The 144,179-nt window shown below is 47.3% G+C and overlaps 1 protein-coding gene across 1 annotated transcript; it reads left to right on the forward strand.

Moving 5' to 3' along the window:
- Window positions 1-34,246: 34,246 nt before the first annotated feature.
- LOC142312226 (uncharacterized) lies at window positions 34,247-118,578 on the forward strand. The gene is made up of 9 exons (XM_075351135.1): window positions 34,247-34,381; window positions 34,464-34,587; window positions 34,671-34,768; window positions 53,314-53,463; window positions 53,971-54,150; window positions 54,233-54,356; window positions 54,440-54,537; window positions 54,736-54,826; window positions 116,281-118,578. The coding sequence occupies exons 1-9, from the start codon at window positions 34,322-34,324 to the stop codon at window positions 118,401-118,403; spliced, it is 3,048 nt and encodes a 1,015-aa protein (XP_075207250.1). The 5' UTR covers window positions 34,247-34,321; the 3' UTR covers window positions 118,404-118,578.
- The last annotated feature ends 25,601 nt before the right edge of the window (window positions 118,579-144,179 follow it).

Below are 144,179 nucleotides of genomic sequence, written 5' to 3' on the forward strand. Positions count from 1 at the left end.
TCGGGAGGTATAAAGGAGGGGTGACCCCCCACTTGTTACCCCCCGATTGTGACGTACTGGTAGCCAGCGCGGGGGATTTCTGAGTGACCCCCCCGGTGGTTCGTGACATATTGGTGGCAAGCGGTGGGATCGAGATAATAGTGTGTGTGAGTGTGAGACCCATACTCCCAGACACTAAAGACTGCCTGCAGCAGCTGTGGCTGCTGGGGTCTTCAGACCAGACCAACACTAGAGTGTCAGAGTGCAGATACTGTAAGGTGTGTGGAGGCATCAGGTGTCAGTTCTGTGTCAGTGACCAAAGTCTGCAACAATGGCTGAGAGCACCAGGAGCAAAGCCAAAGGAATGGCCGATGCTCAGGCCAGAGACGATGAGGAGGTTGTCCACGAGCCCTCCAGGAGCTCGACGCCAGAAAACCGTTCTGCAGAGGACAGCGCACAACCTGGCAATTATGGACAAGATGAGGAGCAGCTCACCCAAGGGTCCTCAACGAGCCAGATGCCAGCCCTCCGCTCTGCAATGGACAGTGAAGCACCAGGCTCCGCAGCGGGCCGCAGATCACCACGTGCCATTCCACCGAGCCTGGGAGGCTCGGATAGCCTTCTTCAAATGGCTATGGCCCTTCTCCAGGCTGGAGACCGGGATACCTACGAGATACTCATGGCCGAGCGTGAGCGGCAAGCAGTGCGTGAGGCTGCGGAGCGGCAAGCAGCACGTGAAGAGCGCCAGGCAGAGCGTGACTACCAGCTGCAGCTAGCTCAGCTCCGGCCCTCATCAGCCACACGTGACCTTCAAGACACCAAACTTCCAAAGGTCCGTGTTGAGGACTTCCCAGTGCTGGAGAAGGATGGAGACTTGGACTCTTTCTTGACTGCTTTTGAACGGACTTGCCTGCAGCACCATCTGGACAAGGACCAGTGGGCCAAATACCTGACCCCCCGTTTAAGGGGTAAGGCCCTGGATATCCTTGGGGACTTGCCTGCTGAGGCAGATCAGGGCTACGACACCATCAAGCGGGCCCTGATCCAACAGTACAACCTCACTCCAGAGTCCTACCGCAAGAAGTTCCGGAGCCTACAGAAGGGACCAAAGGACTCCTGGGCTGACCACCGGCGGGCACTTGCCCGAGCTGCCGACCACTGGACCCAAGGCCTGCAGCTTTCCACCGGACCGGAGATCCTGGACTTGTTCATCACGGAGCAACTCTTGTGGAACTGCCCTGAGGATCTCCGCCAGTTCATCCGAGACCAGAAGCCAAAGGGGTCCACGGCTACAGCTGCCCTGGCCGATGACTACACCAACAATCGGGCTCCTGAGGCCAGGAGAGCAGCCACCAGCAGCACCTGGAGAGGGGGTAAGATGAACTCTGCGACTGCCCCACCTGCCCCTAGACTGCAGGGGGTGTCCCCCTCAACTCCCCTCTCCAGGCCCGTGGCAGAACCAAGACGGTGCCACCAGTGCAACCTACCTGGACACTTCAAGGCCATGTGCCCTCAGCGTCCCAAGGCCCCGGCTCCGTCCCCGTCCCAAGGGCCGCCCAAGGTGTATTGTGTGGGTGGGGGTGGTGGTAGGTCCCTGGACAGCTTCCAACCTGTCACCGTCGGCCGGTCTGTGACCATAGGACTGCGAGACAGTTCCTCGGAGGTGACTCTGGTGCGGCCTGAGATGGTGTCCCCGCAAGACTTGATCCCTGGAAAAACCCTTGCTGTCTCCGGGATTGGAGGCATTGACCCGGCGCTGCCTGTTGCTGACATTTATGTGGACTGGGGCGCAGGGCGAGGGGTGAGGGAGGTGGGGGTAACTGATCGGATCCCCGCAAACGTGCTACTTGGGACAGATTTGGGGCAGATAACCTCCCAGTTTGGGCCCCAACCAAGGGCTGAACCTTCAGCCAGTACTGACATGCCTCCGGACAATGTTAATGTGTTATCTATGAATGATGTAAGGGAGGAGGGAGTGAACTCTGATATTTCTGCTTGCATAGACACCATAGACACACACACAGCTGCAGCTGTGACAGGGGAGGGGGTCAGAGAAAGGTGTGACAATGCCTCTACAAGTAATCAGCCTGTGAGCTGGGATCTGTTGCCCTCTGCAGGGATAAGCAGAGAGCAGGGTGCTGCAGGGGGAGGACCAGTGTGTGGGGTGGGGGCTACCACAGCAAATGTGGGGTCCCCAGAGATTTCACAGCGGGGTTCTGTTGCTGCAGGAGGGGAACAGGCAGGTGAGATTGGGGCCGGTCCAGGAGCGGAAGTGCTCCCAGGTAAGATCTCGGTGCATGGTTCCCCCACAACCGGGGTGTCAGGAAGCCAGGTAGGTCTGCCTGAACCGGCGACTTGGTCAGGAACGGAGGAGGAGCAGGCACGACCCACGGTCGCAGCGGCTGTGGCCGCTGTCACCCGCAGTGGGAGTGCTGGAAGCCAAGGGGCCTCCCAGAGGTCCGATAGCTCTTCCCCTTCTGACCAAGTGGCAGCCGAGTCAGGTGGAGGCCAGGACACAGGTCCCGGGGTACTGACTGAAGATGTGACAGTCTCGTCGATTCTGGCCACATCTAGTCAGGGGTTTCAGGCAGCGTTAGAAGCTGACGACAGCCTGAAAGCTCTTAAGGAGCAGGCGGCACAGCCTCCCTCGGACTCGGACCCGGAGCGAGTGGTCTGGGACCAAGGACGGCTGTACCGGGCCACGGTCCAGCAGGGTTCACCGGAGGCGTGGCCCAGGGACCGACAGTTGGTGGTACCCTATCCGTTCCGGACGGAGTTGTTGCGGATCGCACATGAGATTCCGATGGCCGGACACCTAGGGATCGCTAAGACCAAGGCCAGGTTAAACCAGCATTTCTACTGGCCAAAAATGGGGGCCGATGTGGCTGCCTACTGCCGTTCGTGTGAAACCTGTCAGAGAGTGGGGAAGGCGGGGCCACACCCCAAAGCCCCACTGGTATCTCTGCCAATCATCGATGAGCCTTTCAGGAGGGTGGCTGTGGATCTGGTCGGCCCGCTGGCCATCCCCAGCAGCTCCGGGAAACGCTTCATACTGACGGTAGTGGACTATGCCACCCGGTACCCGGAAGCAGTGGCCTTGTCGTCCATTCGGGCTGACAAGGTGGCCACCGCATTGCTGGAGATTTTCTCCCGAGTGGGTTTTCCCCAGGAAATGCTCACTGACCGGGGGACCCAATTCATGTCCCAGCTGATGGAGGCCCTCTGTAAGCAAGTCCAGGTGCGACATCTGGTGGCCAGCCCGTACCATCCACAGACTAATGGCCTGTGCGAGCGGTTTAATGGCACCTTAAAGCAGATGCTTAAGATGTTGGTCGACTCCCATGGGCGTGACTGGGAGCGGTATCTCCCACACCTGTTATTTGCTTACCGGGAGGTTCCACAGGCCTCAACAGGATTCTCACCGTTTGAGCTCCTGTACGGGCGACGTGTGCGGGGCCCCCTGGCTCTGGTGAAAGAGGCTTGGGAAGGGGATTTGGCCACCCCTGGAGTGTCGGTTATCGAGTATGTCGTGCGCTTCCGGGACAAAATGCAGGCCTTGACGCAACTGGTACACGACAATATGGCTCAAGCCCAGGCCGATCAGAAGCGTTGGTACGACCAGAACGCTTGTGAGAGGACCTACCAAGTGGGTCAAAAGGTGTGGGTACTGGTCCCCGTACCACAGGACAAGCTTCAGGCAGCCTGGGAAGGCCCATACCTCGTGTACCAGCAGCTCAACCCTGTAACGTACCTGGTCACCCTGGACCCTGCCCGTGGAAGGCGGAAGCCCTTCCATGTGAACATGATGAAGGCACATCATGAGCGGGAGGCGTGTGCGCTCCCCGTGTGCAACCTGCCCGAGGAGGGAGAAGCGGAAACCCTCTTGGATATGCTAGCCCAGGTTAGGGCAGGCGGATCCATTGAGGATGTGGAGGTTGGCCACCAGCTCTTGGAAGACCAACGGTCCCAGCTGTGGGCCACCCTACACCCCTTCCGGGGGTTGTTTACCAACCAGCCCGGAAGGACTAACTTGGCTGTCCATCACGTGGACACTGGGGATCATCCCCCGATCCGGCGTTCAGCATATCGGGTCTCCCTGGAGGTGCAGCAACACATGCGCCAGGAGATTGACGAGATGCTGAAGCTGGGGGTGATCCAGGCATCCAACAGCGCTTGGGCCTCGCCTGTAGTCCTCGTCCCTAAGAAGGACCGAACCACTCGGTTCTGCGTGGACTACAGGGGGCTCAATGCTGTCACGGTCGCCGATGCGTACCCAATGCCACGCATCGATGACCTGCTCGATCAGTTGGCCGGGGCTCAGTACCTGACCATCATGGATCTGAGCCGGGGATATTGGCAGATCCCCCTGACTCGCAAGGCCAGGGAATGCTCTGCCTTTATTACCCCATTTGGACTGTACGAGTCCACGGTGATGCCATTCGGGATGAGGACTGCCCCTGCCACTTTCCAGCGGATGGTCAACACCCTGCTCAAGGGACTTGAAGGGTACGCGGCCGCGTACCTGGATGACATTGCCGTCTTCAGTCCCACCTGGGAAGATCACCTAGAGCATCTAGCACAGGTGCTCAGGCGGGTCCACCATGCAGGTTTGACCATCAAGCCGGGAAAGTGTCAGCTGGCCATGAGCGAGGTCCAGTACCTCGGTCACCGGGTAGGCGGGAGAACACTGAAGCCCGAGCCTGAGAAAGTGGAAGCCATCGCATCCTGGCCCACCCCCAGGACCAAGAAGCAGGTGATGTCCTTCTTGGGGACCGCTGGGTACTATAGGAGGTTTGTTCCATGCTATAGTAGCCTGGCAAAGCCCTTGACGGACCTCACCAAGAAGAAGCTGCCCTCTGCAGTCGATTGGACAATGGACTGCGAGACAGCCTTCCGGGCCCTAAAGGACGCCCTGTCCAGCCCGCCCGTGCTACAGGCAGCCGACTTCACGCGGCCGTTTGTAGTACAGACCGACGCCAGTGACTTCGGCCTCGGTGCGGTGCTCAGCCAGGTGGACTCTGCGAGCCAAGAGCACCCAGTCTTGTACCTGAGCAGGAAGCTGTTACCAAGGGAAGTTGCCTATTCCACGATGGAAAAGGAGTGCCTGGCCATAGTGTGGGCCCTGCAGCGTCTGCAACCCTATCTATACGGGCGCCACTTCATCGTGGAGACAGACCACAATCCCCTCAGCTGGTTACACACTGTCTCCGGGACGAATGGCAGGTTGTTGCGATGGAGCCTGGCGCTCCAGCAATACAACTTCACCATTCGACACAAAAGGGGCCGTGACCACGGTAACGCAGACGGGCTGTCCCGACAAGGAGAGGTCGCGGACGGGCGCACGGGGGAACACCGGAGTGTGCTGCCCCCTAGCGCCCTCAAAAGGGGGGAGGTGTGAGGCAAACCCTGGGATATGAAGATGAATTATGACTTCCAGTCATAATCGCTCTCATCACTCCATGGCAGTGCCCCCTCCCTTCTTGTTCTCAGAGGTCCAGCATCTGTGAAGGTGTCACATCCCAGCCATCTCCTGTGATATGGAGATTAGGTGACGTGGGAACAATGGACACAGGATGACTCCCTGCCGTGACCCTGTAGTAGGGGCTGCTATCTAATTAGCAAGGCTATGGAAGTATCCAGACAGAACGACTCCAGTAAAAAATGGTTCATATCTCGCAAGCCATATTTCCGATAAATATGGCAACCATAAAAATGGTGTCTCCGCATGCGGACGATGCTGGCACACCCTTTTTATGGGAGCAGGACCTGGGGAAATACCCCAGGCGTGATATCAGCCAATGTGGAACTAGTAGACAAGTCACGAGTCCTCTCGTTCTGTAGCTAAATTCATAGCTGTCACAATGAGAGCGTTGGCGTCCGCCTACGACGCTCCCAGGCAAAGTTATGGCCCATATTCCATGTTGTGGATTGTCCATAACTCCAGCCAGGGGTGGAGCAGTGTTCCCTGTGAGGTCACGAAGGTAGGAGGGGACCTGGATTTGCCCAGGTTGATAACCCTACTTCGGCCATTTTCCAGCGTTCTTTCGCTGGGGGTCACGTGTAGGAAACATCTGTGGGAAGGATCCTAGAAACCTGGCCTACAGCGCCCCCCTGTGGCCAGACGCACAAGGTAACTGCTGGAACTGTGTATGCCTGTTTGTAACCCATGCTTTGATTGTAACTGTACTCTGACATATGTATATTCTGTAGATTCCCTATTGTATATATTGTAGTTTCTAGTGTGGCTTTAGGCCGATTAAATTATATAGTTAATCTTGGGCTGTTCTGTTATCTCGATCTTGAATCCCACGTCCGTGTGTTCGGCTAATAGTTACCGTGAAGCGGTTGGTGGCAGCGAGTTGTGCCAAGGATTATTGTGGGGAGGCCAGTGAGATTCGGGGAGGTTTTATATATTCCGCCCGCGGAGGTCGGGGGAATATATACCCTACTCTCACCGGGGACCCTTCAATAATCGGCATAAGTAGTATAGCGGCCTCCTTGCTTATTGTCGGGCAATTCCATAATTGGCCTGACTATAAGAGGGGCGCTAGAGAGCGCGTCACGTGCTCTGTCTGTCGGTCGGGAGGTATAAAGGAGGGGTGACCCCCCACTTGTTACCCCCCGATTGTGACGTACTGGTAGCCAGCGCGGGGGATTTCTGAGTGACCCCCCCGGTGGTTCGTGACAAGCTCTCTTTCTCAAAAAAGAAAAAAGTTACACCTCTCAGAATACAAACTGTGATAGAATCAGAACATAAAAAGCTATATAAATCTGTTATCTCTGTAATTGCACCGATCCGCAGGGTAAACCCGTCTTATCACCTATACCGCATGGTGAAACGCACAAAAATAAAAATAAGAATTATTCCTACTGCTGTCTATTTCTTCATTCTGCCTCACAAAAATCAGAATAAGGCTCGGCTGATATTTATCCTGCACTCTCCATTGAGCACTTACGCCAAGGTTTCCGTGTATATCTCAAAAACTGCAATTCAGACAAATCCCCCATTGGAACCATTCTCTCTAATAAGACAGATGGACTTTAGTGTCTGTTCCAGCCCAGAAATGTTCCTTCATTTTAAGCGTCTTTTTAGCGCACTAATGGAGACGATCACAGCTCTGTGCACACCTAAAAAGATTGATACCAGCAAAACAGATGTGAAATGGAGTCCAAAATGTCTCCATTTGCCTCATTGGAGTTAGTGGTTCTGCAGGGGTTTTGTCTGAATCACATTTTTGGGGGATTTACATGGAAACCCCGATGTAAGTGCTCAGAGCAGAACACAAGAATATGATCCCAGCCTTATACTAAAAGCGATCAAAAAATATTCTGTACCCCAAGATGTTACCAATAAAACCCCTAACTTATCTTGCACAAACCCAGCCCCCACTGACATCCGTCATCTGTCACTGGAAATATTGGGGTGGTCCTACGTCACTGGTAGAACAAATACTCTGCAAAAGAGATATGGCTCCCAACTCTTAAATAAAATCCAGGGATGTCTGCACTCCCAAATCGAAATGCCCCCCCTCTTTCTAAACCCCATGTGCCTAAACTGCACTAAGCAGCCACATGTGTGGCATTATTATATGGGGTGCATGTCTCCAGAAGCACAAGCTGTGCACAATGTATGGGTGCTCTACAATATATGAGGGCATAATGTATGGGCACTAAACTGGCATATTTGTAATTCATCAGAAAAACAGCGAGTGGTTGTGTAGCACCCCTGAGGCTCAGTCGCCACAGGGTATTGCATCTGTCTTAAGGTGCAATACTCATCCTGGGTAAGGAAGAGGTTAACCATTGGTTTTCACTTACACAATTCTCACAGCCAGGAAATGATTCAGCAGTTACACAACACACAGCAGCCAGACACTGGAACTGGGCTAGAGCTGGTCACCATAACAATGGGTTTTTCCCAGCACTAGTGAGTCATCGGGAAGGTGGAAGCAGTTGGATAGGAAGTTACAGAGCACACAGTTTCACATCAGAAAAGTCTGAGACTCAGAACAACATGGTCTATTTAGAAAGTGCTTAAGAGCTTCTATAGTTAAGACTAGGCAGACTGGAAGGAGCAGGAGACGACAGTGGAGGAGCTGGCTGACCGGTAGCTCCTGTGGGACGAAGGAGAAACACAGTTGCCGAGGGGAGAGCTTCATTGCTCCCTTGGAATCGGCGCTAGTGAGGGTGCAGAGCCGTAGGGTGGAACAGACTTCACGTTGGACCACCAGAATCTGCAGGACAGTGGTATTGCATGTCCCTCTGGCCACCACAGTTCCTGGAGCACAGTGCTGCATAGGGTCCGGAGTCGTGATTGCAGTCAGGCCCCACCACAGACCTGTAGCACCTGCAGATGGGACAGAAACTTTAACACTACACCTGGTCCCCAACCACTTCAGGTCACGGGGTTCCACACTAAAAAGACCTGGAACCGCAATTGCCGTATCACTCCTTTATTGCCGTCGCCCCGCGTTTTGGTGCCAACGGCCACCGTTTCCCCCATCACCTCCCCAGGGCTCGCTACACCTGTGGGGAGCAGAAACATCTCGGCTGCTATTATCATCCACCCCGGAGGACAGCGACAGCAGCGTCGGGTAATTCCCTAGCTGCGTACCGCAGGTGGCGTCACAAAATCAAACCTCCATCACCACCACCCCATTCCCTCCTTTATTGTACACCTCGGAGGCACGAAACCGGGCATAAGGGCCACCCGTGACATCCCCAGACCCGATATCACCAGGCCCGGTGACGAGTATATTGAACCCCTGGCCTGTGGGTGCTACAGTTGCTATAAAATAGTCACTACAGCCATAGATAAATTTGACAGGTGCAATTTCTATAATGGGATCACTTTTGCGGGGTTTGTGCTCTTCTGGCACCTTAGGGACTCTGCAAATGTCACCCGCAAACTATTCTAGCAAAATCTGTACTCCAAAAATCACATTGTGCTCCTACCGACTAAGCCCTGCCATTGGGCCAAGCAGTACTTTCTGATGACATCTAGGGCATCACCGCATTCGGGAGAAATTGCGCAATAGGTTATGGGGTCCACTTTCACCTTTTAACCCTTGAGTAACTGACAAATTTGCAGCTGATAAAAACATTACATTTTCTCACTAAAATGTTATATTTCCACAACCCACTGTTAGAAAATTCTGTGAGGCACCTGTGGGTTCAAAATACTCACTACAGGCCAAGATGAATTCTTTACGTAGTGACGTTTACAGTATGGAGTAATTTGTGAGTTGTCTGCTGATCTAGCATCTCAGGGTCTTGGCTAATGGAAAGAATATGTTATCACAGCTCACCTAGATCTATAATCCCAAATGGTGGATGGTGCCAGGCACATCAGGCCGGATCCTGGTGATGAAGCGAGTGTGATGCTGTTCCCCTGTCATGCACTCCAACGCGCGTTTCACTAACGCTTCCTCAGGGACCCTTGCACAAATGACAACGTTAGAACTACAGAAGAAAAAGTGCTATAGTAACATACACATTAGCATAAACAACATCTTTGACAATACCTATGTCGTGGAAACCCCTTTCCTGGGAGAGCTAATTTGGGTGTGAGATTCAAGGGGTCTCCAGATCTGCCAGTGTTGGTCCAATTAATAGCAATGCATCGGAGACAAGAACACACAGTCAATGTCCATGTACCAGGCTTTGTCTGAATCCTAGATATCCAAACACCAGTTTATTAAAACCACAAAAGAAAAGGGGACGGCTTAGTACATGACCAAAAATGTAATGAAAGTTGTGAATAACAAAATCGTAAATTATGAATCCTGCTGAATTCCTTAAAACTAGATCTGTCCAGTTTTCTCGACCTTCAGTATCAAAGAATCTTTAGACAAAGACATCTATAACAGAGACAACACCCAGTGTTATTGCTTTTATGAAAAACACTTATAATGCTAATACAAAAATATCTAAATTATTTACTGTATATATTTAGATATATAAATTCCTTAAATAATAAAACAACGCAAGGTATAACATTTTTACCATAACAATTCCTCCCTTTTTATTATATACACACAATTTATCCATCAGCTATATCCCCATGCTATGACAGCCTGGAGGGAACCAATCCAAGGTATTTTGCAGATGTGGCGGCCTGTGGTGCTTGAACTTACATGTCTCTTTTCATTGTGTCGTCACATCAAGTATACTAATTCTAGTGTGACGCCCTGGCAAAACCAGGGGTCCTGAGGTGTTCTGGGAGGGAACAAGACAGTTGAAGTGGAGAGTTGAGTACTGACAGTTGAGGAGTGTGGAGTGGCAGCTGAGTCAGGGGTTGGGGCCCCTGGACTACCGGACTATTGACTAGGTGGTAGACGGCAAGCAGGACCACAGGCGACGGAGATCCGGTCGCGGGAGCCCTTAAGTGGACCGGGGCAGGGTTGTATCCCGCCGGTGCTGACAGCGGGAATCCGGTCCGGAGGCCGTGCACAGTCGGGGTGCCTGGACCCTAGGGCAAGGAAGGTTTCAAGCCCCTTGTCAATTGACCAGCCGGGGACAAGATTCCAGGCTTTGTTCCACAGTAAGCCCAGAGAGCGAAACGGAAGCCCAACGCAGGGGATAGGGTGTCCGCCAGAACCCATAGAGATCCCAAGGGTCAGATTTCGCGGGCCACAGCTCCCAACATACAAAGTACCGGGAGTGGACTTCCCCGTTTCAAGCGAAGTTGTCCCATTGAAGACACAAACACTGAGTGCAAGAGGAAGGGACCCCTGTTTGCTACATCAGGGGTGTGGGACCCGAATACACCCGCCGGAGGCAACCGGTCATTGGCAATTTGGTTTACCACTGGACTTTGTGTGCAATTCTTTGGAATTGTGAGTAAACCACCCATCCCGGTCCAACCCTGCATGACACTCTCCGCAGCCATATCTCCCGTTCACCTGGGCCCTGGGACTACACCCCCCCTACCCGTGGAGGGGATTCCATCTTGCTGCCCCGCTCCATCAGCCCCGGGCGTCCCATCACCAGGCAGCGTCGGTGCTACCAACTCTCACTGCAACCCACGGGTGGCGTCAATGACAGACTTTTCCCCTGTAAATATCCCCTTTTATTAGTGTTGTGGGCAGCGGGCCACTGCATGAGCCCTGGATCCGGTCGCCACTCAAGCCACAGCCACGATCTCGGATCCGAGCGCCTCGAGAAACCCCGCCCATGACACTAGCAGCTACATACACTAGTAGTACCAACATTCTCATCTGTAGAATGCCTATCAGCCACCCACTTATACCTGAGAACCATATTGTTGGAAACATTTGTCTGAGGCTTGTTTATGTAGGAAATGTTTGGTGAAAGCATTTATATCTAGAACACCATGAGGAAATATGAAGGTAGTGGCATAAGGCGTGCAGAGGTACAAATCCCCCCTGTGCCTTACGGAAGCCATTTATAGGCCTGGTGACCACATACTAGATATAAATCCTTAGGAAGTATACAGTGTATAATGTCAGTGGGCCTCCCAAAACAACGTATATAAGTCAAAGGTCCTTGCATCAGAGGCTTGGCACACCAAGTTCAGCCGTTTTGGAAACAGACCTTATGTCTTCGGAATGTCTAAAGCGGGGTTTACACGCTGCGACATCACTAGCATCGGCTAGCGATGTTGAGCGCAATAGCACCCGCCCCCGTCGTACGTGAGATATTCTGTGATCGCTGCCATAGCGAACATCACTACGGCAGCGTCACACGCACATACCTGGTCAGCAACGTCGCTCTGGCCGCCGATCCGCCTCCTTTCTAAGGGGGCGGGTCGTGCGGCGTCACAGCGACATCACACGGCAGCCTTCCAATAGCAGAGGAGGGGCAAAGATGAGCGGCCGTAAAATGCCGCCCACCTCCTTCCTTCCGCATTGCCGGTGGACGCAGGTAAGGAGATGTTCGTCGCTCCTGCGGTGTCACACATACTGTAGCGATGTGTGCTGCCGCAGGAACACACACCGGCCATCGCTCCAGAGGGGATACTACATAAATGTTCTACTAATGGCTACCATTTACTCATCCATTTACTGGATTTCCCCAGGGAGCTGACATTCCTCTACTTTAAACAAACAGCAGAATCTGTAAGGCAACTTTTCTTAAGGCCTCCGACACACTCACGTGAAAATCACGCACGTGCCAAGAGACACGTATTTCTCCTGCATGTTGCGGGCAGGTAAGTACGTGTCTCTGGTACGTGTGGGCCACGTGTGTTCTCCCCATGCTATCCTTGATAACATACGGAGAACAGGTTATTTACATCCTCACGTGGTCCTTCCTGCTGTCCGTGGTGCTGATCTTCGGTCTCCAGCCCCCCGACTCCCCGCTGCTGCAGCTTCCGGCCGCAGTGAAGTGAATATTAAATGAAAATAATGAGCGGCGGTCGGCAGAAAGCGACAGCAGCGGCAGAGACAGAAGGGCTGGAGAAGGTGAGTTAAGCTTTTGTTTTTTTTTCTCTGACACGTGTGTTTTCTCCGGCGCGTGTCACACGGGACCACATCCACACTACACCCGTGTGGTACGGGTGCGGGCCGTGTGACACCCGTGCTGCCGGAGAAAACACTGACATGTCAGCGTGTAGAAAAACGCACACACGTACAAACGCACACGGACACACGTTCCGTGTGGTTTTACGTGTGTGTTCCTGCTACAATAGGGTAGCATTGCTGAACGTGTCTCTGTGCCGCCGGTACGTGCTAAAAATGGCAAACACGTACCGGCGGCACGGATGTGTGTCGGAGGCCTAAGACAGAGGTTTCTCCAAAAGAGATTAACCCTTTACTGCAGGGTTCCCCAACTCCAGTCCTCAAGGCCCACCAACAGTGCATGTTTTCAGGATTTCCTTAGCATTGCACTGCTGTTGGAACCAGCACCTGGGCAGGTAATTACATTAACACCTGTGCAATACTAAGGAAATCCCAAAAATCTGCACTGTTGGTGGGCCTTGAGGACTGGAGTTGGGAACCCCTGCTTTACTGGCCACAGTGACACCATAGAAACATTCTGATCACTTCCAACAAGAATCTGTGATTTAAAAAACAATTAGGTACTACCTACAATTAGGAGAACTGATACAGCAGATCCCATGATATTGCAGATCAGTGTTACCACTGGATTTTGACATTCATTCAGGGATAAACTTTATACGTACTGCATTTTTATCATCTCCACCAGTTACTAGGAATGGAGATCGAACAGGGCAAGTACCTACAATCAATTCTACGCTAACTATGTCTCTCCCAATTGGTGATTCTATTACAGTGATCACCACTGGTACCAATCATTGCTGCCTCACACATGAGAGCTACAAACTAAAAGCTTTCAACTCTCTATTAAACATACAGATAAGCTGGCGATATGTGACCAAGGTCCAGAAAAGGACTGAAACGTTTTTCAATTGTCGCTATTTATGTCCTGTCATTTGAATTTTTTGTCTTAAACAAGCAATGAAAAAATTAGCATCCACTTAATAAACTAGTCTGTTTGGTTCCTAACTAAGAGAGTGCAGTATATTATTATAGATATTTTGAGATAAACATTCACATATACAGTACATATCCATAGTCCAATGTGTTATGCATTTCTACATTAACATGTGTTTATAGATTTCCCTCTTGTGTATTTTAAATTTGATTATTAAAGGTTATTTTTTATAGTTGGAGTATTGTTTTGATTGATACAGAATGTGTAAACCATCACTCACTATTGTTCAAAATATCCATGGTCAGTTTTCTGGAAGCAACTATCATAATGAATAATGGAAGTGCTCTCACAGTTGTTCCAGTCCTCGGAGTGTGGACATCGCAGGCTTAACTTAAAATCCTTTTACTGGAATCTCACCTTCTGGAAACTTCTTAGTTCTGTGTGATTTATGAATTTACCTTGTATTAGGTCTAGCTCATACAAATGTTTTAAACTTTCCGTAAGATTTATCTCTAACTATGGACTCTCCACCCACCCCACAATCTGGACCTGAACTACATGGCTGCTGGTGAGGTTTCCTCTGTCATAACGGATGGAATCAAAGTCTCTTTGTGGAAACAACTATAGTTAAAATCCTCATATGGGGTCAGGAGTACTGCGAGATATGGCATAGAATTAGAAGATATTGGGCTCGGAGCGCATATCCAACAGTTTTTAGTGCTTGGAGTCCATATTTCGGAGCAGGACTTGGTGATGCTTTTTCAGTTTGTTGTCCCTGTTATCTTTTATTGCCTCATTGAAAGTTAGGGCAAGGGATACAGTTGCCATCAGCATAATCCAAAAGACAGAGTTGTCATCTTTGTATCTTCGCCTTGGAGCTTGGCAGAAATGTCAGTGGTTAGCAGCACTTAGAATGGTTCCCTGTATCTGGACTCCAGTGATCTCCTCATTTGTCTCTTGACCACGACCCAGTCTCCTGCTGCCAGTCTGTATGTGCCACATATACAGTTTGGCATCTGGGATGGAGGAAAGAACACAATTATGAGTAACAATCAGATTTTTTTGCAACTCAAGGACATATTTAGTGAGAGAATCATACGAGGCCTGCAACTACTGTGGGAAATACAATCCTGTTTTAGGAATACTACCAAACAGTATTTCATACAGGAACAGCTTCTCTCTACCCCTTGGGGCAGTTCTCACTGAAAACAATGTGATGGGAAAACAATATACCCAGGACAAGTGTGTTTCCTCAATGGACTTTTGGATTTTGAATTTAAGAGTACCGTTAAGGCGTCCCACCTTTCTACTACTTTGTGGGTGCTAGGGAACATGGAAAACCTGTCCTATCCCTAAAGTAGCCATGATTTGTTTCATTGGTTCCCAAGTGAAGTGAGTATCTCTGTCATTTTGTATGGTTTCAGGAACACCATATCTGCAAACCACCTCACTTATCAACTTCTTGGCAGTAGTTTTTGCATTCACATTTGATACAGAGCAAGCTTCTGGCCACCCAAAGAAAAGATCAATGCATACCAGGGTGTATTCATAAGTACCCACCTTAGGTAGCTGTATGTACTCCACCTGAAGTCTCTGAAATGGGTAATCTGGTTTTGGTGTGCAATTCTGTGGAACTCGAATAGGCCTACTGGGGTACCTCCCTGAACATACTTTGCAGCCGTATTTGGGAACCCTGGGGCACACCAGTTGTGTAGCACTACTGCACACATCACACCCTTTGAATTATGCACCGGGTTATGTGCCACGGCAGCCATCATGGGGAACAGGCAGTGTGGAAGGTAAATCCTTTTGTTTACCTGCCATATCCCTGACTCTGATCGTACAGCCCCAACTTTAGTCTATACATTCTGTTTGTTTAAGGGGACCTGAAAGACCTGCAATAGTTCACGATCAATGGCCACCGGGGCTGGTATGGTGCCAGCCACCTCTGTTGAAAAGGGCGTTATGTCTTGTATTCCTCTCAGAGGTAGTCTTGCTGCTTCTTTTGCAACTTTGTCGGCCAGTGCATTCCCTACTGTGAGGGCAATTTGTTCCCGTGCTTGTGCCAATACTCTGACTATGGCTGCCCTTTGAGGAAGGGTGAATGCTATGAGTAGCTGCTCTATCGCTTGCGCATTCTTTATGGGTTTGCCAGCAAAGGTCAGGAAATTATGGCTCTGCCAAATAGCGCCAAAGTCATGTGCTACCTGTTATGATTTCAGGGACGGAGGTGGATCAAAAAATGCGGAATCCCAAAAGGGTGACAGAGTGGCTGTAAACTTAACGAACTGCAAACCTAATCCTGACACACAACTAGAAGTAGCCGTGGGTCGTGCCTACGATGACCTGGACGCCTCGACAAAGCTGGAGAACTAAATAATCTCACAGATAAAGATATAAGAAAGCTAATCTGCCTCGGAGCAGTCCCCAAAGATAGATAGAGCCCCACATGTAAAGGCTACGGTGATATAGAAAAACACAATACAAAGCCAGAAAAGACAGATATTAGGAAAGGTGAGGCCCAAACTATCTTTATAAGAAAGGATAGGAAAGAGCAACTGTCTGCAGCCGTAAAAACCCTAAAATACTGGAAAAATTGCCTATGAATTTATGCTAGAAATTAGCAAAACCCCAAAACTTCTGAAGGCTTTTCAAAGAAGTAGGCTGAACCCAATCATGAATGGCCTGGACCTTGACCGGATCCATCTCAATAGAAGATGGGGACAAAATAAACCCCACAAAAGAGACCTTTTGTACGCCAAACAGACATTTTGATCCCTTGACATATAACGCATTGTCCCTGAGAACCTGAAATACTGTCTGAACCTGTTCAACATGAGAATCCCAGTCATAAGAAAAAATCAAAATGTCATTCAAATAGACAATCAAAAACTTGTCCAAAAAGTCCCGGAAAATATCATTCATGAAAGATTGAAAAACGGAAGGGGCATTAGTGAGCCCAAAGGGCATCACTAGGTGCTCAAAATGCCCCTCAGGGATATTAAACGCTGTCTTCCATTCATCACCCTGCTTAATGCCCAAAAGGGTAAGATTATGGTCTAATGTAACCCTTGTCCAAAGACTCCTTAATGTAAGTCCGAATAGCAACATGTTCAGGCACAGATAGATTGAAAAGCCATCCCTTAGGAAATTTACAACCAGGCACCAACTCAATAGTGCAATCACAGTCCCAATGCGGAGGCAAAGATGCAGCCTCGGTCTCATTAAACACATCCATAAAATCCGCCAAATAGTCAGGGACCTCCCGTGTCTGAGATGAAATAGACAAAACAGGAGTATCACTATGCACACATTGGCAGCCTAAACTAGTCACAGATAAAGCAGTCCAATCAAGAACTGGATTATGGGCTTGCAACCAAGGAAATCCTAATACCAAAATGTCATGCAAATTATGCAAGACCAAAAACTTAGAAACCTCCTGATGGTCAGGTGCGACCCGCATCGTCACCTGGGTCCAAAACTGGGGTTTAATTTCTACTAAAGGAGTAGCATCAATACCCGTTAAAGGGATAGGAGCATGCAAAGGCACCATAGGATAACCAGAACGCTCAGCAAAACCCAAAATCCATCAAGTTCACGGCAGCTCCTGAATCAATAAAAGCCATAGCCGAAAATGATGACAGGGAACAGATCAAAGAAACCGACAAAAGAAACTTAGACTGTAAACCGCCCAAAGTAAATGAACGGGCAAATCGTTTCTCGTGCTTAGGGCAGACAGAAATAGTATGAGAGGCGTCTCCACAGAAGAAACCTAGCTTATTATGCCGTCTAAAATCCGGCCGTTCCACCCTAGAAAGGACCCTATCACACTGCATAGGCTCCGGAGACCACTCTGAGAGCGACACCTCTGCACACATTGTTTTACGTTCACGTAAACGTCTATCAATCTGAATGTCCAATGACATAGAGGTATCAAGACCAGAGGGGACAGGAAAGCCCACCATAACATCCTTTTACAGGCTCTGCCAACCCTTTCCAAAAGAGAGCCGCATGAGCCGCATCATTCCACTCAGTAAGGACAGCCCACTTACGAAATGTCTGACAGTATATCTCTGCAGGTTCCTGACCCTGTATCAAAGCCAATAAAGTTTTCTCAGCTTGATCAATAGCATTAGGTTTATTATATAACAACCATAGAGCCTGAAAAAAAAATCCACATCAGCAAGAGCAGGATCTTCAGGCGCCAGTGAAATGGCCCAATCCTGGGGGTCACCACGCAGCAGAGAGATAACAATGTGAACTCGCTGCCTGGAAGACCCTGAGGACTTGGGTTTCAAGGCAAAAAATAACCTATGATTGTTCTTGAAATTCATAAATTTAGACTGATCCCCAGAGAACAAATCCGGTAAAGGTATCTTAGGTTCTAACGCAAGTGTCTGGGCAAGATAATCGGATATATCCTTAACCTGAGAAGTAAGCTGATCGACTCGCCCAGCTAATTGTGTGACATCCATAACAGCACAAGATCCTCCACAGCACCCAGAGATAAAGAGGAAAAACCACAGAAAAAAAAAAAATTCTGACTTTTTTTCCCCTTCTTTTGAGTACCCTGGAATCTAGGTAAAGCCGGTGGTACTGTTATGATTCAGGGACCGAGGAGGATCAAAAAATGCGAAATCCCAAAAAGGTAACAGAGTGACTGTAAACTTAACGGACTGCAGACCTAATCCTGACACAACTAGAAGTAGCCATGGGGCGTGTCTACGATGACCTGGATGCCTCAACAAAGCTAATCTGCCTCGGAGCAGTCCCCAAAGATAGATAGACCCCCATATGTAAAGGCTACGGTGATATAGAAAAACACAATACCAAGCCAGAAAAGACAGATATTAGCAAAGGTGAGGCCCAAACTATCTTTATAGGAAAGGATAGGAAATAGCAACTGTCTGCAGCCGTAAAAACCCTAATATATACCAGCACTTCTGATATGGAAAAATCCTGAGGTCACACAACCTCTCCCCCACTGTATCAGCACTCTGATGTTACTGGGATCCAAAAACACTAATACAGATGAGGTGACTGAATTAATACCAAGCATGACAAACCCAATACCTTTCAGAATCATGGAGCTAAGTATACAGACACTCCCAACAGGGAATGATCCCATTCCAGCTGGTTACAGAATGTCCTTAACACACAGGAGGCATTGACCACCGGCAAGTAACAAGAGAAAACTACTCATTTAAATAGCCCAATCTGACCCTGATTGCCAGTCCTCCACAGGTGTGTGACTTTCATTCCACACATCAAGTGCACCGCCAGCACTGACCACAAGAGGGAGCCCCAAACTGGAAAACGTATTCACAACAGCTACCCCAAAAGCATATTGAGTCAGAAAATACATTAATCTCCTTACCTCTTCCCAGATTACACACTACAGCGAGTGTCTTCAACTCAGCCTCTTGTGCAGAACAGCTTCAGGGGAGTGGTTCTTTTATTACTGCCTTACCGTTGTGGACTACTGCATACCTGGTGATGAACCATCCTCGATCATTTTCCAAGCTCTGGAACCATCTACAAAATACTCAGCAGAGGGGTTAATGAGTGGTACATCAGTGATATTTGCCAAGCCCTTTATTTCTGCTTCCATCAATGTCTGGCAGTCATGTACATGTGTCTTGTCTACCTGAGCTTCTTCATCAGCTAATTTGAAAAATAGAGGCAGGTCTTGGCTAATAGTTTCTCCCTCTTCCCCATCCTGGTCTTCTCCCTTTTCTAAATCCACTGGTAATAGTGTGGCTGGAGTTAGAACAGCGTTTAATAACAATATTGGGGGGTATGAGAAGGGATACTTCATAATCGGTCAGTCTGGATGCTGAAAGATGGCGGGTCTGAGCCTGTTGGAGTATTTCAGATACAGCATGAGGAACTTGAAGTGTGAGGGGGTAGCCTAACACTATGCCCACTGTCTTTTAACGAGTTCAGAAACACCTGCCCCAGCTCTCACAAAAGCAGGGGTCCCCGTGATAACTGGATCTAGGGTCCCAGAGTAATACTCTGGAGGGTGCTGTCTGCTACCGTGTTCTTGGGTGAGAATGCTCGATATATGTCCAGCCTGAATGTCCAGGGCTTTGCGAATTGTCAGTCAGGGTTAGGAGACTACACAGGTTGCCTTCTTTTAAGTGGGTGATCATCTTTGGCCTATTTGGGGTGAATTCTATGCAGATCCCAATATTCTGCAACATGTTTGTCCTTAAATTAAGTGAATATGAGAAAACTAAAGCGGGCTTTACATGCTACGACATCGCTCAAGTGATCTCGTTGGGGTCATGGAATTTGTGACGCACATCCGATCACTTTAGTGATGCCGTTGCGTGTGACACCTATGAGCGATTTTGCATCATTGCAAAAAACGTGCAAAATCGCTCATCGGTGACATGGGGTTCCATTCTCAAATATCGTTACTGCAGCAGTAACGAAGTTGTTCCTCGTTCCTGCGGCAGCACACATCGCTCCATGTGACACCGCAGGAATGAGGAAGCTCTCCTTATCTGCCTCCCGGCCACAATGCGGAAGGAAGGAATTGGGCGGGATGTTCGTTCCGCTCATCTCCGCCCCTCCGCTTCTATTGGGTGGCGGTTCAGTGACGCTGCTGTGACGTCGCTGGGACGCTGAATGAACCGCCCCCCTTAGAAAGGAGGCGGTTCGCCGGTCACAGCAATGTCGCAGGTAAGGTAACTAGTGTGACGGGTTCTGGCGATATTGTGCGACATGGGCAGAGATTTGCCCGTGTCGCACATCCGATGGGGGCGGTACCGATATCGCAGTGTGTAAAACGGCCTTAAAACCTGGGTCGCAAAATGGGAATAGTGAATGTGGTCCCTGGGGGGTGACAATGGGGTTGTGGGAGACATCTGAATTGTCAGCTTCCTATGGGGGGGGTGTCAGGATAGTAGCTGTTGCTTTTGTGGGACATTTGTCCAAAAAAAACCTTTTTGTCTACAATCCCAACCTTTTACATTGCTGTAGTCTAAGCCTTTAAAACTCCGGGACTGTGACAACCCCACACCCTGAAGGAAGGTGACGCTGATCATAATTACATAGTAACTTAGGTTGAAAAAAAGACCTAGGTCCATCTAGTTCAACCTTCCTCCACCAATTATACATTTTGTCCCTAAAGCCCGCTTTACACGCTTCAATATATCTCACAATCCGTCGTTGGGGTCAAGTTGTAAGTGACGCACATCCGGCATCGTTTGTGAGGTATCTGCGTGTGACATCTACGTGCGATCAGGATTGAACGCAAAACCGTTGATCGCAAACACATCGTATCTTTGTCTAGAATTGAGCGTTTTGTTGCACGAACTTAGTCAATTGTAACGTGTGACATCCCTCATACGATTTTGGTGTCTGATGCTATGTGCGCAGGTGTGCGCTCTGCACCGCAGCTTAAAAAAGGTCCGCTTCAGAGCGCAGCTGAAAAGCTGCGTTCTGAAGCGCCTCACAATGTCTGTCATTCACTAATCTCTGTCAGTCGGTCACTATCTCTGTCCCTCACTCTCTGTCCATGTCAGTCTATCCCCCTCTCTCATATACTCACCGATCCCCGATCCCCGGCGCTGCACGGCATTCACACTGCTCCGGCGGCTTTTACTGTTTTGAAAAAGCCGGCCGCCCATTAAACAATCTCGTATTCCCTGCTATCCCCGCCCACCGGCGCCTATGATTGGTTACAGTGAGACACGCCCCCACGCTGAGTGACAGGTGTTACACTGCACCCAATCACAGCAGCCGGTGGGCGTGTCTATACTGTGTAGTGAAATAAATAATTAAAAAAAACGGCGTGCGGTCCCCCCCAAATTTAAAACCAGCCAGATAAAGCCATACGGCTGAAGGCTGGTATTCTCAGGATGGGGAGCTCCACGTTATGGGGAGCCCCCCAGCCTAACAATATCAGCCAGCAGCCGCCCAGAATTGCCGCATACATTAGATGCGACAGTTCTGGGACTGTACCCGGCTCTTCCCGATTTGCCCTGGTGCGTTGGCAAATCGGGGTAATAAGGAGTTATTGGCAGCCCATAGCTGCCAATAAGTCCTAGATTAATCATGTCAGGCGTCTATGAGACACCTTCCATGATTAATCTGTAAATTACAGTAAGTAAACACACACACACCCGAAAAAATCCTTTATTAGAAATAAAAAACACAAACATATACCCTGGTTAACCACTTTAATCAGCCCAAAAAAGCCCTCCATGTCCGGCGTAATCCAGGATGCTCCAGCGCAGCTGCATGGAGGTGACCGGAGCAGCAGAAGACACATCCGCTCCTGTCACCTCCACGCAGCTAATGAAGACAGCCGCGCGATCGGCTGAGCTGTCACTGAGGTTACCCGCTGTCACTGGATCCAGCGGTGGATGCAGCGGTGGCCGCGGGTAACCTCAGTGACAGCTCAGCTGATCGCGCTATTGCCTTCATTAGCTGCGTGGAGGTGGCAGGAGCGGCGGTGTATTCTGCAGCTCCGGTCACCTCCATGCAGCTGCGCTGGAAGCGACGCTGGAGCATCCTGGATTACGCCGGACATGGAGGGCTTTTTTGGGCTCATTAAAGTGGTTAACCAGGGTATATGTTTGTGTTTTTAATTTCTAATAAAGGATTTTTTCGGGTGTGTGTGTTTATTTACTGTAATTTACAGATTAATCATGGAAGGTGTCTCATAGACGCCTGACATGATTAATCTAGGACTTATTGGCAGTTATGGGCTGCCAATAACTCCTTATTACCCCGATTTGCCAACGCACCAGGGCAAATCGGGAAGAGCCGGGTACAGTCCCAGAACTGTCGCATCTAATGTATGCGGCAATTCTGGGCGGCTGTTGGCTGATATTGTTAGGCTGGGGGGCTCCCCATAACGTGGAGCTCCCCATCCTGAGAATACCAGCCTTCAGCCGTATGGCTTCAGCTGGCTGGTTTTATAATTGGGGGGGACCGCACGCCGTTTTTTTAAATTATTTAATTATTTATTTCACTACACAGTATAGACACGCCCACCGGCTGCTGTGATTGGGTGCAGTGTGACACCTGTCACTCAGCGTGGGGGCGTGTCTCACTGTAACCAATCATAGGCGCCGGTGGGCGGGGAAAGCAGGGAATACGAGATTGTTTAATGGGCGGCCGGCTTTTTCAAAACAGTAAAAGCCGCCGGAGCAGTGTGAATGCCGTGCAGCGCCGGGGATCGGTGAGTATATGAGAGAGGGCTGCTAAACTCAGGAGTTTAGCGGTCACCGGTGAGTCTTCACTGGTGACCGCTAATCAGGACGCGACACAGACAGAGCCGCAGCATGACAATGAAGTCGGGTGAGGTTCACCCGAGTTCATTCTGACAGTGCGGCTCTTTCTGTGTCTGCTGTCATCTGCCATTCAGCTCTGCTACATGGCTGTCTGTGTCTGCTGTCATCTGCCATTCAGCTCTGCTACATGGCTGTCTGTGTCTGCTGTTAGCGGCCATGTAGCAGAGCTGAATGGCAGATGACATAGTAAAAACGCATCCCTACACATTACACACGCTTGGCAAGTCAATAAATAAAAAAAATTAAAAAAAAAGGTGCCCAATGCATACGTCACAGAACACATGATCTAAAGGAGCGCACATAAAATTGATCAATTTAACATAACTACTAACGCTCGTGTGACAGCAAATGAACGACCTATGTGCAATCTCATAAGATCCCGTATGCAACCTGGGCGTGTCACATCGCAAATGCGATTGTACAACTAATTGCAACGTGTAAAGCAGGCTTAAGTCATTTATAACAATGTTGTGTGTACTGAGGAAATCATCCAGCCCTTTTTTAAAAGCTGTTATAGTATCTGCCATCACTACCTCTTGTTGTAGGGCATTCCACAGTCTGACTGCTCTAACTGTAAAGAACCCTTTCCTATTTAGGTGTCGGAATCGCTTTTCTTCCACTCGCAGTGAGTGCCCCCTGGTCCTTAGTATTGTCTTTGGAAGGAATAAGTCATGTGCCAGTCCTTTATATTGACCACACATGTATTTATACATATAAATGAGATCTCCTCTGAGACATCTTTTTTTCTAAGCTAAACATCTCTAACTTTTTCAACCTCTCATCATATGGGAGGCCTTCCATTCCTTGTAGTAGTCTAGATACCCTCCTTTGAACTGACTCTAAGTTCTAAATGTCCTTTTTAAAATGTGGAGCCCAAAACTGGATCCCATATTCTAGATGTAGCCTTACAAGTGATTTATAGAGGGGTAAAGCGGGCTTTACACGCTACGATATATCTAACGAGATGTCGGCGGGGTCACTTCGTAAGTGACGCACATCCGGCATCGTTAGTGATATCGTAGCGTGTGACAGCTATGAACGAGCAGAAATACTCACCTGCTCGTTCATCGCTAACACGTTGCTCATTTTCTAAATATCGAACGTCAGGTTGTTTAATGTTCCCGAGGAAGCACACATCGCTCCGTGTGACACCCCGGGAACGATGAACTGCAGCTTACCTGCGGCCGCTGGCAATGCTGAAGAAAGCAGGTGGGCGGGATCTTTACATCCTGCTCATCTCTGCCCCTCCGCTTCGATTGGCCAACCGCTGTGTGATGTTGCGGTGACGCCGAACGTCCCTCCCCCTTCAGGAAGTGGATGTTCACCGCCCACAACGAGGTCGTTTGGAAGATAAGTACGTGTGACGGGAGTTAACAACATTGTGCGACACGGGCATCAAATTGCCTGTGCCACACAAACGATGGGGGCGGGTGCGATCGCACAATAAATTGATATGTGTAAAGCAGGCTTAACAATACGTTGGGATCATGGGATCTAATATCTCTTTTTATACACCTTAAAATGTTGTTTGCTTTTGCAGCTGCATTGAGTACTGCTGCTCAGCTTATTTGTAATGAGAATACCCAAGTCCTTCTCCTGTTCTGTAGTCCCGAGTTTACTTCCATTTAATGTATACGCAGCTATAGGATTACTCCGTCCTAGGTGCATTACTTTACATTTATCAACATTAAATCTCATTTGCCAAGTATCTGCCCATTCTGACATCTTATCCAGATCTTTTTGTAATATTGTACTATCAAAGTCAGTTTTTAATATTCTACATAGTTTGGTGTCATCAGCAAAGACTGACACTGTACTATCAATCCCATCCACAAGGTAATTAATAAAGAGAGTTGGTTCTGGGCATCACACACCAACAAGACGTCCGTATACAGGTACCATCCTGTCACACATTGTGTTATCTTCCTATGCAGCATGGCTGACATACCTTTAAGGCCCAGTTACACGCTACAATTTATATGACGATATGTCGTCGGGGTCACGGTTTTCGTGACGCACTTCCGTTGTCATTAACGACGTCATTGCGTGTGACACCTACGAGCGACTCCGAACGATCTTAAAAATAGCGAAAATCGTTGATCGTTGACACGTCGATCAGTTTCAAAATATTGTTTGTCGTTTCGAACTCAGCAGACATATTGCTACGTTTGACACCCTGCCAACGACGAACAACATCGTTAGTGCGTCCGTCATCAGCGACGCTGGCGTGTCGTTACGAGCAATGCTCCACACCTCCTCCGCTCTGAATGGTTGTCCCAACTGCGTACTGATTTGGCAGCCATGGTTGATAAGGTGGACACAAAGTTTCATTGACGTCCTTTGTGGCTGCCCGCAGTCCTGTGTGCGTTTCATTACAGAGCTCTGCTGTGATGTGTGTGTTATTTCATTTTCGGCTACTGTCTTTTGTCCTGGTTGATTGCATCTTTTGGGTAGGTTCATATTTGTTTTAAAATTAATTTTAGACCTTGTTTTTGTGCATACTTCCGGAGCTAAAAAACACTGAGCCCTATCCTGCATTGTTCACATGTTCATACACCTGTAAGCACATGTTGGCCGTGTTTTTTTTTGTTTTGTTTTTTTTAAATTTAAAAAAAAACCAAACATACCTTGGAGAAGACAGAAAGGCATAAAGGATGCCACACACAAAACAGATCACGCGTGCGGCACCGGTGGTTGCGTCACATGGAGCAGCCGCAAATGCGGCCTTTTATTTCACAGACAACCAATCACGTAACAGAAGACCGGAGGAGATTGTGACAGTATGGAAGTTGAGGAGTGGAGAGGGCGAGGCAATCACACGTTAGGTTGTATGCTATGGACAGTTATACGCCTCTGTCGCTGCCGGAATCGTTGGGAGGAATGCTGTGTGACGGTGTCTACACGACCGCTTTGGTCAAACAATATATCGCTGAACGATGTAGCGTCGTTTGTGAGATGGGTACGTGTGACCGCTACAAAACGACCTATGAGCGATCTCGGCATATCGTAGCAACGATCTGGGCGTGTCACATTGCTAGCGATATCGGTGTGTGTAAAATGGCCTTTAGTCTTTTTGGCTGACACATTTACCATTGCTAATACATCTCCATTGCTAATGCTGCACATTTTCTCATTCTTTAGCACCTTACAATTACACCATTTACTGTTGTATGGTTCTTCATACACTGCTGCTGTAATATACTTCACCATCATTCCACTCTGTTCCATACACTCAGTGCCTTACATACACTCGCAGCATTTTACATTTTATAGCGCATGCTGCTTGTTTGTACTATTAGGTCAGTACGGGTGTACTCACATTGCTGCTTTAGCACATGCACTTTATAACACTTTGTATATTACTTTCTGTACATACCGTACTTTGCAGCTTCTCCCACATAACACTTGCTTTTGTTCACCTATTTAGGTTTTTTTTAATTTCATGTCATCTATAGGTTCCTGTGGCACATTACGTAACATATTATTGCTTAATATTTCTCTATTCCATTACATCCTGCTTGTGGTCATCATTATAAACATTACTCACTGTAAACCCCTCCTGACCCCACACCCAGCACCATGACACCCAGCACCATGACACCCAGCACCATGACACCCAACACCATGACACCCAGCACCATGACACCCAGCACCATGACACCCAGCACAGCAGAGTCCTGTATTAGTGATGTGTCGTTCGCGAACGAGCCGATTCTTTGAGCCGGCTCTTTGAAGTGAACGATATGAGCCGAATCATCAAAGTGAACGAGCCATAAAGAGCCGCTTTTTTTTTTTTTTTTTTTCTCTGCTTCAGGGGGAAGCAGGAGATAAGGAGAAGAGTAAAGTAAACACAAGCTCTGGGCAGGAGCTGACACTTAAAGCTATACACACATAGTGGTTCTTCCTTAGTTCAGTGGGCACAATTGAGTACCAGGGAATGATGTGCTAGGGTTAAGTTTTCTGACCTCGACTGGCACATATGGTAATGTGTAGGAGGAGAGGGCTCAGCTTGTTTGCTGATAACAATGATCATCTTCTCTAGGTATTAATTAGGGTTCAGGACCACTACAGTAAAGACCTGACCAGTTGCTGGGTAATAGCATTTTAGACCAAACATATGTAAAGAAGTGTATACAGCTTCAATCATTGTATAGAGTTAGTGTCCAGTGTGTGCACAGCACAGATGACCGCTGACATGTTCATTTAACCCTGTAAGGTTTTCTTTCTGGCATAAAAAAGAGAAAATCATTGATCATAAGCCATGTCTCCATTCCTTCAATGTTTAGTGGAAGCTGCTGTGTGTGTGTGAGTGTCTGTGTGTGTGTGTGTGAGTGTGTGTGTGCCTGTGCGTGTGTGTGTGTATTTTTTTTTGTGACCACAATTGATATTTTTTTACTAGTTTGGTGACTACATACAACATATTCATTAGCCTCTATATGCATGTGTCTGTGGCGTTGTGGTGTCACAATTCTCGCAGTTGAGACTTTTTTTCTATTTCTGTTAACAAATCCTGGCATTTTTAGATGTAAATAGATCTGACATCTGCACACATCTATAAAACACTTTTTTTTGTATCGCTTCCTAATTATCAGTGGTGTAACTAGAGTCTGGTGAGCCACAGTGTGAAATGTAGACCTGGGCACTCCCCCACCTGTCACACTCCGCGCGCACACATGTTGGTCAGATCATATGTATGGGCCCCGTGTATATATGTCCCTTATCCTGGTATATATGGTGTTCCCCTCCCACCACCATAGTCATCCAATTATTATAACGCATCCCCATATTCCTCCATATATCACAATGTACCCTCATAGTCATTTATATATTATAATGCATCCCATAGTCCCCATAGTCATCCAATTATAATAATGCATCCCCATTATCCTCCATATAGTATAATACTGCCTCACAGCCCTCCATATAGTATAATGCAGCCTCACAGCCTTCCACATAGCATAATGCAGCCTCACAACTCGCCATAGACTATAATGCACCCCCCTCCTCCCCCATAATCCTCTGGCGAGCGTGTACTCATTAAAAAATAAATCTGTACTTACCTCTCCTGGTTTCCCCACAGCCTAATGTGACTCACGATATCGCCACAGCGATGTCACTGTGGCGATATCGTGAGTGCATCGCCACGTGTGACCCGGCAAAATCGCCCCACAATTTATCGCTGGTCGCAGTCGCAAAGTTTTCGGTCCGGACCGAAAACCACGCAACTGCAATCTAGCGACATGGCTGCATGTGACACCTTCACACCAGCGACTTCAGGAACTGCACTATAGCTCCCGGAGACACTGGTGTGATGCTATGGCATCACACAGCGACATTGCAGGAGAAGTCGCAGGTGAGATCGTCACATATGACATCTCACCCGTGACGTTGATGCGGTGGGCGGGGTCACACGGTCATCAGCGACGTTGCCCACCACATTGACATGTGTGACAGGGCCCTTACTTTAATTCAGAGATGGGAAACTTCAGGTCTTGAGTGCCACACACAGTGTAGATGATTCAATTATCAACTGTGCAATACTAAAGACCCCGTCAGACAGGGAGGTATCACTGGCGATGTTGCTGCAACTTAGTAGGCATGGTCAAGTTACAATGACATCGCCAGTGTGTCGCCTCGTGTGACAGGGCAATTTCCCGCTGCCACCGCTCATCTCCTGAATTCGGAGGTTGCCTAGCACTGCTGGGAAACCTGGCGATGAGGAGCAGGCGATCTGAACACATTGCCGCGTGTGACGCAGCAATAGTGTTCTGACACATGACGGGAGCCATACAAAGTATAGCCCCCTGCCTCGCCTGGACTACAGGCATGTTCAGAGGCGATCCTCCACCAGTGTGACAGTACCATAAGGAAATCCTGAACACATGACCTGCACCCTCCAGACCTGGAGGTCCTCACCTCTGCTTTAGTTGATCAATGTGTGATTGCTGTAGGGCCGCACCCGACACCTCGGATGATCAGCTCTTCTTAATGCTGGCCAGATTTGCCGTTATGAAGGTGCTCCATCTTGTATGTAGTGACAGCGGCTAGATACCGCACATCCGCCCTCCAGCCATCACACATTGATTACATATTATAATAAGGCCAGGCCATCAATGTTAGTCAGGACAACCTCTATACATTTGTTTTATGTGCAATACTACCTCAATGACATTTATTGTCACTTAACTGTTAAAAAAGTTGGTATGTAACTAGTGTTGCATTGCCATATTGTGTTCCACTTGCTGGGATTTGTAGTGCTCTGCACCACCAGCAGAAGTTGGACCCATGCTATGTTAGCATTTAAACATTTCTGTTCCAGGTTGTGTTGAAAAGAACTGATTTTGCTATTCAGTATCCTATGCTTCCATATGTTGGTGTGCGTACAGTGTGTGTGTACAATGTGTGTATGTATGTACAGTATGTGTGTACAATGTGTGTATGTATGTGTGTCCTTTGTGTTCAGTATGTACAGTGTGTGTGTACAATGTGTGTATGTATGTATGTCCTTTGTGTTCAGTATGTACAGTGTGTGTGTACAATGTGTGTATGTATGTATGTCCTTTGTGTTCAGTATGTACAGTGTGTGTGTACAATGTGTGTATGTATGTGTCCTTTGTGTTCAGTATGTACAGTGTGTGTGTACAATGTGTGTATGTATGTGTGTCCTTTGTGTTCAGTATGTACAGTGTGTGTGTACAATGTGTGTATGTATGTGTCCTTTGTGTTCAGTGTGTACAGTGTGTGTGTACAATGTGTGTATGTATGTATGTCCTTTGTGTTCAGTATGTACAGTGTGTGTGTACAATGTGTGTATGTATGTATGTCCTTTGTGTTCAGTATGTACAGTGTGTGTGTACAATGTGTGTATGTATGTGTCCTTTGTGTTCAGTATGTACAGTGTGTGTGTACAATGTGTGTATGTATGTGTGTCCTTTGTGTTCAGTATGTACAGTGTGTGTGTACAATGTGTGTATGTATGTGTCCTTTGTGTTCAGTGTGTACAGTGTGTGTGTACAATGTGTGTATGTATGTATGTCCTTTGTGTTCAGTATGTACAGTGTGTGTGTACAATGTGTGTATGTATGTATGTCCTTTGTGTTCAGTATGTACAGTGTGTGTGTACAATGTGTGTATGTATGTGTGTCCTTTGTGTTCAGTATGTACAGTGTGTGTGTACAATGTGTGTATGTATGTATGTCCTTTGTGTTCAGTATGTACAGTGTGTGTGTACAATGTGTGTATGTATGTATGTCCTTTGTGTTCAGTATGTACAGTGTGTGTGTACAATGTGTGTATGTATGTATGTCCTTTGTGTTCAGTATGTACAGTGTGTGTGTACAATGTGTGTATGTATGTGTGTCCTTTGTGTTCAGTATGTACAGTGTGTGTGTACAATGTGTGTATGTATGTATGTCCTTTGTGTTCAGTATGTACAGTGTGTGTGTACAATGTGTGTATGTATGTGTCCTTTGTGTTCAGTGTGTACAGTGTGTGTGTACAATGTGTGTATGTATGTGTGTCCTTTTGTGTTCAGTATGTACAGTGTGTGTGTGTTGCACATATAGTGACAGGCAGTACAGTAATTGCAACTCGCCTTTATTTTCAGGAATTATAATCTTTTGTAGGAGCGACACATATCAGCGCACTGACTAATGTAGAAAGGACATGTACAAAAAACACCACATAAAAGAGGAGCGAGGGCCCTGTCCAGAAGAGCTGACAATCTGAGGAAACGGAAACAATAATGCTAAAAACTGTTTTTACTGCTTCACTAGATACATACAAGGGTGTAGAATGAGGTTCCCAATGTACAGGGGAGGTTCTGTATCATCACAAGGTGTAGCAGAGGGTTTTTTTTAAAAAAAGAGCCGTTTTTTGAGCCGAAAGAGCCGATTCTTTTTGGTGAGCCGAGCCAAATGAGCCGGCTCATCAAAAAGAGCCAGACTGCCCATCACTATCCTGTATACACTGAGGAGCTGATCATGTGACCCCTGACTCCTCCCCTCCATGTGACATCATCACAGGTCCTGGAAGCACAGAGCAGCCATATATCTAGTGTGCGGCTCTGCAGGAGGAGGTATGTGGAGATTCCCCATTACTGGGGCAGGGGGCATTAACCCCTTCAGCTCTGAGACTTTCTTGGGGTTTTTCTCTCGCTGATTTCTATGAATCGTGAGGTTTTTGTTCCTTTTCCTCTGATAGATACAGACGCCCCAACTATGAGAGGCCGGAAGTGAGGAAACCCGTCTGCCCTCAGTCCTCGGCCCCTTTCCTGCCCTCAGTCCTCGGCCCCTTTCCTGCCCTCAGTCCTCGGCCCCTTTCTGCCCTCAGCCCTCGGCCCCTTTCTTCCAATATGGTATAATGTTCCCACAGTACCGATATCCCCCCCCCCACACACAGTATAATGTTCCCACAGTACCACCATCGCCCAACACACAGTATAATGTTCCCACAGTACCCGCCATCCCCCCACACACAGTATAATGTTCCCACAGTACCGCCATCCCCCCACACACAGTATAATGTTCCCACAGTACCGCCATCCCCCCACACACAGTATAATGTTCCCACAGTACTGCCATCCCCCCACACACAGTATAATGTTCCCATAGTACTTACATCCCCCACACACAGTATAATATTCCCACAGTACGGCCATCCCCCCCCCCCACAGTATAATGTTCCCACAGTACAGCCATCCCCCCCACACAGTATAATGTTCCCACAGTAAGGCCGGCCCCCCACACACAGTATAATGTTCCCACAGTACGGCCATCCCCCCCACACACAGTATAATGTTCCCACAGAACGGGCATCCCCCCACACACAGTATAATGTTCCCATAGTACGGCCATCCCCCCACACACCGTATATTGTTCTCACAGTACCACCATCCCCCAACACACAGTATAATGTTCCCACAGTACCACCATCCCCCCACGCAGTATAATGTTCCCACAGTACTGCCATCCCCCCCCCCCCACAGAGTATAATATTCTCACAGTGTTGCCATCACCCACACACAATATAATGTTCCCACGCTATGGTACCCACCCCACCAGCTAATAAATAAATCTCACTTATCCCCATTCTTGATACAGATGAACCACCGGCCTCCTGGAAAAGTGCTATACATGTATGAGGAGCTCTTTCTTTCTCACTCTTTCTCTTTCGCCTACAAATAAAATAATGGAAGCACTCTTTTGGTTATATAAAATATATGCAAGATGCCTTCTCTCTTTTCTCTTCATGAAGAATGGAGAATATTCTCTTTCTCTCCTGCTAAAACTGTGATCTTAATTTTTTACTAAAAAACTTTTCATCAGGTTGAGCAAACTGATCATGTTCTACAATTCAGCATGCCAGATCCTTCTCTCATCTGACAGAATCTGTCTTGAGGTCCCCACACATGTTATAAAGTCCAGAAACCAAAAAACTGCATCTCCAAATGAAACATAGCAAGTGTGAACAGCTACCAGCTGCATAACTACACAAAACAGAAATGAAAGGACACATCCGCATTCTGTAGGTGCCAAGATATGCGCAAACATAGAACATATATAATTGAATTTGCAATAATGCTGCATAAAACATGGTGAGAAAAATGTAGGTTCTTAGGGCAACAATTGGCCAATTCTTGTATGCCCATCAACTGCGGCAAGGTGACCTTTATTTGATAAAACCCTATCCTATTCTCATGGCCTCTCCTAAACTAAGGAGTGGTGCTGTATCCTTTTGTTTGGTATTCATGTAGTTATAGCAGGTAGCACCTGTTTACACTTGCTATCTTTTATTTGGAGATACAGGTTTTTGTGGGCTTTTTTGCAGTAAGTATAAGAGATGGAGACAGCCTGCTATTCTGACTATGCCCTCTATCCATCAGACACAGGGTTGTTTTAATAAATGCCAGATCGTATCTGCCCATGTATTTATAGAATTTTAGTCCAGGAAAGGCATGACAGTAGGATAGGGTCCCATCAAACAAAGGTCACCTTGCCGCGGTTGATGGGCAGGAATTGACCAATTTTTGCTCTAAGAACCTTCATTTTTCGAAGTGTATTTTATATAGTATTAATACAGTTTACATTTCAAACATTCTATGTTTGCATATGTCTTGGCGACTACAGAATGCTGCTGTATCCTTTTGGAATATAGTCGGCTAATTCCTCATATGAGCGGTTTCAGCAACCTTTAGTCTGTATATGGGGGCCTTAAAGAGGTGGTTCACCCGTTTTCATTACTGGCCACATTTATATTATGTTGAGAAACAATGTTTCTCTCAAATACCTTGTGTTGCCAATTCTGCCTGTGAGCGGCGGTATTGCAGTCCGCTCACCCCCTTCATGTTACCCCCGGGCTCTGTGACCTCTCATAACCAGTGATGTCATGTCAACTGAGCCGGACTGCAGTCTTCCTGAGTGACAGGGCTGTGAGCGGAGTTTCACTATTCATCACAGCCCATCATCTCCCTGCTCCCTCCTCCTTCACTGCAGAGCGCACAAGCAGGAGGGATACTGTGCTGTGACTAGTGAGGGAACTCCGCTCACAACACAGTGACTGACACTCACGGAGACTGGGAGTAGCTGCAGTGAGGTCAGGTCAACAGGAAGTTGACGTGACCTCCCCGGACATCAGAGGTGACCTCTGATGTCCGGGGAGGTCACGTCAACTTCCTGTTGACCTGACCTCACTGCAGCTACTCCCAGTCTCCGTGAGTGTCAGTCACTGTGTTGTGAGCGGAGCCCAGGGTTCACACGATGGGGATGAGCAGTCTACAATAGCACCGCTCATAGGCACAATTGGCAACGCAAAGTATTTGAGAGAAACCTTGTTTCTCAACATAACATCGATGTGGTCAGTAATGAAAATGGGTGAACCACTTTTTTAAGAGGGAACTTATACAGAATGTTGTAAAACAATAAATATGTCAGCGCTGCTTGGGTCTCCCGCTAGTTTTTGTATTTCCTGGTTTGTCCCAATGAGCTTGTGATTCCTACAGCCAATCAGTAGTCTGAGTAGTGGCCAACATAGCCAGTGATTCGGAGTATGGAGGAGATGTCTTTGTCAGCAATTCAACTTATATTCCAGTCTGTATGAGACACGAGAGAATACATCAAGTACACTTTATATCTCCTGATATGTTTCCTTCATTATCTCCAGTAATTGTATTATTACACCGGATTCTTTATGATGTTACATTGGTTCATCCTCTTATTCAGGTCCCTACAACATTGGATCGTCTTAGTGGAGATCTTCTATATAAGAAAAGTTTCCTGATTGACCTGTCAAGGAGGGACAAGGACAAGATGGCGGAGAGGATATTACACCTCACCCTAGAGATCCTCTTCCGGCTTACTGGAGAGGTGAGAGATTCTGATGACGTCACATTACATCATTCTTATCTATGGGAATAACAGATGGACAGAACTGGAGAGGTGAGGACTCTGGAAATGTCTGGAGTGAGATTTCTTACTGTGTCTCTCCATAACCAGGATTACACAGTAGTGAAGAAGACTTCTAGTGAGCGCTGTCAGGCCCCTGTGTCTGAGGGATGGGGAAGACCCCTGAGCCCAATCACAGGGCCTCCACCTCACCCCCTGATACATGAGGACATGAATGACCAGAAGATCCTAGAACTCACCTACAAGATGATTGAGCTGCTGACTGGAGAGGTGACACTGCTGGGAATGCTGGGACATTATACAGTAACGCTATGAAGGGATTGGGGGGTGACGGTATCATTGTATGTGTCAGGTTCCTATAAGGTGTCAGGACGTCACCATCTATTTCTCCATGGAGGAGTGGGAGTATTTAGAAGGACACAAAGATCTGTACAAGGACGTCATGATGGAGGATCCCCAGCCCAACACATCACCAGGTAATAGACAGGACTAAATACACACGGCCTATAATTATCTGTATGTAAAGAATGAATTCAGTCCCTGTATGTGTCTCCTCCAGGTCTATCGAGTAAGAGGACAACCCCAGAGAGATGTCCCCGTCCTCTTCTCCCACAGGACTGTAAACAAGAAGAGCCCGATGTTCCTCAGGATCATCAGGTAGATGGAGAGAAGGTGACATGAAATCTCCCTATGATGTGTAGACGGCTGTGAAGGTCTTGTGTTCAGTCTTGTTTTATCCACCAGTATTATATGTTTTATACTTGTGTAATGAGAGCGGTGGAGATGGCAGGATTAGAGCTGATCATAGATGTGACTTCTCCATCTGTCTGTGACTTTTACAATATTTGCTTCCGGCGTGAAGATCTGACCCATAGTAATACTACAGAGACATATGTCAGACAATAGTGTTTATTTTGGGGACACATTCGCTCTTATGGTTGATGAGTGGTGGCAGTGTGTTCTGTAGCCGGGGTGAGTGGACGATGTCTGGGTGTTATTTACATTTGCTTTTTAGCTTTAACCCCTTCACGACCATGGACGGAAAGATACGTCCTTGTGCCCTGGGCCTTAACGACCAAGGACGGATCTTTCCTTCATGGCGTAATCGCGGCACCGGAGCCTCCGGTGACTGCGAAAAGTTAGGATAAACCGCAGATTCGGGGAGGAGGGGACCTGTACCTGACCTCAGGAGGGGTGGTGCCTCCTCCCCGGACCTACGGAGGCTGTGATTGGCTGACAAACGTCGCTCAACCAATCACAGCCACTGTAATGTTCCAGCCACTTAAAGTGACTGAAACATTGAAATCCAGCCCTGGCCAGTGCAGCTATAGCACTGGCCATTGGCTGGAGCTGGGTGACCTCACTGGATCACCCTCCCCCAGCTCCAGTAGCTGTGATTGGAGAGATCGGCCTTGTGACCTATTTCTCCAATCACAGAGGACCTGTTGCCGGTGACCGCCCCCGTCATCGTCCCTGCAGCACGCCAGCACAGTGAGTGTACACAGTGCAATGGCAGGGCGACAAGCTCCGGTCCCATGCTGTTATGAGACCGGAGCATGGGACCCGGAAGTTGCCGCGCTGCCATTGCACTGTATGAAACCGGCCTCCCGATCCGCCGCCGCGATCTGCCACCCGCACCCCCACCCCTCGTATCTGCTGCCCGCACCCTCACTCCCACACCTCCCGATCCGCTGCTGCCCTCCGCCGCGATCTGCCACCCGCACCCCCACCCCTCGTATCTGCTGCCCGCACACTCACCCCCACACCTCCCGATCCGCCGCCGCTGCTGCCCTCCGCCGCGATCTGCCACCCGCACCCCCACCCCTCGTATCTGCTGCCCGCACACTCGCCCCCATACCTCTCGATCCGCCACTGCCCTCCGCCGCGATCTGACACCCGCACCCCCCACCCCTCGTATCTGCTGCCCGCACACTCACCCCCACACCTCCCGATCCGCCGCTGCCCTCCGCCGCGATCTGCCACCCGCACCCCCACCCCTCGTATCTGCTGCTCGCACACTCACCCCCACACCTCCCGATCCACCATCGCTGCTGCCCTCCGCCGCGATCTGCCACCCGCACCCCCACCCCCACCCCTCGTATCTGCTGCCCGCACCCTCACCCCCACACCTCCCGATCCGCCGCCCTCCATCTGCTACAGTGCCACCGGTCCCCCCCCGATCTGCTGCCCGGCCCCTTTCCCTCGTGATCGGCTGCTCGTCCCCTCACCGCAGTGATGTGCGTTCCCTCCCCTGTCACCGCCGTGATGTGCGTTCCCTCCCCTGTCACCGCCGTGATGTGCGTTCCCTCCCCTGTCACCGCCGTGATGTGCGTTCCCTCCCCTGTCACCGGAGTGACGTGCGTTCCCTCCCCTGTCACCGGAGTGACGTGCGCTCCCTCCCCTGTCACCGCCGTGACGTGCGCTCCCTCCCCTGTCACCGCCGTGACGTGCGCTCCCTCCCCTGTCACCGCCGTGGCGTGCGCTCCCTCCCCTGTCACCGCCGTGGCGTGCGCTCCCTCCCCTGTCACCGCCGTGGCGTGCGCTCCCCTCCCCTGTCACCGCCGTGACGTGCGCTCCCTCCCCTGTCACCGCCGTGGCGTGCGCTCCCTCCCCTGTCACCGCCGTGGCGTGCGCTCCCTCCCCTGTCACCGCCGTGGCGTGCGCTCCCTCCCCTGTCACCGCCGTGGCGTGCGCTCCCTCCCCTGTCACCGCCGTGGCGTGCGCTCCCTCCCCTGTCACCGCCGTGGCGTGCGCTCCCTCCCCTGTCACCGCCGTGGCGTGCGCTCCCTCCCCTGTCACCGCCGTGGCGTGCGCTCCCTCCCCTGTCACCGCCGTGGCGTGCGCTCCCTCCCCTGTCACCGCCGTGGCGTGCGCTCCCTCCCCTGTCACCGCCGTGGCGTGCGCTCCCTCCCCTGTCACCGCCGTGGCGTGCGCTCCCTCCCCTGTCACCGCCGTGGCGTGCGCTCCCTCCCCTGTCACCGCCGTGGCGTGCGCTCCCTCCCCTGTCACCGCCGTGGCGTGCGCTCCCTCCCCTGTCACCGCCGTGGCGTGCGCTCCCTCCCCTGTCACCGCCGTGGCGTGCGCTCCCTCCCCCTGTCACCGCCGTGGCGTGCGCTCCCTCCCCTGTCACCGCCGTGGCGTGCGCTCCCTCCCCTGTCACCGCCGTGGCGTGCGCTCCCTCCCCTGTCACCGCCGTGGCGTGCGCTCCCTCCCCTGTCACCGCCGTGGCGTGCGCTCCCTCCCCTGTCACCGCCGTGGCGTGCGCTCCCTCCCCTGTCACCGCCGTGGCGTGCGCTCCCTCCCCTGTCACCGCCGTGGCGTGCGCTCCCTCCCCTGTCACCGCCGTGGCGTGCGCTCCCTCCCCTGTCACCGCCGTGGCGTGCGCTCCCTCCCCTGTCACCGCCGTGGCGTGCGCTCCCTCCCCTGTCACCGCCGTGGCGTGCGCTCCCTCCCCTGTCACCGCCGTGGCGTGCGCTCCCTCCCCTGTCACCGCCGTGGCGTGCGCTCCCTCCCCTGTCACCGCCGTGGCGTGCGCTCCCTCCCCTGTCACCGCCGTGGCGTGCGCTCCCTCCCCTGTCACCGCCGTGGCGTGCGCTCCCTCCCCTGTCACCGCCGTGGCGTGCGCTCCCTCCCCTGTCACCGCCGTGGCGTGCGCTCCCTCCCCTGTCACCGCCGTGGCGTGCGCTCCCTCCCCTGTCACCGCCGTGGCGTGCGCTCCCTCCCCTGTCACCGCCGTGGCGTGCGCTCCCTCCCCTGTCACCGCCGTGGCGTGCGCTCCCTCCCCTGTCACCGCCGTGGCGTGCGCTCCCTCCCCTGTCACCGCCGTGGCGTGCGCTCCCTCCCCTGTCACCGCCGTGGCGTGCGCTCCCTCCCCTGTCACCGCCGTGGCGTGCGCTCCCTCCCCTGTCACCGCCGTGGCGTGCGCTCCCTCCCCTGTCACCGCCGTGGCGTGCGCTCCCTCCCCTGTCACCGCCGTGGCGTGCGCTCCCTCCCCTGTCACCGCCGTGACGTGCGCTCCCTCCCCTGTCACCGCCGTGACGTGCGCTCCCTCCCCTGTCACCCCCGTCATCTGCGCTCCCTCACCTGTCACCCCCGTCATCTGCGCTCCCTCACCTGTCACCCCCGTCATCTGCGCTCCCTCACCTGTCACCCCCGTCATCTGCGCTCCCTCACCTGTCACCCCCGTGATCTGCGCTCCCTCACCTGTCACCCCCGTGATCTGCGCTCCCTCACCTGTCACCCCCGTGATCTGCGCTCCCTCACCTGTCACCCCCGTGATCTGCGCTCCCTCACCTGTCACCCCCGTGATCTGCGCTCCCTCACCTGTCACCCCCGTGATCTGCGCTCCCTCACCTGTCACCCCCGTGATCTGCGCTCCCTCACCTGTCACCCCCGTGATCTGCGCTCCCTCACCTGTCACCCCCGTGATCTGCGCTCCCTCACCTGTCACCCCCGTGATCTGCGCTCCCTCACCTGTCACCCCCGTGATCTGCGCTCCCTCACCTGTCACCCCCGTGATCTGCGCTCCCTCACCTGTCACCCCCGTGATCTGCGCTCCCTCACCTCTCACCCCCGTGATCTGCGCTCCCTCACCTCTCACCCCCGTGATCTGCGCTCCCTCACCTCTCACCCCCGTGATCTGCGCTCCCTCACCTCTCACCCCCGTGATCTGCGCTCTGCTCACCTGTCTCCTCCGTGATCTGCGCTGCGCTTCCTCCCCCACCTCTCACCCTCCCCGATCTGCTGCCTCCTTCACCTCTCACCCCCGTGATCTGTGCTCTGCTCACCTGTCTCCTCCGTGATCTGCGCTGCGCTTCCTCCCCCACCTCTCACCCTCCCCGATCTGCTGCCTCCTTCATCTCCTGTGATCCAGCTGCCTAGATCCATCCTGTAGGGTAACTATCCCCAATCTCACCTCCCACTCCCCTTACCACCCATCCCCCCCTCCCCCCATCCTCTGCCGCTCCTGCATCCACTGCGCCCTCTCCCATCCGCCCCCACCCTATCCCAGCCGCCGTCTCACAATCACAGATGCTCCCTTTATATGCCGCTGCCCCCCCATCTTCCCCCCCCCCTCTCATCTGCCGCTGTTTTTTTTTTTTTTCTATGCCATGGGGGTCTAGTTTCCAAAATGGGGTCACATGTGGGGGAGCGCCACTGTTTCGGCACCTCAGGGGGTCTCCAAACAGCATGGAATACGCTAATTATCCCAGACAATTTTGCGTTTGAAACGTCAAATGACGCTCCTTGCCTTCCGAGTCCTGCTGTGCGCCCAAACATTTGAGTTCCACCACATATGAGGTATCTGCGTACTCAGGAGAAATTGCACAATACATTTTATGGTGCAATTTTTCCTGATACCCTTGTGAAAAAAAAGCTACCTGGTTGAAGTAACAATTTTGTGGTAAAAAAATTTTTTTTTATTTTCACGGCTCAACTCTATTAACTTTTGTGAAGCCCCCAGAGGCTCAAAGTGCTCAATAAACATCTAGATAAATTCCATGAGGGGTCTAGTTTCCAAAATGGGGTCACATGTGGGGAAGCTCCACTGTTTCGGCACCTCAGGGGGTCTCCAAACGCAACATGGAATACGCTAATTATCCCAGACAATTTTGCGTTTGAAACGTCAAATGGCGCTCCTTCCCTTCCGAGTCCTGCCGTGCGCCCAAACAGTGGTTTTTCGCCACATATGAGGTATCTGCGTGTTCAGTAGAAATTGCCCAACAAATTTTGGGGGTTCATTTAATCCTGCTACCCTTGTGAATATGCAATATTTGAGGCTAAATTAACATTTTTGTTGCAAAAAGTAAAATGTTCATTTTTTTTCCTTCCACATTGCTTTAGTTACTGTGAAGCACCTGAAGGGTTAATAACCTTCTTGAATGTGGTTTTGAGTAGCCTGAGGGGTGCCGTTTTTGGAATGGTGTCACTTTTGGGTGTTCTGTGTCATGTAGACCTTTCAAAATCGCTTCAAATGTGATGTGGTCCCTAAAAAATGTGGCTTTGTAAATTTTGTTGTAAAAATGAGAAATTGCTCATAAACTTTGAACCCCTATAACTTCCTTAAATTTTTATTTTTTTTTTCCCCAAAATTGTTCTGATGTAAAGTAGACATGTGGGAAATGTTATTTATTAATTATTTTGTGTCATATGTCTCGTTGGTTTTAGAGCATAAAAATTCAAAGTTTGAAAATTACAAAATTTTCGTTTTTTTCACAAAGAAATGCAAAAAATATCGGCCTAAATTTACCACTAACATGAAGCCCAATATGTCACGAAAAAACAGTCTCAGAATCACCGGGATCCGCTGAAGCGTTCCAGAGTTATAACCTCATAAAGTGACACTGGTCAGAATTGCAAAAAATGGCCCGGTCTTTAGGGTCAAAATAGGCTTGGGGCTGAAGGGGTTAAACAGAGGTTGAGTGCAAGATTGAGTGTGAGGATTTATATTAGCCCGTGCAGGCGCACCCCACGACACGTGCTGAGGTGGTGATGACGCCCCCACACTGTAAAATGTCCCCACAATAACTAGTGCAGATAAAATGGAGGTGGCTCTGACTTTCTCATTGTACCTTAGATAAAATGGAAGAAGCCGCCTCTCAGTCTACCTGAACTAAAATGGAGGCGGCTGTTTCTGTCATAGATGGATGGAGATGAGTGCTTGAACCAAAAGATAGTGATGACAGTTTTGGGTAGTAGTTCAAAGTGTGAGATGAACATTGGGGGTTGTAATCTTTAGACAGATTACGTCATCTTGTAATGGTTACGCCTGATCACATCTATTTATCACACCAGTTCATGACAGTCTTCATGCACAGATGGCCGCGCTCTGTACACCTGGGCACACGCTCGAGCTCCCTGCGCCTCCTGTGCGCGCACGGTCGAGCTCCCTGCGCCTCCTGTGCGCGCACGGTCGAGCTCCCTGCGCCTCCTGTGCGCGCACGGTCGAGCTCCCTGCGCCTCCTGTGCGCGCATGGTCGAGCTCCCTGCACACAGTATAATATTTCTTTGTCGCTCCATTGGGAGACCCAGACAATTGGGTGTATAGCTATTGCCTCTGGAGGCCACACAAAGTATTACACTTAAAAGTGTAAGGCCCCTCCCCTTCTGGCTATACACCCCCAGTGGGATCACTGGCTCACCAGTTTTTGTGCTTTGTGCGAAGGAGGCAACACATCCACGCATAGCTCCACTTTTTAGTCAGCAGCAGCTGCTGACTATGTCGGATGGAAGAAAAGAGGACACATATAGTGTCCCCAGCATGCTCCCTTCTCACCCCACTGTATGTCGGAGGTGTTTGTAAGGTTGAGGTACCCATTGCGGGTACGGCGGCAGGAGCCCACATGCTGATTCCTTCCCCATCCCTTTTTACAGGGCTCTGGGTGAAGTGGGATTTACCGGTCTCCAGGCACTGAGACCGTGCTCCATCTACAGCCCCTGGAGAAGATGCTGGATGGATCGGAGTACATCAGGGACATGGCCCTGCTTCCTCAAGGTACTCTGTGTCCCCGTGCATTTGGCGCTCACACCGCAGCATGCTGGGTGTTGTAGTGCGCCGGGGGACATCAGCGCTGCGGCGCCTGTGCCATGGCCTCATTCAGCTTTGCTGAAGCAGGCTCACTTATGGGAATTGGTCGCGCCGGCCGCTGGGACTGCGGCGCGGCTGGCACTTGTAGTGCGCCGGGGACTTCAGCGCGGCCTGCGCTTTTACGGCGGCCGCGCTGATAACTAGAGTCCCCGGCTTTTGCGGCCTGCTTCCGTTCGTTCCCGCCCCCAGACCTGCCAGTCAGGAGAGGGGCGGGACGCTGGCCACTTCTATGAATCAGTCGCGCCGGCCGCTGGAACTGCGGCGCGGCTGGCACTTGTGGTGCGCCGGGGACTTCAGCGCGGCCCGCGCTTTTACGGCGGCCGCGCTGTTAACTCGAGTCCCCGGCTTCTGGGCCTAGTCTCCCTTCGTTACCGCCCACAGGCCTGACAGTCAGGGTAGGGGCGTGACGCTGCATAGAGCAGAGCTGAGAGCTGGAGTATGTTTTGCATACTCCACCCCTCTCACTGTGTGCACTGTGAATCCGGATTCCCGCACTTTCTCAGGCACGCCCACGGCTTCCTTCTCTACAAGGACACCGGCAGCCATTAGTGTCAGTTTCTGTACGATACAGAGACAAGTGTGGAAGACCCTGGCATTCTGATAGTCACACAATCGCTGTAACAGGCGTTAAGCAGCACCTGTGGTGCTAACCCCACTAGTGCAGAAGTGCACTTATAGATATGCTTGCACTATATACATTGCACTGTTTGGTCGCACGTTGTATATACCCTCCTGGATTATGCGGAGGAGTTATCAGCATATTCTCTGTGTAAAACAAAGGTGCAGAACCACATGTTTTTCTATACAGCTGGTACAGCATGTACGGCTATACGGCCGGCAGGTACATAGACTCCCATTGTATGCACTAATGGCCAGGGGATGAGGACGGTGTCTGCAGTATTTACTGACAGTTTTTCTGAGACTATGGCTATGATACTAGAAGCCTAGCAGTCCGGACATGTCTCTCACAATATGGGCACTGTTGAATCATTGATCCATGGCCCCCCTCAGTGTGAATAACTAACAGCTCCGGGAATGTCACACGCATCCCAGAGTCACGGCTCTGCACGGACGTCAGTCCCAGACAGCCTAAGTGGGCTCGCTATGAGCGGCCTCGGTTTCATCAGGGTCCTAACAGAAGGACTCGCTGTGTAATGAGGCGGAAGTAGCGGCTCAGGATTCTGATCCTGAGACCGCTCTCAATCTGGATACACCTGATTGTGACGCCATAGTAAATAATCTTATAGCGTCCATCTATAGAATGTGGGTTATTTCTCACAGCTCCTCCAGTGGAGGAGTCAGCTTCACGTATTTTTCTGGACCACTCTGCCTTCAGAAAGGCAGTCCAGGAACACCACGCTTATCCAGATATGCGCTTCTCCAAACGGCTTAGGATACACGTTATCCCTGTCCCCTGACTTGGTCAAGGACTGGACCCAATGTCCCGAGCGGCATCCTCCAATCTCCAGGCTTGTAGCTAGATCCATAGTTGCAGTGGGAGATGGAACTGCAAACTCAAAGATGCCACTGACAGACAGATGGATCTCTGGTCGAAAGCCATCTATGAGGCTGTCGGCGCACCGTTGGCTCCGGCATTCTCTCCCTTGGGGCACTCCAAGCTATTTCAGCTTGTCTTACACAGATTGACACGGTTACACGTACATCTGTGCCGCAGGTGGCATCCTTAACCTCTCAAATGTCTGCATTTGTTTCTTACGCGATTCAGGTTGTCCTGGACTCTGCGAACCGTGCGGCGGTAGCCTCCGCTACTCCGTGTTTTTAAGCAGAGCCTGGTCTGCTCGTTAAGTGAATGGAAGGCAGATTCTGCTTCCAAAAAAGGTTGCCTAACCAGTTGCCTTTTTCTGCTGACCGACTGTTTGGTGAGCGTTGGATGTAACCATCAAACAGTCCAGGGGTAAGGATTCATCCTTTCCTCAGCCCGGACACAACAAACCCCAACAGAGCAAGAGGCAGTCGGGGTTTTCGGCCTTTTCGAGGCTCGGGCAGGTCCCATTTTTCCTCGTCCAATGTGGACTCAAAAGGATCAGAGGAGCTAAGATTCTTAGCGGGCTCAGTCTCGCCCAAAAAAGCGACAGTCTGAAAACCCGCTTCCAAGGCGGCTTCCTCATGACTTGCGGCCTCGGTCGGTAGCAGGCTCTCCCGCCTTGGCGATATTTAGCTGCCATAGGTCAATGACCATTGAGTGTGAGACATTCTGTCTCACGGGTACAGGATAGAGCTCACTTCTCGTCCTCCAACTCGATTCTTCAGAATTTCTCCACCTCCCGGCCGGGCCGCTGCTCTTCTGCAAACAGGGTGCACTCTATAGGCAGAAAGAGTGATGACCCCCGTTCCTCTTCAGGAACAAGGTCACGGTTTTTACCCCAAATTCTTTGCGGTACCTATAACAACGGGCCGTTCCGTCCCGTTCTGGATCTAAAAATGCTCAGCAAGCTCGTGGACACCAGGCGGTTCCGGATGGAATCCCTCCGCCATGTCATCGCCTCAAGGTCCCAAGGATATTTCCTAGCATCATTAGGCATCAAGGATGCTTATCCACACGTGCCGATTGATCCAGAGCACTAGCGTTTCTACGCTTCGTTATAGGAGACGAACACCCTCTGTTCGTAGCTCTACCTTCCGGCTAGCGACAGTCCAACTGGTCTTCGCCAAGGTCAGGGCAGCAGTAGTCACAGTCCTGCACTCTCAGGGTCACTCTGTGGTCCCGTATTTAGACGATCTACTTGTCAAGGCACTCTCTTAGGAAACATGCCAACACTGCCCGAACGTTGCGCTGGAGACTCTCTAGAGTTTTGGGTGGATCATCAACTTTGTAAAGTCAGATCCGACCCCGACCCTATCGATAACATATCTAGGCATAGAGTTTCTTACTCTCTCAGCGATAGTGAAGCTGCCGCTAGACAAACAGCATTCACTACGGGCTGCAAGCTCTTCTTTAAGAACCAGTCGCACACATTGAGACGCCTCATGCACTTCCTACGTAAGATGGTAGCAATGGAGGCAGTTCCTTTCGCGCAGTTTTACTGCGTCCACTACAATGGGACATTCTCCGCCAATGGGACGAGGAGTCGACGTCCCTCAACAGAGTCGTCGTTCTTTCTCAGGCGGCCAAGGAATCTCTACGGTGGTGGCTTCTTCTCACCTCTTGGTCAAAAAGAAGGTCCTTCCTATCCCCGTCCTGGGCGATAGTTACGACAGACGCGAGTCTATCAGGGTGGGGAGCAGTTTTTCTCCACTACAGCGCTCAGGGTACGTGGACTCAGCAAGAGTCCACTCTTCAGATCAATGTTCTTGAACACAGAGCAGTGTATCTTGCCCTACAATCCTTCCAACAGCGGCTGGAAAGCAAGCATATCCGACTTCAGTCGGACAGCTCCACAGCGGTGGCATACATCAACCACCAAGGAAGAACGCGCAACCGGCAAGCCTTCCAGGAAGTCCGGCAGGTTCTGATGTGGGTGGAAGACACGGCATCCACCATATCCACAATTCACATCCCAAGTGTGGAAACTAGGAAGCTGACTTCCTAAGTCGCTGAGGTGTGGCCGAAAGAGTATGGTCTCCTCACCCGGACGGGTTTCAGGAGATCTGGCGCCGCTGACAGAGGCCGGACGTCGATCTAATGGCGTCACGGCACAACAACAATGTGCCAGCTTCATGGCACGGTTTCACAATCATCGAGCTCTGGCGGCAAACGCCTTAGTTCAGCATTGGTCGCAGTTCCAGCTACCTTAGGTGCCACCTCTGGCATTGTTGCCCAGAGTACTGCGCTAGATCAAGACCGACTGCGGCCGCGCCATCCTCGTCGCTACAAATTGGCCGAGGATGTTGTGGTACTCGGTTCTGTGGTGCCTCACGGTAGGCTAACCGGGGGCACTACCAGACCAATCAGACTGGCTGTCTCAAGGGCCATTCTTCCATTTGAATTCTACGGCCCTCAACCGGATGGTGTGGCATTGAGTCCTGGAACCTAGTGTCGTCAGGATTACCTCAGGACGTGGTTGCCACCATGAGACAGGCTAGCATACCAACGTCCGCCAAGATTGACCACAGGACGTGGAAGATGTTCTTATCTCGGTGCTCGGCGCAGGGTGTTTCTCCCTGGCCGGTTGCATCGTCTATGTTTCCTTCCTTCCTGCAATCTAGGTAGGAAAATGGGTTGTCGCTCAGTTCCCTTTAGGGACAAGTCTCAGCGCTATCTGTATTTTTTCAGAAACGACGACTTCCTCAGGTACGCACGTTCCTACGGGGAGTTTGTCTTCTCAGCACTCCGTACAAGCGGCCGTTAGAGCCCTGAGATCTGAACAAGGTTCTAATTGCTCTCCAGATGCCGCCTTTCGAGCCTTTGAAGGATGTCTCCCTTCCCGTTTTTCACGGGAAGTGGCCTTCTAGTAACGGTCTCGTCTCTTAGGAGAGTTTCCGAGCTAGCAACGCTCTCATACAAACTCCCTTCCTGGTCCTTCACCAGGACAGGGTAGTTCTGCGTCCGGTTCCGGAATTTCTCCCTAAGGTGGTATCCCATTTTCATATCAATCAGGATATCACCTCACCTTCTTTGTGTCCTCGTCCAGTCCATCAATTTCAGAAAGATTTGCAATCTGTTGGTTCTGGTGAGAGCACTCAGGTTCTACTTCCCGCATGGCGCTCCTGCGCCACCCGGATGCACTCTTTGTCCTTGTCGCTGGTCGGCGTAAACAGTCGCAAGCTTCCAGATCCACCCTTGCTCGGGGGCTCGAGGAACCAATTCTTGAAACCTACAGTTCTACTGGGCTTCTGGTTCTCTCAAGGCCGAAGGCCCATTCTACCAGAGCCGTGGGTGCATCCTGGGCATTACGGCACCAGGCTACGGCTCAGCAGGTGTGTCAGGCACCCACCTGGTCGAGTCTACTTACTTTTACCAAGCATTATCAGATGCATACCTACGCTTCGGCAGACGCCAGCCTAGGTAGATAAGTCATTCAGGCGGCGGTGGGCCACCTGTAGGAGAGGGCCGTTTGACGGCCCTATCATGAGGTATTCTTTTACCCACCCAGGGATTGCTTTTGGACATCCCAATTGTCTGGGTCTCCCAATGGAGCGACAAAGAAGAAGGGAATTTTGTTTACTTACCGTAAATTCCTTTTCTTCTAGCTCCAATTGGGAGACCCAGCACCCGCCCTGTTTTCTCGGGGTTTTTCTGTTTTTTCGGGTACACATGTTGTTCATGTGGTATGGTTCAGTTCTCCGATGTTTCCTCGGATTGAATTGGTCTTTAAACCAGTTATTGGCTTTCCTCCTTCTTGCTTTGGCACTAAAACTGGTGAGCCAGTGATCCCACTGGGGGTGTATAGCCAGAAGGGGAGGGGCCTTACACTTTTAAGTGTAATACTTTGTGTGGCCTCCAGAGGCAATAGCTATACACCCAATTGTCTGGGTCTCCCAATTGGAGCTAGAAGAAAAGGAATTTACGGTAAGTAAACAAAATTCCCTTCTCTTCCAGTACCTTTATTCCTCCCCCTCCCTCCACAAAGTACTTTTTTCAACAATGAAAGCAAACTGATCAGCTTCTACAATTCAGCATGCCAGATCCTTCTCTCATCTGACATTATCTGTCTTGAGGTCCCCACAGATGTTATAAAGTCCAGAAACCAAAAAACTGCATCTCAGAATAAAACAGCAAGTGTGAACAGCTACTAGCTGCTATAACTACACAAAACAGAACAAAAGGATACAGTAGCATTCTGTAGGTGCCAAGACATGCGCAAACATAGAATATATGAAATTTAAACTGCATTAATGCTACATAAAAATGCTGAGAAAAATTATGGTTCTTAGGGCAACAATTGGCCAAGTCTTGTATGCTCATCAACTGCGTCAAGGTGACCTTTATTTGATGGGACCCTATCCTATTCTCATCGCCTTTTATGACGGAGTGATGCAGTATCCTTTTCTTTGGATTTAATGTAGTTGTAGAAGCTGGCACCTGTTTACATTTGCTATGTTTTATTTGGAGATGCAGGAGTTTTGTTTTTTGTTTTTTTTTGCACTAAATATTGGAGGTGTAGACAGCCTGCTATTCTAACTGTGCTCCCTGCCCATCAGCCACAGGGTCATTTTAATAAAGGCCAGATCGTATCTGCCCATATAGTTATAGAATTTTAGTCCAGGAGAGGCATGACACTAGGATAGGGTCCCATCAAAGAAAGATCACCTGACGTGGTGTTTGGGCATACAAGAATTGATCAATTTTTCCACTAAGAATTTTCATTTTTTTAAGTATATTTTATATAGCATTAATGCAGTTTATATTTTATATATTCTATGTTTGCATATGTCTAGTCGCCTACAGAGTGCTGCTATATACTTTTGTGTTATATGGTATATAGTCGACTAAATTCCTACAGCCAATCAGCTGCCGCAGCGGTGGCCAACATAGCCAGTGATTGGGAGCATGGAGGAAATGTCTAAAGGCCGCTTTACACACTGCGATATCTGTACCAATATCGCTAGCGTGGGTACCTGCCCCCATCTGTGGGCGACACGGGCAAATCACTGCCCGTGCCGCACAACATCGCCCAGACCCGTCACACTACTTACCTGCCCAGCGACGTCGCTGTGACCGGCGAACCGCCTCCTTTCTAAGGGGGCGGTTCGTTCAGCGTCACAGCGACGTCACGGCAGCATCACTGAACCGCCACCCAATAGAAGCGGAGGGGCGGAGATGAGCGGGACGTAACATCCCGCCCACCTCCTTCCTTCCGCATAGCGGCCGGGAGGCAGGTAAGGAAGAGGTTCCTCGTTCCTGCGGTGTCACACGGAGCGATGTGTGCTGCCGCAGGAACGAGGAACAGCCTCGTTACTGCTGCAGTAACGATTTTTGAGAATGGACCCCTATGTCACCGATGAACGATTTTGCACGTTTTTGATGCAAAATCGCTCATAGGTGTCACACGCAACGGCATCGCTAATGCGGCCGGATGTGCGTCACCAATTCCGTGACCCCAACGAATTCGCATTAGCGATGTCGTAGCGTGTAAAGCCCCCTTTAGTCAGCAATTCAACTTATGTTCCAGGCTAGACGAGACTAGAGACAATATATCATCTATACGTTCTATCTCCTGATATGTTTCAACTTATTATCTCCAGTAATTGTATTATTACACCGGATTCTTTATGATGTTACATCTTAACCTCATAACGACGGCCGTACGACTTAAAGCGGCGGCAAAACAGGGTACTTATTCTGTTCCGCCGCTTTAAAGCGGCGGCCCGAAAAAACCCTGTAGCGCCCCCCAGCGACCGAAAATCTCGGGGGTTTCAGCTACCGGGGGTAGCTGAGACCCCCCAGATTATGAATCGGGGTGTTTTTTTTGGACCCCGACCATGTGATCGCCGGTATACACCGTATACCGACGAACACATGAAAAAAAAAGAAATGGCCGGTAAAACTGATTTCTTTTTCATCTGACATGATCAAACATGTCAGATGAGAAAGAAATCTAACCCCCTAGTGCCCCCAAAGCCCCCGGTACCGGAGAGTCCCCCCACCCCCACCCCTACCCCCACCGGACATCCAAAATGGCGCCGAAGCGCACAGAAAACTGCCGCCTGCGCCGGCTCTGCAGTCATTTCCCTCCGATCTGAAATGATCAAACATTTCAGATCGGAGGGAAATGTCCTCCCCCTGACCCCTCCTCCGGTCCACCGGAGCCCTCTGGTCACCGGAGCCCCCTCCGGTCTCCAGAGCCGCCTCCCCCCTCCCCCCTCCGGAGCGTGGAAGATGGCGGCGCACAGCGCGCGGCCGCCTTCATTCTGCTCTTTCTGCCGCATGTGACACGTCACATGCGGCAGAAAGGTGTCCCCAGGTCCCACTAGGTCACCCCCCGTCACCCCCCCCCAAGCCCCCGGTTATACGTTACCTGTCTGCCGCTCCGGGCCCGCGATCGCCGCCTCCTTCTTCTTCAATGCTGGCGGCGCATGCGCAGACAGCGGCTGTCAGCTGGATCCCTGCAAGCAGGAATCCTGCTGACGTCGCTGATGCACAGGCTCCACTGTGGACCGGGGGAGGGTGAGCGCAGTGATCTGCAGCCACACTCCTCACATGGAGAGGCTGCTGTTCCAGAAAATGGGGGGTACGTTCTGTGAGCGTGCCCCTCATATTCTGGAATGAGGTTACTGCAGGTCACTCTGCCCTAGGTTGGACCGGGGCAGTGTGAGTGCAGTATTCTCAGATTACTGCACCCACACTGCTCATGGAGAGCTTGCTCTTCCAGAAAATGGGGGATACGTTCCCTGAACGTGCCCCCCATATTCTAGAAGATCCAGAGCCGGCGTGGGACCTCCAAAATGGATTACAGCGACCGGAATTTCTTTATTTTCAATAAATTGGTAAAAGAGGAATGTTTCGGGGAGTGTTTTTTCAAATAAATTTTTTTTTTGTCTTTTTTTTTTTCTATTACTGACTGGGTTAGTGATGTCGGGTATCTGTTCAGATGCCGTGACATCACTAACCCCAGGGCTTGATGCCAGGTGACATTACAGCTGGTATCAACCCCATATATTACCCCGTCTGCCACCGCACCAGGGCGCGGGATGAGCTGGGGCGAAGCGCCAGGATTGGCGCATCTAATGGATGCGCCACTTCTGGGGCGGCTGCGGCCTGCTATTTTTAGGCTGGGAAGAGTCCAATAACCATGGCTCTTCCCACCCTGAGAATACCAGACCCCAGCTGTCCGCTTCACCTTGGCTGGTGATCTAATTTGGGGGGGACCCCACGTTTTTTTTTTTTTTTTAAAAAACGCCTGGGGAGCCCTCCAAATTGATCACCAGCCAAGGTGAAGCTGTCAGCTGTGGTTTGCAGGCTACAGCTGTCTGCTTTACCCTAGCTGGCTATCAAAAATAGGGGGGACCCCACGTCGTTTATTTTAATTATTAATTTTTTGGGGGGCTAAATACAAGGCTAGGCACCCTTTAGTGCCACATGAAAGGCACTAAAGGGCGCCAGCTTAGAATATGCAGGGGAATGGGACGTTATATTTGTTTGACATCTATCCATTCATCCATTGTAGCATTTTAGGCTGTGCGCCCACAATCGGGATTTGCAGCGTTTTGGGCGCAGAGTGTTTTCCCTGCGTCCATAGCGCTGCATTGTGCAGTAGAAGCACAGTGGAAGGATTTTTAGAAATCCCATGCCCAATGTGCTTCTTTTCTCCGCAGCATAAACCGACCTGTGGCGCAGCTTCCCGAGCCTCAGCATGTCAATTTATGCTGCGGAGATGAGTGTTCTCTGCAGGTAGCATAGAGCTCCACAGCGGCCTGAACCCAAATCGTGGGCTTGGGCAGCTGCGTTCTCCCGTGGACAACACTCACATCTCTGCAGGAGGCTGACACTGTGTACTAGATGCCGTGTCGCTGGATCATGGCCACATAGCCTAACAGTGAGACATTTGTTGCTACAGCAACATTTTTGTGAAGTACCTGTGGATTCAAAATGCTTACTATACTCCTGAATAAAATCCAGTTTCCAAAATGGGGTCACTTGTGGGGGTTTTCTGATGTATAGGTACCCAAGGGGCCCTGCAAATGTGACATGGTGCCCGCAATTTATTTCAACTTTTCCAGAATTCAAATGGTGCTCCCTCCATTCCAAGCCCTCTCATTTATCCAAACAGAGGTTTTTGGCCACATGTGGGGTATCCCTGTGCTCATAAGACATTGGATAACAACCTGTGGGGTCCACGGTTTGTTGTTGTCTCTTGAAAAAGTGAGAAATTTGATGCTAAAGCAACAGTTTTGTGAAAAAAATGAAAATTTTCAATATGGCAACCTAAGCTTATCAAATTCTGTGAAGTACTCGTGGATTCAAACTGCTCACTATACACCTTGATAAAAGCCTTGAGGTGTCTTGTTTCCAGAATGAAGTCACTTGTGGGGGACCGCCACTGTTTAGGCACCTCAGGGGCTCTCCAAATGCAACCTGGCGTCCGCTATTGATTCCAGACAATTTTGCAGTCAAATGGCACTCCTTCCCTTCCGAGCCCTGCCATGCGCCCAAACAGTTGATTTCCACCACATATAAGGTATCGCCAAACTCAGGAGAAATTGCACAATAAATGTTAAGCTGAATTTTTTCCTTTTACTCTTGTAAAAAAAAAAGCTACCTGGTTGAAATAACAATTTTGTGGTAAAATTTTATTTTTCTTTTTCATGGCTCAACGTTATAAAATTCTGTGAAGCACCTGGGGGTTCAGGGTACTCACCAAACATCTAGATAAATTCCTTGAGGGGCCTAGTTTCCAAAATGGGGCCACTTGTGCGGGGTTTCTGCTGTTTAGGTACCTTAGGGGACCTCCAAATGCGACATGGTGCCCGCAATCTTTTTCAGCCAAATTTCCTTTCTAAAATTCAAATATTGCTCCTTTCGTTCCAAGCCCTCCCATTTGTCCAAACAAAGGTTTCAGACCACATGTGAGGTATCACCGCGCTCATAAAAAAGTGGTTAACAAACCTTGAGGTCAAATTTTTGGAATTACCTCTTGAAAAAGTGAGAAAATTGATGCTAAAGCAACATTTTTGAGAAAATTATTAAAATTTTCAATATGACAACGTAACGTTAACAAAATCTGTGAAGTACCTGTGGATCCAAAATGCTCACTATACCCCTAGATAGAAGCCTTGAGGGGTCTAGTTTCCAAAATGGTGTCACTTGTGAGGGATTTCTTCTGTTTAGGTACCTTAGCGGACCTGTAAATGCAACATGGTGCTCGCAATCTATTTCAGCCAAATTTGCTTTCCAAAATTCAAATATTGCTCCTTCTGTTCCGAGCCCTCCCATTTGTCCAAACAGAGGTTTCTGACCACATGTGGGGTATCGGCGCGCTCATAAGAAAGTGGGGAACAAGTTTTGGGGTCCATTTTGTTGTGTTATTTCTTCTAAAAGTGAATAAATTTGGGTTAGAGCAACATTTTTAGGTAAAATTTAATTTTTGCTTTTTTTCATTCCACATTGCTTTTGTTCATGTGAAGCACCTGAAGGGTTAATAAACTTCTTGAATGTGGTTTTGAGTACTTTGGGGGGTGCAGTTTTTAGAATGGTGTCACTTTTGGGTATTTTCTGTCATCTAGGCCTATTGAAGTCACTTCAAATGTGATGTGGTCCCTAAAAAACTGGTTTTGTAAATTTTGATGTAAAAATGAGAAATTGCTGATAAACTTTGAACCCCTCTAACTTCCTAACGAAAAAAAATTTTGTTTCCAAAATTGTGCTGATGTAAAGTAGACATGTGGGAAATGTTATTTATTAACTATTTTGTGTCACAGAAATCTCTGGTTTAACGGTATAAAAATTCAAAAGTTGAAAATTGCTAAATTTTCAAAATTTTTGCCAATATTCAATTTTTTTCATAAATAAACACAAAAAATATTGTCCTAAATTTGGTACTAACATGAAGTCCAATATGTGACGAAAAAACAATCTCAGAATCACCGGGATCCGTTGAAGCGTTCCAGAGTTATAACCTCATGAAGTGACACTGGTCAGAATTGCAAAATTTGGTCTGGTCATTAAGGTGAAAATTAGCTCCGTCACTAAAGGGTTAATCTTCTTCCCATTCAGGTCCCCACAATATCGGATCCTCTCAGTGGAGATCTTTTATATAAGAGAATTTTCCTGATTGATCCATCAAGCATGGATATGGACAGGGACAAGATGGCGGAGAGGATATTACACCTCACCCTAGAGATCCTCTTCCGGCTTACTGGAGAGGTGAGAGATTCTGATGACGTCACATTACATCATTCTTATCTATGGGAATAACAGATGGACAGAACTGGAGAGGTGAAGGCTCTGGAAATGCCTGTTGTGAGATTAAGGCTATGTTCACACACTGCGTTTTTTACCTGCGTTTTTGGTCCGTTTTTGCTGCAGAAATTTCTTGAGAAATTCTTGTAACCTTTCTGCAGACATTCCCCAGCAAAACCTATGGCAAAAAAAATTAGCTGTGCGCACACTGCGTTTTTTTTCTTAAGAAAATTCTTTCAGTAGATTTTCTTAAGAAAAAGAATGAGCATGTCACTTCTTTTCTGCAGCTAACTGCGTTATTTGCCATATATAATTGGCAAAATAACGCAGGGAGCAACCAGCTGTAAAAACGCACCGAAAACGCGGCAAAAACGCAGGTGCACTAATCCTTCACTCTTAAGAAATTTCTTAAGAAATTTCTTAAGAAAAATCATTTTTCTAGTGTGAATTACTGTGTCTCTCCATAACCAGGATTACACAGTAGTGAAGAAGACCTCTAGTGAGCGCTGTCAGGCCCCTGTGTCTGAGGGATGGGGAAGACCCCTGAGCCCAATCACAGGATCTCCACTTTACCCCCCGATACATGAGGACATCAATGACCAGAAGATCCTAGAACTCACCTACAAGATGATTGAGCTGCTGACTGGAGAGGTGACACTGCTGGGAATGCTGGGACATTATACAGTAACGCTATGAAGGGATCAGGGGATGATGGTATCATTGTATGTGTCAGGTTCCTATAAGGTGTCAGGACGTCACCGTCAATTTTTCCATGGAGGAGTGGAAGTATTTAGAAGGACATAAAGATCTGTACAAGGACGTCATGATGGAGGTTCCCCAGCCCCTCACATCACCAGGTAATAGACAGGACTAAATACACATGGCCTATAATTATCTGTATGTAAGGAATGAATTCAGTCCCTGTATGTGTTTCCTCCAGTTCTATCCAGTGAGAGGACAACACCAGAGAGATGTCCCCGTCCTCTTCTTCCACAGGACTGTAAACAAGAAGATCCCGATGTTCCTCAGGATCATCAGGTAGATGGAGAGAAGGTGTTATGAGATCTCCCCTATGATGTGTAGACGGCTGTGAAGGTCTTGTGCTCAGTCTTGTTTTATCCACCAGTATTATATGATTTATACTTCTGTAATGAGAGCGGTGGAGATGGCAGGATTAGAGCTGATCATAGATGTGACTTCTCCATCTGTCTGTGACTTTTACAATATTTGTTGCAGAATGAAAATCTGACCCAACTTAATACTACAGAGACATATGTGAGGGGTGATGATCGATGTAAAAAGGAGATTACTACAGGTAACCGCCCAGGTGAGTAGTGACCACTAAATGCAGAGAAGTTACAGATTGTTCTCAGATTCCGTCTGTGGCTGCTTTATCAGTGGTGTAGTCCGGCCATATCACTCGCGTGATCACCATTTTGGCCCTAGAGCACAACATTGTTGTCCCCCTGAAACAGTTTAAATTAGTTTTGGCACTGAATACCCTTCTTCTATAAAGCTTACCACCCGGAGGATCCACCTACCTCTTGAAATTAGAAGATTCTGACTTTTTACCTGCCCAGATCCTTAAACTACAGAGACAAATGACAGCATACATAGAATGTGCTGACAAGTTAGTGACTCGCTCACCCCAGGGCTATGGGACACCCGGTGCCGGGCCGGACTAGTCCGGGGATTGTCAGTGGTGGCGGGGCCCGACTCCGTGGCCCTGGTGGGTGTCAGTTTAAATATGGCTGGTGACTTGGGAGCAATTAAAGTATTTGTTTCGTGACGCCACCTGTGGTTTGCGTTTATTAAGCCGCCGCTGCTGTGTGAGGCCTCCGGGGTGATGGTACGGCAGCAATGGTGGTACTGCTCCCCACAGGTGGAGCGGTGCCCCGGGGACACTGTTAGTGCTCGTGAAAGTCTATGGTGTTGTGTGGATAACACGGTGCAGGGCCAACAGGCAATGAAAGAACCAGTCACAAACAACAGTCTCTTTACCTTCTCCTCTTTTACTTTAAGAACAGTCCAGTCCTGGGAGACCGTCACAGGTGGTGAAGGGGATCCGGTCGGCCTGGAAGTACTTGGGGTAATCTTTCTGGCCAGCTGAGTATGAGGCCTACTCCTGTTCTTTTCTTTACTACGATAGGACCCTGCTCTCTGGATCTAGCAATGGCCCTCTTGCTGCTGGGACTGGTGGTACGTCCCTTTCCCTCTGGGGTAAGCTGCGCAGGCCCTCTCTGGTGCTTCTCTGCTGGAGTCCTCACCGGGCCCTGATGCTGCAGCTGTACCTTCGGGCTGTTTATGGGCCAGGTGCTTGCAGCTCTCCTGCCCTTCGGATTCGGCTACCAGGGAATATTTTAAGCCCTGGTGGCCACAGACTCCGATGTCCGAGTCTCTTCTCTGCCTCTCTGCTACTCCTGCTTCCCTGGGCCAAGCTGCTCCAGCTCCAGGCCCCAGATCCACAGGACAGCACACTCTGCGTCTGCTCGCTCTCACTTCTCTCTACAGACTGACTGCTACTTCCTCCCTCAGGTCAGACTTGAGGAATGCTCCCTGGAATTCCAGGTTCAGAGCTCCCCCTGCTGGCCGGAGGGAAAACTGCGTTGGATGTTAACGTGCTGGCCAATGGACCTCCCAATTACCTCCAGGCTCAGCATTAACCCTTTGGAAGGGCAATGCTGTTGTGGCGACCAGGTCCTGGGGCGCCACACTCCCCTTTAGTTAAATTCAGTACTCCCGGACTGTAGAACAAAACATAATATGTTAGAACATTTCATCCCATTATGGGAGGCCCATTACTTAAACGTTACAAACTTAAACACTACTATTAGAGTCCAGTGTGGCTCCCTGCCGGGTGTCCATTACACTGCTCCATAGGGGACCCGCCGCGATCAAACCCCCAACGTAGGCTCTGGGCGTGCGTCAGAGCATTGATGACCCCACTCTATGCACGCCAGACGGGTTTTTCTTCAGGGGTGCTGAGCACACTGGTGCTAACTATGTACATCTAGGTGTTGGCCACCCATAGTCTAGTGGCCCAATTGTCCATTTACTTAATCACCTAAAACAAAACATTACATACAGACATTTTCACATAACTATTTACACTCTGTTAGGTATTTTACTTTCTATGTTCTATACCTTGTAGGGGGCTGTCCCCGAGTGCTACGTTGGGACCGGAGTAGCTCTGGGTTTTGTCCCTTACTACTTGGAGTGTCTGCCCCCTCCGTGTCACTGGTAGGCCTAACCCTGACAGGTATGCGTGTTGGTTGCCTACGGGGTCTCAGATTCGCCAAGGGTACGGCAGGTTCACCACTGGCAAGAGGGTTGATTCTCCTGTTCCACTGCTGGCGTGTCATCTCGTGTTGGAGCGGACGGTTCTTTAGGTGGATCTAGAACCTCTTCTGTTTCCGGCTCGACCAACTGCAGGAACGTCAAGACTGGTACCACTATGGCATTGTTTATTCGGGTCCAAGTTTTGGGGAATTTTCCAAGGATTGTTTGGATCATCTCTTCCTCTTTTTCTTGACTTTGGGGACTTTCTTGTACTTCTTCTACTTCTTTTTGGGTTCTGCACCGTTCAGGGCACGCTTTCAGGCGGTCTCGAGAAACTGCTTGATAGGTCTTGCCTTCATCTTTGCTTATGAGGCATACCTTACTATTGTCAAAGTTGGAGGGAATAATGGTGTAGGGTTCATTCTCCCACTGATCATCTAATTTATGCGCCCTCCGCTTTTTCTTGAGGACCTGTTCTCCAGGTGCTAAGGGAGTTGCTGGGGCCGTTTGATTGTAGTTCCGTTCTTGTCTCGTTCTTGCTTGGGACAGGCTCTTTTCTACGCATTCTTGAACTCTGCGGTACTGCTGTTGTCGTTCTGTATCCCAATCTTCTATCTCTTGAACTGCTTCAGGTGACACAGTTCCCATCTCCAAGTCTACAGGTAACTTGCCAGGTCTTGCTCGCATCAGGTAAGCAGGGCTGCAGTTGGTCGAATTTACTGGGATATGGTTATACAGGTCTACCAGATCTGGTAACTTCTCTGGCCATTGGTTTCTTTCTTCCAGCGGTAGAGTCTTGAGCATATCAATAACCACATGGTTCATCTTCTCGCACAATCCATTGGTTTGGGGGTGGTACGGTGTTGTTCTGATTTTCTTACAACCGTACATGTTACAGAACTCTTGGAACACTTCTGCCTCGAATGCAGGACCTTGATCAGTCAGTACCCTTTCAGGGTAACCGTGAGGTCGACAAAAGTATGCCTGAAATGCTCTAGCTGCTGTTCTGGCTGTCTGGTCCTTCACAGGCACTACTACCAGGAAACGAGAGTAATGGTCCACAATGGTGAGGGCGTAAACATAGCCTGACCGGCTTGGTGTTAACTTCACGTGGTCCAGGGCCACCAACTCCAGGGGCTGCTTCGTGACAATTGGCTGTAGGGGAGACCTCTGGCTGGCATCATCTTTCCGCCTCAGGTTACACGGACCACAGTCTCGGCACCACTTCTCGACTGTCTTTCTCATGTGCACCCAGTAGAACCGATCGCGGAGTAGGGTCTCCAACTTCTTCCACCCGAAGTGTCCTGCGTTATCATGGTAAGCTGCTAGGAACATTGGAGCATCCCTCTGTGGGATCACTATCTGCCAGACGAGTTCATTCGTTCGCCAGTTGACATATCTCTTGCAGAGCTTGCCTTGGTATGTGAACAGTCGTCCCCGCTCCTTCCACAGCTGCTGGGCTTCTTCTGGAGCATCTGGGCCAAGATGGGTCTCAGCTTGTGCTAACTTTTCTTTGACCAATCGCACGGCCGGGTCACCGTTCTGTGTCTCTTCCCAATTATGGTGGAGTAATGGGTTGACCGAGACCTCGTGTTGGCTCGAGCGCTTCACTCCTACAGCATGCTCACACTGGGGAAACACCTTGGTGATGGAAAGCCGGTAACTCTATCTCTTCGAGTTCATCCAGGTCTTCTCCAGACTCGGGTAAGTGAGGCATTCTGGACAGCGCGTCAGCATTGTTATTCTTCTTGCCAGCCCGGTACTTGATGGTAAAGTCAAAGTTAGACAGCCGGGCCATCCATCGCTGTTCTAACGCACCTAACTTGGCTGTTGCCAGATGTGTCAACGGATTGTTATCCGTGAAGATGGTGAACTTGGCCGATGCCAGATAGTGCTTGAAGCGTTCAGTCACTGCCCAAACAATAGCGAGGAACTCTAGCTTGAAGGAACTGTAGTTTTCTGGGTTCCTTTCTGTGGGCCGAAGCTTCCTACTGGCGTAATCTATCACCTTCTCTCTGCCTCCCTGCACCTGGGACAGAACTGCTCCCAGTCCCACGTTGCTGGCGTCTGTATACAGTACAAACGGCTGGCTGTAGTCAGGGTAGGCCAGAATTTCTTCTCCCGTGAGAGCCCCTTTCAGCCGGACAAAGGATGTTTCTATTTGGCTGCTCCATTCAAATGGAGGGCTCTGCTTCTTAGCCTGCTTTGGCTGGCCCACCAGGAGATCTTGAAGGGGCGCTGCTATCTTTTTGAAACCATCAATGAACCTTTGGTAGTAGCCCACCAGCCCAAGGAACTGCCGCACCTCCTTTACCTTGGTGGGTCTTGGCCAGTCCTTGATTACGATGACTTTCTCCGGATCAGGTGCAACACCTTCTGCGCTGACCACATGACCCAGGTACTGTACCTTTGGCTTCAAGAGGTGACATTTGGACGGCTTTATCATAGTATCATCATAGTATCATAGTTTTTAAGGTTGAAGGGAGACTCTAAGTCCATCTAGTTCAACCCGTAGCCTAACATGTTGATCCAGAGGAAGGCAAAAAAACCCCAATGTGGCAAACAAGTTCCAATGGGGAAAAAATTTCCTTCCTGACTCCACATCCGGCAATCAGACTAGTTCCCTGGATCAATACCCTGTCATAAAATCTAATATACATAACTGGTAATATTAAATTTTTCAAGAAAGGCGTCCAGGCTCTGCTTAAATGTTAGTAGTGAATCACTCATTACAACATCATGCGGCAGAGAGTTCCACAGTCTCACTGCTCGTACAGTAAAGAATCCTCGTCTGTGATTATGATTAAATCTTCTTTCCTCAAGACGTAGCGGATGCCCCCGTGTTCCAGTCGCAGGCCTAGGTGTAAAAAGATCTTTGGAAAGGTCTCTGTACTGTCCCCTCATATATTTATACATTGTGATTAGATCCCCCCTAAGCCTTCGTTTTTCCAGACTAAATAACCCCAAGTTTAATAACCTGTCTTGGTATTGCAGCCCACCCATTCCTCTAATAATCTTGGTCGCTCTTCTCTGCACCCTCTCCAGTTCAGCTATGTCCTTCTTATATATCGGTGACCAGAATTGTACACAGTATTCTAAGTGCGGTCGCACTAGTGACTTGTACAGAGGTAGAACTATATTTTTATCATGAACACTTATACCTCTTTTAATACATCCCATTATTTTATTAGCCCTGGCAGCAGCTGCCTGACACTGTCCACTAAAGTGAAGTTTACCATCCACCCATACACCCAAGTCTTTCTCTGTGTCTGTTTTACCCAGTGTTCTACAATTAAGTACATAATCATAAATGTTATTTCCTCTACCCAAGTGCATGACCTTACATTTATCTACATTAAACTTCAATTGCCACTTCTCAGCCCAATCCTCCAATTTACATAAATCTCCCTGTAATATAAAATTATCCTCCTCTGTATTGATTACCCTGCAGAGTTTAGTATCATCTGCAAATATTGAAATTCTACTCCGCATGCCCCCAACAAGGTCATTTATAAATATGTTGAAAAGAAGCGGGCCCAATACTGACCCCTGTGGTACCCCACTATGAACTGAGACCCAGTCCGAGTACGTACCATTAATAACCACCCTTTGTTTCCTATCACTGAGCCAGTTTTTAACCCAGTTACACATATTTTCCCCTATCCCCATTATTCTCATTTTATGTACCAACCTTTTGTGTGGCACCGTATCAAAAGCTTTTGAAAAGTCCATATACACAACATCCACTGCATTTCCCTGGTCCAGGCTTGAACTTACCTCTTCATAGAAGCTGATCAAATTAGTTTGACAGGATCGATCCCTCATAAACCCATGTTGATACTCTGTCATAAGGTTATTTTTCTTGAGATACTCCAGTATAGCATCTCTCAAGAAACCCTCAAGGATTTTACCAACCGTAGAGGTTAAACTTACCGGCCTATAATTTCCCGGCTCAGTTTTTGTCCCCTTTTTGAATATTGGCACCACATTTGCTATGCGCCAGTCCTGCGGTACCGACCCTGTTATTAAGGAATCTGAGAAGATTAAAAATAATGGTCTATCTATCACAGAACTCAATTCCTGTAGTACTCTGGGGTGTATGCCATCCGGGCCCGGAGATTTGTCAACCTTAGTGATTTCGAGGCGGCGGCGTACTTCCTGCTGGGTTAAGCAGGTAATATTCAAGGGTGAATTTATGGTATCACTGGTCATGTCATCTGCCATGGCATTTTCTTGTATAAAAACCGTAGAAAAAAAGTCATTCAGCAGGTTGGCTTTACCCTCATCCCCTTCCACCATTTCACCAAGACTATTTTTAAGGGGTCCAACACTATCGCTTTTCAGTTTTTTACTGTTTATGTAGTTAAAGAATATTTTAGGATTATCTTTACTTTCTCTCGCAATGAGTCTCTCTGTCTCAAACTTAGCTAACTTAATTTGCTTTTTACATATTTTATTTAATTTTCTATAATTATATAATGCCTCATCACTACCTACCCTCTTTAATTCTTTTAAGGCTTTCTGTTTTTCTTTTATTGCTTCCCTTACAGCTCTATTTAGCCATAGGGGTTTCCTCCTATTTCTAGCATGTTTGTTCCCATAGGGTATATTTTCTGCACAAGCCCTATTCAGGATGCTCATAAAAGTCTCCCATTTGCTTTGTGTACTTTTATTACTTAGTACATCATCCCAGTTTATTGCACTAAGATCATCTCTCAACCGTTTAAAATTTGCTTTCCTGAAGTTTAGTGTCCTTGTAGCCCCTCTACTAGACATCTTACTAAAGAATACATGAAAACTTATTATTTTGTGATCACTATTCCCCAAGTAACCCCCAACTTGTATATTTGATATGCGGTCTGGCCTATTGGTTAGTACAAGGTCTAGTAGTGCTCCCCCTCTTGTGGGGTCCTGTACCATTTGTGAAAGGTAATTATCTTTCATTGTTATCAAAAATCTATTTCCTTTGCTGGAACTGCAAGTTTCTGTTCCCCAATTTATATCAGGATAGTTAAAGTCCCCCATAATAATTACCTCTCCGAGACTCGCTGCTTTATCAATTTGCTTTATGAGGAGATTCTCTACCTCTTCCATAATATTCGGCGTCTTATAACACACCCCTATCAGTATTTTATTATTCATTCTCCCCCCCCCTTATCTCCACCCATAGGGACTCTACATTCTCAGTACCCTCACATATGTTGTCACGCAGGATGGGTTTTAAGGATGATTTTACATATAGACACACACCTCCCCCTCGCTTATTTGTACGGTCATTCCTGAATAGGCTATAACCCTGTAAATTAACAGCCCAGTCATAGCTCTCATCCAGCCATGTCTCTGATATCCCCACTATATCATAATTTTCTTCCAACAATATTAATTCTAATTCCTCCACCTTATTTGTGAGGCTTCGGGCATTAGTGTACATGCACGTTACGTATGACTCTGTACCTGTATTCCTGCTTACTGTATTAACTGTCCTAACCCTTCCCCCCGTACCATCCCCAATTTCATTACTTGTGCCCTGGTCACTATCTGCACTACATTCCCCTTCTATAAAGTGAATATCTTCAGGCCATACTCCGACAAGGACTCAAACACTTCTGCTAAGTGCCTCAGGTGGTCTTCATAAGTCTTGGAGTAGACTATGACGTCATCCAGATACAACAGCACGGTTTCAAAGTTGTGGTGGCCCAAGCAGCACTCCATCAACCTTTGGAATGTCCCTGGGGCGTTGCAGAGCCCGAATGGCATACAGTTGAACTCGCAGAGGCCCATTGGTGTCGTGAATGCAGTCTTCTCCTTGTCCGCCTCTGCCACGGGAACCTGCCAATACCCACTGGTGAGATCCAAGGTGGAGAAATAGTTAGCTGACTTTAAGGCTGTTAGTGACTCCTCTAATCTGGGTAGTGGATAAGCATCTTTATGTGTAATGCGGTTAATTTGTCTGTAATCTACGCACATTCTCATTGTACCATCTTTTTTCTTTACGAGCACTAGTGGAGCTGCCCAGGGGCTACAACTATCTCTGATAACCCCAGCCTCCTTCATTTCCTGTAACATTTCTTTGGCACGCTGATACTGTGCTGGGGGTACAGGGCGGTATCTCTCTTTAATGGGATGATGATCACCCGTGGGGATTTGATGTTTAACCCCTTTTACCTGCCCAAAATCTAGGGGGTGTTTGCTGAAGACCTGCTCGTACTCCTGTACTACCCGGTAAACCCCATGCTTTTTGTGTGAGGGGTTGGAGTCTGTGCCCACATGTAATTTTTGGCACCAGTCTTCCAGCTGCCCCTTGGAGCCATTGTCTTCCGCCTGGTCGGACGGGATCAAGGGTTCCACTGATTTGATGGTATTGTTACTGACAGTGTACAGTTTTGCTACAGTGGCGTACCGGGGCAATTTGGCTTCCTCCTCCCCACAATTCAGGACACGGACGGGCACTCTCCCCTTGCGGACGTCTGCTACCCCTCTGGCTATCAGGACTCCAGGCCTACTGTCTGAATACACCGGTTCTACCAAGGCATGGTAATCATGACCCTTGAGGCCTATTGCTGCCCGACACCATATCAACATTTCACTTCTTGGGGGTATTGCAATGGGGAGGGGATCACTTACCCTCACACTGCCAATTTCTCCTCCGGCCAGCTCTACCTGCTGCCTCCTCATCAGGGCTCTGATCTCCCTCTGTGGGGCACGCTGCTGCCCGGAGCTGGCAGTTTCAGACGCCTGTTGCAACAAAATTATCACTTCGGCAATCCAATTTTCTATCACATTTGTACCAATAGTTAGCAGTGGGTCAGATTCTTTGCGATCAATATCTACAATTATCATCCCCTGACATGGCAATTCTACCCGCCCCACTTTAATGGTTACTTCTTTATACCCAATTTGAGGTAAGGGCTGACCATTACTGGCCACAATTGTTAAATCATCATCTGGGCCATGGTCAATGTCTGAATCAGCCCAATATCTTTTGTACAGTTTATAAGGGATGGTTGTTACCTGGGACCCCGTATCCAGGAGGGCATTCAAAGGGATCCCATCCAGCACAATAGGAAGGACCGGGCGTCCTCCCACATACTTCCTGCGACTGGGGGTTGAGCCGGGCTTCCTTACACCTGGGGGTTGGCTCCTGGCCCCAGGCTCGGCCCATTTAAAGGACAGTGTCTTGCAATGTGGCCCGCCTGGCTGCAGCGGCGGCAGATCGGTTGTCCAGTTGAATCATACCGGTCTGTATCTTTTCCTCGAGTCGGCGGAATCCTCCTCTGTCGCATCCATGGGACGTCATCTGGGCTGGAGGCCAACTCGATTCTTGCAGGCGATGGGGTCACTTGTAGAGACTGCACGGTCCTGGCAAGGGCAGCTACAGTCTTGGTCAGCTCCTGGACCTGCTGTCTGAGCTCTGCAGTGGGATCCTTATCCAGTGACTGCGCCTCAGCCCCTGCAGCGGCTCGTGTTGCAGGCACCACCCCTGGGTACGTGATAGCAAGAGGCCGGAGGGGTACTGGGTCATTCGGTGTAGATTCTCTCAGTACCCGGATGGCCTGGTCCTTAAATTTTGCAAAGTCCAGAGCAGGGTTCTGCAGGACCATGATACGCAGCTGGGTCCTGTGGGCATCTGACAGGAGCCCCTCTATGAACTGCTCAGTTAGGAGTTTGTCTTCACGTACACTCTCTGGGTCCACCTGTTTAATTGCTTTCAGGGCCTCCTGCAAGTTTAAGGCATAGTCCCTTATGCTGTCTGCGGCCCGTTGTTTGCACCCAAAGAATCTCATCTTTATTTCTGCTGCGGTGCGGGTGTCAAAAGTACTCTTTTTAACTTGGCCAGTATCGGGGTTGCTGTCCCTTTATCTGTATCAGGCCAGGACTTCACTTCACACTGGGCCGCGCCGGCTAGCTGCCCCATTAATATGCCCACCTTCTGGCTCTCAGTCAGCGGATACACTATGAACAAGTCGTGCAGCCTTTCTCTGAAGTCGCTCAGGGTATGGGACTCCCCGGAGTACTGCGGCAGCCATTCTGCTCCCGGGATGTACGGCATTGTGATCGGCATTACCGGCGCTACAGCGGGGGCCGGGGCGACGGCGACTGGGATTACATCGGCCGGCGCTGCTGCGTCTTGAACTACTATAGCCACCGGCTCTCCCTCGGTGTCGGACATCTTCCTCCCCCTTAGTGAACCTTACCAGGCTCCGCTTTCTTTTTACAATCTCTTCCGGGTAGCGCGGGGTTAACGGCGCTCTGCTCTGATGGTGCGCTCCCTTCGCGCCCTTTGTCAGGCACGCCCCCCCCCCTTCTTCCTGCGCTCAGCGAGGCTAATGGCGGCAGTTTGCAAACAGTAACACAGTCTTTTTTTAAGCACAGTTTCTGCAGGCGCACAGTACCCGGTGGGACCGGGCACGAAATCCTGTTCGTGACGCCAAAATTGACTCGCCCACCCCAGGGCTATGGGACACCCGGTGCCGGGCCGGACCAGTCCGGGGATTGTCAGTGGTGGCGGGGCCCGACTCCGTGGCCCTGGTGGGTGTCAGTTTAAATATGGCTGGTGACTTGGGAGCAATTAAAGTATTTGTTTCGTGACGCCACCTGTGGTTTGCGGCTATTAAGCCGCCGCTGCTGTGTGAGGTCTCCGGGGTAATGGTACGGCAGCAATGGTGGTGCCCCGGGGACACTGTTAGTGCTCGTGAAAGTCTATGGTGTTGTGTGGATAACACGGTGCAGGGCCGACAGGCAATGAAAGAACCAGTCACAAACAACATTCTCTTTACCTTCTCCTCTTTTACTTTAAGAACAGTCCAGTCCTGGGAGACCGTCACAGGTGGTGAAGGGGATCCGGTTGGCCTGGAAGTACTTAGGGTAATCTTTCTGGCCAGCTGAGTATGAGGCCTACTCCTGTGCTTTTCTTTGTTATGATAGGACCCTGCTCTCTGGATCTAGCAATGGCCCTCTTGCTGCTGGGACTGGTGGTACGTCCCTTTCCCTCTGGGGTAGGCTACGCAGGCCCTCTCTGGTGCTTCTCTGCTGGAGTCCTCACCGGGCCCTGATGCTGCAGCTGTACCTTCGGGCTGTTTATGGGCCAGGTGCTTGCAGCTCTCCTGCCCTTCGGATTCGGCTACCAGGGAATATTTCTTTTTCGCTCCTAATTGGGAGACCCAGACAGTGGGTGTATAGCTACTGCCCTCTGGAGGCCGCACAAAGAACTACACTTAAAAGTGTAAGGCCCCTCCCCTTCTGGCTATACACCCTCCCGTAGGAGTACAGATTCCTCAGTTTTAGCTTTGTGCGCAAGGAGGTCAGACACGCACGCATAGCTCCATTGTTTTTAGTCAGCAGCAGCTGCTGACTATGTCGGATGGAAGAAAAGAGGGCCCATACAGGGCTCCCAGCATGCTCCCTTCTCACCCCACTGTATGTCGGAGGTGTTTGTAAGGTTGAGGTACCCATTGCGGGTACGGCGGCAGGAGCCCACATGCTGATTCCTTCCCCATCCCTTTTTACAGGGCTCTGGGTGAAGTGGGATTTACTGGTCTCCAGGCACTGAGACCGTGCTCCATCTACAGCCCCTGGAGAAGATGCTGGATGGAGCGGAGTACATCAGGGACATGGCCCTGCTTCCTCAAGGTACTCTGTGTCCCCGTGCAGGCGCTCACACCGCAGCATGCTGGGTGTTGTAGTGCGCCGGGGGACAGCAGCGCTACGGCGCTTGTGCCATGGCCTCATTCAGCTTCGCTGAAGCAGGCACACTTATAGGAATCGGTCGCGCCGGCCGCTGGGACTGCGGCGCGGCTGGCACTTGTGGTGCGCCGGGGACTTCAGCGCGGCCCGCGCTTTTACGGCGGCCGCGCTGATAACTCGAGTCCCCGGCTTTTGCGGCCTGCTTCCGTTCGTTCCCGCCCCCGGACCTGCCAGTCAGGAGAGGGGCGGGACGCTGGCCACGTCTAGGAATCGGTCACGCCGGCCGCTGGGACTGCGGCGCGGCTGGCACTTGTGGTGCGCCGGGGACTTCAGCGCGGCCCGCGCTTTTACGGCGGCCGCGCTGATAACTCGAGTCCCCGGCTTTTGCGGCCTGCTTCCGTTCGTTCCCGCCCCCAGACCTGCCAGTCAGGAGAGGGGCGGGACGCTGGCCAGTGCATCAGCGCCGAGGGCTGGAGTCGTTTTTACATACTCCAGCCCTCACAATCGGCACAGAGGGGACACTGTTTCCCGCACTTTTGTTTGGGAACTCCCACGGACCGCCCCTCTCCACAGACGCCGGCAGCCATTCCTGCTGACACGCTGCGCTGCAGAGGGGAGCCGGGGAGACCCAGACAAGGAATTCTGCAGCCTCTTACCCGCTATTCAGCGGGCGGTAAGCAGCCCTCAGGGCTCACCCCCTCTTGTGCCAGTAGTATTCTTAGTATTTTGTTTCTACAAATACTTTGTATTGCATAGCGCTGGTCGCCCTTTGGCTATAGACTCTCTCACATTGCAGAGAGCCAGCAGCATGTCGCCCGTAAAACGCAAGGGTGCCAAGGCGCAGACATTATATGCTTCCTGCACCGCATGTGGGACTTTTCTGCCGGCAGGCTCCACGGACCCCCATTGTGTGCAGTGCTCGGCCCCTGCGGCGCTTGCACAGTCGGGACCTCTGCTGGACGTGACCCAGGGTGTACCACCTGTGAATGCTGTCCAGGTGACAGGAACTGAGTTTGCAGCTTTTGCTGACAGAATGTCTCTCACTATGTCACAAATTCTTGACACATTGCGAGCTAGACCTGTGCTTCAGGCCACGGACACTGTGCAATCATTGCCCCCTGGTCCCCCTCAGCTCCAAGCTCCGGGACGGGCATATACACCTCAGGGTGAAGACTCTGACTCGGACGATGGCTCCGGGCAGCCTAAGCGGGCTCGCTATGACGGGCCTTCACATTCATCTCAACGGTCAGGATCCCAGCGAGATGAATCTATGGGTGATGAGGCGGACGTAACTGATCAGGATTCTGATCCTGGGACCGCTCTCAATCTAGATACACCAGATGGTGACGCCATAGTTAATGATCTTATATTTAACATCAATAAGATGTTAAATATTTCCCCACCAGCTCCTCTTGTGGAGGAGTCAGCTTCGCAGCACGAGAGAATCCATTTCAGATACCCTAAGCGTACTTTAAGCACTTTTCTGGACCACGCTGACTTTAGAGACGCAATCCAGAAACCCCACGCTTATCCTGAAAGGCGTTTTCCTAAACGGCTTAAAGATACACGCTATCCTTTTCCCCCTGAGGTGGTCAAGGGTTGGACCCAGTGTCCAAAAGTGGATCCTCCAATTTCCAGGCTTGCAGCTAGATCCTTGGTTGCAGTTGAAGATGGAGCGGCACTTAAAGATGCCACTGACAGGCAGATGGAGCTCTGGCTGAAATCCATCTATGAAGCGATTTGGAGCGTCATTAGCGCCTTCTTTTGCAGCCGTATGGGCACTCCAAGCTATCTCAGCCGGGCTTGCGCGAGTTGACTCCGTCACACGTGCATTTGCCCCGCAGGTAGCACCATTGACCTCGCAAATGGCGGCATTCGCGTCGTACGCGATTAATGCTGTTCTTGACGCTACAAGCCGCACGGCAGTGGCGTCAGCCAACTCCGTTGTTTTGCGTAGGGCCCTGTGGTTGAGACATTGGAAAGCAGATTCTCATTCCAAGAAGTGCTTAACCAATTTGCCTTTTTCTCGTGACCGATTGTTTGGAGAGCGTTTGGATGAAATCATCAAACACTCCAAGGGTAAGGACTCATCCTTACCGCAACACAGACAAAACAGACCCCAACAGAGGAAGGGTCAGTCTGGTTATCGGTCCTTTCGAGGACCGGGCAGGTCCCAATTCGCCTCGTCAAAAAAGACTCAAAAAGACCAGAGACGCTCAGATTCTTGGAGGTCTCAGTCACGCCCAAAAAGGACAGCCGGAGGAACCGTTGCCAAGACGGCGTCCTCCTGACTTGCGGTCTCCGATTCCCACACCCGCGGTCGGTGGGAGGCTTTCCCACTTTGGCGACATCTGGCTGTCACACGTCAAAGACCGTTGGGTGAGGGATATTCTGTCTCACGGGTACAGGATAGAGTTCAGTTCTCGTCCGCCAACTCGTTTCTTCAGAACTTCTCCACCACCAGACCGAGCCGATGCTCTGTTCCAGGCGGTGGCCGCTCTAAAGGCGGAAGGAGTGGTGACCTCCGTCCCTCTTCAGGAACAAGGTCACGGTTTTTACTCCAATCTGTTTGTGGTCCCAAAAAAGGACGGATCGTATCGGCCCGTCCTGGATCTAAAGTTGCTCAACAGACACGTAAAAGTCAGGAGGTTCCGGATGGAATCCCTACGCTCCGTCATAGCCTCAATGTCTCAAGGAGATTTTCTAGCATCAATAGATATCAAAGATGCGTATCTCCACGTGCCGATCGCACCAGAGCATCAGCGTTTCCTACGCTTCGTCATACACGACGAACACCTGCAGTTCGTAGCGTTACCTTTCGGTCTGGCAACAGCCCCCCGGGTCTTCACCAAAGTCATGGCAGCAGTAGTAGCTGTTCTGCACTCGCAGGGTCACTCGGTCATCCCGTATCTAGACGACCTGCTTATAAAGGCACCCTCTCAAGAGGCATGCCAACACAGTCTGAAGGTGGCACTAGACACTCTCCAGAGTTTCGGGTGGATTATCAACTTTCCAAAGTCTCATCTAACCCCGACCCAATCTCTGACTTATCTTGGCATGGAGTTTCATACTCTCTCAGCGATAGTGAAGCTTCCACTGGACAAGCAGTGCTCGCTACGGACTGGAGTGCAATCTCTCCTTCAGAGCCAGTCGCACTCACTGAGGCGCCTCATGCATTTCCTAGGAAAGATGGTAGCAGCAATGGAGGCAGTCCCGTTCGCGCAGTTTCATCTGCGCCCTCTACAATGGGACATTCTACGCCAATGGGACGGGAAATCGACGTCCCTCGACAGGACTGTCTCCCTCTCTCAGACTGCCAAGGACTCTCTGCGTTGGTGGCTTCTCCCCACCTCATTGTCACAGGGAAAGTCGTTCCTTCCCCCGTCCTGGGCAGTGGTCACGACGGATGCGAGCCTATCAGGGTGGGGAGCGGTGTATCTCCACCACAGGGCTCAGGGGATGTGGACTCTGGAAGAGTCCACCCTGCAGATCAATGTTCTGGAAATCAGAGCAATCTATCTTGCCCTGCGAGCCTTCCAACAATGGCTGGAAGGCAAGCAGATTCGGATTCAGTCGGACAATTCCACGGCGGTGGCGTACATCAACCACCAAGGGGGAACACGCAGTCGCCAAGCTTTTCAAGAAGTCCAACGGATTTTGACGTGGGTGGAAAGCAGAGCGTCCACCATATCCGCAGTTCACATCCCAGGCGTGGAAAACTGGGAAGCAGACTTTCTCAGTCGCCAGGGCATGGACGCAGGAGAATGGTCCCTTCACCCGGACGTGTTTCAGCAGATCTGTTGCCGCTGGGGGACGCCGGACGTCGATCTGATGGCGTCACGGCACAACAACAAGGTCCCAGTTTTCATGGCACGGTCTCACGATCACCGAGCACTGGCGGCAGACGCCTTGGTTCAGGATTGGTCGCAATTCCGACTCCCCTATGTGTTCCCACCTCTAGCATTGTTACCCAGAGTTCTCCGGAAAATCAGGTCCGACTGCCATCGAGCCATACTCGTCGCTCCAGATTGGCCAAGAAGGTCGTGGTACCCGGATCTGTGGCATCTCACGGTAGGCCAACCGTGGACACTACCAGACCGTCCAGATTTGCTGTCTCAAGGGCCGTTTTTCCATCTGAATTCTGCGGCCCTGAACCTGACTGTGTGGCCATTGAGTCCTGGATCCTAGCGGCCTCAGGTTTATCTCATGAGGTTGTTGCCACAATGAGACAGGCTAGAAAACCATCCTCAGCTAAGATCTATCACAGAACGTGGAAGATATTCTTAGCGTGGTGCTTGGCTCAAGGGTTTTCTCCCTGGCCATTTGCATTGCCAATTTTTCTTTCCTTCCTGCAGTCTGGGTTGGAAAAAGGTTTGTCGCTTAGCTCTCTTAAGGGTCAAGTTTCCGCGCTATCCGTATTCTTTCAGAAGCGCTTGGCACGGCTTTCTAAAGTACGCACGTTTCTCCAAGGAGTTTGTCATATCGTTCCTCCTTACAGACGGCCATTGGAACCCTGGGATCTGAACAAGGTTCTCATTACTCTCCAGAAGCCGCCTTTCGAGCCTTTGAAAGAGGTTCCCCTTTCTCGGCTTTCACAAAAGGTAGTTTTTCTTGTGGCGGTCACGTCTCTTCGAAGAGTGTCCGAGCTAGCGGCGTTATCTTGCAAATCTCCCTTCCTGGTGTTTCACCAAGACAAGGTAGTACTGCGTCCAATTCCAGAGTTTTCTCCCAAGGTGGTTTCTTCCTTTCATCTCAATCAGGATATCACTTTGCCATCTTTGTGTCCGCATCCAGTTCACCAATTTGAAAAGGGTTTACATCTGTTGGACCTGGTGAGAGCACTCAGGATTTACATTTCTCGCACGGCGGCTCTACGCCGTTCTGATGCGCTCTTTGTCCTAGTCGCTGGTCAGCATAAGGGATCGCAAGCTTCCAAATCCACCCTGGCGCGGTGGATCAAGGAACCAATTCTTCACACATACCGTTCTGCTGGGCTTCCGATTCCATCTGGACTGAAGGCCCATTCTACCAGAGCCGTGGGTGCGTCCTGGGCATTGCGGCATGAGGCTACGGCTCAGCAAGTGTGCCAAGCGGCTACCTGGTCGAGTCTGCACACGTTTACCAAACACTATCAAGTGCATACCTACGCTTCGGCAGATGCCAGCCTAGGTAGACAGGTCCTTCAGGCGGCGGTGGCCCACCTGTAGGAAGAGGCTGTCTGACAGCCCGTTCATGTGGTATCTTTTTACCCACCCAGGGACTGCTTTTGGACGTCCCACTGTCTGGGTCTCCCAATTAGGAGCGAAAAAGAAGAAGGGAATTTTGTTTACTTACCGTAAATTCCTTTTCTTCTAGCTCCAATTGGGAGACCCAGCACCCGCCCTATTTGTTCTTAGGGTTTCGTTTTTTCGGGTGCACATGTTGTTCATGTTGTTTCTTAAGTTCTCCGATCGTGTTATCGGATTGAATTTGTTTTTGAAACTGTTATTGGCTTTCCTCCTTCTTGCTTTGGTACTAAAACTGAGGAATCTGTACTCCTACGGGAGGGTGTATAGCCAGAAGGGGAGGGGCCTTACACTTTTAAGTGTAGTTCTTTGTGCGGCCTCCAGAGGGCAGTAGCTATACACCCACTGTCTGGGTCTCCCAATTGGAGCTAGAAGAAAAGGAATTTACGGTAAGTAAACAAAATTCCCTTCTTTAAGCCCTGGTGGCCACAGACTCCGATGTCCGAGTCTCTTCTCTGCCTCTCTGCTACTCCTGCTTCCCTGGGCCAAGCTGCTCCAGCTCCAGGCCCCAGATCCACAGGACAGCACACTCTGCGTCTGCTCGCTCTCACTTCTCTCTACAGACTGACTGCTACTTCCTCCCTCAGGTCAGACTTGAGGAATGCTCCCTGGAATTCCAGGTTCAGAGCTCCCCTTGCTGGCCGGAGGGAGAACTGCGTTGGATGTTAACGTGCTGGCCAATGGACCTCCCAATTACCTCCAGGCTCAGCATTAACCCTTTGGAAGGGCAATGCTGTTGTGGCGACCAGGTCCTGGGGCGCCACATTAGAAAATCACTTGAAAAAATATATCATGATGATCCTCTAAGAGAAAGCAGAGGGTAATGATGCTGTGGCCTTCCTAGAATTTTGATATTTTATTCTGATATCTTAGTTTTTTATTCCTTCTATCTCTTCTCTTCTGTGCTGCTGAATGTGCCCATATAGTCCCTACAAGACCAGGTCCAGAATTTTTGGCCAAACTTTGCATTTATGATCAACAACATTAAATGTGCAGTGGGAGTCAAGTGTCAATTTCTGTACAATAACAGATTTTCCCTTTTTATCCTGACTGTTCAATTTATTTTAAAACCAACTATCTTTTAAAGAGAATTGTGATAAAATACACAAAAAACATTACACGTATGCTATGGTATATATCTCAGCTGTATGTGGTTAATGGCAGTAATATACATTAATTCACGTCTGCAGGAGATCTGTTGGCCATGGCTTTGGTTCTATGGCATCACTCTACTTCAGAAACTCCATTATGATTTTTGATCCTAAGGAATCTTTAAACGGACGGAGAGCACTAGAAATTTCTCTACTTTTCTGGGCAGGATTTAGAATAGCTCCAATGGTCCATTAAAAATATCACAAGTATTCAAAACTTGGCTTTATGACAGTTTTTTCAAATCCAATGACTGATTCTTTTGTTTTCTTTTGACCTGATTTTAAAAAACACTTCTATTTTTATCCGTCACATATGATTATGTACAAAACGGTTGTGAAATTACTTAAAAGCAAGATGAACAAAACCAGGAATTGAAGCTCAAGGTAGGTAATTTGCATATTTCCGGTGTATTCTGGGAACAGCGAAGAGTTGCCACTAATGACAGAGCCGAAATAACACATCAGGATGTTTGAAGAGACGCACCTTTCAATGTATCTGCCGAAAAATGAGAAATGTAATCCTATTACCAAAGGAAGGAGGAGGAGGCAGTCGGCACCTAATCCGCTGAAGCCCCGCTACCAGGATTCACACTGGACTACTGGGAAGATGTACATCAAAAAAGTGCTTTGCCACAAAGAACACTCCAGTAAGCAATCAGAAGCCTCTTCAAGGAAGAAAAAGAAGTGCTGTGAAGAAGGAAAGGAGAGTGGTGGTCGTAGGAGATTCCCTACTGAGACTAACATAAGCGGCTATCTGACAACTGGACATCTCACGAGGAGAGTGCTGTCTTCCAGGTGCCCAAATCAAACTTGTGTCCGATAGATTATCAAGATTCATAGGTGCTTCAGACGACTAGCCATCTCTACTAATGCACATAGGAACAAATGACAGGAAAAAAGGACCTGGAAACTATATGCAGATACTTTGAAGACCTAGGTTGGAAAGTGAAGGAACTGGGAGCGTATCCATCCTCCCAGTTAATGAACATGGAACAAGGAGATTGGACAGGATTCTACTGGTAAACAACTGACTACGTCAATGGTGCCATCAGCAACATTTTGGTTTTGTTGACCATGGAGGGAATTACTTGTATGATGGACTCCTTGCTAGAGATAGGTTGCATCTTATGTAAACAGGAAAACCCATATTTCGTAGACACCTACGCTAATCAGGAGAGCTTTAAACTAGAGCAATATGGGATGGGAAATACAGTTAGGTCCAGAAATATTTGGACAGTGACACAAGTTTTGTTATTTTAGCTGTTTACAAAAACATGTTCAGAAATACAATTATATATATAATATGGGCTGAAAGTGCACACTCCCAGCTGCAATATGAGAGTTTTCACATCCAAATCGGAGAAAGGGTTTAGGAATCATAGCTCTGTAATGCATAGCCTCCTCTTTTTCAAGGGACCAAAAGTAATTGGACAAGGGACTCTAAGGGCTGCAATTAACTCTGAAGGCGTCTCCCTCGTTAACCTGTAATCAAGGAAGTAGTTAAAAGGTCTGGGGTTGATTACAGGTGTGTGGTTTTGCATTTGGAAGCTGTTGCTGTGACCAGACAACATGCGGTCTAAGGAACTCTCAATTGAGGTGAAGCAGAACATCCTGAGGCTGAAAAAAAAGAAAAAATCCATCAGAGAGATAGCAGACATGCTTGGAGTAGCAAAATCAACAGTCGGGTACATTCTGAGAAAAAAGGAATTGACTGGTGAGCTTGGGAACTCAAAAAGGCCTGGGCGTCCACGGATGACAACAGTGGTGGATGATCGCCGCATACTTTCTTTGGTGAAGAAGAACCCGTTCACAACATCAACTGAAGTCCAGAACACTCTCAGTGAAGTAGGTGTATCTGTCTCTAAGTCAACAGTAAAGAGAAGACTCCATGAAAGTAAATACAAAGGGTTCACATCTAGATGCAAACCATTCATCAATTCCAAAAATAGACAGGCCAGAGTTAAATTTGCTGAAAAACACCTCATGAAGCCAGCTCAGTTCTGGAAAAGTATTCTATGGACAGATGAGACAAAGATCAACCTGTACCAGAATGATGGGAAGAAAAAAGTTTGGAGAAGAAAGGGAACGGCACATGATCCAAGGCACACCACATCCTCTGTAAAACATGGTGGAGGCAACGTGATGGCATGGGCATGCATGGCTTTCAATGGCACTGGGTCACTTGTGTTTATTGATGACATAACAGCAGACAAGAGTAGCCGGATGAATTCTGAAGTGTACCGGGATATACTTTCAGCCCAGATTCAGCCAAATGCCGCAAAGTTGATCGGACGGCGCTTCATAGTACAGATGGACAATGACCCCAAGCATACAGCCAAAGCTACCCAGGAGTTCATGTGTGCAAAAAAGTGGAACATTCTGCAATGGCCAAGTCAATCACCAGATCTTAACCCAATTGAGCATGCATTTCACTTGCTCAAATCCAGACTTAAGACGGAAAGACCCACAAACAAGCAAGACCTGAAGGCTGCGGCTGTAAAGGCCTGGCAAAGCATTAAGAAGGAGGAAACCCAGCGTTTGGTGATGTCCATGGGTTCCAGACTTAAGGCAGTGATTGCCTCCAAAGGATTCGCAACAAAATATTGAAAATAAAAATATTTTGTTTGGTTTGGTTTATTTGTCCAATTACTTTTGACCTCCTAAAATGTGGAGTGTTTGTAAAGAAATGTGTACAATTCCTACAATTTCTATCAGATATTTTTGTTCAAACCTTCAAATTAAACGTTACAATGTGCACTTGAATTCTGTTGTAGAGATTTCATTTCAAATCCAATGTGGTGGCATGCAGAGCCCAACTCGCGAAAATTGTGTCACTGTCCAAATATTTCTGGACCTAACTGTATATGTCCAGGAAAACGTTTGCAGCTAATTCTTTTGAGAACCCTGCTATGAAAAGTGGAAAGAAACATCAAAGACAACAAATTATGAATGAAATTAGAAGAGCAAGAGAAACTGACTTCAAACTAAAAGTCTATACAAATCCACAGAGCATGGGAAACAAGAACTGGAGCTGCTGATACAGGAAGAGAGAGGATGTCATAGGCATCACTGAAACTTGGAAACTTTGTGAGATGATACCCATGATTGAAATAGAAATCTTGAAGGCTACAACTGATTTATAAGAAACAGGTTTAACGAGGGGAGGAGGTGTTGCACTGTATATTAGGAAAGCCTTAAGCGGGCTTTACACGCTACGACATCGCTAATGCGGAGTCGTTAGGGTCACGGAATTCGTGACGCACATCCGGCCGCATTAGCGATGCCGTTGCGTGTGACATCGATAAGCGATTTTGCATCGTTGCAAAAACGTGCAAAATCGCTAATCGGCGACACGGGGGTCCATTCTCAAATCTCGTTACTGCAGCAGTAACGAGGTTGTTCCTCGTTCCTGCGGCAGCACACATCGCTGCGTGTGACGCCGCAGGAACGAGGAAGCTCCCCTTACCTGCCTCCCGGCCGCTATGCGGAAGGAAGGAGGTGGGCGGGATGTTACGTCCCGCTCATCTCCGCCCCTCCGCTGCTATTGGGCGGTGGTTCAGTGACGTTTCAGTGACGTCGCTGTGACGCCGCACGGACCGCCCCCTTAGAAAGGAGGCGGTTCGCCGGTCACAGCGACGTCGCCGGACAGGTAAGTATGTGTGACGGCTCTGGGCGATGTTGTGCGGCACGGGCAGCGATATGCCCGTGTCGCGCAACAGATGGGGGCGGGTACCCACACTAGCGATATCGGGACCGATATCGCAGTGTGTAAAGTAGCCTTTAGTCTCTATAGAAATCCAAGCTTCAGAGAATTGTAGCTCTGTAGAAATTGTTTGGGTAAGAATACAAGGAGTGAAGAACAGAAAGGGCACTATTGTAGGTGTTTAATATAGGCCACCTGGACAGCCTGAAGATATTGATGAACTCTTTTTACATCAGATGTGTTTGTTCCTGAAAAAAAAAAAATATGGCATATTGATTATGGTAGATTTTAACTATCTATATATTTGTTGGGTATCTCTCTCAGGCACAGGAATGAGTCCAGAAAATTTTCTGTCTTCTCTCGCTGACAACTTTATTTCTTTCAAAAGTAGAAGAGGGAATAAAAGAATGGGTGAAAAAGTAAGGGTGGCTGGGAAACTCTGTCGCTACAATTTTGCCTTCCTGTCCTTGATCCTCGTGGTTACATGTTTGTACAGATTTCTCAGCACTTTCATATAGGGCTTGTATGGTTATATGGTTATGGCTAATTCCCCCCCCTCTGTTTTTTTGGGCTTCCTTCCGCTTCCTCCTTCTGTGTTCCCTTCGGCCTTTTCTCGCCTCTTTTCTGGTCCGGCCTCCCCGCCCTTTCTCTACTCCTCTTCTTCTTGCCCCTTGTGGCCCTCCGTCCCCCCTGGCCCCACCCCCTTTCTTCCCCTCCTTTCTCTTAAATAATAATTTTTTTTTCTTTTCTCCGCTTCCTCCCTTCTTTCTCTGGGGGATTGGGTTGTGGGGGAGTCAGGGTCAAGGATCCCCATGGGGTTGGGGGTTGCGGGGCGCGCATTTGAGCAGGGGTTTGTCTGTAGTTTGGGTTTTATAATGAGGCTTGGGAGGAGGGGGGAGTTCCGTTCTGGAAAGCACACGCCTAGTTTCGGTATACCCATCGCAGATTGAGTGACGCTTGAAAGCAATACCCAGGAGTTACTGCATTTGTTTTGTTTTTGTTTACATTCTGTAATCTGTGTCTTCCATTTCTTTTCCTCTGTTTCACAGTTCTATTCTTTTCTTGATTCATGCTGCGTTTCTCGGTCCTTACTCAGGTCATCTCTCTTTCCCCTTTACCTTTTATCCTTAGGTGTGGGACCCCAGTGCTCGGCCTGACGCAACTTAATTTTGGCTCCCTTAATTGTAAAGGGTTGAATGTGCCACAAAAGAGATTGCAAATATTTTATGCTATAAATAAACAGGGGACTCAGATGTTATTATTACAAGAGACTCATTTTAAAGCAGGCCAGGTCCCAGTTCTTAGGGATAGATTTTACACCACATGGTTTCACAGCCCTAACCCGACTGCAAAATCCCAGGTGGGGGGGGGGGGGTTCCCATTGCTCTATATACATCATTGGTGTTCTCCGTGATCGACTCTTTGGTGGATCCTGAGGGTGGATTTATATTTCTGAAGCCTCAGATTGGTGTTGGTGTATATACTGTAGTTAATTGTTATTTGCCCAATTCCAGACCCACTATTGCATGCTCTTCCTTCCTGTCTCGGCTGGTGGACTTTGCAGGAGGGACCTTAATAGCTGGGGGGACTTTAATTTCACCTTCGACCCGGCAATTGATAGCTCCTCGGGGCAGCGTTTTATTTCTCAAAAAAGGATGTTGGCTCTCGGGAAAAAGTTGCAGGCATTACAACTGGTTGATATTTGTAGGGCACTGCATCCCACGGAGAGGGATTACTCTTATTTCTCACCAATTCATTCATCTTAAAGCCATATAGACATCTTGTGGATTAGCCATCACACCATGCCATGGCGAGCCCAGGCCTCCATAGGGTCTATATGTCTTTCGGACCATGCACCGGTGTTCGTCCAACTTACTCCCCCAGACGGTTTGCGGCAACCATGGACGTGGCGTCTTAATGAACATCTACTTAAAGACGACTTATGTGTGGCGGAAATACGACAGGTGACGAGTGATTTCTTGGAATTTCACGCTCCAGATAAGACGGTTTTGCCGACACAGTGCGAGGCATTTAAATGTGTGGTGCGGGGTATATTAATAAAGCATGGATCGAGACTTGAACGGGAGAGGGCCTCTTTGATTACCTCTTTGGTTCAGCGAATACGGACCTTGGAAGCGTCCCAAAAAAATCCTTATCGGCCTCGGTGTACGCTGAATTGGTGGGATCTCGGGAGGAACTTAGGGGGCTCTTAGATCAAAATTACTTTACGCAGAGGGTGCGTTTACAAAGATACCTCTATGAACATGCAGACAAGTGCAGGAGGGCATTAGCCAGGTTTATCCATCCTAGAAAACTCACAAACCATATCCCGAAAATTAAGGATAGAGGACATATTATTCAGGACCCGGTTTAAATAGCTGAGGAGATTCGTGCCTTTTATGGGGGACCTGTACAACATAAAGATTCAGTTTGCTGATATGTCTCCGACGACACTCAATAATAGGATTGAGGACTATGTCCAGCGGACTGCCTTGCCTAGGCTAGCGTGAGCAGAAATTGAGACGTTGGGAGTCAGATTTTACGGAAGAGGAGATATCTTCGGTTATCGGAGACACTCCAGTAAGCAAGAGTCCAGGACCGGATGGTTTTACGACCACATTTTTTAAAGTTTCTAGGGAACAGATTGTTCCCTTTTTGACAAGGGTTTCCAACTCTGTACCTGCTGGAGCATCTTTTGTCCCTCAGTCATTAGAGGCCCATATATGTGTAATTCCGAAGCCAGGGAAGGATCCGGTTAACGTCTCCAATTACCGTCCCATATCATTGATTGATTAATATAGATGTCAAATTCTTTTCAAAAGCCCTCGCCAACAGACTAGCTCCTTTTCTCCCAAAAGTCATACACACGGACCAGGTGGGTTTTGTAAAGGGCCGAGAGGCAAGAGACAATACGAACAAGACATTTCTTCTGCTGGCTCGGGCGAAGGCACTACCCATGTGTTTACTTTCTATAAATGCGGAGAAAGCCTTCGACCGGGTCAGCTGGAGTTTCATGTTGGCATCGTTGAGACAGGTAGGGGTGGGTGACAGGTTCTTTAGAGGAGTGGCCTCCCTTTATAGTACACCATCTGCCAGAATAAAGGTCAATGGGTCCTTGTCCGCGCCAATTAGCATAAAAAATGGTACCCGACAGGGTTGCCCTTTATCCCCCCTCCTATATGTTCTCGTAATGGAGCATTTGGCTCTGGCCAGCAGACAGAACCCGGATATAAAGGGGATAGAGGTGGGAGAGCACCAATGTAAAGCGGCCTTTTGTGCAGATGACCTTTCCTATACATAAGACAGCCTCACATATCCTTTCCCCATAGTTAACTATAATAAATCAGAAGCCTTGAATTTCACTTTACCTGAGAGAGAAGTGGACCTTATTGCATCCAACTTTCCTTTTAGATGGAAGACGTCGGCTCTGACTTATCTAGGAGTGGCAGTACCACGAGACAGTTCCAAAATCTTCACCTTAACTACCTCCCATTGTTGGCGCGCACTATAAGAGATCTTAAACAACTTGATAGACAGAAATTGTCCTGGTTTGGACGTATTAATGTCATCAAGATGGATGTCCTCCCTCATTTTTTATATATCTTTCAAACGACCCATATAGCCCTATAATCTTCTTTCTTTACCAGAATACAGTCAATTATTAACATATTTGTGTGGGGAGGGAGGAGCTCACAGGTAGGGAGGAGAGTGTTGAGTAGAGTTAAGGGAGAGGGGGGGGGCAGGGTTGCCAGACTTTTAAGAAGTACCACAAGGCGTCCCTTCTGCGGAGACTACTGGATTGGCAATTTAATAGGAACACTAAACAATGGGTGAGTCTGGAGCAGGTCTGCTCTGAAACGCTCCTACGGTTCCTCCTCTGGATCACACTGCTGCGGAAAGGACTGATAGATGGGGAAGCAGAGTTTCTCAGGGCATCGCTGAGGGTCTGGGACGTTGAGTGCAGGTGGGGATCTCTCTCAAAGGGTCCTGGTCCACTCTCACCACTTTTCTCCAACCCGGATTCCCCCCCCCCCAGGAGTGGGAGTCGAGCGTTTCTTATGTTGGAGGAGGAGTGAGGACACACGGATAGCCCAGACTTAGCACGGTTTGGAGGTGCCCCCCTTTTCGGCCCTTTTGCTCCCAGAGGGTCGGCATCCAACGGCTTGGCTGGAATATCTTTAACTTAGCTCCTTTTTGATGGCAGATAATAGACTTGGGCTTTTTGCTGTCCCGCCCAAAAAATTTGAACAATTATTTTTACGGGAGGATTCTCCTGGGCATCTTTTTATCTTTGGTTTACTCCTTCCTAAATATACCTTAAATATATCGAGAAGTTGAATAGAGATGTGGGGACTCCCATTCCTGAGGAGGATTGGAAAAAGTCCTTTATCCTCACCCATAAATTTTCCATCGCCTGCGCCGCACAGGAAAAAAATGTATAAGATTTTGACCCGATGGTACAGGTGCCCGGATACTCTACATGCAATATTTCCAGGGGTCTCAGATAGGTGCTGGAGGTGCAGACGGGGGGGTGGGGGGTGGGCAATGCTGCATATCTGGTGGGGCTGTCCATTAATACAGCCTTTCTGGAAGTCCGTGTTCAAGGCATACTCTATAGTTAGCGGAGAGCAGTTGGTAGGTTCTCCTCGGATGGCATTGCTTTCAATTCTCCCAGGATCACTTAAATCACAGAAAGTGGGCCTCCTGAGATACTGTTTTACGGGGGCACGTGTGTCGCCCAAGAAATACCGATCCAGCTTCAGGGACGCCACAGGATCTTTTTCTGTATACGGCAACAGGTATGTCAGTTTTGTATATATGTGTCGTGACGCCACTCACGGCTTGCGGTCAGGGATATGGATGACCGCCACTGCAGATTTTATGAGCGTCTGGGGCTGATGGGGTCTGCAGTCAGATGGTATGGCCTCCCGTGAGTGAGGCAGGACCCAGGGGCTCAGGTGTATAGAATAACGGGTCCCAGAATAACTCAGGCAGAGTCCAGAAGTCAGTTAACTGATTTTTACTCACACTGATGTTATGGTGAGCTGACCCGGGCGTTGCCGTGATGAACCAGGTAGGACTAGGAGCTTCTTCAGGCCAGTCTGAGGGTAACAGGTTAGCACACCTTCCTAGCACTTCTGTGTTCGGATAACTCCTGACCTGAAGTACCGTGGGGGTCTATCCAGGGAGTCGCTACTGCCTTTTCTCCCCTTTTTGGACCGTTTGCCAGCAGCGTGGACCAGGTGAGATGGCTTCTGGCTCTGTCTCCTTATGGGTCCCTGCGTTGCTGCTGAGGCTCGGACTCTGTGTGGTTGGTGAGGTACTTTTAGTTCCCCTCACCAGCAGGTTTAGCAGATCGTTAAAACGGGGTCTGCTCTAGGGACCTGTTCCCCGTACGTGCCTAGTCACCCCGGACACTTCTCTCTGACTGACCAGGTGACCGTTCTCCCCCGCCAGCTGTCACTACACCGCGCAGGGTCTGACTAGTGGCTGCGTGCGTCTCCTAGCAACTGCCACACTCACCACTATCAGACTGGCTCGCTCCACTCCTTTCCTTACAGCCTCTGCACTTTAGCTCCCAGCCCCTCTGCTACACGTCTTGAAGAGAACTGAAGGCTAGCCCTCTCTGGAGACTACCCAAGGGTCCCCTCTAAAAGGTGTGGGAGACCTGGTTGCTATGTGTCTGTGCGTACACACCTAATTCTGGCCTTTAGGATTACCTGGAAGCACTGTCCCAGCATGGGTGCAGTACTCAGCGGTGCCTGACCACGTCAGGGGCACCACATTCCCCCTTGGTTATCAACAGCACATCCTCGGGCTGCAAAGACAAGAAAACAAAATACACATTTTTCCCACACAGCTGAGATATTTACATATCAACATACCAGGTACCATACCACCACCACCCACGAGTCTTTAACCCAAAACCCGTATACGGAGTGATCACCAGTCCTTTTGGTGACCTGGTCTCGACCTGGTCCGTCGCGACCATTCCGGTGACAGTTCTTTTTATCCTGGTGGCGTAGGGTAGGCCCCATAAACAGGCGTACCGGCTCCGTATTTGTTGGAGAGCAGGCCCCATAAACAGGCGTGCCCCTTTGGTGGTGCAGATCCATGCCCCTCAACAGGCAAACTCTGGGGTTGGTACCACTAGGGTAACTATATACACTGCGAGAGTTTGTGGTTATAGCCCGTTCATAACCTATGGTCCATATAAAATGCACATAACCTGGTGCAAAGATAATTTAAAAAGTTCATGCAAAAGTCCTTGCGGGCACATTTTCTTAAACGTTGCTTTAACTGGTCATGAAAAACATTTTTAAAACTAAACTTTTTCTTTTATTAAGCTGACCTTTTAAATCGACTTGCGCCTTCCAAGGTCAGTGCTTGTTACTTTAGTGCACTGACCCTTGGAGGTCGTGTCATGAGCGTCCTCTGGCAGTGGGGACAATGGGGACCTGGTTGAATCAGTGGGGGTGGAGCCTGGGCTTACTGAGGTCCCCTTTGGACATGGCACCACATCCAAAGCGAACCAGGCTCTTTTCCCTTTATGTTGTGTAAATTCTACCACATCCCCCATGTACAGATCACGGCCAACGTGACCCCGCTGCAAGTGAGATTGTACATCCTGTCGGGACACGAAAATTCCCTCTTTAACCCCTGCTTCCACAATAAATCTATACCCCGTACGACAATTAAACTCCTCCACTACTCCCAGATGGAGGGGACCTCGAGACCGGAATCCGGTCCGCGGCAGGAACTGTTTTTCTTGCAAGTCCCGGACCTCCAATTGCTCACTCTCCGAAATGGGCTTCACAAGAGGGCGTGGGTGCCTGGCTCTCACCCATCGTCTCTCTCTGCGGGCTGACCTCCGCAACGACATCACCTGGTCATCAGTGGGCCACCAGGTAATGTGAGCGCTGGGACTTGCTGCGACCTGGTCAAGTCGGGTTAGCGATGTGGTGTCGCTTGCTACTGGCGACAGGACCTGTTCTCCCTCCCTGGCGGAGGGTGCTGTGACCTCTTCTGATCGATGGGGAAACAGCAGCGCAGCCTTGAGTTTCTCATGGCCTCCCTCTCTAACAGAGGGTGCTGCGACCTCCTCTGGTCGGGTGATTGGCAGCTCTGGGGTCGAGCCTTCGACAGCTGGACAGGACTGTGACAAAATTTCAGGATCCCTCTCCAGCGGAGAGGGTGCTGCGACCGCTTCAGGTCGGGACGCAGGAACTGATTCCTCAGTCAGCGACTGGGGCGCTGTGACTGTCTCTGGTCTGGGGGCAGGAACTGGATCCCCAGTCAGCGGCTGGGGCACTGTGACCGTCTCTGGTCTGGCAACAGGAACAGGAGGCGTTGTGGCCTGGTCTGATCTGGCCGCGGGCGTCGCAGCGGCTTCCGACAGTAGCGCTGGCGGAATCAGCACACCAGGTAGGGCAGGGGTAGTTTTGGACTCACCCGGGGTGAGTGGCGGGATCGCTGTTGCTGACGGTGGCTTAGGCTGAGCATGGGTGGCGCCTCCAGACGGGCCCCTCTGCACGGGCAACCGCAGGTTTCGGATCGCCATTAGCATTCTGTGCCTCCAGGCGGCCACCTCCTACCTCCGCTGCTCCTCCATGCTATCAGCAATTCTATTGACCTCTGCCTCCAGCTCCTCTGCTGACATGGGCCTTGACCAGCCCTGCTCCTTCTGACCACTCTCTGCTGACGCCATCCTGCTCCTTCCCTGGTTCATCAAGTTGTGTCTCTATTTCCGTTTCTCCTCCCACAGGGCTAGGGCCGTCCCAACAGTCTGGGGACAGATCAATCCAACCATTTCCTCTTCTCATGGGGTCAGAGCACTCTCTCCATTCTGGGACTGTCACTCCTCTCTGTAGGCGGTTACTTCTCCTGCGCGGCGGTTCAAATTTTTCATTTGGACCGCTGAGGCACACTGTCACCTGTCTGAACGGGTCTAGTCCAGGATCCTGTTCATGACGCCAAAAGAGAAGATGTGTCGCCCAAGGGATACCGATCCAGCTTCAGGGACGCCACAGGGTCATCTTCTGTATATGGCAACAGGTATGTCAGTTTTGTATATATGTGTCATGACGCCACTCACGGCTTGCGGTCAGGGATATGGATGACCGCCACTGCAGATTTTATGAGGGTCTGGGGCTGATGGGGTCTGCAGTCAGATGGTGTGGCCTCCCGTGAGTGAGGCAGGACCCAGGGGCTCAGGTGTGTAGAATAACGGGTCCCAGAATAACTCAGGCAGAGTCCAGAAGTCGTTTAACTGATTTTTACTCACACTGATGTTATGGTGAGCTGACCCGGGCGTTACTGTGATGAACCAGGTAGGACTAGGAGCTCCTTCAGGCCAGTCTGAGGGTAACAGGTTAGCTCACCTTCCTAGAACTTCTGTGTTCGGATAACCCCCTGACCTGAAGTACCGTGGGGGGTCTATCCAGGGAGTCACTACTGCCTTTTCTCCCCTTTTTGGACCGTTTGCCGGCAGCGTGGACCAGGTGAGATGGCTTCTGGCTCTGTCTTCTTATGGGTCCCTGCGTTGCTGCTGAGGCTCGGACTCTGTGTGGTTGGTGACGTACTTGTAGTTCCCTTCAACGGCAGGTTTAGCAGATCGTTAAAACGGGGTCTGCTCTAGGGACCTGTTCCCCGTACGTGCTTAGTCACCCCGGAAACTTCTCTCTGGCTGACCAGGTGACCGTTCTCCCCCGCCAACTGTCAGTACACTGCGCAAGGTCTGACTAGTGGCCGCGTGTGTATCCTAGCAACTGCCGCGCTCACCACTATCTGACTGGCTCGCTCCACTCCTTTCCTGACAGCCTCTGCACTTTAGCTCCCAGCCCCTCTGCTACACCTCTTGAAGAGAATTGAAGGCTAGCCCTTTCTGGAGACTACCCAAGGGTCCCCTCAGAAGGTGTGGGAGACCTGGTTGCTTTGTGTCTGTGCATACATACCTAATTCTGGCCTTTAGGATTACCTGGAAGCACTGTCCCAGCATGGGTGCAGTACTCAGTGGTACCTGACCAGGTCGGGGGCGCCACACACTCATGGTAATTCCGAGATACTGGAGATCGACTGGGGTGCCATCTATGAGGGAGTGGTTTGCGGAGATGGCCAACATTCACAGGATGGAGTCCCTCACGGCAGAGACCAATGACTCAGTGGATAAAGTCCTTAGGATCTGGACCCCCTGGATCCTGCCTCTTGATTCCCTGCCATTTCAGAACCTTATAGGTAACTCATAACCTGTTTTGCGTCAGTCCAATGTAGCGGCCGAGCGCTGGAGAAGTAATCCCTACCATACCATCCCTCTCTGCTGCTCTTCTTCCCCCCACTCCATTATTTCCTTTTCTTTGCCTTTCCTTCTTGCTACTTTCTTTTCTTTCTGGTTCTAGTTATTTTTTTTTATTTTTTTTTTGGCAGTGGCCTTGATTTGGTTGAGGCGTATTTCTCCTTTGGTAGGAGACTGTTCGTATTATAAATTGTGGTTACATGTCCTATGCGTGCCTTATGGTAGTTAGTAAGAGAAGATGTGTTAGTTAGGACGTGGCTTATATTTTTCTCTGTAAGTTGACACAAAGTAATCACCTATTTGAATCTTCTTTTTTTCTGTAAATTGTCTTGTTTACTTTAATAAAGAAAGATTAAACATAAAAAACACTTTATAATAGTTACCTAATGGTCGCGCGGGTGGCCATATGGGTGTCTCCATTGTCCGGTGCCAGCGCCTCCCCTTTCAGCTATCTTCACCCTATTTCTGAAGCCTATGTGCATGGCCCGTCTACGTCATACACACTCGCCGGTCCTGCGCAGGCGCACTACAATACTTTGATCTGCCCTGCTTAGGGCAGATCAAAGTGGGCCTGTTTAGGACCTGAATGCCGGCGAGTGTGGATGACATTGGACGCGTCATGCACCGCAGCTAGAGAAGGAGGACAAAGATGGACAAAAGAGGCGGCGCCAACACCGGAGATGCTCATATGACCAACCACGTGAATGTTAGGTAAGTATTATAAAGTGTTTTTTATGTTCTCACAGCGGCCTGGGCACTTATATACAGCATGTTAGAATGCTGTATATAAGAGCCCGGTGGTGGTGGCTGCAGCTTATAGGCCGAAAAACTGGTGACAGGTTCCCTTTTAAGTTTCCAGGATAAGAGATAAAAAATAAAAAAAACTTATGCATATGGTTTTTTTGGGGGGGGTTTTTTGTAACTTGTTGACAATATATGCTAGTTTTGCAAATCTGTTATTCTGTCTTGTTAATTAGAGCGAGAGTGCAGTGTTTTTTCAATATAGACGTATCAAAACTTATCGCTTCTTAGGAGAATCTATTTTCCACTGATATCGATTACCGGATTGATGACAAATCCTGCACCAATTAGATACTAATAACTACTCGCTTGTTGAAGATATTTTCTTCTTTTATAATGAAGATTACCGATCTTCAGGAGAGCTGCGTACTGCGAAGCCTTAACCCAGGCGGGAAGCTCCAGTTTCCACGCTGCTTCTCTGCTGGGTTCCTGGGTCCTGTATAAATATAAGCCACTGAAAAAATCTTTAAAAAGTGGTGAGATGTTCTTACTGCTTGTGTGGGAATTCTGAGCTTGTAAAACTCAGATTCCCCGTTGCTTCAGGGGTTTCAGGCTGGAGCTAGATGAAACACATCTCACATCGGTCTTAAGCCATGGCACCCTCTCTCCCAATTGCACTGCCAGCAGCTGTCAGACACAGAGGGGAAGATACCGTGTAAAGTATTGGGGCACCAATACCAGAGTGATAATTTGCAATTACTTTCCTATACCGTGGACACGATAGAAAACTTGTGGGTAAAACAAATACCGTCTTCCATTCATTTTCCAAAATATGCAGGCCTAATTCCCTCTTCCATTTCTCTAAGTATTTGGGCTCGTCCTTCCCACCCCGTTGAATGAGGAGGGCATAGATCAGAGAGAGGGTGTGAGCAGGAGGCTCCTCTAATAGAAAGAGTTTTTCAAATGGATGGGGTAGAGAAATAAATCTTCTTTCAATCATGCGCTGAGAGAAAGGACCTAATTTAAAAGCATTCAAACCAGGATGGCGAATGTCCAGAGTCTGGGAGCGCGAGGGAAGTAAACTGGGGCAACGGGGAACCATTTAAAAGGTGGAAGAAGCACATGTCCTCGCCCCTCTTCTGACAAGGAAAACGGTCTACCTTTCTCCAGGGGCAATATCTGGGTTGGAGAAAATAAGTGAGATGGGGCCGCACCACTTTGAGAGAAACCCATTTCTGATTTCTAAATCCGAAGTCCTCATTGTGGCTTTTAAAAGGTCAGCCTCAGGGTTGAACGGACCCCTAGTTTCTGGTCTGATCCATGGGTAATGCCATAGGGGAACCCCAGAATCTTTCTGCTCTAGGCTTACCTACTGCTATGAGTACCTCTGATGCTGCCAGTCCAACAGTCGCATTACGAGAATTGCTTTATGGTTTGTTTTTAAATTTGATGAACCGGAACCCCCTTGATTTTTAAGTCTATGCAATGTAACATAGTAACATAGTTACATAGGTTGAAAAAAGACCTAGGTCCATCTAGTTCAACCTTCCTCCACCAATGCTAGATTTTGTCCCTAAGTCACTTATAACCAACAATGTTGTGTGTAGTGAGGAAATCATCCGGCCTTTTTTTAAAAGCTGTTATAGTATCTGCCATTACAACCTGTTGTGGTAGGGCATTCCACAGTCTGACTGCTCTAACTGTAAAGAGCCCTATCCTATTTAGCTGATAGACTCGCTTTTCTTCCATTCGCAGTGTATGCCCCCTGGTCCTTAGTACTGTCTTTGGAAGAAATAAGTCATGTGCCAGTCCTTTATATTGACCACACATGTATTTATACATATAAATGAGATCTCCTCTAAGATGTCTTTTTTCTAAGCTAAACATATCTAACTTTTTCAACCTCTCATCATATGGGAGGCCTTCCACTCCTTGTAGTAGTCTAGTTAGCCGCCTTTGAACTGATTCTAACTTCTGTATGTCCTTTTTAAAATGTGGAGCCCAAAATTGGATCCCATATTCCAGATGTGGCCTTGGAAGTGATTTATAGAGGGGTAACAATACGTTGGGATCCCGGGATCTAATCTCCCTTATTATACACCCTAAAATCTTCTTTGCTTTAGCAGCTGCTGCCTAACATTGAGTGTTGCTGCTCAGCTTATTTGTAATCCGAATACCCAAGTCCTTCTCCTGTTCTGTAGTCCCGAGTTTACTTCTGTTTAATGTATACGCAGCTATAGGATTACTCCGTCCTAGGTGCATTACTTTACATTTATCAATATTAAATCTTATTTGCCAAGTATCTGCCCATTCTGACATCTTATCCAGATCGTTTTGTAATATTGTACTATCAAGGTCCGTTTTTAATATCCTACATAGTTTGGCGTCGTCAGCAAAGACTGACACTTTACTCTCAATCCCATCCACAAGGTCATTAAAAAAAGAGATTAAAAAGAATCAGCCCTGAAACAGATCCCTGCGGTCCCCACTGCTGACTATAGGCCCAATTAGAGCATGTACCATTGATGACTACTTTTTGTTTCTTGTCCTTTAGCCAATTCCATACCCATCTGCTTATAGTTTCCCCTAGTCCTCATTTCTGGAGGTTCATTGCAAGACTGTTATGTGGCACAGTATCAAATGCCTTTGCAAAGGCCAAATAAATCACATCAGTTGCATTATCAACAACTGGATTTGCACTTACCTCCTCATAGGATTTGTTTTTTTAACCTTGGAATCTATGGAAAACGGATGCTATTGTACTTGGTACTCATTTACTGAGTATAATGGAAGTCAATGGGAAACTCAAGCATTTTTCCTGGAAAATGGTTGAGTTCCCTATTAAATTCCATTATACTCAGTAAATGACTACCAAGCAATTGAGCCTCAAAATGCTTCTTACGAGCACTATTATTGCACTATCAAGGTCAGTTTTTAATATCCTACATAGTTTGGTGTAATCCGCAAAGACTGACACTATACTATCAATCCCATCCATAAGGTCATTAATAAAGAGATTAAAAAGAATCAGTCCTAGCACAGATCCCTGCGGCACCCCACTGCTGACTATAGCCCATTTAGAGAATGTACCCTTTATAACTACTCTTTGTTTCCTATCGTTTAGTAATGTGCAATACAGGGTAATATTGTGGTACCGTGTTAGCCAGAAAAATCAATTGAAATACTATGTCCCAAGAATGACACAAGTATTTTAGGAGTGATACCTTTATAGGCTAACCATAAAAATTATAAATTATATTAGCAAGCTTTCAGAGCACAGAGGCTCCTTCTACAGGCAAATCTTTCCCATGTCCTGTTGTAACATTCATTTAAATGTTGTGTTTAGTCTCAGTAATTCATTTGTAATTAGCCTGAAGAAGGAGCCTCTGTGCTCTGAAAGCTTGCTAATATAATTTTTATGGTTAGCCTATAAAGGTATCACTCCTAAAATACTTTTGTCATTCTTGGGACATAGTTCAATTGAAATACTATCTTTTAGTGAATTCCTTACCCAGTTGCATATAGTTCCCCCAGTCCTTGCTTCTGGAGCTTTAGAATAAGGCTATTATGTGGTACAGTATCAAATGCCTTTGCAAAGTCAAAGTTGTTTTATTATACTTTGTACAGTCTTATTTATCCATAGTGGTTTATTTTTATTCCTGGACATTTTATTACCAGGGGGAATATGTTTTTTACAGGACTCTAGTAGTATATCCTTAAACTTACCCCATTTATGTTCGGTATCCCCAGTTACCATAACATTGTCCCAATCTACACATTTAAGCTCTTCCCTTAATTTTGAAATCCGCTTTTCTAAATGTTCTATTCTATTAAATATTTAATTGAAGTTTACCATATTATGATCGCTATTGCCCAAGTGCTACCGGACCTGTAGATCTGAAATTGTATCTGGTCTATTTGACAGGACTAGATCTAGCAAATTATCTCCCCTGGTCGGTTCATCTACCATCTGAGAGAGAAAATTGTCTTGAATTGTAGATAAGAACTTACAACCAGAAGATTCTATGTCCCACTGTACAGGTTTTAGGTTAGAATTGATAAATATATACACCCCAGCACCTTTTTTGTCTTTCCTGTCCTTCCTGAATGTAGTATAACCCTCTGTTTGTCACCCAGTCATGGCTTTCATCCAGCCAGGTTTCCGTAATGCCTATCACATCATAATCCATGGTTGACATAAGTCTCCAATTCATTCATTTTGTTTGGAAAACTTCTTGCATTTGCCAGTAGACATTTAATACTATTAAAACATTTATTACTCCTAGCCTCCCTACATTCCTTCCATGTCCCAGCCCCCCCTAATCCTTTATTGATCCCAACCGTTTCACTGTCTCTCTCTGCTCTATCCCCGTATTTGCTCCACTACCCTCCTTTCCCCCTGATCCTAGTTTAAAAGCTTTTCCATACGTCTGACCACTTTCTCCCCCAGCACAGCTGCACCCTGCCATTGAGGTGCAGCCCATCGCTACCGTAGAGCCTGTAGCCGACTGAGAAGTCGGCCCAGTTCTCCATGAACCTGAACCCTTCCTTCCTGCACCAATTTCTAAGCTGCTGTCTTTCTAGTAACGCTCGTGGCACCGGTACTATTTCTGAAAACACCACCTTGGAGGTCCTGGACTTCAGCTTCTCTCCTAGTTCCCTGTAATCATTTTTAAAGGGAACCTGTCATCAGAAATTTTGCTTTAAACCTAAATGTTTCCCCCTCTGCAGCTCCTGGGCTGCATTCTAGCAATGTTCCTCTTGGTTTTTTGCTCCCTTTTAGACCAAATATAATACTTTTATAAAGGTGTACCTTTTGGGATGCTAATTTTCTAAATCGTCCATGGGGGCGGGCTCTCTGGTGTCCGTTATGTCCATCCTGCCGATTTACGCCGTCCCCCAACGCAGCATTTCATACTTCCAGGATGCCGCCCAGTGAGCCCGTGGTCCGGCGCATGCGCAGTGCCACTGTAGCGGGACTGTGCACTGCGTGCACAGTGTGACCGCTGGTGACGTTTGCGCAGGCACGAGAATGGGCGGCGCTGTGTTGTCATCGCAAGTGCCCGCGCTTTCCCCTCTGCCTCCAGCGTTCTGCGCAAGCGCTGGCCAGATGACCGCACGTCCCCTCTTTCCCATCTTTCCCTGTAACAGGAAATAGATGGGAGGATCGGAGCAGGACACCAGCGGTTACGGCCAGCGCTTGCACAGAACGCTGGAGGCAGAGAGGAAAGCGCGTGCACTAGATTATGGGTGGGCACTTGCAATGATAATCACAGCGCCACCCATAATCTCGTTGGGGGATGTCGTAAATTGGCAGGATGGACATAACGGACACCAGAGAGCCCGCCCCCATGGACGATTTAGAAAATTTGCATCCCAAAAGGTACACCTTTATAAAGTATTATATTTGGTCTAAAAGGGAGCAAAAACCCAACAGGAATCTTGCTAGAATGCAGCCCAGGAGCTGCAGAGGGGGAAACTTTTAGGTTTAAAGCAAAATTTCTGATGACAGGTTCCCTTTAAGAATTTTCCACCTGCCTCTAACTTTGTCATTAGTACCAATGTGCACCATGAACGCTGGGTTTTCCCCAGCCCCACCCAGCAATCTGTCTATCCGATCCGCAATATGCCGAACCCGAACACTCGGCAGACAACACACACTGTTCGGCATTCACTGTCTCTGTGACAGATGACCCTGTCTGTCCGCCTAATTATTGAGTCCCCTACCACCAACATCTGTCTGGCCTTTGCTGCACTCCTATTTCCCTCCTTGCTACAGCAGTTGTTTTCCTGGTTGCTAGGAACAACATCCTGCTGTAGTGATCCTGGTCCTGGGCCTGCATTCCTAATATAAGCCAAACAGGCATATTTACTAGGTTGTGCCAGATCAGGACTAGGCTCCCTGACACTTTCCCCAATACCTCTTCTTCTAACTGTTACCCAGCTACCTACCTCTGGGTTCTGACCTTCCCCACCTACACCCTCCTCCATAGCACTGGCCCCAGCCAGAGAAAGCTCAGTGAGCTCTAAACTCCTCTCCAGTTACCTGGGCTTCCAAATATGTAACATGCTTGCAATGAGTACAGACGTATTCACCCTCGAACGGCTGATCAAGGCATGCATACATCTGACAAGATACACACCTGGTAGCATTGTCCATGGAGCCCCTATTAAATGGGGAAAACAGTACAGAAAAAAGTAGAAAAACAAAGAAAAAACAATGGGAAACGTATAAGGATAGCTTCAAACTATTCTCTTCTGTCAAACTATGATCTTGTGCTTAAACTATGCACTTACCTGCAATCCCCACACGTCACTGCAGACCCTTGCTGGCTCAGCAACCCTCGCTTGCTTTGGCTGCAGTATGTAGTTCCCAAGAACTACCAATAGTTTCCAGAAGATTCTAGAAACAGGTGTGGCTACAACTACTACTCCTCCTCCTACTACTACTACTACTACTAATTAAATCACAAGACAAACACTTTTTTTTTTTGTTTGTTTTTTTTCACTGTATCACAGACAGACACACAATTCCCTAATGAAAATAAACAATTATACAGTTATCACAACTGTGATCTTGTGCTTAAACTATGCACTTACCTGCAATCCTTGCACTTCACTGCAGACCCTCGCACGCAGGCCTATCCTTGGATGTCAATCTCCCCCAAATAAATCTTGTAACAGCTGATTGGAGAATGGGGAAAAAAAGGCTGTGGGAGGGATTATAGAGACGGTTTGGAATAAGTAAAGGAAACTGGGTAGAACATCTATTTTAACCCCTTAATGACCGCAGGCAGTAATATTACATCATAGCGGTCATAATGTTACTGCCCGCGGTCTGCCAGCGGCAGCATGCCACGATCAATAACAAGAGAGGGAGGGCACCAAAGAATAAATAAATAAATACTGTAGGGGGATCTAAACCACTTAGCACATTAGAGCAATCAGAAGCAAAAACAAGGAGAAGGAATGTGCAAAAAAGTGGGATCACCGGATAAATAATGTACAAAAATATCTTTATTTAAACATAGACACAAGTACCACATGTAAATAAAAACAATTAAAAAGCATACAGCTTAAGAGAATACACACTGAGGGTGCCAATGGTATGACACCCAAAGACAACCTCAAAACCTCCAAAAGCCAGAACCCCACCTAGGATGAAATAATGAAATAAATATATAAACAGTGTCCATGGACCAGGACAGTCAGCATAACAGAGACAAGAGTCAAGCTGACATGCCTCGGTCAAAACCAGGCTAGATTGGCAATGCACAATAGTAACCGCACATAACAATATCAGCAGTAATAAATATAGTGCTAAGCACAAATAGAGAGGCCAATACTACCTACAGATGGACACACAGGGGGGCAAAAGCATGGCATAGAGGGATGAGGCACCAGCCCCACGCGTATCGCTACAAACAAGGTGTAGCTTCCTCAGGGGAAATGTGTGGTGTGGAAAACAACGTGCCTTTTTATGCTACAACGTAATTACAAAATTGCTTACCAGCATGTGGAAATGAGGTCAAGAGAATGTGCCATGGAAACGGAGGACGCCCGGTGGAAGCTGCCATATTGCCACGTGATCCCAGTCACATGAGTAAACAATGCCATGCGGGATCGCATGTGCGCATGCGTTAGGAAGATACCCGTAGTAACGATCGGTATGAAGAATCTCACTAGATGCGCAATTTACGTAGTATGCGCATGCGCAGTAGGCTAAAAGTGCTAGAAGCCATAGAAGACTGAAATAAGCAGCCTGTTACGAACCGGCGCCGCCATAGCCGCAAGCAGCCTGCTGCGGTTCCTGTTGCGCCCAGGCGCCGGCTGCCGTTCTTGGCCGTGCCTCGGGTCGTCCAGTTGGCTGTTCCTTCCACCACGTCTAAGTGTGGAGAGGCGGCTAGTGCGCATGCGTGCGCCGATTTACCCCAGCCAGAGTTTAAGCCCGGTGTTTTGCCTAGTGAGCATGCTCAGCCTGATTGTGTTATGTCTGAGACTAAGTCCTCAGTTCAGGCTACTGAGCATGCTCCCACAATTAACCCTAACAGCCTCTTTGCACAGGTACTTGGACTTCGTGCTGTGTCTAAGTGCTGGGATGTGCCTACTGAGCATGCTCAAACTGATAGTCTGCTTTCTGAGCCTGTTGCTCAGGCTACTGGGCATGCTCAGGCACTTAGTGCACCAGAGGCTAGGTCCGGTAAGGACCTCACTGAGCATGTCCGTGAGGTGGCAGGCCCTGATAGGGCAGAGGGTGTCAGGTGTCCTGATGACGTGGCAACTCCGGACTGGCTCGCAGAGGCCCGCCTCTATGATCTGGCACCTCAGTATTGGTCGTCAGACGATGACTGGTGAAGTGTTTGGGGCGTGGCTGCCATGAGGTCATCAATGATGTGGCGGTTCCGGATAGGTCGCATGTAACGTCACTGATGACATGGCACTTTGCTATTGGACTTTGGTGGTTCCACCCTGGGTTTGGGGCGGACCCAGGTTATAAAAGGGGCTGGAGACAACATGGAGGTGCGCAGTCTTCACATTTGCTCAGTCAGAGCACAACTCCATATTAGAGCCTCATTGCGGCATAAGCCTATGTTGGGAAGCGGTAGGTAGGGTTAGGCGAACGGTGCCTGTCACGCCAAGATTCGTGGCTCGGCACATCAGGGTCAGGCGCCGTGCTTCCCTCCTGCCGTTCCAGTCTTGCTATAGCAGCCCAGTGGTGTTAACTGGGTTGCGGCTGCTGTGCTTCCTGTCCGATTGTGCCCCCTACGCACACGGAAAACGCACCTGCTGTGCCACCTGTCCGATTGTGCCCCCTACGCACACGGACAACGCACCTGCTGCGCCACCTGTCCGGTTGTGCCCCCTACGCGCACGGACAGTGTACCCCAGGACACCTGTGGAGTTAACAGGGTGTTCCTTATCCTCCTCGGCTTCCCGGTCAACGCTACTGGTGTACCCATCTGGCCTGACGTGTCCTACGCACACGTGACCAGTCGAGAGGTGGCCAGAAACGCTAATCGGAGGACCGCTCGGCCTGACGTGTCCTACACATATGGCCGACTGGGCGCTTTCGTGGCGGTCTTCCGGTCAACGCTACCTGGTTACCACCCGGCCTGACGTGTTTCCTGCACACGTGGTTGGTGTAGCGCTAGGTGCACCAAAACGCTAATCAGGTTGTCATCCGGTCTGACGTGTCCCAACACACGTGACCGGTTCCCAGAGTTCCTGGGTTATCTCAGAGCCATCCAGCTCTATAGTCTCCGCCTAACCCTCAGGTGCCAGCAGCTCCTTTGTCATCTGGAGCACGGTGGGCCCCGACTGGCGATTAGGATATATACCCCCTGGTCCTAATCTGCCGGTTCCCCCGTAACACAGCCATTACGCTTGCGCAGGAAACTGCAGCACTATATATGGAATGGCACAGATAACACACGCGCGTTGAGCTGCAATATTATATGAGACTAGGTGCAGTGGGTACATATAGGCAGGTTTCAACATAGCAGTCAGTGATATACAGAAAGCTACATTAATATGACAACCTAATTTCAGCTATTAAAGGCACTGTGCCAGTCATGCAAAAATACATAAGTACATGAAACAAACATGACATGTGTTACAAAATATCACATGTCCACACGTTTTATTCTGTGCTGAAAAATCACATAAGATGTTAATGGAACCAGATGAAAAAGGTGCATGCGTACAAATATATATACATGGACACACACGCCCATAGACCTACACATATACATATATATATATATATACACACATATGCATAAATGCAAATATGTACCATCCTACATGCAGTTGCAAGCAGGTTTGCACTCCAAAAAAATACACACATAGTCTCAGGAAGGCAGCCACCACAGACATTCATTACCCAAAAAAACCATATAGACTGGGCCACGTGGCAATGAAGGGGAGAGGGAGAAAAGAAGGAGGGAAGGGAGCACAAGTCAGGGCTGAGAGTATCCCCAAAGTGAGACTAGGAAAACATATGTCAAAATACCCCGGACAAACAATACGGACTTATAAGCTGACATAGTTGACAGTTCATACATATGCAAAGAACGGACATCTTTTATCAGTTATTCCCTTAAGGTATAATCACCACCAAACAGTTAGAAAGTTATCAGCACTAGTATAAACAATCAAACAAGAGGTATGATTGTAGAGGTCCTACATATGGGACAGTCAAACAATTATGCGTAGAGGTTCGGTCCATTTCTTCTTAGGATGCAAGTGTACCCCCAAGTGGTTATACGGTCTTCTTCTCAAGCCTGTAGATGTTCAATCCTTGGACAAGCCAACAGTCTGCCATATTGGTTCAGACAAGTCTTCAAATATAATCATCTGAAAAATTTAGTAAATCAGTAAACGTACAAAAAACAAAAACGGCAAGAGGAAAACCAAAGAAAACACATGAGACGAACCATCCACCCCAAAAAGGGGCGAGGGAAACCCATCCAATGGAAGAATGTAAACCCCTCCGGGACTGAACACAAATGCCTAAACAGGGCAGCAGCATGGACAGAGGCCCAATAGTGGGATACAATATAAGGACCATCGTCAATAGTGCTGGCCGGAGAAGGTCAAGAAGGTTCAGTGAGCATTTTTATTTCTTGTAGAAACCTGTAAACAGAAGTTCCTCGTTGAGTCCATTAGGAGAGAGGCTCCGTAGTTGGTAAATCCATTTTGCCTCTCTTCTTAGCAGTTCATCTGATAGTCTACCCCCACGAATGTTAGAGGACACGGATTCCAACACCAAAATTTGGACACCCCGAAGAGAACTATTATGCAAATCTACAAAATGTTTGGCCACGGATGTGATGGGCTTACCTTGGGCTTGATCTTTCTTCGCCCGTCCAATGTCCGAGAAGTGATGCTGTATCCGCCGTCGCAATTCCTGAGTGGTCTGTCCAACATATAGTTTTGGACAGCCACATAGAAGGAGATAAACCACATTCTTCGTCCGACAATTGGAATAAAATTTAGTTGTTATAGTCCCTGGAAAGATAGAAATTTCAATACATCTCTTAGCAGCCATAAAGGGGCAGATGGTACAGTTACCACAAGGAAAGGAGCCGACCAATTTATGCCCTCGACCCAAAGAAGTAGTGGGTCTTTGGAAATGGCTAGACGCTAAAGGAAAGAATATCTTTTAAATTTCTAGCCCGTTTTGCAGTGAGCTTGGGGCGAGTACTAATGAATGGAACCAACCTGGGCTCACTGAGCAGAATGTCCCAATTTTTCTCCAATATTCGCCAAATCTTATCCCAATGGTTGTTATACGCAGTTATAAGATTATGAGAACAATTCCCAATAAATGAGTCATATGGTGTGCACGCTGTCGGTATGTATGTACCCCGACAGGGTGCATGCACTACTCGTACAATATACAAAAACAGGAGATACAACGAGTATATATGCAAGAAAAATATTTTTATTAATATGAAAGAGACATGCGCAACACAGCACGGAATATAAAAACAACTACCAATAATTCAAGGGGGGCACAAGGTATAGAATGTAAAAAAGTTGTCATGGGTTGTCAGTGTATAGGCATATCTCAGGATAGGTTAATATAATAGTATGATAAGACTTAGTCCATATGTGTCTGCCCCTAATAGTCGTGGAAAAGGTAAGGCCAAAAAAATTTTTTTATAGACACAGCACAGGACAGAAGGAAAAACTGCAGAGGTACTCAGTCCATACGTGTCCGTCTCTAGTAGTCGTGAAAAAGGTAAGGCCAATATGTCCGCATAATCCAGAGCAAAAAAATTGTGTAATGCACTGAGACTCAGCTCATATAGGTATGTCACTGATAGCCGTGGCAAGAGTAAGGCCAATCAGTTAGTGATATAGAGACATAACACAAGACCAAGGGTGTAAAAAGACTCAGTCAATGCATGTTAGTCACTGATAGCCGTGAAACCAGAAAGGCAGATCAAAGAGACCTATTTTATAGGCACTATACAGGACAGAAGGCTATACAAATATAGTAGGACTAAGTCTATATATATCTGTCAATGGTAGCCGTGGGAGAGGTAAGGCCAGTTAAAAACTGTATTGAAAGGACCCAAGATAGAGAAAAAGTACTGCAGCAAGAGTCGCCCGGTCAATATAAACAGTAAATAGATGTTAAAGCAATAAAGTGCAAGTGCATACAACTATGCCGGGGTCCCGAAGGACTCATGTGCAGAGAATTGCGGTCATATAAAATACAGTGTAATGGATACAAGGACAACACCTAATACATGATCAATTACAGAGTGCACATACCCACAAGGAACAGGATCACCACCAACGCGCGTTTCGCGAAGGTACTATTGCTTTCTCAAGGAGGAAACCCTACTGGCATTGTATACCCAATGGCTATAAATAGCCCCATAGTGATGAGCTATTAAGATCAGGTACACAGGCACAGGAAAAGGAAAGGGTATGGTGCAGCAGATAAAAACGCCCATACAAGATTCTGATAGGGCATTTAATAAGATGGATAAGGCCAAGCACCAATAAGAAATGATAGAGTCGCACAGGAGGTTAATGCATGTAAACATTCATAAAAATGAAGTATGAATGGGTATACAATGCCAGTAGGGTTTCCTCCTTGAGAAAGCAATACATGCATTACACAATTTTTTTGCTCTGGATTATGCGGACATATTGGCCTTACCTTTTTCACGACTACTAGAGGCGGACACGTATGGACTGAGTACCTCTGCATTTTTTCCTTCTGTCCTGTGCTGTGTCTATAAAAAAATTTTTTTGGCCTTACCTTTTCCACGACTATTAGGGGCAGACACATATGGACTAAGTCTTATAATAGTATGATATTAACCTGTCCTGAGATATGCCTATACACTGACAACCCATGAGAACTTTTTTACATTCTATACCTTGTGCCCCCCTTGAATTATTGGTAGTTGTTTTTATATTCCATGCTGTGTTGCGTATGTCTCTTTCATATTAATAAAAATATTTTTCTTGCATATATACTCGTTGTATCTCCTGTTTTTGCAGTTATAATATTGATGGTACATGGCTCACTACGTTGTTTGCCCCGAAAGGTGTCGGACCTTGGGATATGGGCAGAGTGCTGAAAAGCTTTAGAGACCACCTTGCGTGGATACCCTCTTATAAGAAAGCGTGTGGTGAGATCCTGTGCTTCATTCCTGAAGGTGGTGAAATTGGTAGAGTTACGGCGTACCCGAAGGAATTGGCCCTTGGGTATGCCATCCCGCACATGCCTAGGGTGAAAAGATGTATAGTGTAATACACTATTGGTCGCAGTCTGTTTCCGGAAAAGAGAGGTAACAACACGATTTTCTTCCAAAGAGATCTTCAAATTAAGGAAGTCCACAGAGATAGTTGAGATATTTGATGAGAGCCTGATATGCCACGGATTGTCGTTGAGCTGAGCGATGAATTTTTCACAGGACAGACGGTCACCTGTCCAGAAAAACAAGACATCGTCGATGTATCTGTACCATTTTGCCACATTGCGCTGAAAAGGGGCGGTGAGTGCCACGTGTGTCCCCTCCCACCAACCCAAAAATAGGTTGTCATAGGAGGGGGCACAACGGGCACCCATCGCGGTCCCAGAAACCTGCTTATAGAAAACACGATCAAATACAAAAAAGCTATTCTGTAGGACTAGTTGTAGCAAATCCAAAAGAAAGGAATCATGCTTTCTATCACCTGTTGACCGCTGATCAAAGAAGTAGGTGACCGCCTGGATGCCCAAATCATGTTCAATACAGGTGTACAATGACTCAACGTCCATGGTGACCAACAGAGTACCAGCATGCAGTTCCACTTGCTCCAATTGGGTAATAAGATGTGATGAGTCCCTGATGTAAGAGTCAAGAGCGAAAACATAAGGCTGCAGGTAAAAGTCCAGGTAAACACAAGCACGTTCATACAGGCCCCCTATGCCCGAGATTATTGGCCTACCAGGTGGGTCCACCAAGGACTTGTGGACCTTGGGGAGCATATAGAACGTGGGGGTGATAGGAAAACGTGTTGTGAGAAAATCTTTCACGCTTGGAGATGATACCCAAATCAAAGGCTCGGCCCAAAAGTCTATCCAAACGTTCTTTATAGGAATCAGTGGGATCCGAGGGAAGAATTGCATAGAAAGTAGAATTCTTAAGCTGCCAAGGGAGGAAATGTGGTGTTGTGGCCCGTTGACTTGTATATCAGGGAAGCGCATAGGCAGCTTAAGAATAGATCTCTTTGAAGATCTCTTTGGAAGAAAATCGTGTTGTTGCCGCTCTTTTCTGGAAACAGACTGCGACCAATAGTGTATTACACTATACATCTTTTCACCCTAGGCATGTGCGGGATGGCATACCCAAGGGCCAATTCCTTCGGGTACGCCGTAACTGTACCAATTTCACCACCTTCAGGAATGAAGCACAGGATCTCACCACACGCTTTCTTACTAGAGGGTATCCACGCAAGGTGGTCTCTAAAGCTTTTCAGCACTCTGCCAATATCCCAAGGTCCGACACCTTTCTGGGCAAACAACATAGTGAGCCATGTACCATCAATCTTATAACTGCGTATAACAACCATTGGGATAAGATTTGGCGAATATTGGAGAAAAATTGGGACATTCTGCTCAGTGAGCCCAGGTTGGTTCCATTCATTAGTACTCGCCCCAAGCTCACTGCAAAACGGGCTAGAAATTTTAAAAGATATTCTTTCCTCTAGCAATTTCCAAAGACCCACTACTTCTTTGGGTCGAGGGCATAAATTGGTCGGCTCCTTTCCTTGTGGTAACTGTACCATCTGCCCCTTTATGGCTGCTAAGAGATGTATTGAAATTTCTATCTTTCCAGGGACTATAACAACTAAATTTTATTCCAATTGTCGGACGAAGAATGTGGTTTATCTCCTTCTATGTGGCTGTCCAAAACTATATGTTGGACAGACCACTCAGGAATTGCGACGGCGGATACAGCATCACTTCTCGGACATTGGACGGGCGAAGAAAGATAAAGCCCAAGGTAAGCCCATCACATCCGTGGCCAAACATTTTGTAGATTTGCATAATAGTTCTCTTCGGGGTGTCCAGATTTTGGTGTTGGAATCCGTGTCCTCTAACATTCGTGGGGGTAGACTATCAGATGAACTGCTAAGAAGAGAGGCAAGATGGATTTACCAACTAAGGAGCCTCTCTCCTAATGGACTCAACGAGGAACTTCTGTTTACAGGTTTCTACAAGAAATAAAAATGCTCACTGAACCTTCTTGACCTTCTCCGGCCAGCACTATTGACGATGGTCCTTATATTGTATCCCACTATTGGGCCTCTGTCCATGCTGCTGCCCTGTTTAGGCATTTGTGTTCAGTCCCGGAGGGGTTTACATTCTTCCATTGGATGGGTTTCCCTCGCCCCTTTTTGGGGTGGATGGTTCGTCTCGTGTGTTTTCTTTGGTTTTCCTCTTGCCGTTTTTGTTTTTTGTACGTTTACTGATTTACTAAATTTTTCAGATGATTATATTTGAAGACTTGTCTGAACCAATATGGCAGACTGTTGGATTGTCCAAGGATTGAACATCTACAGGCTTGAGAAGAAGACCGTATAACCACTTGGGGGCACACTTGCATCCTAAGAAGAAATGGACCGAACCTCTACGCATAATTGTTTGACTGTCCCATATGTAGGACCTCTACAATCATACCTCTTGTTTGATTGTTTATACTAGTGCTGATAACTTTCTAACTGTTTGGTGGTGATTATACCTTAAGGGAATAACTGATAAAAGATGTCCGTTCTTTGCATATGTATGAACTGTCAACTATGTCAGCTTATAAGTCCGTATTGTTTGTCCGGGGTATTTTGACATACGTTTTCCTAGTCTCACTTTGGGGATACTCTCAGCCCTGACTTGTGCTCCCTTCCCTCCTTCTTTTCTCCCTCTCCCCTTCATTGCCACGTGGCCCAGTCTATATGGTTTTTTTGGGTAATGAATGTCTGTGGTGGCTGCCTTCCTGGGACTATATGTGTAATTTTTTGGAGTGCAAACCTGCTTGCAACTGCATGTAAGATGGTACATATTTGCATTTATGCATATGTGTGTGTGTGTGTGTGTGTGTGTGTATATATATATATATATATATATATATATATATATATATATATATATATATATATATATATATATATATATATATATATATATATATATATATATATATATATATATATATATAATGTGTGTGTAGGTCTATGGGCGTGTGTCCATGTATCCATGTATATATATTTGTAAGTATGCTCCTTTTTCATCTGGTTCCATTAACATCTTATGTGATTTTTCAGCACAGAATAAAACGTGTGGACATGTGATATTTTGTAACACATGTCATGTTTGTTTCATGTACTTATGTATTTTTGCATGACTGGCACAGTGCCTTTAATAGCTGAAATGAGGTTGTCATATTAATGTAGCTTTCTGTATATCACTGACTGCTATGTTGAAACCTGCCTATATGTACCCACTGCACCTAGTCTCATATAATATTGCAGCTCAATGCGCGTGTGTTATCTGTGCCATTCCATATATAGCGCTGTAGTTTCCTGCGCAAGCGAAATGGCTGCTTATTTCAGTCTTCTATGGCTTCTAGCGCTTTTAGCCTACTGCGCATGCGCATACTACGTAAATTGGGCATCTAGTGAGATTCTTCATACCGATCGTTACTACGGGTATCTTCCTAACGCATGCGCACATGCGATCCCGCATGGCATTGTTTACTCATGTGACTGGGATCACGTGGCAATATGGCAGCTTCCACCGGGCGTCCTCCGTTTCCATGGCACATTCTCTTGACCTCATTTCCACATGCTGGTAAGCAATTTTGTAATTACGTTGTAGCATAAAAAGGCACGTTGTTTTCCACACCACACATTTCCCCTGAGGAAGCTACACCTTGTTTGTAGCAATACGCGTGGGGCTGGTGCCTCATCCCTCTATGCCATGCTTTTGCCCCCCTGTGTGTCCATCTGTAGGTAGTATTGGCCTCTCTATTTGTGCTTAGCACTATATTTATTACTGCTGATATTGTTATGTGCTGTTACTATTGTGCATTGCCAATCTAGCCTGGTTTTGACCGAGGCATGTCAGCTTGACTCTTGTCTCTGTTATGCTGACTGTCCTGGTCCATGGACACTGTTTATATATTTATTTCATTATTTCATCCTAAGTGGGGTTCTGGCTTTTGGAGGTTTTGAGGTTGTCTTTGGGTGTCATACCATTGGCACCCTCAGTGTGTGTTCTCTTAAGCTGTATGCTTTTTAATTGTTTTTATTTACATGTGGTACTTGTGTCTATGTTTAAATAAAGATATTTTTGTACATTATTTATCTGGTGATCCCACTTTTTTTGCACATTCCTTCTCCTTGTTTTTGCTTCAGCATGCCACGATCGGCGCACATCTCAGCTGATTTTCACAGCTGAGATGTGTGCCTGCTAGGCAGGAGCAGAATCGTTATCTGCTCATGCAGTTTAACCCGTTAAATGGCGCTGTCAATATGTGACAGCACCATTATAACGGCATCGGCGGTAAACTTTTACTTACCACCCGATACCGGAAGTCACGTGACGTGATCAAGTGACTTTCGGTAGTTGTCATGGTAGCACAGGGTCATGTGATGACTCCTGTACTAGACATGAATTACTTTCAGTTTCACTCGGCCCGCAGCTGAGTGAACTAGAAAGTGACCGTATCTGCTGTTTACAGCTGTGTAGCTGGGATCAGCAGATAGGGCAGAGCGATCGGATTGCTGATCGCTATAGCCCCCTAGGGGGACTAGTAAAATAAAAAAGTTAAACATTTTTTTTTAACAAATTACAAAAAAACCTAAAATTTCAAATCGCCCCCCTTTCGCCCCATTGCAAATTAAAGGGTTAAAAAAATATACACACACTTGGTATCGCTGCATTCAAAAACGCCCGATCTATCTCAATTAATCTGATCAGTAAACGGTGTAGCGGCAAAAAACTTCCAAACATCAAAATTACGTTTTTTTTGTTGCCACAACTTTTACGCAAAATGCAATAACAGGCGATCAAAATGTAGCATCTGCGCAAAAATGGTACAGTTAAAAACGTCAGCTCGAGACGCAAAAAATAAGTAGTCACTGAGCCATAGATCCCGAAAAATGAGAACGCTACAGGTCACCGAATATGGCGTAAAACGTGCGCCACTTTTTTCGGACAAACCTCTGTTTGTTTTTTTTTGTGTAAATCAGATTTTATTCGAATAAAGAACATGTTTACAAGTTATAGGATAGGCAACATATGATATACAGTAGAATAACTCAAATCTTAGAGGTAATAAGTAATACAACACTTTTCTACTTGCATAATAATTCCTTTTGACTACACACTTCAGGTCAGACCATCATCACCCATGTAATAGCTTTGCTTTGGAGATGATTCCCACTGGGTGACCAACAATCCTACCCCCATACAAAAATGTATGCAGCCTTGTTTAGAAACGGGAGGCAACGTAGATGCACAAAGTCCCTGAGATGACAATCCTTTCTAACAATATAAACATAACATAAAATGTACAAAGAGGAAAGAAAGATGAGAAAAGAGGAAATGTAGGGGGAGAGGGAAAAGAAAAGAAGGACGAAGAAGATGTCTCGTCTGGGCAGCCCCCGGCACTTTTGTTTTGTGGAATGGACAATCAAAGAGGTCTCACGCCCCCAACTGAAGCTTGAAGCCATAGTACCAGGTCTGGTGTCTCTCTGTACATAATCCACGGCGCCCACAGCCTGAACACTCGCTCCCCCGAGTCAGACGCCTGGCCGACCAGCTCCTCCATCCTATAGATGTGGTTCATCTCGGCCACCAGTTCAGCCCGCGAGGGCACTTTGGTCTGCCTCCAGTACCTTGGGATTAATCTCCTTGCCCCCGTCAAAAAATGCCTTAACAGGCTTCTCTTGAAGTTGGTGATCGAGATATTGCTTAAGGATAGAAGAGCCAGTTCCGGCGTCGGCTCAAACCTAGTGGATGACACTTTATTCAGAAGGGCAAACACCTCTAGCCAAAAATATTGTATGAGAGGACAAGACCACCACATGTGGATGTATGAGCCTCTATCGTTTGAGCATCTCCAGCATTCTTCAGAGACAGATGGGAACATGGAATGAATTCTGGAGGGGCAGTGATACCACCTAGAAACTATGTTGTAGCCCCGTTCCTGTAACGCTACATCCAGCGACGACTTGTGGGTAAAAAGTAATATTTTTGAGCGTTCCTCACGCGTGAGGGGTCTCCCCAAATCCACCTCCCATTTCAAGAAGAAAGGGGCATCATCCTCCTGTCCAGACAACTCAATCTGGAACATTTTGTATAGCAGGGCAATGGTGTGTTCCAGAGGCTCTCCCCCCAGACACAGAGACTCAAAGGGCGTCAAGGGCCTATAAAAGTTAGTTTGTGGTTAAAGGGAGTTAATAAAGCTCTTCAATTGCTCATAACCAAACCAAGCTCCTGTGGGAGTGCGGTTGTCAGGAAAAAAAGAATGAAGGGGCCTCATACCCACATTGGACACTAGATCCCTCATTATGGACACCATGCCTTTGGACATGTGAAGAAATATGTTGCCTGTTAAATCTGTCGGGAGTAGAGAATTATTATGTAAAGGTGTCAGTGGTCCAGGTATAGTGGAAATGCCCAGGAGTGCGTTCGAACTCCTGAGAAATGAGGACAAGCTCTTTACGAGGAACGGCCTGGCCTGAGTGCACGGGTGCGAAGGGGCTGCTAACCACGCTACGAGAGGGGCACAGTCTGTCTGAGATATCTCCACCTCCACCCAGCGCTTAGAAGTTTTGTTATGGTAGAGATCCAGAAGGCATGTTCCCAATGAAGCAAGGTGATATTTTTTAAGGTCTGGAAGGCCTGCCCCCCCGCAAGTCTAGGCTTGTTCAGGACTCTATAGGCCAGCCGAGGGCATCTGTGTGCCCAGACGAATCTGGTTATGGCCGTTTTTAATCGTGAAAAAAGTTAAGTTGGCAAGGGTATGGGAATTGCCTGGAAAAAAATATAACAGGTGAGGCAGAATATCCATCTTTATGGCATTTATCCTGCCTAACCAGGGTATTGGCAGCTTATTCCATTTCAGGAGATCCGCCTCTATCTTCCCCAAAACTTTAAGGATATTAGCTCCGTACAAGGACGAGACATCAGCAGTCAAGTCAATACCAAGATATGACAATGAAAGGGGAACGACGCTCAAAGCTGATCGATCACCTGGTGCGTAAGGGAAATATTAAGCGCCTCCGACTTGTGCATGTTCATTTTAAAATTGCTCAGAGAGCCAAATCTGTGAAGTTCCAACATAATGTTCTGATTTATTTTTTTTTAACCCCTTATATAAAAGTAAACCTATACATGTTTGGTGTCTACGAACTCGCACTGACCTGAGGCATCACACCAACAAATCAGTTTTACCATATAGTGAACACAGTGAATAAAATATCTCAAAAACAATAGTGCTATCACACTTTTTTTTGCAATTTCTCTGCATTTGGAATTTTTTTGCCATTATCCAGTACACTATATGGTTATGATTTCATTTAAAAGTACAGCTCGTTCCGTAAAAAATGAGCCCTCACATGACCATAGTGACTGAAAAATAAAAAAGTTACGTCTCTCAGAAGAAGAATGGCAGAAAAAAAAAACGGAATGCGAAAAATCGGCCGGTCGTGAAGGGGTTAATGATATACGTCCGAACCAGGATAATCTTATTGTTATACGAGTTATTATCCTTCTGAGAATAGGGAGGTAGTTGAGCTGGTACAATTTAGAATGCTAAGAGGGAACTGAAAGCCACAGATAAGTAATAGCAGAGTTCTGTCATTTAAAGGCTAAGTTTTCTTTAATATGAGCCACCTCATATTAAGGCAAGGACATATTGAGAGCCTCTGATTTGGAATAGTTTATTTTACAGTTACTAAGGTGGCTAAATTTCTTGAATTCTTTAATTAGTGAGGGAAAGGAGATAAACAGGAGGAGGACGACGTCTGCATAAAGAGCAGACTTGCGGTGGTCTCCTGCAGATATCCCGTGAATGTTGGGATTGTTTGATTTCTGTGGCTAGGGTTCAATGATAAGAACATAGAGTAGGTGGTAGAGGGGGCAGCCTTGGCGAGTACCATTATGTATTGTGAATGGGGGAGGACAGGAACCCATTAACTCTTAGCTCTCGCCGAGGGGCCCCTATACAGGCAGGAGACTTTTTTCCATAAATTGGGCACTCAGTCCCACTTGGCGTAGTGAAGCCACCATGAAGTCCCAACTGACACTGTGAAAGGCCTTTTCCACGTCGATAGAGAGAAGGCAGACAGGGAGTGCTCTTTGCTTTGCCTGAGTCATGAGAATGAGAGTTTTAATTGTATAGTCCCTCGCCTCTTGACCCATGACGAAGCCAACCTGGTCATTATGTATAATCCCAGTAAGCATGGGAGCTTTAGCGAAGATTTTGATATGTGCATTGCTAAGTGAAATAGGTCGATAGTTAATGACAATTTTATGATCTTTTCCAGGTTTGGCCAGGGACTAGGCAACAAAAGGGGAGTCCCCCAAGATAGAGCCAAAGACTTTCATTAGAAAGAGGACAATTTGGTCTTCAAAAACTTTATAAAATGTAGAGGTAAATCTGTCAGGACCTGGGCTGTTGGCGTTTGGGGAGGCTTTAATAATGAAGGAGATCTCCTCTTCAGAGAAATTCTCCTCTAAGGCTGCCGTATCCTTGTCAGGAAGCCTGCAGAGGGTGGTCTGGTGGACATATTCATTACGCTGGTTTCACACCAGCGTTTTCCTGCCGCACTCGCAGATCCGGCACAAGTACAGTACATTAAAGTTCACTGGCAAGCTCCGGGCACATGCGGTCATGTGACCGGAGCATGTGACAGCATGTGACCGGGGCTTGCCGCTCTGTCTGTGAACCGTATTGTACTGTATTGCCCTTATGCCGGATCCGGCAGTGCGGCAGAATACCGCTGATGTGTTTGTGCCCTTAACTTTACGTTTGAAGAACTCTGGGGACATATCGTCCGATTGACCTTTTAAATTGTAGAGCTCGTTGTAAAAGGAGTGGAACAAGTCTGCAATTGGATTGGGTCCTGGGTAAGGATGCCCTCTTTATTTTCAATTTTAGGGACGTGACCAGTGGCATTTCTAGGGTGTATAAATTGGGCCAAGGTTCTCCCACATTTATCTGAGTGCTCTTATAAGTATCAGCTTATCTTATTTTTTGCCTTTTGTATTTTTAGTCAAGAAGATCCCTAAGTTCTTCTCTGGCTTTCATTAAATCTGCATATACAGAGAGAGGGTCTGTTTATGAGACAATTTCATGGTACTAATTCACTGTAAGAACAAGACAGCAAGAGAGGTCCTCTTTCTTTAATCTAGCTCCATGTTTGATTGATTAATGGGCCTTTTACTATGCACTTCATTGCTCCCACTGTGTCGGAAGATGGGTTGAGTCACAGGTGTGGTTCACCAGAAATTCAGAAATGGAGGTCCAAATTTCGTTACAGCATAAATGATCTTTGAGAAGGTTTTCATTAATGCCATGGGTATTGGGAGCTGTTAAGAAGGGAAAAAATTATCATATACAAGAGCGTGATCTGACCATGATACATTCCCTATAGATGCCTTGACCTGCCAAGTCAAAACATACTGACTTAGGAGGATCATGTCAATACGGCTATAGGAAGAATGCGCAGGGGAGTTATAAAAGTAGTCCCTAGTGGTGGGATATAAAGCACGCCAGACATATACCTATTGCATGTTTTGAATGAGAGTTCTTATCTTTCTGCTGGACAGGAAGTGGCGACTTGACGACATGTCAATGTCTAGGTCAAAAGTCAGATTGAAGTTTCCACCCGCCACTAACACGCCCTCCATACAGTCGGCTAGTTTTGTCAGGAAAGTGGCGCAAACCAGTGAAGGGTCACTGTTGGGAGGTACCAGTTAGCAATGGTGTACACGGTGGAGTTGATACAAAATCTCAAAAACAGGAATCTACTCCCAGGATCCGCCATACAGTCCTTCACTTTGTGAACCAAATTTTTGTGTAGGGCAATGGAGACAACCCCAGATGTGGAGTTGGGGTTGGAGCTGTGAAACCAGGAGGTGTAATTCCTATCTTTCAGCACAGGGAGGCAACCTGACCTAAAATTAGTTTCTTGCAGCATGAGAATATGGATATGTTTTTTATGCATCTCGTATAAGATCTGTAATTTTTTTTTTAGCTTTTATTTAGTCCTCTTGTGTTGTAGGATCCAATATTAATCTGTGTCATTTTACTTAGGAGTATGCTTAAGGATCAAATCGGGATGGAAGGACAAAAGGGGAGAAATAAACACAGGGGAAAGAAGAAAGAGATGGGGAAGAGGAAAAGGGGTAGGAATCAAGAGAAGGGTAAGGAAAGGAGGAGGAGGCGGCAAGAGAAGAGGATAAAGAGGAAGGAAGAGAGGAGAGAGTATAGTAAAATAGAAAACTGAGATGCAGAGAGAGAACCAAAAAGTTAGGCCTGTTAAATGGGGTAAATTAAAGCAAATGTCTAATAGAGACATACGGTCCCCTACAGGGGATAGGCTTTCTACAAAGGAGCTCCCCTTGCTGCCCCGGACTAACTCACTCCTCTGAATAATGACAGCCCACACACGAAGCCCTCAAAATTAGAATGAGTGGAAGAATGGGAAGGAGCAAATTGAGGGGGGAGAGAAGGTTTGGCCATAACTTATTTGTTACTACCGGCGACGGAACTCCATGGGGTAGCCACTGCCTCCTCCACAGAGAGTGGTCCAGGAGAGTCCATGGAAGTGAAACTGCATCAGAATTTAATATTTTGAATCAAAGGCAATAGTATATCAAAACAGGTGTAACATGTTAAGAACTGGGAACTTATGGCATTAAAGGGTATACATTACAAGGCATTCTAGCAAATAGAAACTCCCTGAAAAAGAAGGCAGGTTATCAAAACAAAGCCAGCTGAAAAGGCAGCAATAGGTTTCTCACAGCTCAGGAAGGGATGACCTTCTTGTTGCAGCTTCTTCTGTCACGTCAATAACCTGGGAGGGCGCTGTGGGAGGCCTCTAAGAACTCCATGGGGATCGTGGGCCATTTCGTGATCTCCACTTTTGGTAGGGTAAGAGCCGCAGTAAAGGGTTTAATGTCCCATATGAAGCGGAGGATGTGAAGTTGGCCATCACGTCTCACTTGCAGGCGAGTGGTCTTAAGGCTCTTGCTCTTTGAAGGGTAAGGTGGGACAGGTCAGGCAGGATTTGGAGCTTGACCTTCTGGAAGGAGGCTGCTGCTCCATCCCTAAACCTCTCTTGGACAGCCTCCTTTTGCACATAATGATGTCTCGTGGGCGATCAAGGTCTGAAGATCTCAGGCCTAAGGCTCTTAGGATTTTGTTGAACACTTGTTGAAGGACCCATGGGAGATCTTTGGAATCAATGTCTTCCAGAATGTCCACTATTCTCAGATTGTTGCGGCAGCCCCAGTTCTCAGTGTCGTCCATTGCTTCTGTAAAGTAGTGAAATTGTTGAGAATGGACATCTAAGATTTGTTGATGAGTATATTATCCTGTAGGGACTGGATTTTATTTGCTTGAGTCTGTACTTGAGTATCAATTCTCTAGATGTGTGTAAGTTAGAGAGTTCGGTACGATAAGCATTTTCAAGCCTTACTACAAACACCACCATATCTTCCCTAGAGGGTATGGTATTGATGCGGGCTTGGAGGTCTCTCAATTCAGCTAACACTCCCAAACCAACATGGAGGGATCACAGGGAGCAGTGCTGCATGCAGGTCCCACTAAAGGCTCTATTCCCATATAGACTTTGCAGATAAGCAGGTGTCACACACAGCGACAACGACGTCGCTGCTACGTCACTATTTTCTGTGACGTTGCAGCGACGTCCCGTCGCTGTCGCTGTGTGTGACATCCAGCAACTACCTGGCCCATGCTGTGAGGTCGCCGGTCGTTGCTGAATGTCCAGCTTCATTTTTTGGTCGTCACTCTCCCGCTGTGACACACACATCGCTGTGTATGACAGCGAGAGAGCGACGAAATGAAGCGAGCAGGGAGCAGGAGCCGGCGTCTGGCAACTGCGGTAAGCTGTAACCAGCGTAAACATCGGGTAACCAAGGGAAGACCTTTCCCTGGTTATTCGATATTTACCTTCGTTACCAGCCTCCGCCCTTGCTGCCAGTGCCGGCTCCTGCTCTGTGCACATGTGGCTGCAGTACACATCGGGTAATTAACCCGATGTATACTGTAGCAAGGAGAGCAAGGAGCCAGCGCTAAGCAGTGTGCGCGGCTCCCTGCTCTCTGCACTGTTACATGTAGCTGCAGTACACATCGGGTTAATTAACCCGATGTGTACTGTACCTAGGAGAGCAAGGAGCCAGCGCTAAGCGCGGCTCCCTGCTCTCTGCACATGTAGCACAGCGACGTTATGATCGCTGCTGCGTCGCTGTGTTTGACAGCTAAGCAGCGATCATAACAGCGACTTACAAGGTCGCTGTTACGTCACAGAAAATGGTGACGTAACAGCGACGTCGTTGTCGCTTAGTGTGAACCCAGCTATAGATACTACATGAGGCTGATTGCCATCATATATACGGAGGGGAGATAGGGAAACGCCAGGCACTTCCAAAAGGGTCACAACCCATGAACTCCCAACCCCTGATATTGCAGCAGTATTTTGTGGGTAGGTGTCTGGGCAGGAGGTTGTCAGCCACTGTACCGCACGGTGCCTGGGTTGCAGGGTGCACTGGAGGGTCGGGACCCATCCACCATCCAGTACGATGAGAGAGGCAAAGGCAGGTGCCGGTGTCCATTGTGCACCTGTCAGCTTTGCATTATATGGCTGCTCGTACGAGTTCCTGGCCAACACTCCACTGCATACTGCATCTCGATTGCAGTCGCCCATCCGGGGTCCCACAGAAGTCACCTTCTGCACCGTTAGCATCCATCTGTTCTTGATGTTCAACAGCCTGGCTGAGCCCCTGGTAATGAATCCAGACCACTGGAGCCATGTCTAGCTGACGGGTCTGACCAGGATCCTGTGATGCCTTCCTTGCGCTGCATGCCATAGCATGGCTGGGGGAGCTGGCGGCCATGTTTTCTGTATCCTGGATGGTGGGAACTGCCGAGGCCCCTGAGAAAAAACGCTGTATGCCTCTGATGGCGACTTGGACTTCAAATTAGGGATGCTTGGATGGTTTCCCCCTTCTTTTGTAACTCATAGTCCGTAGCCAAGGACCTGAGGGTGTGATAAATCAGCAGACAACCAGGATAGGTTAGGGAGTCGAGGTGAAGTGTGTCCTCACTCCTTCATAGCCAGACCACACCCTCGTAGGAGATATTTTAAACAGAAATCAGATCTCGTTAGGCATAAGAGAATTCATACTGGTGAGAAGCCATATTCATGTTCAGAATATGGGACATGTTTTGTAAATAAATCACATGTTACATATGAGAGAACTCACACAAGGTGGAAGCCATATTCATGTCCAAAATGTGGGAAATATTTTGTACAGAAATCATATATTGTTACTGGGAGGAATATGATAGATCCATACATGGCAATCATCTGCCAATCATATACTTTATATTTCCACACATCCTATTCAGGAAAGAAATCCAATGCCCAAGATCCTGGAACAAATGGTAGGTGACAAAGTTAATCAGAAAGAGGAAGTTCCCTGATAAAGTTAGGCCTCCTGGTGACAAAAAGTAATTTACCTAAGAAAGGGGGCAAGTGATTGGTATACCCAGAAAAGCTTCAAAGACTACTGCCAGATTAGATGGCAGCCCAGCAAATTAGGAATATTGGGGCATGTGCAGCTCCCATAAATATGGCAGGCATATTTTCGGCTGCGGGATTGTGAGACGTACGTAACACTTAATTTGCTTTAATTGTGGGATGTAATTATTAACTGGCTGCTTGAAGACAATAGACAAATAATTATATTTCCTAGCTATGAATAGATAAAATCATAATAGGAACCATGATAACAATATCTTCCGCTTGGGACACTTGGAGGCGGAGATATGAGGAAAGCTGCCTTTTCATAACTCTCTAGAACCTGATCATCCCTTGTCCAGTCCTGTCATAGGTCACCAGAGGAGAGGCATGTGGGTGTGTCGTGGGTTCATAAAAACCAAAGCAGACATTTTGGAGGTGTTCTCTCAGGAGAGGCCACATCCAGTAAACGTGCTGACAGTACCAAGGAAACAATTGACTTCACAGCGCCTCCCCTGTGCCAAGCCAGCACCAAGGCTTAACATCTAAGGAAACTGTTAACTGATTAATGTGTTTGCAAATACCTTTTTGTGCTACTACCTTGCTTCTGCATTTCTAACTGTAATATCCGTACATTTCTCATGTTTATATTGATTTATCTAGTCTGCCCTTAAAGGTAAGGTATCGCGCTTTTTTATTTTTGTATTAAAAATAGTGATTATGAAATCAAGTATTTTTAATACAAAATGAAAATCGCAGCTTGTTTAGTTTTTATTTAATTCTAATTTTACTGGAGGCACTAGGGGCCATGCTGGATTTGCTGTGTGTGTAACGACAGTTACTCACTCCTTTATGGCAGCCCCTGTGCATAGAGAACAGTGGTCAGGATCCGACCCCATCATTTACGTTACAGTGGGCGTCTGCTGTGACCTGGACGCGCCCCCTGGGCTGTCCAGATCACAGCAGAGGGAGGAGATCAGCGCCATCATTGTGGAGCTCACAGCGTATGCTGTTTGCTTCACTATACCCCTGTCTACCACTGGGATATGTGAGTACGGGCCGCCGCCCCTCCCCTCTTCTTCCTTCCCCCCGTTACCATCTCCGATGACAACCCATCCCTCCGCTCTCCCCAGCCCCCGCTCTGCCCCCGCTACTGCTACCGCCGCCCCTCCCCCCGCCGTTACCATCTCAGATGACACCCCCTCCCTCCGCTCTCCCCAGCCGCTGCTGTGTGTGTGTGTGTGTGTGTGCGTGTGTGCCACTGCATGTAAGTACCGCCGCTGCTACTGTCTGCACGGCTGTATATCTAATCCTCTCCTGTGTGATACTGTCTGCACGGCTGTGTATCTAATCCTCTCCTGTGTGATACTGTCTGCACGGCTGTGTATCTAATCCTCTCCTGTGTGATACTGTCTGCACGGCTGTGTATCTAATCCTCTCCTGTGTGATACTGTCTGCACGGCTGTGTATCTAATCCTCTCCTGTGTGATACTGTCTGCACGGCTGCGTATCTAATCCTATCCTGTCGGATACTGTCTGCACGGCTGTGTATCTAATCCCAGCCTGTGGGATACTGTCTGCACGGCTGTGTATCTAATCCTCTCCTGTGGGATACTGTCTGCACGGTTGTGTATCTAATCCTATCCTGTGGGATACTGTCTGCACGGCTGTGTATCTAATCCTATCCTGTGAGATACTGTCTGCACGGCTGCGTATCTAATCCTCTCCTGTGTGATACTGTCTGCACGGCTGTGTATCTAATCCTATCCTGTGTGATACTGTCTGCACGGCTGTGTATCTAATCCTGTCCTGTGTGATACTCCTGCTGTCCTTGGTGACACTTTAGACATTTCTGGTCACCCACAAAATGGCTCTGCACTGTGTCCCTACATGTCATTCTCTGTTATCTGTTGTAAACACTCAGATTGGGAGGGGGGAGGCGTGCCATCACACACAGGAGAGCAGACTCCTCCCACTTTACTGCAGCTGTAATCTTTGAGTTTTTTCTACATTGGATTTCTGTAGATTTCAGAAGCTGCTCCCCCTTGTGTTTAACAGTGGAAAATATCAAACTTTAAGGTTCTTTTTTTTTATATATTTTGCTCAATTAAAAAAAATAATAATATTTAAAAAAGACATTAAAATATTATTACTTTACATTTTTTCAGTTATTGAATTTTTTTTTTTCTGACGATACATTCCCTTTAAGGCAATTAAATATATAATTTTAATCTTGGGTTGTTTTTTTTATCTCAATCCCCAAATCCCCACGTGCATGTTATCGGTGCAATATCACAAGTTACCTGGGTTGGTTTCTCTTTTAACTAGGAACTAATGGCAACATAAAACTACGCAAAAGTGGACCTTATGTACCCCTTGAGATGCGGAATGTCAAGGGTTGGCACAAGTGACAAAGCGGTATCACATGGCTCCGACGTATTAGAGATATCATGGTGGGGCTGCGAGGTGCAGTTTCATCAGTTACTCACAAGAAATTATACAGTGGACAAGCTATACGAATGTGGAAAAATGTTTTTAAATGAACTAAATCTTGTCGCACAGGAGAGAAGCCTTTTTCATGTATAGAATGTGGAATAATGAGATTTTCATTTAAATAACTTTTTGGTGGCTTTTTATACCAATATATGGGAAGCTTTATGAGCAAACAGTTGAACACCAACCACATACTACTGGATCATGCTATGATCGTCTTAGTCGGTGAACTGTCATTGTCTTAGTGAATAATTCAATTTTGCTGCATAACTTGCCATTTCTATAGACATTTAAGTAGAAATGTTGAAAAATATAAATTTCAAGAATATTTTATTTAAAAATAATAATTTGTTTTATTCTTGGCAGAAGACCGTGACAGGAGATTGGAGGGACAACTGACATCTTCAATTTTTAAATCCGATGACTTTGAGATCACACAGGATACAGTTGAAGTGAATGCCATTACTCCAGATTATCCATCATCCCTTCACAGCAAAGATCTATCATCTGATCCTATGAAACAGGTTCTCTCTTCTAATTCATCACAGACCACTAAGAAAAATAAAATTCACAAAAGAGGCATTAAAAAACAAACTGCTCTTAAAGAAAAGAAACAAATTTCAAATTCAGAACATGGAAATAGTTTTCCCCTCAAAATATCTTTTAAACATCAAAAAAGTCACACGGACGGTGATAGATTTTTTTGTTCTAAGTGTGGGAGATATTTTAAACAGAAATCACATCTTGTTTGGCATGAGAAAATTCATACTGGGGAGAAGCCATATTTATGTTTAGAATGTGGAAAATGTTTTGTGCAGAAATCCCATTTTGTTAGACATCAGAGAACTCACACAGGGGAGAAGCCATATTTATGTTCAGAATGTGGAAAACGTTTTGTAGATAAATCACATCTTGTTAGACACAAGAGATATCACACAGGTGAGAAGCTGTATTTATGTTCAGAATGTGGGAAATGTTTTGTAGATAAAAATCATCTTGTTACACACATGAGAAGTCACACAGGGGAAAAGCCTTTTCCATGTACAGAATGTGGGAAATGTTTTGTAGATAAAAATCATCTTGTTACACACATGAGAAGTCACACAGGGGAAAAGCCTTTTTCATGTTCAGAATGTGGAAAAGGTTTTGCATATAAATCAGATCTTGTTGCGCATCAGAGAATTCACACAGGGGAGAAGCCATATTTATGTTCAGAATGTGGAAAATGTTTTGCATTTAAATCAAGTTTTGCTAGACACAAGAGAATTCACACAGGGGAGAAGCCACATTCATGTTCAGAATGTGGAAAAGGTTTTGCACATAAATCACATCTTGTTATACACAAGAGAAGTCACACAGGGGAGAAGCCATATTCATGTCGAGAATGTGGGAAATGTTTTGTACAAAAATCATATCTGGTTAATCACATGAGAAATCATACAGGGGAGAAGCCTTATTCATGTTCAGAATGTGGGAAATGTTATGTAGACAAAATGCATCTTGTTATACACATGAGAAGTCACACAGGGGAAAAGCCTTTTTCATGTTCAGAATGTGGTAAATGTTTTGCATCTAAATTAAATCTTGTTCCACATAAGAGAACACACAGAGAGGAGAAGCCATATTCATGTTTAGAATGTGGGAAATGTTTTGCAAATAAAATGCATCTTGGTGTTCACAAGAGAAGACACACAGGGGAGAAGCCTTTTTCATGTTCCGAATGTGGGAAATGTTTTACACAGAAATCACATCTTGATGTACACACGAGAAGTCACACAGGAGAGAAGCCTTTTTCATGTACAGAATGTGGGAAATGTTTTGTAGGGAAATCAAATCTTGTTACACATCAGCAAATCCACACAGGGGAGAAGCCATTTTCATGTTCAGAATGTGGGAAATGTTTTGCACGTAAATCACACCTTGTTTCACATCAATCGACGCATGTAGAGGTGAAGTCTTTTTCATGTTCAGAATGTGGGAAATGGTTTACCCGTAAATCATTTTTTATTACACATCAGAGATCTCACAGAGAGGAGAACCCTGTTTCAAGTTCAGAATGTGGAAAATGTTTTGTAGATAAAAAGCATCTTGTTACATACAAGAGAAGTCACACAGGGGAGAAACCTTTTTCATGTTCACAATGTGGGAAATGTTTTTTACAGAAATCATATCTTGTTAAACACCAGAGAAGTCACACAGGGGAGAAGCCTTTTTCGTGTTCAGAATGTGGAAAATGTTTTACACAGAAATCAAATCTCATTTTACACCAGAGAAGTCACACAGAGGAGAAGCCTTTTTCATGTTCAGAATGTGGGAAATGTTTTGCAGAGCAATGTCATCTTACTAAACACCATAGCAGTCACATAGGGAAGAAATTTTTTTACTGTTCAGAATGTGGGAAATATTTTAAGCAGAAATCTGATCTTACGATACACCAAAGAATTCACACAGGGAAGAGGCCATACTCCTACCTAGATTTTGAAACCTGAATTACTGGAAAATCATATTTTGTTGACCATCAAAAATAATGTGCATGGGGAGAAATTTTCTAGAGAAATTGTAAAAAAAAAAAAAAAAAGAGACCATTGTATAATTGATTGAGAAAGGTAAATTACTTTAGAAGTTAATGAATCAGTAGAAATTTGCTTAAACTTGCTCATGGACAGAGGAATGGGAATTTCCATGGTATGTGTGATTACATTTTCATGGTCAAAATCTAAGAACTGTTCTTGATCACATTTGAAAAAATTACAATTTAAACACATACCATGGAAATTCCCATTCCTCTATACATGAGCCTGTTTGAGCAAATTTCATCCGAGACCTTATTAGAATTACAGGATGAAACATCTAAAGATAATACGTTTAACCTCATAACGACGGCCGTACGACTTAAAGCGGCGGCAAAACAGGGTACTTATTCTGTTCCGCCGCTTTAAAGCGGCGGCCCGAAAAAACCCTGTAGCGCCCCCCAGCGACCAAAAATCTCGGGGGTTTCAGTTACCGGGGGTAGCTGAGACCCCCCATATTATGAATCGGGGTGTTTTTTTTGGACCCCGATCATGTGATCGGCGGTATACACCGTATACCGACGAACACATGAAAAAAAAATAAATGGCCGGTAAAACTGATTTCTTTTTCATCTGACATGATCAAACATGTCAGATGAGAAAGAAATAGAAACCCCTAGTGCCCCCAAAGCCCCCGGTACCGGAGAGTCCCACCCCTACCCCCCCTCCGGAGCAGTCAAAATGGCGCCGAAGCGCACAGAAAACTGCCGCCGGCGCCGGCTCTGCATTCATTTCCCTCCGATCTGAAATGATCAAACATTTCAGATCGGAGGGAAAGGTCCTCCCGCTGACCCCTCCTCTGGTCCACCGGAGCCCCTCCGGTTCTCTAGAGCGCTCCCCCTTACCCCCCCTCCAGAGCATGCACGATTGCGGCGCGCGGCAGCATTCATTCTGCTCTTTCTGCCGCATGTGACACGTCACATGCGGCAGAAAAGTCGTCCCCCGGTCAGCCCCGGTCAGCCCCGTTACCTACCTGCTGCTCCGTCCCCGCGATCACTCCGCCTCCTAGAAAGCTGGCGGCACATGCGCAGACAGCGGCTGTCAGCTGGATCCTTGCAAGCAGGGACGCTGACCTCGCTGCTGCGCTGTGGACCGGGGGAGAGTGAGTGCAGTAATCTGCAGCCACACTCCTCACATGGAGAGCCTGCTGTTCTAGAATATGGAGGGTACGTTCTGTGAGCGTGCCCCTCATATTCTGGAATGAGGTTACTGCAGGTCATGCTGCCCTAGGTTCGACCGGGGCAGTGTGAGTGCAGTATTCTCAGATTACTGCACCCACACTGCTCATGGAGAGCTTGCTCTTCCAGAAAATGGGGGATACGTTCCTGAACGTGCCCCCCATATTCTAGAAGGTCCAGAGTCGCCGAGGGACCTCCAAAATAGATTACAGCGACCGAAATTTCTTTATTTTCAATAAATTGGTGAAAAAGGAATGTTTCGGGGAGTTTTTTTTTTTCAAATAAATTTTTTTTTTTTGTCTTTATTTTTTTCTATTACTGACTGGGTTAGTGATGTCGGGTATCTGTTTAGATGCCGTGACATTACTAACCCCAGGGCTTGATGCCAGGTGACATTACAGCTGGTATCAACCCCGTATATTACCCCGTTTGCCACCGCACCAGGGCGCGGGATGAGCTGGAGCGAAGCGCCAGGATTGGCGCATCCAATGGATGTGCCACTTCTGGGGCGGCTGCGGCCTGCTATTTTTAGGCTGGGAAGAGTCCAATAACCATGGCTCTTCCCACCCTGAGAATACCAGACCCCAGCTGTCTGCTTCACCTTGGCTGGTGATCTAATTTGGGGGGGACCCCACGTTTGTTTTTGTTGTTTTTTTTTTGTTTTTTTTTTAAAAAACGCTTGGAAAGCCCTCCAAATTGATCACCAGCCAAGGTGAAGCTGTCAGCTGTGGTTTGCAGGCTACAGCTGTCTGCTTTACCCTAGCTGGCTATCAAAAATAGGGGGGACCCCACGTCGTTTATTTTAATTATTAATTTTTTGGGGGGCTAAATACAAGGCTAGACACCCTTTAGTGCCACATGAAAGGCACTAAAGGGCGCCAGCTTAGAATATGCAGGGGGGTGGGACGTTATATATGTTTGACATCTATCCATTCATCCATTGTAGCATTTTAGGCTATGTGCCCACAATCAGGGTTTGCAGCGTTTTGGGCGCAGAGTGTTTTCCCTGCGTCCATAACACTGCGTTGTGCAGTAGAAGCACAGTGGAAGGATTTTTAGAAACTCTATGCCCAATGTGCTTCTTTTCTCCGCAGCATAAACCGACCTGTGGTGCAGCTTCCAGAGCCTCAGCATGTCAATTTATGCTGCGGAGACAAGAGTGTTCTCTACAGGTAGCATAGAGCTCCACAGCAGCCTGAACCCAAATCGTGGGCATGGGCAGCTGCGGTCTCCCGTGGACAACACTCACATCTCTGCAGGAAGGCTGGCACTGTGTACTAGACGCCATGTCGCTGGATCATGGCCACATAGCCTAAAAGTGAGAAATTTGTTGCTACAGCAACATTTTTGTGAAGTACCTGTGGATTCAAAATGCTTACTATACTCCTGAATAAAATCCAGTTTCCAAAATGGGGTCACTTGTGGGGGGTTTCTGCTGTATAGGTACCCAAGGGGCCCTGCTAATGTGACATGGTGCCCGCAATTTATTTCAACTTTTCCAGAATTCAAATGGTTTCTCCTTCCATTCCAAGCCCTCCCATTTATCCAAACAGAGGTTTTTAGCCACATGTGGGGTATCCCTGTGCTCATAAGACATTGGATAACAACCTGTGGGGTCCACGGTTTGTTGTTGCCTCTTGAAAAAGTAAGAAATATGATGCTAAAGCAACATTTTTGTGAAAAAAATGAAAATTTTCAATATGGCAATTTAAGCTTATCAAATTCTGTGAAGTACTCTTGGATTCAAACTGCTCAATATACACCTAGATAAAAGCCTTGAGGTGTCTTGTTTCCAGAATGGGGTCACTTGTGGGGGACCTCCACTGTTTAGGCACCTTAGGGGCTTTCCAAATGCAACATAGCGTCCGCTAATGATTCCAGCCAATTGTGCAGTCAAATGGCGCTCCTTCCCTTCCGAGCCCTGCTGTGCACCCAAACAGTTGATTTTCACCACACATAAGGTATCAGCATACTCAGGAGAAATTTCACAATAAATTTTATGCTGAATTTTTTCCTTTTACACTTGTAAAAAAAAAAAAGCTACCTGGTTGAAGTAACAATTTTGTGGTAAAAATGTATTTTTTTATTTTCATGGCTCAACATTATAAACTTCTGTGAAGCACCTGAGGGTTCAGGGTACTCACCAAACATCTAGATAAATTCCTTCAGGGGTCTATTTTCCAAAATGGGGCCACAAGTTGGGGAGCTTCACTGTATAGACACCTTAGGGGCTCTCCTAATGCAACATAGCGTCCGCTATTGATTCCAGCCAATTTTGCAGTCAAATGGCGCTCCTTCCCTTCCGAGCCCTGTCATGCGCCCAAACAGTTGATTTCCACCACATATAAGGTATCGCCAAACTCAGGAGAAATTGCACAATAAATTTCATGGTGATTTTTTTCCTGTTACCCTTGTGAAAAAAAAAACTACCTCGTTGAAATAACAATTTTGTGGTAAAATTTTATTTTTTTATTTTCATGGCTCAACGTTATAAAATTCTGTGAAGCACCTGGGGGTTCAGGGTACTCACCAAACATCTAGATAAATTCCTTGAGGGGCCTAGTTTCTAAAATGGGGTCATTTGTGCGGGGTTTCTGCTGTTTAGGTACCTTAGGGGACCTCCAAATGCGACATGGTGCCCGCAATCTTTTTCAGCCAAATTTCCTTTCCAAAATTCAAATATTGCTCCTTTCGTTCCAAGCCCTCCCATTTGTCCAAACAAAGGTTTCAGACCACATGTGAGGTATCACCGCGCTCATAAAAAAGTGGTTAACAAACCTTGAGGTCAAATTTTTGGAATTACCTCTTGAAAAAGTGAGAAAATTGATGCTAACGCAACATTTTGGAGAAAATTATTAAAATTTTCAATATGACAACGTAACATTAACAAAATCTGTGAAGTACCTGTGGATCTAAAATGCTCACTATACCCCTAGATAGAAGGCTTGAGGGGTCTAGTTTCCAAAATGGCATCACTTGTGAGGGGTTTCTTCTGTTTAGGTACCTTAGCGGACCTGTAAATGCAACATGGTGCCCGCAATCTATTTCAGCCAAATTTGCTTTCCAAAACTCAAATATTGCTCCTTCTGTTCCGAGCCCTCCTATTTGTCCAAACAGAGGTTTCTGACCACATGTGGGGTATCGGCGCGCTCATAAGAAAGTGGGGAACAAGTTTTGGGGTCCATTTTGTTGTGTTATTTCTTCTAAAAGTGAATAAATTTGGGTTAGAGCAACATTTTTAGGTAAAATTTAATTTTTGCTTTTTTTCATTCCACATTGCTTTTGTTCATGTGAAGCACCTGAAGGGTTAATAAACTTCATGAATGCGGTTTTGAGTACTTTGGGGGGTGCAATTTTTAGAATGGTGTCACTTTTGGGTATTTTCTGTCATCTAGGCCCCTCAAAGTCACTTCAAATGTGATGTGGTCCCTAAAAAAATGGTTTTGTAAATTTTGATGTAAAAATGAGAAATCGCTGATAAACTTTGAACCCCTCTAACTTCCTAACAAAAAAAAATGTTGTTTCCAAAATTGTGCTGATGTAAAGTAGACAAGTGGGAAATGTTATTTATTAACTATTTTGTGTCACAGAAATCTCTGGTTTAACGGTATAAAAATTCAAAAGTTGAAAATTGCTAAATTTTCAAAATTTTTGCCAAAATTCAATTTGTTTCATAAATAAACGCAAAATATATGTCCTAAACTATATGTCCTAAATTTGGTACTAACATGAAGTCCAATATGTGACGAAAAAACAATCTCAAAATCACCAGGATCCGTTAAAGCGTTCCAGAGTTATAACCTCATGAAGTGACACTGGTCAGAATTGCAAAATTTGGTCTGGTCATTAAGGTGAAAATTAGCTCCGTCACTAAGGGGTTAACTTACTGGTGTTGAAAACTTCTAATCTGAACTTCTACCCAGTGGTATCAAGAGCGTCCATAATGGGTACGTTCCAGAATGTCATGGAGAGGGAAATTCAACAATTAGTTGATTTCAACAAACCCACTGACTATAAAATTTAACCCCTAGAGAAATATCTGCTTTAAATCATTTGAAGAAAAATGACAATTTTGTCATACGCCCCTTGGATAAAGAGGGGCTTTGGTAATTCTAGATAGTGAATTATACAACATAGAAATTAGAAAATGATAGCGGATACTAGTACTTACCGTGCATTAACTATTGACCCTTTATCCTCTATACAGAATAAATTAAATGCCTTTCTCTAGAGTTGAACGAACTTTAGGCTCAATGTTTGGGTTTGGAAAATGACGTGAAAATCACCCTGGTGAGTATAGCTATGTGCTGGTGTCTGAGTGATGTGCAGCATTGTGCGCTCTGCGGTTAGTGTGTGATTGCCTAAAATTTGGCTTACATTCAGTTGTCTCAGATGTATTGTTTACAGAAAATAAAAAAAAACACTCACACCCACCTCTGGAAATGTTTTGCTATGGGCCAAAAGCAAAACTCTTCTGGAGGTGGGTGGGCAGTGTTTTGTTTTTTTTTTTTTAATTTTCCATGAACAATGCATTTGAGAATGCTGAATGTAAGCCATATTTGAGCCGATTGCACACTTCTCACAGCATGCACAATGCTGCGCATCACTCAGATACCAGCACTCCACTATACTCACCAGGGTGATTTTTACATCCTTTTCCGAGCCTGAGCCTCGAGCCTAAGGTTCGCTCAACTCTATTATTGTCAATGAGTTTTCAAAAAGTCATACTGGATAAATATGTACATTTTTATCTAATTATGGATATATCGATATGTACAATTTTTCACGCACTCCGGAAAGTGCACAAGGGGGGCATTTCCGCCCCCTTACCATCGAATTGTGGCAGTCAATGAACGATTATCCATGTGGGTGGATCAATTATTACAACTTATTGTTCAATTCATCACAGGATATATAAGAGACAGTAGACATCTACTGGGGCCTTACAAAATGTAAATTGGGAACATGGTGATAAGTGAATCACGTGCAACATTATGTTGCTTTATTTTTGCATACCCCATGATCAAACTATTTTTGCTACCATGTATCATCCACATAAATTTAAGATATAGTCTCCGTAGTTATGTAAATACATTCTCCTGGTTATTACATTTTTGTTGGAAAACCACTATTTTAAATTTAATGGACAGTTTTTTTCTATAAACGTATGGTTGCCCAGTTTTTCGACGTTCCTGGTAAACCTTTATTTCCTGGTGAGAACACTTACGTTATACATACGCTAACCAATCCTTTTTTGTCATCTATAAAATGGTTTGTGAGGTATACCTATGATGTGATCACCATCTGGCACATGTCCAGTGAAACATCGGTTCAGATTATGCACACATTTAAAATTATATTGACAACAATGGATTCAATTTAAAATTCACTATGAAATACATGACAAACTACGGTACCTTTTTAGATTTCATTATTAGGTGATGATAAGCACAATGTTATACATCCTTCATTGTACAGGAAACCACTTTGTGGCAATGCCACATTATATGCTACCAGCTGCCATCATGCCATGTAGTAAACAATTTGCCAGTAGGAGATGTTTATGCTCTTCAGACTAGAGCTTTTTGTCTGACTGTAGAATTATACACAAACGAATTAGGAAGAGGGGATACTCTACAAAAAATCCTAATCAGAGCACAAAATATTGCCTAAACAAAATCAAGGGATTCTTTATTACTTGAGAAAAAAAAAATCACATTTTTAGTCACAAAATTAGCTTTTCTTTTTTTTTTTTCAACAGTTTCCATCACTGACTACTATAAAATTATAGTCACCATATTTTTCATATTATAAGACACACTTTTCTTAACAAAAATTTGGGAGGAAAATGAGGGGTGCGACTTAAAATCCAAATGTAGCTTACCAGGAGGTGGAGAATGGGCGCTGTACTGGTGACCGTGCTGGCTGCTGTGCTGGCGAATGTGGTTGCTGCTGGGCAGCCGGCTGACTCACTGAGCAAACGCCCGGCTGGCTGTGCAAGCGGCCGGTTGGTTGGCTGTGCTAGCTGTGGTGGCTGTGCGGAGCAGAGCGGTGTGGTGGGTGTTCTAGATGATCTGGGTTCAAATAATGGCGCAAGGAGTCAGCACATACACAGATGGAGCTCTCTGCTCAAGATCGCATCTGCGCACGCGCCGCATCCAGCCCATTTATCTCCCAGCAGCGGACTTAAGGAAAACAGCAACACGGAGGTGGCGCATGCGCAGATGAGATCTCAAATTGTCGGTGAGCCGAGAGCTCAATCTGCGCTTGTGCTGACTCTGGGCGCCCTGTCTTTTAAGCCCACACCGCCAGTACAGCCTGACCGCTGCAAGCACAGACCCCACCACTGCCAGCACAGACTCCACCATAGCGCCTACAGCATCGCGCTATCCATAAATGCCCCTGCCTGCTGTGACCCCGCTTCACCACCGATGCCACCTCCTTTCAGTAAGACACCATCGGAGTATAAGACAGACTATTTTTTTTTCTTTTTTTACCTTTATCTCTAAATTTGGGTGCGACTTATGAAACAAAAATTGGTGCGTCTTCTAAAACAAAAAATACGGTAAATAAAAAAAAAATATTCTCCATTACTCCATCAGGATCTAAATCTTAATGTGAGTATTCCCATGGGTGTCATTACTGCAACAATTTAATGTATTTCTTTAACCCCTTCACCCCCGGCCACTAAAACACCCTAATGACCGGGCCATTTTTTGCAATTCTGACCAGTGTGACTTTGACAGGTTATAACTCTGGAACGCTTCAACAGATCCTGGCGATTCTGAGACTGTTTTCTCATGACATATTGTACTTCATGTCAGTGGTAAATTTAGGCCGATATTTTTTGCGTTTATTTGTCAAAATTTAGGAAATTGTGCGAAAATTTTGCAATTTTCAAACTTTGAAATTTTATGCCCATAAATCTGAGAGATCTGTCACACAAAATAGTTACTAAATAAAATTTCCCACTACTGTCTACTTTACACCAGCGCAATTTTCGAAACAAATTTTTTTTTCGTTTGGAAGTTAGAAGGGGTCAAATTTCATCAGCAATTTCTCATTTTTCCAACAAAATTTACAAAAGAATTTCTTTTAGGGACCACATCACGTTTGAAGTGACTTTGAGAGGCCAAGGTGACAGAAAATACCCAAAAGTGACCCCATTTTAAAAACTGCACCCCTCACACTGCTCAAAACCACATCCAAGAAGTTTATTAACCCTTTAGGTGCTTCACAGGAACCAAAGCAATGTGGAAGGAAAAAATGAAAATTTTACTTTTTAACACAAAAATGTTAGTTTAGCCATAAAATTTTCATTTTCACAAGGGAGAAAAGAGAAATTGCACCATACAATTTATTGTGCATTTTCTCCTGAGTACGCTGATACCCCATATGTGGTAAAAATCAATTGTTTGGGCGCACGGCAGAGGTCGAAAGGGAAAGAGCGCCATTTGAATTTTTGAACGCAAAATTAGCTGCACTCATTAGTGGACGCCATGTCAGGTTTGAAGACCCCCTGAGGTGCCTAAACAATGGAGCTCCCCCACAAATGACCCCATTTTGGAAACTAGAGCCCTCAAATAATTTTTCTAGATGTTTAGTGAGCACTTTGAACCCCTGGAGGCTTTACAGAAGTTTATAACGTTGAGCCGTGAAAAGAAAAAAAAATATTTTACCACAAAACTGTTGCTTCAACTAGGTAGCTTTTTTTTCACAAGGGTATCAGGAAAAAATGCACCATAAAATGTATTGTGCATTTTCTCCTGAGTACGCAGATACCTCATATGTGGTGGAAATCAAATGTTTGGACACACGGTAGGGCTCGGAAGGCAAGGAGCGCCATTTGAATTTTTGAGTGCAAAATTAGCTGCACTCATTAGCGGACGCCATGTCGGGTTTGAAGACACCCTGAGGTGCCTAAACAATGGAGCTCCCCTGCAAGTGACCCCATTTTGGAAACTAGAGCCCTCAAATAATTGTTCTAGATGTTTGGTGAGCACTTTGAACACCTGGGGGCTTCACAGAAGTTTATAACGTTGAGCCGTCAAAAGAAAAATTCTTTATTTTACCACAAAACTGTTGCTTCAACTAGGTAGCTTTTTTTTCACAAGGGTATCAGGAAAAAAATTCACCATGAAATTTATAGTGCATTTTTTCCGGAGTACGACGATATCACATATGTGGTGGAAAGTAATTGTTTGGGCGCATGGCGGGGCTCAGAAGAGAAGGAGCGCCATTTGACAGCAAAATTGGTTGGCATCATTAGCTGACGTAATGTTGCATTTGGAGACCCCCTGAGGTGCCTAAACAATGGAGCTCCCCCACAAATGACCCCATTTTGGAAACTAGACCCCCTCAAGAAATTTATCTAGATGTTTAGCGAGCCCCAAGGGCTCCACAGAAGTTGATAATGTTGAGCCATGAATACAATTTTTTTTTTTCACCACAAAACTGTCACTTGAACCAGGTAGCTTTTTTTTCCACAATGGTATCAGGAAAAAATGTACCATAAAACGTATTGTGCAATTTCTCCTGAGTACGGAGATACCTCATATGTGGTGGAAAGTAATTGTTTGGGCGCACAGCGAGGCTCAGAAGAGAAGGAGCATCATTTGACAGCAAAATTGGTTGGAATCATTAGCGGACGCCATGTCACGTTTGGAGACCCCCTATGGTGCCTAAACAGTGGAGCTCCCCCACAAATTACCCCATTTTGGAACTGGACCCCTCAAGGAATTTATCTAGATGTTTGGTGAGCCCCTTGTACGCCCAGGGGCTCCCCAGAAGTTGATAATGTTGAACCGTGAAAATTATTTATTTTTTTTTAACCACAAAATTTTTGCGTCAATCAGGTAGCTTTTTTTTTTTTACAATGGTATCAGGAAAATCTGCACCATAAAACGTATTGTGCAATTTTTCCTGAGTACGCAGATACCTCGTATGTGGTGGAAATCAATTGTTTGGGCGCATGGCGAGGCTCAGAAGAGAAGGAACGCCATTTGACTTTTCAAACGCACAGACGCGGTGCACTGATCGGCCGCTGCAGGACGCATGGTCGGATGAGATACAAAAAAAGTTGGGGATACGTAAAAAAAAAGTCATGCCAAAAATTGAGCAGGGATGCAGATACGTTATGTGCATCCCTGAACAGCGCTCGGCGGGACGCACGGACAGATGCGATACAAAAAGCGTTGGGGATACGGAAAAAAGTCACGCCAAAAATTGAGCAGGGATGCCGATCCGTTATCTGCATCCCTGATCAGCGCTTGGCAGGACGCACGGACGGATGCGATACAAAAAGCGTCGCGAATACGAAAAAAAGTCATGCCAAAAATTGAGCAGGGATGCAGATACGTTATGTGCATCCCTGATCAGCGCTCGGCGGAACGCACGGACGGATGCGATACAAGAAGCGTCGGGGATACGGGAAGAAAAAAGTCCCGCCGAAAACTGACCACGGATGCAGATCCGTTATCTGCATCCCTGATCAGCGCTCGGCAGGACGCACGGACAGGTGAGGTGTAAAAATGGACAGGGTATACAAGAAAAAAAAACAAAAAGTTATAATTACAGTACCCACAGGATTAGCAGGAGGATTACTGACCAGAAGAGCTACAGGAGGACAGGAGGAACAGAAGGCAGCCAGATGGACAGCTTTACACCAGCAGCAGACAGGACGTTGGACAGATCAGCAGAAGGACCCAGCGGTGGAGGCAGATGTGATCGGGCCAGTGAAAACCTCGGATGACCCGATGAAGGCAGGTAGGGGACATCGGGGAAGGGGGAGAGCAGAGGGGAGAGGTGGGAGAGCAGAGGGGGGGGAGGGGTGAAAGCAGAGGGGGGTGGAGCAGAGGGGGGGTGAGAGCAGAGGCAGAAGGAAGAAAGCAGAATAGAGATCACAGAGGAGGCAGGCAGATTGCGTGGGGAGCAGATTGGGATGTCGGGGGGCAGATCGGGGTGTGGGGGGGGAGATCGGGGGGGCACGGGCAGGGGCCATCACGGGAGCGCGCACGGGCTGCAACGGGAGTGGAATACTTACCATAGGAGCAGCAGCGGTGGCGTGGTACCACAAGTACCAGCCAGTGCACGCTGCAGACATGCTGGGGGAGGGTCCCCAGACCAGCACAGGCCTGGAGAGGGCGGCCACCTCCAGATCAGACCGCCCCACTGCACACTGATTGGAGCTATTGCGCGTCATAGCACGATCGCTCCAATCAGTGCTGCAGGGGCTGGGGGCGACATGTTAAGCTCCGGCTATGATGTGGTGAAGCCCCTCATAGCCGGATCTCACAGTATCGCACTAATTCGGGCATTATTTTTGCCGAAATCAGTGCGAATGATGTGGTTGGCGGTTCAGATTTGAACAGCCAATCACATCGATCGTCGATGGGGGTTGGCGATGCCACCCCCCCTGGGGTCAAGCAAAGGTCCCCTGCTGTAAGAAACAGCAGGGGACATTTGAAAGCCGTTGCTATGGCCACGGCAATCAAATGAAGTTTAGGCCATAAAATTACATCCCTGGTCGTTAAGTCACGTTAAAATAGGACGTAATTTTACTGCCCGCAGTCGTGAAGGGGTTAAACAAAGAAAAAAATGCTCTTGTGATAACAAATTGCTTATTTATTTGTTTATATTATATTGGTTGGTATAAGATGGAATAATATCAGTAGGATGTATCTGTTTAATATATTTGCCTTTATAAATCATTTACTTATTTTAATTACAGGTATATTATTGTTTTTGGCTTAATGAAATAGTAAATGTGTTGTATAACATGAATGATTTAATTATATTCATCCAGCTGTAACCTAATTACTATTACTCTAGGCGTCTCCCTTTAGACACTTCCTTTTTGTATGTGTTCATATAAATTTGTTTTCACTAAACTATATACCACTTATGATTAAGGACCTGCTACTCTTTGGGTCTAAAACGTTTAAGATTTTAAAATCTGATTTTTTTTTTTTTTTTTAAACTTCTTTTGAATAAAGTGGAGTATTAAACTTTTTTTGAAGCAGACCACAGTGCTGGATTTTTTCTTCAGTCCATCTCCATTAATAGAGATGGACGAACCCGCCCATGTTGGGGTTTGCCGGGTACAGCCGGACTAAAAAAAAAAAAAAAAAAAGTTGTCAGGTTCGGGACCAGACTTGACCCCTAAAACCATATAAGTCTATAGGAACCTAAATAAGTGCTATAAAATGGTGGTAGTAAGGGCTATGGGGCTGCAAAAGGAAGTAAAATGGGGATTAAAGTAAGATGATAAGACGATTATGCTTACTGAGTTTCCGCACAGCTGTCACACTGTTTCCGGTCAACTCATTAAACCTTATGAATATTCTCGGATTCCCCACCCAACCTTTGTGTCAGTGATTAAAAACTCAATAAATCTTTTAATATTCTTTTTATAAAAATTTTATTGAATAAAATATATAAATACCATATTTATTAAAAGACAGATGACCCACAAAGGTATAGGTATAAATGACAGTGCCGTAAAAGCCCAAGTTATAATGTTGCAAGGCAATACAAGAACTAGAAACTATAAAAGAGCATTCACTGCCCAAAAAAATGCTGGAGTGATTGATAATCTTGTCTAATGTTCAAGATAAATAAGGACCAGCTTAAAGGGTATCTGCATAGAATGTGAACATCAGATAAAGTGCAAGGAAGGAGTAATGGCAAACATGAAAATGCCCTTACATGACAGAACTTAAATGAAAATAAAATGCAAGTGCACCTTATTTAAATGGTAAATGTGACCTGCTTGCTGTGTACCCCGACTTACGTTTCATGACTTCTTCAGAGGGTGCTGGTCAAAAGTAGCATGTAAGGGGCTTTTTTATACTAAATGCAAAACAATGCAAAAAATGCTCCGTGACACATGTGGAGGTAAGGAAACCGGATATTGCGGTGCATGCAGGATCTTAGTCACCGCAGCATCAGGTGACTTTCAGTCACCGGACTGTGGAATGCAAGCAGGCATTGCGGCCCTTGAAACAGGCAGTGGGCCAGCGTGTCCTGGCGTCAGCGGCAGCCAAAGTTGTTTGTTTTTGTTGTATACCTGGGAACCATTTATTCTTATTCCTTTTCATTATCTTGATTGCTTTATGTCCATATTCACGGTGAATGATAGGTTGCTACTCTAATTTGATTTTGGCAATTGGTGGCTGTTCACATTCAGCCATCAGGCCCTGTCCACAGGCTATTTATTTCATGCAGCATTTGCTTGGGCCAGTCCCGCCCACAGCCATGATTCAGTCATGAGTACGGGATTGAAAAACACCAAGTCAGTGCTGCTAAGAACAGTTCTACTTTTTCATATGTGATGCCGTATGGCACATTTTATATAAAAATATTTTAGAGTAGAACTGCCCCAAAGAGATTTGTCGTGACGTGGCTGGGTAGCTCAAGAAATTGCAATTTTTTGCCAAAAATCTCAAATTATATAATAGTACAGTAGAGCAGTGCACATCTTATAATACATGCCAATTTGAGTTGAGCTGGCTTTTTTTCTTTCTTTCTAATTTGGGTTTATTTCTCCTATTAATATTTCTCCTGTTGTTCCCTGTCCATCTTGTAGCTGGGCTTACTATTAATTGTTATACACCATGTTGGTGTCCCTGTTTGGACAAAATTCAACCTTGTGGAGACTACAGTTTGTAAACTTGGGAACCACTAACTTTTTGATTTTAATGTGGGATTTTCCATATCCAGCATTCACTTTCTGAATTCACTCACAATTGTCCGTTTCTTGGTGTTTTTTTCTTTTCAGGACAATATCATTTCTTTTCCTTTTATAGGCAGTTCAAGTCCAGGTTCCTTTATAACAATTGAATGTTTGTCCTTGTATGTGCGTATTTTTAGTGGCATTTAAAATATTTTTTGTTTCAGGAATAATTACTGTATTTTTCGCTTTATAAGACGCACTTTTGTTCCCCCAAATTTTGGGGGAAAGTAGGGGGTGCGTCTTATAAGCCGAATATACGGGTAGGGGAGTATATATATATATATATATATATATATATATATATATATATATATATATATATATATATATATATATATATATATATATATATATATATATATATATATATATATATATATATATATATATATATATACTGCATGATCCAGGGGAGGTGGGGGCAGGGGAACGCTGCGGGCTGCAGCCTTTGATCTCCTGCTCATATAATATGCACAGCCGCTGTCCATCTCCTGTGGTGCTGAAATCGCACCGCAGTGACGGGCTGGGGGAGCGGTGCATATTATTTGTCCCTGCACCTCCCTGTGATGGCACATGCCCCCCCTGTGTTAGATATGGCCCCCATGCTGCTACTCATTCTAAAATAAAAAAGCTTACCTCCTCCAGCGTTTCTCCCCGGTGTCCCTGCTTCCACTGTGATCAGGCATGCAGAGATCTCAGTCTGCTGTGCCGATCACATGACCGGCACGAAGAACCAGGAAGTGGAGGAACAGAAGCACGAAGGGATACAGGAGGGAGATCAGCGCTGGAGGAGGTAAGGAAAGAGTGTTTTATTTTACTATGGGCAGCAGCCTGGGGGCGATATCTAACACAGGGGGACTTGTGCGATCTATATAGGGGCCATGGGCAGCACCATGGGGGCGATATCTAACACAGGGGGACTTGTGTGATCTATAGGGGCCATAGGCAGCGCAGGGGAACGTGTGCCATCACAAGGGGGCTATATTCAATATAAGGGGGCCATATCCAGATTAAGGGGGGCTAATTTTAGGATGGGGGGCTATGAGGGACATATACCCTATACGATTTGTTAGAGGGACACTGGCATTATAAGATGGACCCCATTTAACATTAAAAAAAAAAATAATTCTCTTTTCCTTCACCAAATTTGGGGGTGCGTCTTATAATCAGGTGCTTCTTATAAAGCGAAAAATACGGTACATCTATTCTCTATAGCATGTTATGTAGATGTTACAGTAATTAATTAAATCCTATTATATGCACCATACCTGAATTGCTATTATTTTCTTATGTTCTGGACTTTGCAGTCTGATCCCTCCCTATCATGTGCCTGGATATTGTGAAATAGTTATGTTACATTTGCAATATTGGAATAATCACAATAATTTTGTTCTGACAACCTCGGATCTTTCTGCTAGTAACCTCCTCTTTTTAATTATTTCTTAATGTATGTTTAAATAAAGAATTTTTCCTTTTATTACACGTCTTTCTAGGCTTATTATTCTCATTTTCATTATAGGTTACTATACTCATAATGAGTACTGTCTAACACTGGCGTATTTGGTCCGAATAGCGTGCGCAGTGCAAGTCAATGGGAAATACTCGCAATGTAACGAGTAACCCGAATTCCGCGCTATTTGCTACTCGCACGAATAGTACGTCATTCGGGATACTCGTCACTTTGTGAGTTTTTCCTCATTGACTGGCATTGTACATGCTATTCGGAATTAATATGAGAGTATTAGATAGTAGTCGTTATGAGTGTAGCGAGTACAAATAGTTAGGTACTCTCTCAACTCTACTTATTAAATTTAAAATATTATTACATTCACATTCAGAGCTAATTTATTAAATCATATTTATGATTTTTTTTTTCACTAGATGGAAATATAACTTTGATTATACTGTAACTAATTCTAAGTATACAATATACCTACAGTGCTGGCCAAAAGTATTGGCACCCCTGCAATTCTGTCAGATAATACTCAGTTTCTTTTTGAAAATGATTGCAATCACAAATTCTTTGGTATTATCAACTTCATTTATTTTGCTTGCAATGAAAAAAACACAAAAGAGAATGAAACAAAAACCAAATCATTGATCATTTCACACAAAACTCCAAAAATGGGTCAGACAAAAGTATTGGCACCCTTAGCCTAATACTTGGTTGCACAACCTTTAGCCAAAATAACTGCGAACAACCGCTTCCGGTAACCATCGATGAGTTACTTACAATGCTCTCCTGGAATTTTAGACCATTCTTCTTTGGCAAACTGCTCCAGGTCCCTGAGATTTGAAGGGTGCCTTCTCCAAACTGCCATTTTGAGATCTCTCCACAGGTGTTCTATGGGATTCAGGTCTGTACTCATTGCTGGCCCCTTTAGTAGTCTCCAGTGCTTTCTCTCAAACCATTTTCTAGTGCTTTTTGAAGTGTGTTTTGGGTCATTGTCCTGCTGGAAGACCTATGACCTCTGAAGGAGACCCAGCTTTCTCACACTGGGCCCTACATTATGCTGCAAAATTTGTTGGTAGTCTTCAGACTTCATAATGCCATGCACACAGTCAAGCAGTCCAGTGCCAGAGGCAGCAAAGGAACCCCAAAACATCAGGGAACCTCCGCCATGTTTGACTGTAGGGACCGTGTTCTTTTCTTTGAATACCTCCTTCTTTTTTTTTTTTTTCCTGTAAACTCTATGTTGATGGCTTTTCCAAAAAAGCTCTACTTTTGTCCCATCTGACCAGAGAACATTCTTCCAAAACGTTTTAGGCTTTCTCAGGTAAATTTTGGCAAACTCCAGCCTGGCTTTTTTATGTCTCGGGGTAAGAAGTGTGGTCTTGGGGCGTGTCCTGGACATGGAGGAGTGAGGACGCTCATAGCCGGAGCTCCCGGGCCCAAAGCCTCACACACTCTCCTCCTCCGGTCGCACGCAGATATAATGCCCCCAAAGAAACTGCCACCTACGGTACCTGATCCGGCACCTGACAGAAGACCCTCCGGAGGCCTGGCAAGATTCCTCTCCTCCCCAGCAGCGGCACCCCACAGCGCCGGCAGAGGTAAGATGGCGACGGCTGGAGCAGGGAGCGTGGTGGAGGGGAAGTCCCCGCAGGCAGCGCGGCTGCAGCGCCAGCTAAGTGAAGGGGAGAGGGGGGAGGAGGCGGCTGGAGGCACTGCCGCTCATAGAGGGAGCTCAGCCACGTCCAAACCAGCGGGGCCCCCACAGAGAAAAGATGGAAAGCAGACCCCGGGAGGTACCCTCATATGGGAGCCGCAGGCCGCTTCCGGGCCCTCTGGCGCCTCCAGGGACGGTGACTTTGGGAACCTGGGTGCCCCCCTGGCCTCCCCCTCTGACATGTTGGATATCCAGGCCCTGAGGGAGCTCATCGTCGCCCTCCCCAGCAAAAAGGATCTGGATGAGGTGGCTTCTAGAATAGAACAGGCTCAGCTGACAGCACTGTCCTCAGTGAGGGAGGAGATGGGGGTTCTGGAGGACAGGATCACGGCCTCTGAGCAGGCCCAGGGATCAATGGAGGGCAGGCTGGAGCGCCTGGAGAAAGGCTGGGAAGCTTCCAACCTACGTATCAGAGACATGGCCCTGCTTCTGGACGACCAAGAAAACAGAAGCAGGAGAAACAATGTCCGACTGAAAGGCATTCCGGAGGACTGGTCACCTGAACTCCTGCGCTCCAATGCTCTGGCTATCTTTAATATTGTCACAGGCAGACCCCCTGACGCAACTTACTTCTTCGACAGGATCCACAGGGTGGCCCGCTCTAACACCAGGGCATCCTTCAACACCAGAGACGTCCTATGCCGTCTCCATTATTATGGGGACAAGGAGCGGATCCTTCAAGGGGCATGGGCACATGGCCCAATAGAGATGGACGGTGCACTCGTGTCATTGTTCCCAGACGTCTCCAGTCGTACCCTATATATGAGGAGGCTACTTAACCCGCTCTTACTCCGAATCAAAGAGGCGGGCGCCACCTACCGCTGGGGACACCCCTTCCATCTTATAGCCCGCAAAGGAACTGCTGTCTATCTGTTGAAGAGACCCTCAGATTTACCGGGACTGTTTACATTCCTGGGGATTGACGAGATGTCGGTTCCGGATTGGCTCGCCTGGGACCCCCCGACCCCTGTGAGACGGAGGGAGAGGGGTGGGGGGGGGTGTCCTTCCTCCTCGTCGGATGAGCGGGGCTGGTCCCGCCTGATCATTGAGCCCCTTGATGTCTCTACAGCATTCAATGATGACATGTGCATAATGTTTACCTTCCAGGTGCTTTAGGGTTTAAAGTTTAAGGTCGTTTCTCTCATAAGTAATAATTGGTGTGTCGTGTGCGGCGGGGGGGGGGGAACTTTTCCTAGCCCCAGCTGGAGCGCCTGGATGCAAAGTCCGGCTTCTTTACAGCTAGGCCCGGACTTTGGCCCCTCCGTGATTCCATACTCGTACCCGTTTTCCTATTTTCCCTGGGGACCCGCGGTTGGCTCCAAGGTCTGCGAGCTTTGTGTGAGCTTCTATACCTTGTGTGCTTTCTCTTTCCTTTTTTCTCTCTTCTTCCCTTATCTCGGTTGTACTTCTGTTTGTATCTGCCCCCTGACTCCTAGTTAGCTCCCGTTTCTCCCTCTAGCAGGGCGGACACTCTCTCCACTCCTATCCCCTCCCTTAACCCTTGCTCACTCTCCCTTCATCTAAAGCTACTCCTCCTTCCCCCCCTTATCTCCCCTCTTTTCTTTTTTCTCTCTCCGTTCTTTCTCTTTCCTCCCTTCATACCTATCTCCCCCTTTTGCTTCCATCCTCCCCTTTTTTTTTTTTTGTCATCCCTCCCTTCCTCCCAGGGGCTCAGGTTGGTCAGTGATGGAGACGTGTTCTGAGTTGCGTATTGGCTCATTGAATGTGAGGGGATTGCATGATCCCGGAAAGCACTCAATTCTCCTGAACCTCCTATGGAGGAGCCGCATACAGGTTGCTTTCTTGCAGGAGACCCATTACAGCCTGGAGAAACCATATAAGCTTTCGGACAAAAGGTACCCGGTTGTGTTTCACTCCCCCTCTCCCGACCCCAGATCCAGGGGAACCAGTATACTAATAGCAGGTTCACTACAATGGGAGACACTGGAGTCAAGGACTGAGGGGGAGGGGAGACTTCTATTGGTGAAGGGGCGTATCGCCTCCCAATTATACACATTTGCGGCCATATACTTGCCAAACACAGGACAATGCACAACGTTTTTACGCTTCCTTGACATAATAGACGACTTTGCCGAAGGCACTTTAGTGATAGGAGGGGACTTTAATTTCACCCTAGACCCTAATATTGACAATTCTGGGGGAGCTTCTTGTTTACCACAATGGGCAACACAACGTATCAAACGGGGGCTGCGCGAATTTCAGCTGATAGATACCTGGAGGCTTCTCCATCCTGCAGACAAGGACTATTCATTCTACTCTTCAGTTCATGATAGTTATTCCCGCCTCGACCACCTCTTCGTCCGCCATAGGGACCTCCACGCCCTGCGGGCAGCGACAATTGAAAGCATCTATTTCTCTGACCATGCGTTGATTACGATCTCGCTTGCCTTGACTATCCCGTCGACAGGCAGTGCCAATGGACCTTGAACAACTCACTACTAAATGACCCGATAGTCATGGATGAGATCCAATCGGCTTTGTCGGAATATTTTGGGCAAAATCCAGCTGGGGAGGTGTCGCCCAACGTGGTATGGAAAGCCCACAAATGCGTCGCGCGGGGGCTTTTTATCAAGCATGGCTCCCGGTTGAAAAAAAGCACGGGCGGCGGAGGTGGCTGCTCTTCTTTCCGAAATTCACCAACTAGAGGCCCTCCATAAGAGATCCTGTGACCCAGCGTCCAGATCTCGACTGATCCAAAAAAGGGAAGAGCTGCGCACTCTATTGACTCATAAGGCAAAGGCTGCCATGGTTAAATGCAGGAGACATTTCTATGAGTTCGGAAATAAGAGCGGCAGAACCCTGGCTAGAGCACTACATTTACAAAGAACGCAGGGTTATGTCTAGCGGGTCCAGAACCCGGGTGGGAGGTTGGCGACTTTGCCCAGGGATATCGCCACGGCCTTTGGTAACTTCTACGCCTCCCTTTACTCTATTGACAGAGATAAAACCAATCCAGCCCGAGCAGACTTACGCCTGCGGATCAGGAAATATATTAGTAATTCAGGAATGCAAGGGCTCCGTGAGGAGGACGCAGAAGGCTTGGAGAGACCTATTACAGAACTAGAATTACTCGAGGCTATCAAAAACTCCCCAACGGGAAAGGCCCTGGGCCCCGACGGCTTCCCCCTAGTCTATTACAAAAAGTTGGGATCAACGCTAAATACTCCCTTCCTTCAGGCCTTCAATAATGTTGCAATGAGTGGCTTGTCCCCCATCCCTAGAGACACTTTGTCGGCTACCATAGTGGTCATTCCCAAAGAGGGTAAGGACCCTTCTCAGTGCGCGAGTTACCGACCCATCTCCCTGCTGAACACTGACTTAAAGCTCTTTGCGAAGATCCTGGCGGACAGGCTTTCTCCTCTGATGGGAGGCCTTATTCATTCGGACCAGGTTGGGTTTCTGGGAGGGAGAGAGGCCAGGGACAACACGACCAAAGCGCTAAACCTGATCCATAAGGCCCACATGGAGAAGCTGCCGTTGATGCTTCTTTCCACAGACGCCGAAAAGGCCTTCGATCGTGTTAATTGGGTTTTCATGACGGAGGCCTTGAGAGCGATTGGGTTAGGCAGGTCTATGTTGAACTGGATTGGCTCTCTCTACAGTGGTCCTACCGCAGCGGTCAGGGTGAATGGCCTTCTCTCCGACAGGTTCCCGATAACTAATGGGACCAGGCAGGGATGCCCCCTGTCTCCTTTAATATTTGTTTTGACCCTGGAGCCCCTACTGTGTCATATTAGAAGAAATCGTGACATTACGGGTCCTCGCACTAAGGTTCACGAATTCACAATTGCAGCCTACGCAGATGACCTCCTATTTTTCCTCACAAATCCCTTGGTCTCCCTGCCCAATCTGCTCCGGGAATTCGAGATTTATTCCTGCCTATTCAATTTTAAAATAAACATGACCAAGTCCGAAGCCCTGAACGTGAACCTCCCTTCGGGCACGGTTACCTCACTCCAATCATCTTTTAGCTTTAAATGGGCCTCTAGATCTCTTGGGTACTTGGGGGTTCGGCTGGCGGCGGATACTAACTCGCTTTTCAAACTGAACTTTCTTCCCCTCCTTGGGACTATCAGAGAGGATTGTACGAGATGGGCGAAAGGCTGGTTCACTTGGTTCGGTAGATGTGATATCTTTAAAATGAATGTCCTCCCTCGCATCCTTTACCTTCTCCAGGCTCCTCCAATACGGATTCCCAGCTCCTTTTTTAAGGAACTGGCCGCCCTACAAACCAAGTTCATCTGGGACAACAAGCCAGCTCGAATCTCCCGCTCTTTACTGTGCAGACCTAAGAAAAGGGGGGGGATGGGAATCCCAGACCTGAAGGTATACAGCTGGGCCTCACACATGGTCAGGGTTATCGACTGGTGTCGCCACGCCAAGACGAAACCCTGGGTGGCATTAGAACAAAGTTTCTCTGCGATCAGTCTTACCGCAGCCCCTTGGATACCGAGCCCTCTTCCCGCTAACCTGAGACATCACCCCACAATCGGTGCCACTCTGGAGTGCTGTTCCTTGGGACAGGTCCGCAGATTACTACTCCCAGTCCCCTCTCATCTCTCACCCATAATCGGCTCCCCAGATTTCTATCCGAGTCTGACGGATCCTGTCTTTCGCTGCTGGATAGAGGAGGGGCGCTTCCGGGCATGTCACCTAATAACTGACGGGGGCTGGCCTTCGCTCGGGGCACTCACAGAATGCGAGACACCGAGACAGTTGGGAACCTGGAGGTCCATGCAACTCAGACATTACATCAGCTCTCTCCCCGACCACTCGCTATACACGGCTCGCCCCACGGAGTTTGAAGCACTGTGCACACGGGAGGGAGTGCTACGGCACTCTCTTTCCCTGGTGTATAGGATGTTGACGGACCCTGGCGACCTCCCCCCCCCCACATTTCTCGCGCACTGGGAACAAGACCTGGGTCTTTCCCTGACAGATACGCAAAGGAATAAAATTTTGGCGCTCGCCCACAAGACCTCAATAAGCTCCAGACTTCAAGAATCCAATTATAAACTTCTGTCGAGGTGGTATAGGGTCCCAACCAGAGTACACAAGATGTTTCCAGGCGTAGACCCTTGCTGTTGGAGATGTGGGATGGCTGAGGGGGACTTTGTGCACATATTCTGGTCGTGTCCGGCCCTCTGAGGGTTCTGGAGCGGAGTGGGGGAGGTGATTAAACACGTGACTGGAACAACGCAGACCCTGGGTCCGGAGTTGTTCCTTCTTCAATTGACTGAGATGTCTGTCTCTGCATACAAACAGTCGCTTTTGCACTTTCTAGTGATGGCGGCCAGGTCATGCATCCCCTTGAAGTGGAAGTCGGACGCCCCACCTGCTCTGTCCCTCTGGGCCTCCAGGGTCAATGAGCTTCTTCAGATGGAGGAACTGACCTCCTCCCTGCATGATCGGTATGAGCGCTTCCACGGGATCTGGCTCCCCTGGATGCAATTTAAGCTCTCTAATGAATACGACCTCCTGCTTCGTGATACGTAGGAGGAGCGCATTCTCCTCTGCCGCTGGCCTCTCCCCCCTGGCAAACCTTCCCCCCCCCTTTTTTTTTTTTTTTTCTCTCTCCTCTCCTTATTCTCTCCCCTTATTCTCCTCTTCTCTCATCTTCTTCCCCCTTTCTCTCCCTCCTTTCCCTCTCCCGTCCTCCTTTCTCTCCTTCCCCCCGCTCTGCCTTATCCCTTTCCCTTTCCACTTTTCCTCTACTTTCCTCCCCCTTTCTTTTCTCTCAGCTGGTGTGAACTCTCCCCTGTTGAGAGATGTCTGAGTGATCTTTAGGCACTTTTGCCTCCTTTTTGGTACTTCTCTTTCTTGTCTATGATAAAAATTGAAAAAGAACGGACCCGTTCGACAATTTGTGGGGTTGGCTCAGATGCTAGTGATTTTGTATTGGGATGTATTCTCCCAAACTCTGTTCAACTGTTTTTGTTTATTTTGTCAACTGACTGCTTTATGGTTTGTAAGGGTCTGCTGTATAAATAAAGAATTAAAAAAAAAAAAAAGAAGTGTGGTCTTCCTGGGTATCCTACCATACAGTCCCTTTTCATTCAGACGCCGACGGATAGTATGGGTTGACACTTTTGTACCCTCGGACTGCAGGGCAGCTTGAACTTGTTTGGATGTTAGTCGAGGTTCTTTATACACCATCCGCACAATCTTGCGTTGAAATCTCTCGTCAATTTTTCTTTTCCTTCCACATCTAGGAAGGTTAGCCACAGTGCCATGGGCTTTAAACTTCTTGATGACACTGAGCACCGTAGACACAGGAACTTTCAGGTCTTTGGAGATGGACTTGTAGCCTTGAGATTGCTCATGGTTCCTCACAATTTGGATTCTCAAGTCCTCAAACAGTTATTTGGTCTTCTTTCTTTTCTCCATGCTCAATGTGGTACACACAAGGACACAGGACAGAGGTTGAGTCAACTTTAATCCATGTCAACTGGCTGCTAGTGTGATTTAATTATTGCCAACACCTGTTAGGTGCCACAGGTAAGTTACAGGTGCTGTTAATTACACAAATTAGAGAAGCATCACATGATTTTTCAAACAGTGCCAATACTTTTGTCCACCCCTTTTTTATGTTTGGTGTGGAATTATATCCAATTTGGCTTTATGACATTTTTTTTTTAGTTTTTTTTCATTGAAGACAAATTAAATGAAGATAATACCAAAGAATTTGTGATTGCAATCATTTTCAAGAAGACACTGAGTTATCTGACAGAAATGCAGGGGTGCCAATACTTTTGGCTAGCACTGTATATAGATAAACCTATAAAATTATGTAACTACATAAATATACTGTATAGGAAAAATTATGAATTTCCGAACTTACATATTAACGAATTCTAAGTACCAATCTCATTTTTTCCTCAACAATTCTGTTCAATGTGGCCATTTTAAAATCATTGTAATGCCTGAAAAAGTTATGTGATTGGATGGGTCTCATCCTACAGTCCATTTCAGAGAGAGCGTCATTTTTAGAAGCTACCACCTGTCTGACTATCAAGTCCTCTAACAGTCTCTTGTCTCACTAGAGACAAGGGAAGATTTTTTTTTCTCTGAAATGGGAATTTTTAAATGCTAATTCAATCGGATTGTATGATTTTGTAGTTAACATGTAATTTCCTACGAATTTCATAAATGCAGTCACAGAAATAATTTGATCTGGGAGAAGTTGATGTTTGTTTTTCATAAAATTTCACCTTATTTGGCTTTTTAATTAATTTTCGTTCTGGATGTTTTTGAGTCCTTACAAAATCAAGAAATTTTGCACATTCAAATAAGGGTTTTTTTTGCGATGCAATAGTGCATGTTTTAACATCTAAAAATTTGAATTTCTTCACAAACATGTGAATCATGGAGTCTGATCTCACATTTGTAACAACTGTTTTATACAATCGTTCAAATATGGATAACAAGGTGAACATACATTCCATTTGTTCAATTCGTAATTTCTTTAGAATCTCGTAATTTGGACAATCTTCATTTCTATCACAGAAAATCATCAAATCTTTCAGTCTGTTGATTTTATTTAAGCATTCATGTGACTCACTATAAGAAAACCTTTGTAATGCTGTCTGAAAAATTATATTGGTATCCACATATTAAAAATCTGATTTTTCTCATCATTGGTTAAATTGAATTTTTCAGAAAATCTTTCAAATATTTCTAAATTTCTGTAACTCTGAATCATATGCTGTAATTATTCTTCCTGACTTTTACTTCTAGCTGTGCCTGTTGTATTTTTAAAAACTGATTGTCACCATTTTCTCTGCTTCTCCTCTGCACGTGTTCTCCTCTGACTCCTCCCCCTTCTCTATCCTCTACCTCATGTCCTCTGTCCCCACCATCTTTTTCTGCATAATTTCCGGTGTCCTCAAGGTCACCTTCAAAAGACGCCACATGTCTGCAGCCATCTTGAGGATGATCCTCATTAGAAACATTAGACTAATTCACTGACATTACTGACAATATCACTATCTGACATTACAGGTTGTACGGTTTCTATTTTTCCACAAACTTAGAGAAATTCAAACACAGACTTATGAAATTCATGTACTAAATGCATTATATTCCTTAGCTTCACCTTCTTTGTTAAAAGACTCTAATCTCTTAGAATCTACATGTAAATTTTCACGTTTACATTCTGCATAAAGCCCTAACCATAGCTCCTCTATACTAGACTTATCTGAATGCGTAAAACATATTTTGCTTTGCTCAGAAAAATAATTAATTAAATTAATTATCTTACCTTGGCTTGGAGCTCCCTTGTGACTTGGTTGGCTTTGTTCAGCAATTCAGATACTTGTAGTACTTTTCAATACATCTTTGGATTGACTTATTCCTCCAAAAACTCATCAATAGATGGTCCTCTGTGGCTTTGTGGACTCTTCAAACTTCATTTAAACAGAACTTTTGCACCTCATCTGTCTTTAAGGTTCTAACTGATTTTTAATGTAATTGTTCAATTCCTGACACTTTGCAAGAGGTATTAGAACTTCTGTATCTGTCTGCTTTGTGCAAAGTGAAGGCATTAGCAAAAAATAATAAATAAAATCAGACAATGGCTGGCTCTCCAATGTAA

The sequence above is a fragment of the Anomaloglossus baeobatrachus genome, chromosome 5 (genome assembly GCF_048569485.1).
Source record: "Anomaloglossus baeobatrachus isolate aAnoBae1 chromosome 5, aAnoBae1.hap1, whole genome shotgun sequence".
Lineage (NCBI taxonomy): Eukaryota > Metazoa > Chordata > Amphibia > Anura > Aromobatidae > Anomaloglossus > Anomaloglossus baeobatrachus.

What these genes read in the sequence shown, in the direction of transcription:
- LOC142312226 (XM_075351135.1), top strand. Translation starts at nt 34,322, where the DNA reads ATGAATGACCAGAAGATCCTAGAACTCACCTACAAGATGATTGAGCTG. An exon ending in TCTTCCGGCTTACTGGAGAG is followed by an intron (nt 53,464 to 53,970) that starts GTGAGAGATTCT and finishes CTCCATAACCAG; the next exon opens with GATTACACAGTAGTGAAGAA. An exon ending in ATGTTCCTCAGGATCATCAG is followed by an intron (nt 54,538 to 54,735) that starts GTAGATGGAGAG and finishes TATTTGTTGCAG; the next exon opens with AATGAAAATCTGACCCAACT.